This window comes from Trachypithecus francoisi, unplaced genomic scaffold (assembly GCF_009764315.1).
Source record: "Trachypithecus francoisi isolate TF-2019V2 unplaced genomic scaffold, Tfra_2.0 Contig01451, whole genome shotgun sequence".
NCBI classification, from domain to species: Eukaryota; Metazoa; Chordata; class Mammalia; order Primates; family Cercopithecidae; genus Trachypithecus; species Trachypithecus francoisi.
Window position 1 is genome coordinate 2,706,024 of NW_022681432.1, and position 116,377 is coordinate 2,822,400.

The window sequence follows — 116,377 nt, forward strand, 5'->3', positions numbered from 1 at the left end:
GTGTTGAATACTTATAATTCATATGTGCCAAGATCCAATAAGGCAGACAAATGTCTTTAAATGGGAGAAAATACAGGCTTTTTGATCTAGTTCCCTAAAAGAGTCTGATGAGCCAGCCATGTCATGATGGGTGAGTGGCACTGGAATCTAGGATAAGGGGGTTTTGGAATCAGATGGGAGGTGACTAGGACTTACATTATAGGTTAAATGAGATAGTGTCAATATTGTCAATTGGTCCAGATTTTAAAATGGTGGAGAGTTCCCTTTGGAGTAGTTACTTGGGTAATGCTCAAAGAGAAAGGCATAACTGAAACAGGCAAGCGACACATTTTTAGTTTGGGACATCTAATGCTATACCCTTGAAGTTACAAATTAGCCAAGTTCTTCTGCAGGACCTTTAGGAATCTAAAGATCCCTCATAACAATATCCAGTTCTTATCCAGGATCCAAGACAATAAGAGATTTTTCTCAATCAGTTCCAAATTTACAAGTTATAATTCTTTTGGAAGGACAGGGTGGAGTTGAACAAAGTTGGGAGATTGGGAATGGTCTCAAACCAATTATATTATAAGGTTCTAATCTAGTCCTGCAGCTTCTCTAAAGCCTTATTAGTTTAAAAAAAAAATCGTACTGTATGGAATACCAAGTCTAGTCAGCTTTTTCTTGGTTCTCACAAGGGGAAGTTGAAAGAGTTAAATCAGATGATTATTTTGTCCCTCTGCCTTCATAGAAGACGAGTCATTTCCCCCGTGGAAGTAAGCATGTTAAGAATTGTGCTGTATCCTTCAAAACTTGTTGCAAAGACATCTGGGATTTGCTACAAATTAAACCAGTGGGGGAAGGAAGCATCAAAATAAGCTAATCAGGGGTAAGTGGATGAAGGGATAAGTGAGGAAGAATACAAATGAAACAAGATTGGCCATAAAGTGATAATTATTGAAGCTGGGTGATGGCTATATAGAGGTTCATTATATTTTTCTATATGGTTTTCTGCAATTAAAGGGATATATATCTTTAAGGAAAGTTCAAGTTTCAGACTAAACTTGAGGTTGTCCTGTAAGAGACATGAACAGTTGAATTTAAGGGCCCTATCTGGGTAAGAGTTCCCAAATACTATCTTCTCCTTTATGGCATAAGCAATTTAAAAGTGACAATTGGATAAATCCATCTACACATATGACCCTGAACTGTTCTAGAAAAATGATTTTTCAGTAATTCCCAATTTTTTCTTTGTCTTGTGAAGGTACTTTGACTTACAGATTTACATTTTTAGGTGGAATCTGTTCTGGTATGTAGGAAAGCATTATGCCAGGAAAATCCGTATTTTAAAGACAATATTTTGTTTGTAACATGGGCTAAATTCATATCTGCTCTACCTGGGCTGACATTTTCTAAGCCCAATATACATATAGAAGAAAATCCATATACTTTTCTCCAGCTCCACTGTAACCATGACAACTAGAATAACCTCTTAACATGGCTGCATCGTTCAGCTCCTCTACATTTCTTAGAGCCTCCAGAGTGATTTTCAAAACATATAACAGTATTCTTTTCCTTAACTTTCCCAAGGACTTCCCGTTTCAAACTTCCCATAGGTCTCATTTTTTTTTTTTTTTTTTTTTTTTTTGAGACGGAGTTTCACTCGTCACCCAGGCTGGAGTGCGATGGCGCAATCTTGGATCACTGCAACCATCTCTTATCACTCTCCCTTGCTAACGATTGTCCAGCCAAAGCTTGTTGTATCTCAGGTTGTTTGCATCTGCAGGTTTCTCTGCCTTGCTCTTCCACAAGATCTGGCTGGCTGCTTCTTGCCACTCATATCTCAGCTCTAATGTCATGTCCTCAGTAAGAATTCCCTCTGTCCACTCACCCACAACTATCTGTTTAAGCATAGTAAATAACATGTGCCAGAATTACAGCAGGTGCTTTTATCTACCACCTTATTACTCATATGGTGGCAACACATGGGAACTTAATAGGAATGCAGAATTGCAGGCCCACCCCAAATCTATTGAATCAGAATATGCATTTCAGCAAGTTCCCTAGGTGATCTCTACAGACTTTAAATTTAAGAAGCACTGGTCTAACATGTGAGGCTGATATTTCCTTTTCTGCTAGTGATTAATAATAATTAATAATTCAATTGACAAAGAGTCTTAACCATGCCATATATATAGAATTCTATGAAATGCTCACTGAACATAGAAAGTTATTTTTATGCTCATTTGCAGAAATCTTTGCCAAATACACACATCAATACTTTCCTTTTGAATGTATATTGGGAACATAATTAGATGTATTCACTGCTCAGGATTGTATCATTTAAGCAAGTTAAGAACTTTTAGTTTTCTCTATAATATGAAATCTAAGATATTAAAATGGACACTTTTATTTATAGCTATTTCATTATGATTTTAGCAAATAACATACATTCTTAAGAAATATGCATTACACAGTCATCATAACTGTTTAAATTCCTAGTTCATGTTGTTGTTAATGAACACAATTCAGCAAGACATTAAGAAAGGACCAATCTGCCTAAGATAAATCTGAAGTGAAGTCTTTTAATACAAAATATTGCAACTTTAAATAAACTCATAAAACCATGAAGTGCAATAAATGCTTTTTATTGTATGCTCATTTCAATGAGTAACATTTAGAAATAATAAACCCACATAACAGTAGCGATCTTATTTTACAGCGTGTACATCATTTACAGCCACATAACACAGAATTTTAGTAGATATTCCAAATTTAATATTCTGAAGTTAAGAAAGATAAAAAATTTATTCTCAAGGAACTAATTCTTATCTGGTGCAAAAACAGAAAGTTGAACATTATTTGAAACACAAAGCCACAATATAGCATGAAGTAAAATTACATTTTAATTATGTTGAACAGCTGAATGTAAACATGAAGCAACTAAAACTTAAAAGTACATATCATATGCATTACATTTATGAACAGGATTTTCATGAAATTTCCCTAAACCAGTTTTTAACATTAAGTGCCATTTTGATTTGCAGCATGCTAACACAAAGCGTTGTTAAAGGGATGCATATTTTAAGTTTATACACTGTAAACTAAATATCCACCTCCAAACTCTATTGGCAGCATATTGCTCTGTTTAAATACTGCATAAACACTGCCTCGTATTGAAAATGCATGTTAATAATATGGTATATAGATTTTAAAAATCAATTTCAATAATGGCATAAAATTGCACCTTTAAACATTAGAGCAAGTAAGACTAGAACAATCATACTTGCTAAGACTGTCCTAAAAAAACTCTAGACATTATAATATTTAAGAAAACTGTGTTCTCTCAATTTAATCTTTAGATCATTAAGAAATATAGTGCTGATTTTGTTTGCAACGCTAATGTTGCATCCATTTTCGAAAGCCACATTTGACTCAAATATACTTTTGTCATATATGCCATACTGAACAACAATCAACTTGAACATCAGAAAAAAAGGGAACTTTAATCTTTATAGACTTCACCTTAGACCTCAGCACAGAATGCTATATTTTAAGTATCCTATCCTGTGATAAAATATTAACAGCTCTGAATTCTTTTTTAATAGTACTGAATTAATCTAACCTGCTTTCCAGTTAGTTTTCTTTTAATGAATACACAAAACTTTTGTTGTTTCTGGAATTTAATTTCCAGGTACAATATAAAAGGCTCAATGACTAAGTGACTGATGAATGACCACATTTTGTCTCCCCGCCCCATTTCTAAAATTGCATAAAAGTGGGTTTGCTTGCTATAGCAAAGCATTGCTAAACTCAATTATGTATTCTCTTTTCAGAAACATTTGTATCTAACATAATCAGCCAAATAAAGTATTTGTCTTTGCTTTTCCCCTCTGTAGTTTAAGTATGCATATAATACTATTACATAGATACTTAAGAAGTTTTTCTGTGACCATTCTATAGTGCTTCTTAAATTCTTTAAGTAATTTTCAAAGGGCTATGGGATCCCCCGTGAATTCACATATTTTAAGATCTTTAACACAAACAATGTAAAGTCATGGTTTAGTATCAAGCTTTGAAACCTGGTGAGACAGTTAGTGAGAGTTTTCTCCCAAGTAGCATATCATATCTCCTAAATAGCTTCTTTCTTTATATTGATCTTATTACATAAGAGCCTCTTTGTGGTGCCTCATAATATGCTGATTTTTTTCTGATGGTCTTCGGAATCCCTTCTTGCAGAATTCACACCTGTGTGGATAGTCTTTTGTATGTATCGATATCACATGTCGTTTAAAGCCAGATGCATCTGTAGTGCTGTATTCACAATACTCACATTGGTAAATCTTCCTTCCAGTATGGGTCTTCATATGTTTTTTGAGCTCATTTTGTTGTCTGAATCCTCTCTTGCACCTTTTACATTTCAATGGCTGATCTTTAGTATGAACTGAAAGGATATGGCCACTAAGAATAAATGGATCGGATGTTTTAAAGTCACAGTGCCTACACTGATGAATCTTCCTACCCTTATGGATATCACTATGCTTTTTGAGCTCAGAAGGACGATGAAAACCTTTATCACAGACCTCACATTTGTGAGGAAAATCCTTAGTATGAACAGATATGATGTGCCGCTTAAGGTCACTTGAATTGGTGCTCTTATGGTCACAATGAGGACACTGGTGTGTCTTATGTCCTTGAAACAAATCCAGATGACGTTGAAGCTCCCTCTCATCACCAAATGCTTGGGGACAATGCTCACATTTGTATGGCAAATTGTTACCATGTTTAGACTTAATGTGAGTTTTCAGATTTGATTGATCTGCACACCTGAAAATACAATACTGACACTGATATGGCTTCTCACCAGTATGGGTTCTCATATGTTTCTTGAGTTCAGAAGGATGTCGAAAACCCTTCCCACACTCAACACAAACATGAGGAAAATTCTTGCTGTGAACGGCCAACAAATGTCTGTTTAACAGTCCTTGTTCTGCAGTTTCATAGTCACAGTATTTGCACTTGTGCATCTTCGGCTCCTTGTCTCTTAAAATAAGTTTATTGGAACTCAGTGGACTAGCCTCTCTGTATCTTCGTGTGTATTCTGTAAATTCATGGGTTTTGTCGACTTTGTTTATAAGCTTATGGCTTTCTAAGTGGTTATGGAAACTCACTTTCTTGTTAGTTGTAAAGTCACAATCTGTACACTGATATTTTTTTCTCATTAAATGATCAGGATGATTCTTCATGTGTCTTTTTAAGAATCCCCTGGATTTAAACTTTTTTGTGCAAATATGGCAAGGGTACACTGTGAGGGGCTGTCCATCAGGACCTATTATAACAGCTAGATAAAGAAAAGAGAAAGTTGTGACATTTGGTCAGACTGTTTTAAAGGATTTTATAACAAAGGTGCCAAAACTAGTTGGCATTCACTATGTGAAAACTATACTAGTTGAATAAAATTCTGTAATATAACAAATACATAATAAAAGCAATTTATGCAAAGTAGCTCACTAAAAAGTAATGAGCAGCACTCTACTATGAACCACTCACATGTCAAAATGCAGTATCATATATATTTTGAATACCAAAAACAGGTACCCTTTATTGTTAAACCAACCTGAAAATTCTCTGTAAAAGTATCTTTGGAATAAAGAGCAAACAAGCATAGTTTTATTAAGTACCAGTCACACAATATGAAAAACAAAAACCAATTATCTATAGCATACACAAACAGGTACACGGAGAGTAGAACTGCCGTGTAAACCACAGATATTTTTCTTTGGTGACAAAAAATACTTCCACATCTCAAATAATTATAATACTCATAAAGCAAAGTATTTACCTGTTTGCCACTGCCTGGTTTCTCCCCTTCTCCTCTTCTTGGCTTTTTGTTTAAGTACTTTATTTGTATTAATGCTGTCACAAATTTGAAGGTACTGTGCTGCTGTACTACTTCTGCTTTCTAATGCTGAGTCCAAAGTATTTCCTGGAAAAAAAATTGAAACATCATTAAATTACATACATTTATACTTTTTTGGTTCTGTTGGATGAGTTACTATAGATGACATGACACCAAGTTACCACTGTGGTAATAAATTTCACAAAGTATATCCATCTTATGATTCTCCTTCTCTCTCTCACTCTTGCTCTCTCTCACTCACAAGTAAAGACATATATGTGTAAACACTTTGAATAGGTTATCATGTGAAATTAACTTTAATATATCTCAGTTTGATCATCAATTAAATTTAAAATATCTCAATTTTATCAGGAATAAACTGATAAGATGAATGTAACATAAGAAACTGGATTTGGGCTGGGCATGATGGCCCACACCTGTAATCCCAGCACTTTGGGAGGCTGAAGCAGGAGGATTGCTTGAGGTCAGGAGTTTCAGTCCACCCTAGGCAACATAATAAGATCCTGTCTCTACAAAAAACAAATTAGCCAGGCATGGTGGCATGCACCTGTAGTCCTAGCTACTTAGGAGCCTGAAATGGGAGGACTGCTTGAGCCCAGGAGTTCAAGGTTGCAGTGAGCTATGATTGTGCTACAGGACACCAGCCTGGGTAACAGAGCAAGACCCTGTCTCTTCAAAAAAAAAAAAAAAAAAAAAAAGAAGAAGGAGAAACTGAATTGAAACAAAATCTTGGCATCAGACCAATTTTTTTTTAACTAATGAAGGCTGATGAAATTAATTGAAAAAGAAATGTAGATATATTAGTGAACAATTATAGTTATGGAGACTATGTGCAATGCATAAAAAACAGAACAGATCTCTTGTAGATATGCTTCAGAATAATGTACTAGATATAAAGAGTACTACCTATTAATATTGATTTTAGGGGTTAACATATGGTAGGCAATTTATTGCAATTTCAGTGTGATCAGTGCATACATTAAAAAGTACTTAATAAAATCCTAGTTCTCAAAAATCCGTTGTGGTTTTATGCAATTTAGCTAAAAAATGTAGACGTACAAAACTGTCATGTTAACTTATATGCTGTGATCTATACTTCTCATCAATTTCTCAAAATCAGCACTTAAGTTTAGAGAGTCAAACACTTCCCAAGGGTAGAAACAGAACAATGACACGTTATCATAAGAAAGTATCTCCTTGCTTAAGAAAACTTAACAAGAAGATCAACTAGAGAATAACACTATATAGAGTCTATTAAAACTAAAATAAAATTAAGCTGACACATGGGTTTTATATAACAGTTATATATAAATGCACTGGTTGCCATAGAAATTAAGAAAACAGTTCTGCCCCGAAAAGAACACTAACAAGGGGTTGATATCATGAATAATTGTTACTTTTCTGTCCAAATAATTTCTATTTTATTTTTTCCATAGCAACCTGTTATGGTCCATGTGGTAAACTGCCTGATGCCTAAAGTTTGAGGGAAATCTAAATTGAACTGCATTTACAGATTAACACACATTATGTCCACATATAAATTAATTCCTCAAAGAGGCAAACTCCCATTTAACTAATTAGATTAGGTATGATTAAGCAAGTAAGAGTCCAACAAATGTGTCTGCAGACACAAACTTGTTACTTACCAAGCAGTATATAAAGTCAGACCTTTAACTCACATCTCATATACAATGCTCTCTCACCTGATGCTTGACAATCTTCATATCTTCGGGAGACTCTTCTTTCATCTCCTTAAAAAAAAAAAGACTAATTAAAAACTGATATGCTAATTATAATGACTACTAGTGGATCACATCTTAATCTACAGAATCTTACTTTGCCTACCATTCCTTGGGTTAAAAAATATTGTTGCGTTCTTCCACTCCCATAGGTTAGATAATGTCACATACTGAAAATAAGGGCTGCTGTCAGCATCCTTGGAATTGTCAACATCTAGAACAATTTTACTTTTTAAATGAAAACTGGGTAGATATTCCTGCAGTGTACCCCCAACTTTGAAGATGCTCAATAAATGACTGTTGAATGAATGAACCTTTGGAAGAACCAAGTTTAGATAAATTAATGCATTTGAACATCAAAATTTTTCAACGTAAAAAGTATACCTGGACCATCTTGTACATTACATAGGAATGAAATAAAATAAGACTGAAAGGGAAAAAATAAGTTGATAAATTACCTTTCATTATATACTTTCTAAAAGAGCATACCTGGGTTTCTGTTTCTTTTTCAAAACCCCAAAACCTTATCATCTGTAGAGTTAATAAATGAAATAAGTTTTTCCAAAAGAGGAAGGATCGATTTTCAAAGGATATTCCTATTTTAGAAAAATAAAATTTTTTATGGCACTCACTTATACAGGTAGGATTTAAAATAGATCATACTGAAAAACATAATGCATTAAGCAAGATTCATTTTAAATAGTACAAGGTGTGTGGTAGGAAAATCATCTAAAGTAACTAGAGATGAATCAGTCCACAGTGTAAAACATTTTATTATATTAGCCAATTCATGGTGGCATTCACACAGCTTATTTAATGGCCTAAAGGCTGAGTAAATACATGTTATGTACTTATCAGGTGAAAAAATGCCAGTATCCTACCATATGCCGCAGCCCAGACAACAGGGACAACTGTTTTATTAACATCAGAGTCCTCAAGCTGAATCTCAGGGAGAGAAGTTCCTTCCTCTTCCCCTACAATGACTTCCATGTAAACTTCATCTGCTATTTCAGCGCAACCTAAATTTTAGAAATAATTGCTTGTTTATAACCCCAAATATTTAATAAATGGGTAAAAATTCCAAACAATGTAAATCTTTCAACTTTCAAATTTCAGTTTGGTTAATTTAAAAATTTATAAATTTAATTTCAATTTATATTAGGCACTTTTGGAGGCTAGTGCCACTAGGAGACAATCATTTACCAAAATTCTTATTCTCCTCTTAGAACCAAGTCCTATGGAAATGGCTTTTAAAAATTTTATAAAAACATGTGCGCTTGAAATATAGGGAATGATCATACATTCTACCAGGCATTATACATTTATTTGCCTGACAGTCTTCTGGGACTCAGAAAATATTTCTCATAGAAATAATACTAGAAAGTGGTCCATACTATCTCATATACTATATTATAAATGAAATGCAGTACTATACATGTAATAAAAAATCATCAAAAATACTAATTGAAAAAAATTTAAAATTAAAATTAAAATTATATATGTATATAATGCTAGTGATCAAGAATATGTGGACACTCTTCAATAGGCCAGATTTTAAGAGATTCTACTGAGGAGAGAAAGCATTAATGAGTTTCATTTAACAAAACAATATTGCGGTAAGAAAAAAATTTTTAAACCTAGAGAGCCACAATATACTTTATATAAAATAATCTGTTTACATTTAACCTGTTAAATAGAAAATGTCTTGAATTTTTACTTTTCCTTTGATTCACATACTGGGATCCTGGATGACTACAGAGGAAATGTGGGGGAAAACATGGGGAAAAAGTATCCCTCTTCTCCCAAGTTTGTCTTCTCTCTATTAACCAAAAACAGACACTGGTCTAAGTTTCCCACATTCCCACAAAATTCTGGTATAAGTTAAGTTAAACCTCAATCTCTCATCTCCTACTGTGCCCCTTTCCTTACCAATGAGTAAAAAAATAAAGAATTTAGAGACCAAATAGAAATTATTTGATTAAACTATTTTCCTATCCATCAGAATCTTCTCCACTCATTTGTTCTGGTATTTTCAGTTGTAATATATTAGTCATGTTTGGGGGTGGAATTCAGCACCCTACGACTTCTAGGGAAGGAAACTTGGAGTAGGTATCAGAGTGCAGCACAGGTAAAGCCCAATATTGTCAAGTTAATGCAGTGAAATGAAGGCTCTTACCCTTATAGGGCAAGGCAACATTGTGTTTTTCTCAGCATAGTAAGAAGACAGGAATAGCCTTAGGAAGGGCTGCATTCCTCTACTGAGGTGAGGAGAAAGTAGGCAGAGAGTAAAATGTCTTCATAAGGAAACATGCAGTATGTCAGGAAAGGAAACCTGAGGAGGTTTGATCGTCCTGTGGTACTTAGCCCCACAAAACCTTAAGCAGCAACTGCTTGGAGACCATCAACAGCATAAGAAATCAAACTCCTGGCACCTTGGCTTGGAAGCATACTTACATAAGATAACCCCTTAGTGACAGGAGAACAAACCATCAGCCCTTCCATTGCTAAATCCAGAGAGAAGCCAACAGTGTTCACTGCCATGTGGAAAGAACCACTGGCAGTGGAGTTAGATAACCATTAAAATCTTGCCCTTCACACTTAATATTGGAATGATCTTGGATAAATTGTTTTCCCTGAATCCTTTTTTTCCTTCCATAAGACAGAGAAAATACCACCTATCTCAGATACGAGTCTTAAGAATTAAATGAGATAACATCTTGCAACATATTCAGTAACGTACAGAAAGTAGGTACTCAATAATTACATATTCGTGAGCTTCACTGATGTCAGGAACTGTATGTTGCTCATCTCTGTATTCTAGTATAGTATATTAAGATATATTATTTCATGTTTGGTGATTTGAACAATACATGTACAAATGAATGGTCAAAAGGACCCTTCCCTTTTAAATTATTTACAGCAAAGGGTCAAAGGGTCAGGCTTATTTTATTGAACTTTGTTCCTATACAGTGCTTGTATCTCTGAGATTTTTTTTAAAGAATGCATGATGGCTACTGATAAGTCACTACAGTGCCCTTATTTTCTTACTGATATCATCTTCTTCTTGAGAAGAATCTTTAACTGCCATGTAAACCATCTTCTCCCGCTGCATTCGGCTCTGGTCAAGCACTCCAGCTACTGAATGTCCACTGGTGTATTCACTCTCTGTGACAATTTCTGTTCCACCTTAAAAATTAAAACACATATTAAAATAGAGAAGTATCATGGAATAATCACCTAAATTAATAAGGAGAATATATAGAAATATTTCCCTTTAGAAAAAAAAAAAATCCAAAATAAGTTTCAAAGTGCCAAGAACATTTTCATATAAATTATACTTTAAATTTTCAGCTATCACTGAGAAATGACAATTGTTCATCCTTACATCAAACTTATATGCCAAGCAGTATATAAGTCTTCTATATGTATTTACCCATTTAACCCTCACAACAGCCTTACTAGGTAGCTGCTATTATTATGGGCATTTTATAGATGAGGAAACAGACAGAAGGGGGTTAAGTAACTTATCAAAGGTCACTTAGCTAAGTGGCAGGACCTATTTAAAACCCAAGCAGCCTGCCTCTAGAATCCATGCTCGTAAACACTCATTATAGTTTCTTAATCTAACCCAAATCCTCTCCAATCATATGTTTTTGATATTTTCTGCTGTAATATTCTACTCATGTTTGAAAGAATCAAAGAATGACATATTCTGCATTCCTGCTTTACATTCATATACAATTTTTAAAAGTAGACTATCCCCAAAGAAACGTATAATAAAAAATTAAAATTAGTATTTGTACCTATTTCAACATCATCTTCAGCCTCCGCTTTAAATATATACACTTTTATTACTTCTGAACCAAACCCATCTTCTTTAACATCTTCTTGTGAACCATCACTGCCAATTTTTAATGGTGTATTCCCCATATGCTCTAATTTCTCTCCAACATCATCCACTATAAAATACAAACAAAATTAATTCAGTCAAAAAGTACCATTGACAAAAAACAAAAGAAGAAAAATTACCACTGACATTTACTGGGTGTTAAGCTGAAAGTGTAACGTGAAATAATGTTAACCACCTACCTATTGTATTCACTTAATAACTTATTATGAAGCCATTAAAAGTGTTATGGTTCATGAAAAATAGACATTGGGGACTTCAAAAAGGTGGGGGGAGGGGAGATTGTGAGGGTTGAAAATTTATCTATTGGGTACAATGTTCACTATTCAGGTGATAGGTACACTAGAAGCCCAAACCCCACCACTACACAATATTACATCCATGTAATAAACCTGTACATGTGCAACATAAATCTGTAACAATAAAATTATTTTTAAAATTTAAAAAAGTGTCAAGGTTCATGAGAAACAGTATACATGATCAGTTATATTACATAATCACCATTATATAAAAATCTATTTATAGATTTCAATTAATAGATACAAAATACTTAACCATATAGCTTTAATTTAAATGGCTTCATATTTCATCACTTTCAACATTTTCAGGTAAATCCTAACACCAAATTTAATAACAGAAAAATTAAGAACATAAAACATATATTACTCATAAAATGAGTTCACATAAACAACAGTTCCCAATTAAATAGTGGTTGTTTCTAAAACAAATTAGCATACAAGATCTAGGATTAAAAAAAAAAACACACAGAGAACACCTAAATGACTATAAAAAGGGCTTTTCATAAATCATGGAAATAAAATCTTAGTAAATACTCTAATTTCTGCAGAGTCAATGGAAGACAACTTCAAGCCATAAATTTTGTATATATCTAGATTTTGCAATGTATGCTTTACTTCAAAATTATATGTAAGGGAAATAAATGGGTATTTCTCCCTTTTTTTCCTTATTAAAAGTAAATCATATATAAAGATAAGGCAACAGTATTTGGGCCTATTTCTTACATTTTAAATATACTTAAAATTTTTGATTCTCAACTATATAGTCTTTTAGTATAACACTTAAGTTTACATGAATACTATGCATGAACTATGCAATGAATAAATTAATAAACTCTGTCCTCTGACCATAAATAATATTCAAACAATATATTCCTCCTAAATATTATATGCCTATAATTTTTTATTTTAATGCTGTTCCTATAAAAACACAAATGTAATCTAAATTGAAAATCTGCTCCTCGTTATATATATCACAGTACTAAATATGAAACATCAAATTGTGAAGCCCCTACATACATCTAACAATTCTAGAACCATTAAAAACAGAATAAAGTGGCATTAAAAAGCTATTAATTCAGCACTCCTAAAAACAATTTTAGCAAGGTCTAAATGGGTCAAAGTCTAGATTTTCCTTACTTCAGTTTCAAACTTGATACATACAACTTCAAAAATATTCCTTAGGCCTTTCAACATAGTGGAAAAAAAACACATATCAAAAATTATTTTTACATTGCAGAGCTACTTTAACTTTGTGATTAAATATAAATGATTCTATCCTATTTACAAATTTTAATAGCTTATTGTCTATGAAAGAAAGCATCCAAATGATCAAAATAAAGGCTACATATTTTCATTCCATCACAGCTCCTAATTATATTACTAAACTTTTGGCAACTTTTTTGACAATGGGACAAATTAAAATGAAAAAAAAAAAACAATGATTAAGTATTTGATATTACCGGCTTAACAGCTTCTCTTATAAAATAATGTTGAATAAAAATGACATTATAGAAAAAATTATGATTAACTTTTCAGAAAAAAAACTATATTCTCATTCTTTAATTAAAAACAGAATATTAAAAAAACTTCAAAAAGTGTCCAAAATACAAACTTTTAGGCTGAAATAACTTATGGTAAATTAATAAAATAATAAAAAATACTCTCATTTTATAAATTCTGCTTTATATACATGAATAGTTTAAAGTGATCACAGTTCCTTCTGGGATAAGCTGAGTTAAAACTATTATTCACAAAATTAAGTTCATGAAATGAAAGTCACATTTTTTTCACCACTTCTCAATAGTTTTGTACCATAATTTTAGCATTAAGTATGAAATTACTAATACTATTCTCTCTGATTCCATTTCTACCTTTTCTTAAGGTTCATACTTTTAAGTTTAATGTATTCATTACTTTTTACTTAGATTCCTCAGAACGAGAAATTTTGAAATGTACTAACTGAACTTATTCTATATTTTAAGTTCACAGAAGATGATAAAATTATTAAAGATGTTGGCATGCAGTTTTAAGAGGTAAACCATCAACTTGAACAAGATTTATTCTATATTCTTTGTTATGGAAAGTACGAAATTAACAAAGACTTAATAGGCAATCAACTGACTTTAGAAATAAATCCCCAAAGGCCCTTCTTAATGCAGATAATACTCAAAATACTTTAAATTCAAGCTTAACTTTTTTGCTTGTTGTAAGGTATGCAATATTCAAGTCCAATAGTGTTATTTCTCAATCCAGCAATAAGTGAGTAATAAAATACCCACCACAGAATTCTTCTGGTACTAAATATAATATAAGAAAGTGAGGGGCATTGTTTGCCAACACTGCAAAGTTTGGTAACATTCAATATTTTTTTTATGGCCCTCTTGCACAATTTAATTAAAATTTCATTTTAGTAAAATGTACAATATAACATTCCTTTTTAAAAGTTAGGTAGGCTTTTTATTTTACCTGTTGTATGTTAGTTAAAAAACAAAACAAAACAAAAAACTATACAGTATACTGATATACCACGGCAATGGGATTAGGCAATATACAAAGGATCTGTATTTCACAATAGTGAAAAAGCAAACAAGACAGTCACGTTTATATTTCAGAGGCATGCCACTCCCAGGTATATAACCAAGAAAACTAAAAATATGCACCTACACAAAAACTTGTGCACAAATGTTCATGAAGCATTATTCATAATAGCCAAAAAGTGGAAACAACCTAAATGTCCATTAACTGATGGATGAATGGATAAACAAAACGTGATAATACCCATATAATGGAACATTATTAGTAATACTGAATGAAGTACAGTTGACCCTTGAATAACATAGGTTTGAATTGTGCAGATCCACTTATCCATGAATTTTCTTCTGCTCTGCTACCTCTGAGACACCAACCCTTCTTCCTCTCCCTCCACAGCCTACTCAATGTGAAGACAATAAGGATGAGGACCTTTATGATGACCCACTTCCACTTAACGAATAGTAAATATATTTTCTTTTCCTTATGATTTTAACATTTTCTTTCCTCCAACTTACTTTATTGTAAAAATACAGTATATAATACATATAACATACAAAACTGCTATTGGTAAGGCTTCTGGTCAACAGTAGGCTGTTAGTAGTTACGTTTTTGGTAAGCTGAAAGTTACATATGGCTTTTCAACTGTGTGTATGTCGGCGGGGGGGTGGGGTTCAGCAACCCTAACCCCTGCATTGTTCAAGAGTCAAATGTACTGATACATGTGATGACATGAATGACCCTTGAAAACATTATGTGAAGTAAAAAAAAAAAAAGCCAGACATAAAATGCCACATATTGCATAACTCCATTTATATGAAATGTCCAGGATAGGCAAATCTATAGAGGCATGGTTGCCTCACAGTGGATGGAGAGTGGGGTAACAGCTAAGGGGTATAGGGTTTCTTTTTGTGGTGATGAAAAAGTTCTAAAATTCATTGTGGTGATGGTTGTACAACTCTGTGAATATACGAAAAACCACTTATTTGCACCCTTCAAATGGGTAAATAAAATGATGTGTAAATTATATCTCAAAAAAACCATTATAGTTTCTAAAATTATAAAGGCGTTAACTTTTTTTACCCCTGAAATTAGGGAGGTTTGAATGAGATCTCCCATCATGATGTTAACAAGATATTTTGCTTCATACAAAATTATGTTTCTTAAGCAAAAATCCTCAAGAAAATACAAGTAAACTAAATTCAACAGCACATCAAAAACTTAAAACACCATGATCAACTAGGTTTCATTCCAAGGATGAAAGGTTGGTTCAACATATGCAAACCAACAAATGTGATTCACCACATAAACAGAATTAAAAGCAAAAACCATGTGATCATTGTAATAGATATGGGAAAAGCTTTTGATAAAATCAAAATGTATTTAGCCCTTCATGATAAAAACCCTCAAGAAACTAGGCATCAAAGGAACATATCTCAAAATAATAACAGCCATTTATGACAAACCCACTGCCAATATCAAACTGAATGAGCAAAAACCGGAAGCATTCTTCTTGAGAACTAGAATAAGACAAGGATGCCTACTCTCATCACTCCTCTTCAGCTTAGTACTGGAAATTCTAACCAGAGCAATAAGGCAAGAGAAAGAAATAAAAGACACCCAAACAGTAAAATAAGTCAAACTATCTCTCTTTGCTGATGATATGATTCTATACTTAGAAAACCCTAACGACTCTGCCAAAAGGCTATTAGAAGTGATAAATAATTTTATCAAGGTTTCAGGATACAAAATCAATGTACAAAAATCTGTAGCGTTTCTACACACCAACAACATCCAAGCTGAGAGCCATATCAAGAATGCAATTACATGTACAATAGCTTCAAAAAATACCCAGGAATATATTTAACTAAGCAGGTGAAAAACCTCTATCAGGAGTACTATAAAACACTAATAAATGAAATCACAGATGACACAAACAAAGGAAAAACATACCATGCTCAAGAATTGAAAGAATCAATATCATTAAAATGGACATACTACCCAAAGCAATCTACAGATTCAATGCTATTCCTATCAAATTACTAACGTCATTTTCACAGAATTGGAAAAAACTACACTAAAATTCATATGGAACCAAGAAAGAAATAGCCAAAATAACCCTAAGCAAAAAGAACAAAGCCAGAGGCATCAATTACGTAACTTGAAACTACACTACAAGGCTACAGTGACATAAACAGCATGTTACTAGTACAAAAACAAACACATAGACCAAAGGAACAGAAAAGAGAACCCAGAAACAAAGCCACATAACTACAACCATCTAATCTTTGGCAAAACCAACAAAAGTAAGCAATGGGAAAGGACTCCCTATTCAATAAATGGTGCTGGGATAGCCGGGAAGCCACATCCAGAAGAATGAAACTGGACCCCTACGTTTTACCATACAAAATTTAGCCAAGATGGATCAAAGATTTAAAGATAAAACCTCTAGCCATAAGAATCCTAGAAGAAAACCTAGTAAACACTATTCTGGACATTGGCCTTGAGAAAGAATTTATGACTAAGTCCCTAAAACCAATTGCAACAAAAGCAAAAATTGACAAGTGGGAACTAATTAAACTAAAGAGCTTCTGCACAGCAAAAGAAACTATCAACGGAGTAAACAGACAACCTACAGAATGGGAGAAAAATATCCACAAACTATGCAACTGACAAAGGTCTAATATCCAGAATCTACAAAGAACTTAAACAAATTAGCAAGCAGAAAACAAGTAACTCCAATAAAAATGGGGAAAAGGCAGGAACAGACACTTCCCAAAAGAAAACATACAAGTGGTCAACAAACATAGGGAAAAATGCTCCATATCACTAATCATCAGAGAAATGCAAATCAAAACCACAATGAGACATCACCTCACACCAGTGAGAATGACCATTATTATTATTATTATTATTATTATGCCTGTTCATACTGACAAAGCTATTTTTTAAAATGTTTTTATTTCAATAGCTTTTTGGGGAATAGGTGGTGTTTGGTTACATGAATAAGTTATTTAGTGTTGATTCATGAGATTTTAGTGCACCCATAACCCAAGCAGCGTACACTGTACCCAATGTTTACTCTTATCCTTCACCATCCCCAACCCTTTCTCCCAAGTCCCCAAAGTCTAACGTATTATTCTTATGCTTTGCATCCTCATAGCTTAGCTCCCATATATGAGAGAGAACATATGATACTTGGTTTTCTGTTCCTGAGTTACTTAACTTAGAATAACAGTCTCCAATTCCATCTAGGTTGCTGCAAATGCCATTATTTCATTCCTTTTTATGGCTGAGTAGTGTTCCATAGTGTATATATACCACATTTTCTTTATCCCCTCGTTGACTGATGGGCATTTGGGCTGGTTCCATATTTTTTTTGCAATTACAAATTGTGCTGCTATAAACATGCATGTGCAAGTATCTTTTCTGTATAATGACTTATTTTCCTCTGGGTAGATGCCCAGTAGTGGGACTGCTGTATTAAATAGTAGATCTACTTTTAGTTCCTTAAGTGATCTCCACACTGTTTTCCATAATGGTTGTACTAGTTTACATTCCCACCAACAGTGTAAAAATGTTCCCTTTTCACTGCATCCATGCCAACATCTACTATTTTTTTTTATTATGGCCAGAATGGCCATTACTAAAATGTCAAAAAAAAAAAAAAAAAAAAAAAAAAAAAACAAATGTTGGTAAGGCTGTGGAGAAAAGGGGACTCTTAAACACTGTTGGTGGGATGTAAATTAGTTCAGCCACTGTGGAAAGCAGTTTAGAAATTTATAAGAGAACTTAAAACAGAACTACCATTCAACTCAGCAATGCCACTCTGGGTATATAACCAAAGGAAAACAATAATTCTACCATGAAGACACATGCACTTGTGTGTTCATCACAGCATTATTACAATAGCAAAGACAGGGAATCAACCTAGGTGCCCCATCAACAGTGGACTGGATAAAGGAAACATGGTATATATATACCACAGAATACTACGCAGCAATAAGAAAAGAAGAAATCACATCCTTTGTAGTAATATGGATGCTGCTGTGGGCCATTATTCTAAGTAAATTAATGCAACAATGGAAAACCAAATACTGCATGTTCTCACTTATAAGTGGGGTCTAAACATGGGGTCTTTATGGACATAAAGATGGCAACAAAAGACATTGGGGACCCCTAGAGGTGGGAGGGAGGGAGTGGGGTGAGGACTGAAAAACTGTTGGGTACTATGCTCAGTACCTGGGAGATGGGATCATTCATACCCATACAAATCTAAAATAAAGGTTGAAACCAAACAAATGAAAAAAAATAAAATTATACTCCTCAAAGGAGTCTTTGTATTTGATACATGAGGTAGTTATCAAAATAATTATCCTAACTTAGAATATTCCAGAAACTTTTTAAAAAAACTTTTGCAGAATTAAATCATAGAAGATAATACAAGGTATGACTATTCACAATACATGACATCTAAATTTTGCACTACTTTAATATCAAACAGTTTAAATTAATGAATACTCTTTCAAAGACATACTGAATTTATTTTAGTATAGACTACCAACTTTTGCCACATCATTTTATATGATAACCATAACTATAAGTCTTTTAAAAAATGCCACATTAAGATGCAAATATGGAGTTGCTTTAGTAATCTATATCTATTTAAAAATAGGTAACAATATTTGCAGTCTTTTAGTGACTTACATCATTCTCTTAAAAACAAGGTACAAATTCACCTTCAAAAGTGTTTATATAAGAAAAAAGTTAACACTGCTAAACTTCAGAATTAAATGTGTAAATTAAAGAAATCTAGTTTATTTTCAGTTTTAAATTCTCTGACACACATATGCATACAATCACTTTATACACACACAACACACATACTCTACTTGGCGATTAACTTCCCATTCAACCACTTTTGTATTTTAAAAATAAAAGAATAAAAATCTTCCCTGGAAAAGTCAAAAAAAATTTGTCTAATCTTTACTACTTGTAGCATGATCCCTTCAAATTTAATAACTAATATACCTACTTCTTTAAGCTCCATCAATAACTTATCAAGATATTTCTATTTTTGTTGCTGCTCTCATAAACCCATCATTTAAAATGAGAACAAAATATTTCTATCTTCCCGCTTCAGATAGAATGTTTTAAGAATCTTGCAAGAGAAAACCAAACACCGCATGTTCTCACTCATAGGTGGGAACTGAACAATGAGATCACTTGGACTCGGGAAGGGGAACATCACACACTGGGGCCTATCATGGGGAGGGGGGAGGAGGGAGGGATTGCATTGGGGAGTTATACATGATATAAATGATGAATTGATGGGTGCTGACGAGTTGATGGGTGCAGCACACCAACATGGCATAAGTATACATATGTAACAAACCTGCACGTTATGCACATGTACCCTAGAACTTAAAGTATAATAAAAAAAAAATAAAAAAAAATAAAAAAAAAGAATCTTGCAAAGCAGTCTAAAATAAACATGTTAAATAGCTTTGCATAAAATATACACGCACATATTTAGGCAAATGCAATATAAACACAGGGATAACTGTAGGACATTATCTGAGTTTATGATTTACTTTTCAAGTATTTAATTTAAAAATCAACACAACATTTCTTAACATATTATGCTTAAGTTCCTAAGAAAAACTTAATTGACAATTCCAGTGCCTGTCATATTTAAAAAAAAAAAAGCAGTGGCTACATAAGAAAGTTCCCATGTTGAAATATATATGTTTGTCATTAAAATTTTGTATCAATGTTCTTGTTGTTGCCAAATCTATAATCCTATTTTAAGATACTAATAAACTGCATTATTTTACTTCATTTCAGGTATGAATTTTCATTGAGTAAATTAAAAACATGAGTAAACTCAAAAGAGCATCTTAATGACACCGCTTCAAAAAATTATTTTTCAAAAAGATTCCCCCATAACTTTTATTATCCCTCATCCCAGAAAACTTTTCCACATTACATAAATCAATCTCCTGAGTAATTATGGGCTTTATGTTTCACTTACAAGATATCATTAAGTAGTCTTCAGAAGTGCTCTTGACATCATCATCATCATCATCTTCGGTTTTTATAGTAACTGTAGAACCAGGAACACCTCCAGCTGCTTGAATCACAGTTTCTGTATCTGAATTAGTTACAAGAACCTCCTCTGATACCATTGTGGGAGAGTCGACTCCTGAAACACAATCTTGGACCACATGTTCTAAGTGTCCATTAGGACCAGTAACAAGGTCAGCCACGAAAACCTGCTCTGGTACCCTAACGGTTTCTGTAATTAGTTCAGAAGTCAAGATGTGATCACCATCATCTTCCTCTAAATCCTCTTCAATGGCAACATCAGCTTCAAGTACTGCTTCAGGAACAATCACACCTTCTGTTACTACATCAGTCTCTGTGATGATGTCAGGTCCATGGACAACTTCAGCTGCAAGGCCATGATCAAGAGTTATCCCATCATCTGTGACAACATCAGAAACTAATACAGCTTCAGGAACTGAAACAACGATATGGTCTCCATCGATATGTGCAGTACCAGCCATTCCAGCCACTATAATACAAACAATTATCCAAAAAAGGTAAAGTTATTTTATTAATTTAGAGTACTGTATTTAATAAATCAAATGTTATTTCTTAAATATTAAGTAATCTTGACCAAATAAATCTTTTTTTTAAATCACTGACAATTTAACTGCAATTAAAACCACCAACAACAGGAATTGGGTTAGAGTTGGGTGAAAACAATGTTAGTAAAATCTACATGAAGACCTTAAAATAATATACTTTATTTTCAAGTAAAACACAAAAGACATAATGAGATATCACCACACCCCAATTAAAACAGTTAACATAAAAAACAGTGATAACACCACAGGCTGGTGAGGATGTGGAGAAACTGGATTTCTCGACTGTTACTGGTGCAAACGTAAAATAGTAGCAGCCACTCTAGAAAATAGTTTGGAGATTTCTTACGAAACTAAATATGCACTTACTATACAATCCAACCATTGCAATCTCGGGCATTTTTCCCCAGAAAAATGAAAATATATGTTTATACCAAAAACTGTACAGAAATATTCCTAACAGCTCACTGTAGCTATTACTCAGAGTAGCAAAAAATTAAACACAACCCAAGTGTCCTTTAGCAGGTTAATGGCTGGTTCCACCAACTCTGGCACATCCCTACTATGGAATACTACTCAGCAATAAAAATGAACACACTATTGATAAAGTTAACAACCTGAATTTCCTCCAGAAAATTTTGCTGAGGGAAAAAAAGACAATCACCAAAGGTTATGATACTGCATAATGTATAAATGAATTTATATAATCTTAAAACAATAAAACTGGAGAGATGGAGAACAGATTATTGGTTGCCAAGGGTGTGTGTGTGTGTGTGTGTGTTTGTGTGTGTGTGTCTGTGAACACGCAGGGATAGCATATATATAGTGATAGAACAGCTCTGCATCTTCATTGTGGTGGTATTTACACAAATCTATATGTGGGATAAAACTGCATAGACTGTATACACTCACACACACACACACACACAAATGTATGTTAAAAATGGTGAAAACTGAATTAGGTCTGTAGTCTAGTTAACAGTAATGAGTGAATGGTAATTTCCTGGTTTTTGTATTGTACTGCAGTTATGTAAGATGCCACCATTACAGGAAGGTAAGTAAAGGGTACACGGAGTCTATGTACTCCTTTCCTCTATTGCTTGTGAGTCTACAATTGTTTCAAAAAATTAAAATAAAAAGGCACAAAAACATAAAAGAATACTAATATGTTAAGTAGGTTAATAAAATGTTCTACTATAAAATGTGTATTATAAACATGAAAGTGTCTGAACTTCTTTAACTTACAAGAATTACTATATCCAAAATTGGAAGGCATCTTTCAACACCTGATTTAGGGAGAAAAACTCTCTACTCACCTTAGACTAAGATTTGGTTTGATAATAGTAAATCTGTAGGAATAAAGCTTTAATGTTTTTCTTGAGCAGCATGGTAAACACCAGCTCCTACCTGCCCTGTAAATATTGTACAAGTGTAAAATCCCTTCACGAGGAATTCTGCTAAGTTCTGCTCCCTGAGATGGTACAAACACAAATTAAGAGGGTTTGTGGATCTGATTATAATAAATTATCTACAATAAATCATCCAGTACAAAACCTTTTGATCACTTTCTATAAAGTAGTACCTGAAAAAGTGTTATTTGTCATATAGTATTCATTATTTTTAATCAATTCATTATGGAAGTTAGTTACCAAGTTAGGATGGAGACCAGTGGACACCATCAATACCCTAACACATCAAAGAACAAGGTGAAAAGGGAAAGCTGTGCTTTCAACAGCGTTTTGGAGATACTTTCCTTTCAACCCTTTTAAATCTTTCTCGCCATTCTCAAACTCTCACCTAAACCACTAAATTACCCCAAAAGGACACAGCCACAATCCTGGAAGTCTGGTACACGAAGGGAGTATGTATAAAACAAGTATTTTTAATTCAGTAGTTACTCCACTGGGCATTTCAGAGATGGGGATGAGGTGGGGGTTCAAATTTAGCATTTAATCAGACTGGAAATATGGTTTATTAGTAAGGAAAAAATTAAAATATTAATCCTGTAAAATTAACTATACTGGAATTCTATATATCTAAACAATAAAATTACTAATTCACAAAAATCTTCTCACAAACCAAAGATGTAAAATATGGGAAATCCCATTTATTTTAGAACACTGCTGAAGATTAGTCTGGTTCCTGAAAGTAGACCACAGGGAAGGAAAGAAGGGTAGAATAATGCTAGTGCTGACCTGGGTTCAGATCAACCTGGCTGGTTGGATTCTAAGAAGATAGACTGAAGGAGCAGTGCTAGTTCACCCAGCCTCTAGCAGGAACTTACAAATCAAAATAGACCAGATCTAAAAAAGTAAATAAATAAATCCAAATATGTTTTTTTTTTTTATCCTGAACCAAATGCTCTCAAGGATCCTAGACCAAGAACTGGTAAGTCCCTCACAGGGTACCAGTAGATTACTTAAACCAAGATCCAAGATATATCTTATTAAATTTTGCTTGTTCTCTTATCAGTTCATCTGTTACATTCCACTGACTTTCTAAACAAAGTCACTTAGCTATAGATTAGTTATATTTATTGTGTACTGACTATCCAACAAGCAACCTATTAATACAAGTATCATCTCATTTAATCCTCAGAACAACTGTATAGGTGAGTGCGAGTATCCTCATTTTAAATAAGGAGGAACTATGGTTTACAGATGTTATATAACGTTTCCACAAGGTCCTAGCTGGAAACTGAACTCATTGTTTGACTCCAGGCTGCCTGTTTTCTACTTGTCTAGGAAGAGGTTAGAGTATATTTACCCTAGATACTATTTTTTAAAGAGATGTGTAAGATTAAGTGAAGCACAGCTACAGGAATAGCTTGAGATAAAGAGTAAAATGGCCTATCACGTGGTCACTCATTTAAATTTTAAATCATTTAGTAAACAGCATTAAATTGCATTAATAATTTATCTTACTAGCTTAGAAAATTATAAACAATAAGAAAAAAATCATTTAAAAAGTATAAAATTAAATACTCAGGCAACAGTAAGAAACATGTCCTGATTTCAAGTATTTCCCATTTTATTAAAGTTATTTCATTTAAATATGAATATTTGGAACATCACCAGAATGACAGCATAAAATCTGTTACATGTCAGGTCTGTCTTGGGCCACTATCTAAGGGTATTTTGCTATTTATATCCCAAAACAACACAGGCTTTTTGCAGCATTAAAATCTTAAACAACTATTAAATTCAATCTCACACTTCAAGAACAGCTATTATACTGAGACACCAGCAAGGTTATTGAACAAAGTTGTAAATTTCTAAGTGTCATACATTCTTCAAAATAAATTGGTCCAATGAATTCTGCATTAAATTAATGTTTCGGATTTTCGGTATTGTACCATCCAAGAACCTTACAGAATTTGAAGATCTTGTGCCACAGTGTTCTTATTTGGTTAGCTCTGTGTATGTTAAACTCTAAGTTTCACAAATGTCAATAATTTATGGGGTTGCAAATATCTAAGTTTTGATGCTAACAGAATTTAAAGAGAATGTATGTAATTTCTAATGAAATTTTAGAATTTAGAAATTGTAACAGGGAGGCAAAATAAGCATGGGGAGGGCTGCTTTCAGAAGAAATCTAAGTTATCAGGGTTAAAATTTCCAAAAGTCCCCCAATAAAGGTCTTTTTAGGTTTAGGTCTGTTTGACAACCTTTGCATTTCACAAAATGTCACACAAAAAATGAAAATGCCTATAAATGAAATTGTGCTTGGAACTGCATATCAAAAATAGAGTGAAAGTTACTGTCTTTTAAGAGTTCAGAATTTACCAAGGACAAACGGCAACTTAACATATTTTAGGGCAACATTATCCCTAAGCACAAATGAGTGAGCATTACCCATATTAGTTATTCTTTATCTAACAGCAACTTCAGAAAAATAGTCTCACCAAAATGCAAAGTAATTTAATTGCCATTGATTTATATACCTTAAGAGAGCATAAAAATAAGAATGCATCATTTGAAAAAACCACTAACTTGAAATACTACCAGACAGCTAAATCATAAACAGGTATATAACAACAACAACAACAACAAAAAGTGCCTTTAAACTTTTTTCTAATATAAATCGGTTTACTCTATTAAATTCATTTTAGAGAGGGCTTTAAATGATAATATGAAAACACCAATTAAAAATTAGAAGTAGTTTGCAAACCTTTCGATTTTATTATTTCTAAAAAGGGAGGGGATAGTGAATAAAAATCTTACTTTCTACATATTTATGCAGTTATAACTGTGTATAGGTATATGTGTGTATATATATTCTCCTCAATTCAAATTAAAAAAAATTCCAAGAGGCTGTGCTATTTATTCTGTGGTTTCAGGTATGCCTTGGCATACTGTCACATGCCTCCAAAGGCACTCATACTCCAATCTAAGATGCAAAGTTTATTTTGCCAAACACAAAATATTTCTAGTGGATTAAAAATATTTCAAGAACCCAAATATCTATCAACTGATAAACCAAATGCGGTGTACTCATACAATGGAATATCATTGGCAGTGAAAACGAATGAAGTATATACTGATACATGCTATAACATGGATGACACTTAAAAACATGCTAAGTGAAAGAAGCCAGACACAACGACCATTTATTATATGATTCCACTTATATAAAATGTTCAGAATAATTAAATCCATAGACAGAAAGATTAGTGGCTGCCTAGGGCTGGTGCGGAGAGACAGAATGGGGAATGACTACTAATGGGTATGAGGTGTCTTTTTTTAGGATAAGAAAATGTTCTAAAACTAGGTACTAGGGATGGTTATACAATTTTGTGAATATGCTAAAAACCAATGAGTTGTATACTTTATAAAATGGGTGAGTGGAATAGTATGTGAATTATATCTGAATAAAAAGTAAAGAAGAAAAAACACGTATGTTAATATTTCAATATGCATGAAAAAACACGTATGTTAAATATTTCAATATGCATATTCTATTCCCCTAACAACTAAAAGAAAAATAGTAGTAGATGTAATAAAGGAGTAATTAATCCTAAAGACAATGAGGATAAACAATGGAAAGGAAGGTTAAGAGGAACATTATGTAAATATTCACCAGTACCTATCAGATATTTTTTTCATCTTTTGAAAGGAATCATACTTTAGTAGCTAATAGGCAACTTCTTCAGGAATGAAGTGAGTTTTGGCACTTTATCAAATGGTATAGGAGAGGTAATATTTTGTATTAAATGGAGAAACTACTATATTACTTCTATTTTTAAAAATATCTTATTTTGAAAGGTAAAAAAGTAAAGTTGACATTTCAACCAAAATTTATTTACTATATTGAAATTCCAGTGTTCCATTATTCTAAAAACTATCAACTCTCCACTAAAGAATTCATGGGAACATCTTTAACCTCTTACTCTCTGGCCCTATTATCCTTCCTCTAGAATTTATTGATTAGTTTTTTTCACCCAAAGTCATTTCTAAATCATCCGTAGTCAACACAATTCACTTAGCTTTCACAAGAATATATCCACGATTTCTTTATATTTCATCAATTAACTCACATCCAATCTTGGACTACTCAACTTTATTCATCAGAAAGAAATGTCAAAGAAATCTATAACTGGAGAGGACCTTAAATGTTATCTAGTGCAATCATTATAAAAGGGAATTCAGTAATTTATCCAAGTTTACACAGCTAGTTAACTGCACTGCCATGACTAGAATACGGCTTTACTGACTTCTGTTACTGTGGGATTTACTACAGGGGACCAATACATTCAATCATATTATCAAGGAACAGTAGTAGCATTTTCTTAACTTAGCAAAGTATCACAGTTCTATTCCCTAATCACTAATTTCAGCTTCAACAATTCCATATTACCTCGTTTCCTGTTCTTTTATCGCAGTTCACCATTTGTCTTTTCTGCTTTCACTCCAATCTTATCTTCAACTCTTCTGATCTCATCCCTGCCTTTTATACTTCAAACAGCTCTATCTCCTCTGTAATTCAGACCATCCCTGCCCAAATTCAGTTTGTTTGTTGAATGCCATGGAGTCTTGGCATCTTCATCAAAATGACTACTGTTAAGAGGCTACTTAAAAAACAAACCTGGCCACAAGAGTAAGGAGTCTTTTTTTTTTTTTTTTGAGACGGAGTCTCATTCTGTCACCAGGCTGGAGTGCAGTGGCATCATCTCAGCTCAGCTCACTGCAACCTCCGCCTCCCGGGCTCAAACGATCCTCCTGCCTCAGTCTCCTGAGTAGCTGGGACTACAGGCGTGCTCCACCACGCTCAGCTAATTATTTGTACTTTTAGTAGAGACGGGGTTTCATCATGCTGGCCAGAATGATCTCGATCTCTTGACCTCGTGATCCGCCCGCCTCGGCCTCCCAAAGTGCTGGGATTACAGGCATGAGCCACCAAGCCCGGCCTCTTTTTTTTTTTTAAAAAAAAAAAAAAGAAAGAAAGAAAAATGTATTCTAATGGTAACAACTTTTTGGGGAAATAGCATCACAATATAATTAATCACCTAGTGCATGATTTTGCATATCGCTATATAAGCATCTTATTTTTTTAGCTGATGTAAGCACTTTTTTTTCCAACTTTATTAACAAAGCAACTTAAAATGTATTTTAGAAAGCCAGTTTAACATTTCCTTCACGTGAGAGCTGATATATACTATCAAAACAGAACGTGATATAATCATGCAGTTATTTATGTAAATTGAGTTTTTCATTTCCAGTAACATATTACCACTATATTTCAAGTGTCCCTAACACAACCTTCCCCTAAATTATGAGTGATTTTAAGTAGCCCATTGATACACAGCTTTATGAGAATAAGCTCTACAAACGTATTTTCCGAGTAAAAGAACAAGTTTTCATTGTAACTCTCCTCTTCCTCAACTTATTTTTGATTTTTATTATCCCCTTACTTTTAAAAAAGAAAAAAAATACAACAAAGAAAATGGTTTACCAAAATCTTGCATAATCATGGTATGGGCCATTCTAGAGTCTGGCGTGTGCAATCCAAGACTTCCACCACCTGAATCCATACTTAGCAAAGCTCATTCACCAATATCTGCAAAAGAAATGGCTTTTAAAATAGTTTTAATATGTTTAGCCCAAAGTTAGTTGTTTTGAGAAAAAAAAATGCAATTGACAATATGCCTTTCAACCAAGTGTGGAAAGCTCATTACAAAAGAAAGCAAAACAAAAAAAAACCATGGTTAGATGCTTTATGTGACAACTATAAATAAAAGAAGTGCCAAGTGGAAGTAAACCAAAAAATAATGGAGATGAAGGCACAGTCAAGCTGACGAGCCATAGGGAAGTGGTAGAAGAAAGCAAAACAACAAAACTGCAGTGCTAAAGTTCCAGTTAAAACATAGGTTATAAAAGAAGAACGAGATGACAACAAACAATAGTTAGGATATTTATACATTACTAGAGGACTCAGATGTCTAGTATTAGTGAATTTCATCCACTGGCTCTCATCCATTTCTTCCAGACCCAGATCAGCCCTGCAGCGGAGCTCTGCAGATAAACTTGTATTCACCTCTGGCTCCCAGGGTTCTACTTATAATGTAAAATGTTCTATCCCAGTTTCCCCGGAGTTCTTTGAACCAGTAAGGACTTCTGGCCTCACTCTACTACATTCTCTTGTCTCAGTTTTGAGGACTCATGAAACATGACTGCTTCCTAAATATGGTAAAAATAAGATCAATCACATATAAACATTTAGCAAATTACTTGTCATATCATTTACTTGTAATTGTACAATTGACTTTTTATTAGTGATTAATAAAATTATGCTAGCTTCATGGTGGTTTTGAAAACAAGGGCTCAATCTATTTCATTTCAAATGACTTATCCTATATTTAAGATCATTTGATAGTATGGAACATAAAGTCAGATGCTGTCCCTCAATATATTTCTTAGAAATACATATGTGCATTTTCTCTTCAAACATAAGATTCTAAGTAAATCAACAAAAACCTGTCCGTTTTATAAGGCATCTATCTCCTTTTCACGTAGGAGTGCTTAATAAATTATACCGTATTGGACAACAGATAAAGCTGCATCCTCAATGAAAGTTTTAGAAAGGTGCCATGTAATACAACTTAATATATTCTTAAATAAATGGGATGGCTAAACTGGTATTCAAGGGGCAGGAGAGTCTCACAGAGTAATCCCTATCAATATTTCAGGTGTATACATAAATATGCTACAGAAGGTGACATTTCTGTATATCAAACGATTCAGACAAAATTACTTTATGTACGAGCAAAAACTTCACATTTTTAGAAATTCTTAGTTGTGTTTTATGTTTTTTCAAATGCCACATTATTTTCTGCTTTGCTGTTATGCAAAATGAGGTCCAGAGGCCAAGAGAGTTCACAATAAACTACCTGTGTGTTAACAAAATAAATCTGAAAGGGATTTGTTCTTAACATTTAAAACTGTGTACTATTCGGATTTTAATTAGAGTAATTACTTTCTTTACCACACAACTAATAGAGCAACTACAAATATCTTAAAATGTTTTTAAAAACTTAATTTTATTAAACTGTTAAACAAGATAAAACAGTAAGTAATTTGTTAATCACCTTTATATGAGTGTCTCGAAGAAATTGTAGATTTTCTTACATAAAGTAAAATCTGCAGTAATTTCTTTTTATTTTTCCTTCTGTGCTATGTTATTTTCTTTGGGAAAACGCTCTCTTTACCTATTATAAAAATACATTCAAAATCAGATACTTTAAAACATTTTAAACTAAGTTTCTTACACAACTTAATATTTTTCTTTACACCTGAACTTGCATAGTGAGGCTGGGAAGGGTTCATATGCTCAAATCTGTAGTAATCTTAAAAGCAACCAAATGGATTCCAACAAAAACAACTACTGACTACATTAGCAATGTTTTTATACTTCGAATGCTACCACTTGATTAAACCAAAATCTTCTCTAAAGCACATCTTAAAAATCACAAACAATACCTTATTTTAGAAAGTGAAAGAGAACCAAGGGCAAGCTTTATCCTTGCCAAATCCATACTGAAAAGTCTGCACTAGCACTCAAGGAAGTGTAAAAATTACAACACATAGTGCAACTATTATAAAAGTATTACACTGTGTGAATACCAAATAAATAAACTGGAGTATCTTTCCCCACATAGGAAGTTTCAATAAAATCAATAATAAATGAGGTATGAAAACAGCAGTTTGTTAAGTATTTAATAACCATTAGAGATAGCTAGGCTTCTTGGTCTTCTCCAGAGTGTATCTCACATCTTTATTGAATGGAGATAATCCACCAAGTACGTTTCAAGTAAACATCTTTCCATTAATGTATGGGGAGCAGAAATCACAAAAAGAAAATCTGTCTCTTCTAACACAGCTCATTCAGGACCTAGCTTCTCAGTGATGTCAATAGGGTGACGGATAGATGAGAAATGGTAAGGCGGCAGAACAAGAGAATGCGAAAGTAGTATTTGCAGAGATGGGAGACAAAGGAGCCCTGGCAAGTAGCAGTATTGCAGCTTTGGACGCAGCCCTCTTCCCGCATAAGTCTCCTTTTCCCACGACCATGCCAAGTTTCAATCATTTCGAGCAGAATGCACACACGTGCCCTCTGAGGTATTACCCATCTGACTAGATCTTAAACCTAAGAGAACCTTCGCAGTAGAAAGGAAGAGACCGATGAGACAAGAATACCCTTTCCCCTCCTCCCTCCTCTCACTTGGTGCAGCGGTCGCCACCGCTGCTACCCACGCCGTGCTGTCCAGCCCCTCAGCCTCCTCCAGCTTCCTCTGCCCCGCTACGTGGGAGACGGTTGGGAACCAAAATGGTGGTGTTTTAGTGTAGGCGACAGTTGTCGCACACGCCTCCCCCCTCCCCCCAACTCCCAGGCTCTGACGGCTCCCAGTCCCCTAAAATGCCGATTCGGTGCCACTTCCTCGCACACGCCGCCATCCCTCGCGCATTCCAAAGGTTACTATTAGCTCGGTCAGGGGGCGGGGGCGAGGCGACGGGGGCGCCAGTGAAAGGAATATGGGGTGGAGGGATAGCTGAGAGAAAATGCCAGGGGGACGCTGCATTCTTCACTTCGCCGTTTTGTTTTCCGCCATTTTCCCGTCACCCTAAACCACCGACGGTCTCAACGACGGCTCTAGCTCCCTGGGGCTCTGGCCTAGGGAAAGAAGAGGTTGGCTAAGGGGGAAAACCCTTACTTTCCTCAATTCCTCCAGCCCCCGGCAGCGGCTGAAGAGGAAAACTCCGCCCGAGGCGGGAGGAAAGCTCAGGGACTGGACGCCACTTCCATTGTTCCCTTCGCCCTACGCTACACGCTGGGTGTGAGCCTCTCCTCCCTTCAGACAAGAGACACTGAACACGGTGGATCCACGTCCCTCTAGTTTCTCCTCAGGAGTCTCCTTACCTGCTGCTGCAGCTGCAGCTGCCGCTGCCGCCGCCGCCGCCGCTGCCGCCGCCTCCGTGCCGCCAGTCGGACTGTGACCGCGCTCTGGATGGCTGCGGGGGGCGGCAGCTGTGGATCCCTTAAGGTCCTCACATTCGGGTTTCCGAGGTTCCGCAGCCCGAGCCAATCACAATCTACTCTGCGTCTGGGAGGCGCGCCGCCTAGTTCTCCTTTATATTGCTGCTGACATGCTGAGGTTGCATTACGTCACGCTACCCTTGCTGCAGGGTAGGGGGCCAAAGGGGGGTCTCGCGCACGCGCGCGCGCGGGAGATCGAGACTCCCGCGCTAGGTTAGTGCGAGACCCCGCCAGCTTGAGGCGGGGGCTGAGCGCGGGCCAAGTCCAAGTGCGCAAGCCCAGATCTTGGCGCGCCCCTGAGGAGTTTCTGTGGGAAGATTTTCTGTTTTCCAGGTTTCCAAGGGAAACGAAGAAAGGGAGTGGGAGAATCCATGACTGGACCTCTAATAGATGTTGGACGACTTAAAAAAAAAAAAAAAAGTATCGGCCCTACCCTCGAGGATTTGACAAATTAAGCTGGCCAGAGTGATAAGAGGTATGCCTCTCCCCAGTAAAACCTGTGTGTGTGTATTGCAGTTTCCTTCCTCCCTCCCTTCATTTCTTTTCTATTTTGTAATGGTAGACAATTCGATGAAGAAAGTAAAGGAGAGTGAAGAAAGGTATAGAAAGGAAAAGGTGAACAAGGGACCCCAATGAAGTGGACACTAAATATCTCATGAATGTGTCACTTTCAGCTTCTGTCTGCAAAAAGTGGGAGGACAGTGAGAAATTCATTAGGGAAGGTTGGGGAAAAGAGTGATGAGATGTGATGAAAGGTAGGTGGGGACTAGATTTCCTAAGCAAAGGGTCTTATGTTTTGCGATTTTAGCTTTAATTCTATAAGCATTTGGAATCAATAGCAATGTTTAAGCAGAGAAAGGATAGGATCTTACAGAAAGTAACTCTTTATCTTTGCAAATCATTTGAATATTTACAAATAAAACATGTTATTATTTCTAGATTCTAGATACATTATTCAGATCTCTATAACCTAATATACCACTAAAGGTTTTGATAAAATTATAGAAGATGTGAAAGTCCTAGCACAGTACCTGGCTCATAGTAGACCAGGAGTCGGCAAACTTTCTCTATAAAGGGCCAGATAGTAAATATTTTATTTTTGTAAATAAATAGTAGTAAGCAAAATATTTTTTGAGGGCTATAGCGTCTCTGTCACAACTACTCTGCTCTGCCATTGTAGCCCCAAAGTGGTCATAGACACGTTCAGCAGAATGAGGAGATATAATTTCCAAGCTTGAAAAGGGTGAAATTCAGTTATTACTAAAACGTGAAGTGTGATAGATAGATAAGAGGTTGGTAAATTACCTTCCAGTGTGAGGTTCAAAGTTTCTCTGCAAGAAATGCAATTTCTGCAGAACCCATACACAGTGGGCAAAGAGAAGAAGCACGCTCGTGAGCGCGCATTTGGTGTGTGTGTGTGTGTGTGTGTGTGTGCATGTGTAATGATGGTAAAATATTTGTTTTCCTTACTCTTGAGTTCCAGGGAGAGATAAGTGAGCATGGCTGTGTTCCAGTAGAACTTTATTTATGAACACTGACATTTGAATTTTATTTCATCTTAATGCGTAGTGAAAAATTATTCTTCTTTGATTTTTTTCAACTATTAAAAATGTAAAAATCACTCTGAGTCATAGGCCATAGAATAACAGGCAGCAGTCCAGATTTGGCTTGTGGGCCATAGTTTGCCCCCCTCTGTAGGTTTCATTTACTTAAGCTTTTATTTTCCATTCTAGAAGAAGAAAGATATTTTTATGAGTATGTCCTCATACATGACATTTTTCTATATTGGATAGCCTGGCAAATACTACTTGTAGTCTTGTCCCAGTGATTATTTCAACAGGACACTCAAAGAAGAAAGCTGAGAAAGATGTGGGGTTTTTATATCAATCACCTTTGTGAATGGTACACTGTGGGAGATAATTTTTAAAACCTGAAGGCCATCCTTGCTCTTCCCTCTTTCTCCAAACATCTAGTCAATGCAAATATCCTGAGAATTCTTCCTCCTTAATATCCATGGAATTAATCCCCTTTTTACCTAACATCATTACCTTGTTTAGGTTCACATGCCTTCTTAACTGGATTATTGCAACACCTTGCTAACTAGTTCCTCTGTGTCCATTTACTCACCAAATTCCCAAATCAAAAGTGACAAAATCAGAAAAATATATCACATTGATTCTCCCCACTGCATTTTCACTTCAGTTGAGGCCCTCACCAATGGGACAGTAGTAATAGTCTTCTGACTTATTTCTCTGATCCACTGGATAACTTTTACAGTGTAGAGTCTGCATCATCACTGAATTCACTTGCATAACAAAACAAACAAAACTGATTATCTTACTCCCCTGCTTAAACATTGCTATCAATTTCCACTAGAAGTCAAGGATAACACCCAGATGAGTACAGAAAGAGAGTTGTGGGAAACCCAGCTGGGGAACAATAGGGAGACCATCCAACGTATGTCCTTTAGATATTTGGCCAATACTTATTTAAAGGAAGACACTGATTAATACATGGGGAAAAAAAACTGTTAGAGCTGGCTGTTTATGCTATTTTGGAAAATAGTGTTGTTTTTATATGCATGCATTAGCATTTTTGAAGTTTCATATTAGTCTCAAGACCAATAATATTAAGTGCTATAAACTTTGTAATTTGTAGCTTCTTTGTTGTGTAGGTGGCTCACTTCCCTCCTTCTACTAGCCTTGGTAATCCTGGCCAACTAATAGTGTTTTGCTATGGTACATTTAAAAATTGCTGTCCCTTCTGCCTCTGGACTCACAGTTTGTTTTCAACTATATTATCTTCAATCTTAAACCTCATCTAGGAAAACTCATACCCTGCTTTCACTGTAACCTGGGCAACTCCCAAGGAGATAATCTAAAGTAAATTAACATGAGCATATTCTGGGTTATCTGGAAAACCTCCTTATAACTAAATACTGTCATACATTATCAACACTCACATTTGTATTTGTATTTACAGCACATTAACACCAGAGAGTAATATTTTAATTGTTTTGAGGCGATTTGAAGTGAAGGCATCATACTTTGTTTATAAATTATCTGGTTCTATCAGGTTCACTATACATAATGCAATTTCTTGGTAGTTAGAATAGAGTGGTGGGGGAAGTGAGTCAGACCATAGTGTACAATAAGGCAAACCACATTCAATATGCCAGTGCAGAGTCATATTCATGTTGTGAGCTGCAATTTAATTTCAGCAAAACAATATAATTCATAACATGAAATAATGCTGTTAAATTATTGATTTTGTTGTTATTGTGTGATTTTATAAGTATATAGCATCATAAGCCCAAAGCATTCATTTTTTTTCTATTTTATTTTAAATTTTCAACTTTTATTTTACATTCAGGGGATACATGTGGAGACTTGTTACATGGGTATATTGCGTGATGCTGAAATTTGGTATATGAGTGATCCCATCACTCAGGTAGTGAACGTAGTACCCAACAGGTAGTTTTTTTAGCACTTGCCCGCCCTCCTTCTCTCTCCTCTCCAGTAGTCCTTAGTGTCTGTTTCCATGTTTGTGTCCATGTGTACTCAATCACAGCATTCATATATATATATATATATATATATATATATTGCTCTACTGTTGTTCATATTTAAGTAACATTATAATAAAACTACCATAATTTAAATGAACATTGAGAGCACAATTTTTCCTTTCAAATAGTCTAATAAAAAAATACAAAATGACATACAAAAAGTCTGTAAATACTATGCCACGTAAAAGGTACCAGGACTCCTTGGGAGGAATAGCAAATTCCAAGTTTGAGATTAAAAAAAAAAACAAGATGAGATTGTGACTTATTGTGTCAGAGAGCAGGGGTACCATCAAAGTCTAATGTCAAAAGTACACAGGAGGCCGGGCGCAGTGGCTCACGCCTGTAATCCCAGCACTTTGGGAGGCCGAGGCGGGCGGATCACAAGGTTAGGAGATCGAGACCATCCTGGCTAATACGGTAAAACCCCGTCTCTACTAAAAATCAAAAAAAAAAAAAAAAAATACACAAGAGTGTCAAACAATAATAGTAACTTTGAATGATGAAAACACATTGACTATATAAAAATTCATGAGTTGATTAATGATACCGATAGAGAGGGATCTCCCTACTCCCAAAGAATGAGACCTCATTGAATACCATTTAAGGTAAATAGAACATCGATTTCTTATTCTGACAATTAGCAGTCAAAAGAAAAAAAATCAGTATTTTATTCTGCTTTTTCTGTACAAACTTTCAGAACAACCAGAAAGCCCTAGTTTGGTAAGAGAACGTTCTTTTTGCAAGAAATACAGTTAGTAAATATTGAAAAAAAATCCAGAAATAAATGTAGAAAATCACTATTTTGCAATGTCCAACGATGTAACAGATCCAGGCAAGGATCATCAGTGGGTGAAACATGAGATGGAAAAGTTTATAAAGGAGTTCAGGCCGTCTTCACCTGAACCCTGTAATAATTTTATCGTTGACAGCATTTGGTATTGTCATTATTCTTTGTTTCAGCTGATCAGATAGTTGTATAGTGATATCTCGTATGACAGTTAATAATTGTCTAATAACTAATAATTAACACCTATTTGTGTCCTTATTTGCCATAACTTCTTTGATGAAGCGTCCATTTAAGTTCTTTGCCCATCTTCTAATGCGGTTGTTTCCTTACTATTGAGTTTTCAGAGTTTAAAAAAAATACATTTTCTGGATAGTAGTCCTTTATCAGATAGTAATTTGAAAATGTTTTCTGTACATCATTACTGGGTCTTTTCATTCACTTTACAGTGCCTGGGGCAGAAAAAAAGCTTTCAAATTTGATGAAGTCGAATTTGTCATTTTATTTTCCTTGCTTGCGTTGTGCTTTGGTGTCAGTTTTAAGGTTTTTTTTTTTTTTCCAGAATTACGATTACTAGAGGCTGGGACATGTAGTGGGAGGTTGGGCGAAGTGGGGACAGTGAATGGGCACAAATTTTCCCTAAAAGTTTAACGTTTTAGTTTTTACATTTACATATATTATTTATTTTGAGTTGGTCTTTATATGATGTGTGAAATTTAGGTTAAGGTTCATTTTCAAAGGTTCTAGCAGTATTTGTTCAAAAGACAACCCTTTCTCCACTGAATTGCCTGTGTATCTTTGTAAAAATATCAAATGGCCATATTCATGTAGGTGCATATCTGTCCTATTTTTTAGGTTCCATTGATTTGTGTATCTATCCCTTCACGAATACTGCTTTGACTTATTACTTCAGCTTTATAGTAACTTTTAAAATTAAGTAGTGTGATTCCTCTAACTTTTTCTCTGTCAAAATGTAATGAGCTATTCTAGTTCTTGTGTCTTTACATGTAAATTTGAATATTAGCTTGTCTATATCTATACAAATTTCTGCTGAGATTTTGGTTGATATTGTGTTAATCTATAGATCTCTTTGAGGGAGAATTGACATCATTACTATAATGATTGTTCTATTCATGAGCACAGTATGTCCATTTATTTAGGTCTTGGATTTCTTTCATCAGTGTTTTGTCATTTTCAGTATATACATTCTGTGCATGCTTTGTTAGGCTTATATGAAACGTTTTCAGTTTTAGGAGCTATTGTAAATAGCATTTTTAAAATTGCAGTTTCAAATTTTTCTCTGTATTTAGGTATAAGCAGTTTGAATATAATATGTCTGGGCTTGGACTTTTTTGTGTTTATCCTGTTTAGGGTTCACTCAGCTTATTTTATTTTATTTTATTTTATTTTATTTATTGTGGTAAGAACACTTAACATGATAGCAACCCTTTCAACAAATACTTAATTGTACAATACAGTATTGTTCATTAAAGGCACAATATTGTACAGCATATTTGTAGATATTAATCACTTGAGTACTGTAACTTTATACACATTAAAAACAACTGCACATTTCCCAGTCCCCCCGCCCCTAAGAATCACCACTTTACTCTTTCATTCTATGAGTTTGACAATTTTATTGTATTTTTTGTATGTTATATTTATGGGTACATAGTAGGTGTGTATATTTCTCGAATACAGGAGAGAGTTTAATACAGACATACAATGTGTAATAAACACATCTCAGGGAAAATGGGGTATCTCTTGTCCCAAGCATTTATCATTTCTTTGTGTGACAATCCAATTATATTCTTTTAGTTATTTCTCAATGTGCAATAAGTTATTGTCTACTGTAGTCACACTGCTGTACTACCAGACACCAGATCTTTTTCATTCTATTGAACTATATTTTTTGTGCCCATTCACTATCCCCACTTCCCCCAACCTCCCACTACATGTCCCAGCCTCTAGTAACTGTAATTCTGGTCTCTATTTCCATGAGTTCAATTGTTTTAATTTTTAGCTCCAACAAATAAGTGAGAGCATGCAAAGTTTGTGTTTCTGTGCCTGGCTTATTTCACTTAACATAATGACCTCCAGTTCCATCCATGTTATTGCAAATGACAGGATGTCATTCTTTTCTATGCCTGAGTAGTACTCCATTGTGTATATGTACCACATTTCCTTTATCCATTCATTTGTTGATGGACACTTAGGTTGCTTCCAAATCTTAGCTATTGTGAGCAAGGAAATGCAGATACCTCTTCAATATACTGAATTCCTTTCTTTGGGGTATATATGTAGCAGTGGGATTGCTAGATTATATGGTAGCTCTACTTTTAGTTTTTTGAGGAACCTCCAAACTGTTCTTTATAGTGGTTGTACTAATTTACATTCCCACCAACTGTGTACAAGAGTTCTGTTTCCTCCACATACTCACCAGCATTTGTTATTGCCTGTCTTTTGGATAAAATCCATTTTTTTCTGGGGTGAGATAATATCTCACTATAATTTTGATTTGCATTTCTCTGATTATCAATTATATTGTGCACATTTTTATACACCCGTTTGCAATTTGTATGCCTTCTATTGAGAAATGTCTACTCAGATATTTGGCCCCTTTTTAAATTGAATTACTAGATTTTTTTTCCTATTGTTTGAGCTCCGTATATATTCTGGTTATTAATCCCTTGTCAGATGGGTAGTTTGTAAATGTATTCTCCCATTTTGTGAATTGTCTGTACATTTTGTTGATTATTTCCTTTGCTGTGCATAAGCTGTTTAACTTGATAGGATCCTATTTGTCCATTTTTTCTTTGGTCCTGTGCTTCTGGGGTATTAGTTAAGAAATCTTTGCCCAGGTAAATGTACTGGAGAGTTTCCCCCAATGTTTTCTATTAGTAGTTTATTAGCTTGAAGTCTTATATTTAAGTACTTAATCTATTTGGATTTGCTTTTTGTATATGGTGAGGAATAGGGATCTAGTTTCATTCTCTGCATATACAAATCCAGTTTTCCCAGCGCCATTTATTGAAGAGACTGTCTTTACCCCAGTGTATGTTCTTGGCACCTTTGTTGAAAATGAATTCAGTGTAGGTGTGTGGATTTGTTTCTCGATATTGATTTGGAATTGGTTCTCTATTCTGTTCCATTATTGATGTGTCTGTTTTAATGCCAAGACCATGCTGCTTTGTTTACTATAGCTCTGTAGTATAATTTGAAGTCAGGTAATGTGATTCCTCCAGTTTTGTTCTTTTTGCTTAAGATAGCTTTAGCTATTCTGCATCTTTTGTGCTTCTGTATAAATTTTAGGATTGCTGATTGTAGCAATCCTAACAAACATGGATTATCTTTCAGTTTTTTGTCCTATTCAATCTATTTCATCAGTGTTTTATAGTTTTAATTATTTAGGCCTTTAATTTATTTCATTAACTCATAGGCACTTAATTTTATGTGTGAATATTTTAAACGGGATTTTTTAAAATTTTATTATACTTTAAGTTCTAGGGTACATGTGCATAACGTGCAGGTTTGTTACATATGTATACTTATGCCATGTTGGTGTGCTGCACCCATCAACTCGTCAGCACCCATCAATTCATCATTTATATCATGTATAACTCCCCAATGCAATCCCTCCCTCCTCCCCCCTCCCCATGATAGGCCCCAGTGTGTGATGTTCCCCTTCCCGAGTCCAAGTGATCTCATTGTTCAGTTCCCACCTATGAGTGAGAACATGCGGTGTTTGGTTTCTCTTCTTGTGATAGTTTGCTAAGAATGATGGTTTCCAGCTGCATCCATGTCCCTACAAAGGACGCAAACTCATCCTTTTTGATGGCTGCATAGTATTCCATGGTGTATATATGCCACATTTTCTTAATCCAGTCTGTCACAGATGGACATTTGGGTTGATTCCAAGTCTTTGCTATTGTGAATAGTGCCGCAATAAACATACGTGTGCATGTGTCTTTGTAGTAGAGTAATTTATAATCCTTTGGGTATATACCCAGTAGTGGGATGGCTGGGTCATATGGTACATCTAGTTCTAGATCCTTGAGGAATTGCCATACTGTTTTCCATAATGGTTGAACTAGTTTACAATCCCACCAACAGTGTAAAAGTGTTCCTATTTCTCCACATCCTCTCCAACACCTGTTGTTTCCTGACTTCTTAATGATTGCCATTCTGACTGATGTGAGATGGTATCTCATTGTGGTTTTGATTTGCATTTCTCTGATGGCGAATGATGATGAGCATTTTTTCATGTGTCTGTTGGCTGTATGGATGTCTTCTTTTGAGAAATGTCTGTTCATATCCTTTGCCCACTTTTTGATGGGGTTGTTTGTTTTTTTCTTGTATATTTGTTTGAGTTCTTTGTAGATTCTGGATACTAGCCCTTTGTCAGATGAGTAGGTTGCAAAAATTTTCTCCCATTCTGTAGGTTGCCTGTTCACTCTGGTGGTAGTTTCTTTTGCTGTGCAAAAGCTCTTTAGTTTAATTAGATCCCATTTGTCAATTTTGGCTTTTGCTGCCATTGCTTTTGGTGTTTTAGACATGAAGTCCTTGCCCATGCCTATGTCCTGAATGGTACTACCTAGATTTTCTTCTAGGGTTTTTATGGTATTAGGTCTAACATTTAAGTCTCTAATCCATCTTGAATTAATTTTCGTATAAGGGGTAAGGAAAGGATCCAGTTTCAGCTTTCTACTTATGGCTAGCCAATTTTCCCAGCACCATTTATTAAATAGGGAATCCTTTCCCCATTTCTTGTTTCTCTCAGGTTTGTCAAAGATCAGATGGCTGTAGATGTGTGGTATTATTTCTGAGGACTCTGTTCTGTTCCATTGGTCTATATCTCTGTTGTGGTACCAGTACCATGCTGTTTTGGTTACTGTAGCCTTGTAGTATAGTTTGAAGTCAGGTAGCGTGACGCCTCCAGCTTTGTCCTTTTGACTTAGGATTGTCTTGGCAATGCGGGCTCTTTTTTGTTCCATATGAACTTTAAAGCAGTATTTTCCAATTCTGTGAAGAAAGTCATTGGAAGCTTGATGGGGATGGCATTGAATCTATAAATAACCTTGGGCAGTATGGCCATTTTCACGATATTGATTCTTCCTATCCATGAGCATGGTATGTTCTTCCATTTGTTTGTGTCCTCTTTTATTTCGCTGAGCAGTGGTTTGTAGTTCTCCTTGAAGAGGTCCTTTACATCTCTTGTAAGCTGGATTCCTAGGTATTTGATTCTCTTTGAAGCAATTGTGAATGGAAGTTCATTCCTGATTTGGCTCTCTGCTTGTCTGTTACTGGTGTATAAGAATGCTTGTGATTTTTGCACATTAATTTTGTATCCTGAGACTTTGCTGAAGTTGCTCATCAGCTTAAGGAGATTTTGGCTGAGACAATGGGGTTTTCGAAATATACAATCCTGTCATCTGCAAACAGGACAATTTGACTTCTTCTTTTCCTAACTGGATACCCTCGATTTCTTTCTCTTGCCTGATTGCCCTAGCCAGAACTTCCAACACTATGTTGAATAGGAGTGGTGAGAGAGGGCATCCCTGTCTTGTGCCAGTTTTCAAAGGGAATTTTTCCAGTTTTTGCCCATTCAGTATGATATTAGCTGTGGGTTTGTCATAAATAGCTCTTATTATTTTGAGGTACGTTCCCTAAATACCGAATTTATTGAGTGTTTTTAGCATGAAGGGCTGTTGAATTTTGTCAAAAGCCTTTTCTGCATCTATTGAGATAATCATGTGGTTCTTGTCTTTGGTTCTGTTTATATGCTGGATTACGTTTATTGATTTGCGAATGTTGAACCAGTCTTGCATCCCAGGATGAAGCCCACTTGATCATGGTGGATAAGCTTTTTGATGTGCTGCTGGATCCGGTTTGCCAGTATTTTATTGAGAATTTTTGCATCGATGTTCATCAGGGATATTGGTCTAAAATTCTCTTTTTTTGTTGTGTCTCTGCCAGGCTTTGGTATCAGGATGATGTTGGCCTCATAAAAAGAGTTAGGGAGGATTCCCTCTTTTTCTATTGATTGGAATAGTTTCAGAAGGAATGGTACCAGCTCCTCCTTGTACCTCTGGTAGAATTCAGCTGTGAATCCATCTGGTCCTGGACTTTTTTGGTTGGTAGGCTATTAATTATTGCCTCAATTTCAGAGCCTGCTATTGGTCTATTCAGGGATTCAACTTCTTCCTGGTTTAGTCTTGGGAGAGTGTAAGTGTCCAGGAAATTATCCATTTCTTCTAGATTTTCTAGTTGATTTGCATAGAGGCATTTATAGTATTCTCTGATGGTTGTTTGTATTTCTGTGGGGTCAGTGGTGATATCCCCTTTATCATTTTTTATTGCGTCTCTTTGATTCCTCTCTCTTTTCTTCTTTATTAGTCTTGCTAGCAGTCTGTCATTTTGTTGATCTTTTCAAAAAACCAACTCCTGGATTCATTGATTTTTTGGAGGGTTTTTTGTGTCTCTATCTCCTTCAGTTCTGCTCTGATCTTAGTTATTCTTGCCTTCTGCTAGCTTTTGAATGTGTTTGCTCTTGCCTCTCTAGTTCTTTTAATTGTGATGTTAGAGTGTCAATTTTAGATCTTCCTGCTTTCTCTTGTGGGCATTTAGTGCTATAAATTTCCCTCTACACACTGCTTGAAATGTGTCCCAGAGATTCTGGTATGTTGTATCTTTGTTCTCATTGGTTTGAAAGAACATCTTTATTTCTGCTTTCATTTCGTTATGTACCCAGTAGTCATTCAGGAGCAGGTTGTTCAGTTTCCATGTAGTTGAGCGGTTTTGATTGAGTTTCTTAGTCCTGAGTTCTAGTTTGATTGCACTGTGGTCTGAGAGACAGTTTGTTATAATTTCTGTTCTTGTACATTTGCTGAGGAGTGCTTTACTTCCAATGATGTGGTCAATTTTGGAATAAGTGCGATGTGGTGCTGAGAAGAATGTATATTCTGTTGATTTGGGGTGGAGAGTTCTATAGATGTCTTAGGTCCGCTTGGTGCAGAGATGAGTTCAATTCCTGGATATCCTTGTTAACTTCTGTCTCGTTGATCTGTCTAATGTTGACAGTGGAGTGTTGAAGTCTCCCATTATTATTGTATGGGAGTCTAAGTCTCTTTGTAGTCTCTAAGGACTTGCTTTATGAATCTGGGTGCTCCTGTATTGGGTGCATAGATATTTAGGAGAGTTAGCTCTTCCTGTTGATTGATCCCTTTACCATTATGTAATGGCCTTCTTTGTCTCTTTTGATCTTTGATGGTTTAAAGTCTGTTTTATCAGAGACTAGGATTGCAACCCCTGCTTTTTTTTGTTCTCCATTTGCTTGGTAGATCTTCCTCCATCCCTTTATTTTGAGCCTATGTATGTCTCTGCATGTGAGATGGGTCTCCTGAATACAGCAGACTGATGGGTCTTGACTCTTGATCCAGTTTGCCAGTCTGTGTCTTTTAATTGGAGCATTTAGTCCATTTACATTTAAGGTTAATATTGTTATGTGTGAACTAGATCCTGTCATTATGATATTAACTGGTTATTTTGCTCGTTAGTTGATGCACTTTCTTTTTTTTTGTTGAGACGGAGTCTCGCTCTGTCGCCCAGGCTGGAGCGCAGTGGCCGGCTCTCAGCTCACTGCAAGCTCCGCCTCCCGGGTTTACGCCATTCTCCTGCCTCAGCCTCCCGAGTAGCTGGGACTACAGGCGCCTGCCACCTCGCCCGGCTAGTTTTTTGTATTTTTTTAGTAGAGACGGGGTTTCACCATGTTAGCCAGGATGGTATCGATCTCCTGACCTCGTGATCCGCCCGTCTCGGCCTCCCAAAGTGCTGGGATTACAGGCTTGAGCCACCGCGCCCGGCCAGTTGATGCAGTTTCTTCCTAGCCTCGATGGTCTTTACATTTTGGCATGTTTTTGCAATGGCTGGTACCGGTTGTTCCTTTCCATGTTTAGGGCTTCCTTCAGGGTCTCTTGTAAGGCAGGCCTGGTGGTGACAAAATCTCTAAGCATTTGCTTATCTGTAAAGGGTTTTATTTCTCCTTCACTGATGAAACTTAGTTTGGCTGGATATGAAATTCTCGGTTGAAAATTCTTTTCTTTAAGAACGTTGAATATTGGCCCCCACTCTCTTCTGGCTTGTAGAGTTTCTGCCAAGAGATCTGCTGTTAGTCTGATGGGCTTCCCTTTGTGGGTAACCCGACCTTTCTCTCTGGCTGCCCTTAAGATTTTTTCCTTCATTTCAACCTTGGTGAATCTGGCAATTCTGTGTCTTGGAGTTGCTCTTCTGGAGGAGTATCTTTGTGGCATTCTCTGTATTTCCTGAATTTGAATGTTGGCCTGCCCTACTAGGTTGGGGAAGTTCTCCTGGATGATATCCTGAAGAGTGTTTTCCAACTTGGTTCCATTTTCCCCCTCACTTTCAGGCACCCCAATCAGACGTAGATTTGGTCTTTTTACATAATCCCTTACTTCTTGCAGGCTTTGTTCATTTCTTTTTCTCTTTTTTTCTTTTGGTTCTCTTCTCGCTTCATTTCATTCATTTGATCCTCAATCGCTGATACTCTTTCTCCAGTTGATCGAGTCGGTTACTGAAGCTTGTGCATTTGTCATGTATTTCTCGTGTCATGGTTTTCATCTCTGTCATTTCGTTTATGATCTTCTCTGCATTAATTAGTCTAGCTGTCAATTGTTACACTCTTTTTTCAAGATTTTTAGTTTCTTTGCGCTGGGTACGTAATTCCTCCTTTAGCTCTGAGAAGTTTGATGGACTGAAGCCTTCTTCTCTCATCTCGTCAAAGTCATTCTCTGACCAGCTTTGATCCGTTGCTGGCGATGGGCTGCGCTCCTTTGCAGGGGGAGATGCGCTCTTGTTTTCTGAATTTCCAGCTTTTCTGCCCTGCTTCTTCCCCATCTTTGTGGTTTTATCTGTCTCTGGTCTTTGATGATGGTGATGTACTGATGGGGTTTTGGTATAGGTGTCCTTCCTGTTAAACGGGATTTTTAAAAATTTCTTTTTCAGATTGTTCACTGTTGGCATATAGAATTGCTAGTGATTTCATATCCAGTAATGTTACTGAATTTGTTTACCAGTTCTCATAGTTTTTGTGTGAAGTCTTTAGATTTTTTCCAAATATAAGATCATAGCATCTGCAAACAAGGATAATTTGGCTTCTTCTTTTTAAATTCAGATGCCCTTTATTTCTTCTGTCTGATTGGTCTAAGTAGGACTTCCAGTACCACTGGATGATATGGATCCAATACCATGAATGATATTCATGAAAGTGGGCATCCTTGTCATGTTCCATATCTTAAAGGAAAGGCTTTCCGTATTTCCCCATTCATTATGATACTAGCTGTGAGTCTGTCATATATGACTTTTACTGTGTTGTGGTACATTCCTTCTATTACCAGTTTTTTGAGAGTTTTTATCATGAAGGATTGTTGAGCTTTATCAAATGCCTGTTCAGCATCAATTGAAATGATCATATGTTTTTTGTCCTACATTTTGTTAGTATGATGTATCACATTGATTGATTTTTATATGTTGAACCATAATTACATTCCTGGGATAACCTCACTTGGTTCATGAAGAATAATATTTTTAATGTGTTGCTGGATTCAGTTTACTAGAATTTTGAGGATTTTTGCATCAATTTTCATTAGGAATATTAACCTGTAGCGTTGCTTTTCTGATATGTCTTTGGTTTTTGCATCATGGTAATATTGGTTTCATAGAATGAGTTCAGAAGCATTCATTCCCTCCTCTTCCTCTATTTTTCAGAATAGTCTGAATAGGATTGGTATTAATTCCTTAAATGTTTGGTAAAGTTCAGCAGTGAAGCCATCAAGTCCCAGAATTTTTGTTCCTGGAGACTTTATTACAGCTTTAGTCTCATTACTGGTTATTGGTTTGTTCAGCTTTTGAATTTCTTCATGGCTCAGTCTTGGTAGGTTTTACGTGTGTAGGAATTTATCAATTTCTTCTAGGTTTTCCAATTTATTGGTATATAGTTGCCCATAGTAGTCTCTAATGATTCTTTTAATTTCTGTGGAATTAATGGTAATGTCTTGTTTTTCATCTCTAATTTTATTTATTTGTGTCTTCTCTCTTTTTATCTTCACTAGTCTGGCTCAAAGTTGGTCTATTTTTAAAATCTGTTTTAAAAACCAACTTCTTATTTCATCAATCTTTTTATTATATTTTTGTTTAAATTTCATTTATTTCTGCTCTGATCTTTATTATTATTTTTTCTACTATTTTCGGGTTTGGTTTATTTTTGCTTTAGTATTTCTTTAAGATGCATCATTAGGTTGTTTATTTAAAGTTTTTCTACTTTTTTGATGTAGGTGCTTATAGCTATATAATTTCCTTTTAGTACTGCTTTGGCTATATCCCATAGATTTTAGTATGTTGTGTTTCCATTTTCATTTGTTTCAATAAATTTTTCAGTTTCCTTCTTCATTTCTTCATTGCCTCACTGATCATTCAGAAGCATGTTGTTTCATTTCTGCCTGTTTGTATAGTTTCCAGAATTCTTGTAATTAATTTCTAATTTTATTCTATTGTGGTCAGAAAAGATACTTGATGTAATTTTACTTTTTTTAATTTCTTAAGACTTATATTGTCCTATCTTGGAGAATAATTCATGTGCTAAGGAGAAGAATGTGTATTCTGTAACTTTTGGATGAAGTGTTCTGTAAATATCTATTAGGTTCATTTGGTCAATAGTGCAGATTAAGTATTATAATGTTTCTTTGTTGATTTTCTGTATGGATGATCTGTCTCATGCTAAAATGGGAGGTCTCCATCTATTACTTTATTGTGGTGTGTCTCTCTCTTAGCAATAATAATATTTACTTTGTGTATCTGGGTGCTCTAGTGTTGGTTGCACATATAATTGTTATAACCTCTTTCTGAATTGACACTTTTACCATTAAGAAACCTTCTTTGTTTCTTTTTATAGTTTTTATCTTAAAATCTATTTTGTCTCAAATAAGTATACTTACTCTTGCTCTTTTTCGGTCTTATTTGCATGGAACGTATTTTTTCATCCCTTTATTTTCAGTCTATGTGCGTCTTTATGGGTGAAGTGTGATTCTTATAAGCAGCAGATTGTTGGGTCTTCTTTTTTTAAATCTATTCAGCCATTCTATGTCTTTCAATTGGAGAGTTAAGTCTATTTACATTCAGTGTCATTATTAATATGTAAGGATTTACTCCTGCCATTTTATTTTTTGTTTTCTGGTTGTTTTGTAGTCTTCTCATCCTTCTTTCCTCCCTTCCTGTATTCCTTTTAGTGGAAATAATTTCCTCTGGTAGCATGATTTAGTTTCTTGCTTTTTAGTTTTTATAAATCTGTAGTGTGTTTTTTGATTTGAGGTTAACATGAAGCTTGCAAAGAATGTCTTGTAATCCATTACTTTAAACTGAAGGCAGCCTAATACTAATTGCATAAACAAACTAATAAACAAAAAGAAAACTAATGAAAAGTACCCTTTAGCTTTGTGTCCCATTTTAACTTTTTGTCATTTCTATTTATGTCCTAATGTACTGTCTTATGTGTTGAAAAGTTGTAGTTATTATTTTTGATCAATTTATCTTTTAGTCTTTCTATTTAAGATATGAGTAGTTTACACATTCATAATTACAGTGCTGTAATATTCTGTGCTTTTCTGTGTATTTACCACTATCAGTGAATTTTGTACCTTCAGGTGATTTCTTGTTACTCACTAACACCCTTTTCTTTCAGACTGATGAACTGCTTTTAGCATTTCTTGTAGGACAGACCTGGCATTGCTGAAATCCCTCAGCTTTTGTTGTTCTGGAAAGTCTTTATTTTTCTTTCATGTTCAAAGTATAATATCACTGGGTATGCTATTCCGGGGTAAAAGTTTTTTTTTTTTCCTTCAGCACTTTAAATATGTCATGCCACTCTCTCCTGGCCTGTAAAGTTTCCACTGAAAAGTCTTCTGACAGACATATTGTAGTGTTTTTGCATGTTCATTTGTTTTATCTTGCTGTGTTTAGTATCCTTCTTTATCCTTGACGTTTGGAATTTGATTATTAGATATTTTAAGGTAGTGTCATTTAGGTTACATTTGCTTGGTGTTTTATAACCTCCTTGTACTTGAATATTGACATCTTTCTCTAGGTTTGGTACGTTCTCTGTTATTATCCCTTTGAACAAGCTGTCTATCCTGATCTCTATCTCTCTACCTCCTCTTTAAGACCAATAACTCTTAGATTTGCCCTTATTGAGGCTATTTTCTAGATCTTGTATGCATGTTTTATTAATTTTATTCTTTTTGTTTTTGTCTCTTCTCCCTGCGTATTTTCAGATAACCTATCTCAAAGTTCAATAATTCTTTTTTCTGCTTGATCAGTTAAGAAAGTGCAGTTAAGAAAGTGATGCATTCTTCTGTATGTCCATCACATTTTTGGATTCCAGAGTTTCTGCTTTGTTCTTTTTAATTATTTCAACCCCTTTGTTAAATTTATCTGATAGGAGTCTGAATTCCTTCTTTGTGTTATCTTGAATTTCTTTGAGTTTCCTCAACACAACTATTTTGAATTATTTGTCTGAAAGGTCACATATCTCTGTCACTCTGGGATTGATCACTCATGCCTTGTTTAGTTTGTTTGGTGAGGTCGTGTTTTCCTAGGTGGATGTTTGTGAATGTTCATTGGTGTGTGGACACTGAAGAGGTAAGTATTTCTTGTAATCTTCACAGTCTGGGCTTGTTTGAAGCCTTTCTTCTTGGGAAGGCTTTCCAGGTATTTGAAGGGACTTCAGTGTTCTAAGTTTTTGTTCACTGCAGCCATATCTTCATTAGGAGATACCCCAAGACCACTAACACTGTGGTTCTACTGACTTGGTTGTCTTGGTTAAGATCTGGAAGAATTCTCTAGATTACCAGGCAGAGATTCTTATTCTCTTCCCGTACTTTCTCCCAAATAAATGGAATCTGTCTCTATGTACTGAGCTGCCTGGAGCTGAGGGAAGGGTGACACAAGCAACCCTGTGGCCACCACCACTGACACTGTGCTGGATCAAACCTAAAGCCAATAGGTTAAGGAGGTCTCACTTAAGGCCTGCGGTAACCACTACCTGACTACTGCCTATATTTACTCAAGGCCCTATGGCTGTACAATCTGAATGTTGTGAAGCCAGCCAGGTTTGTGTTTTTCCCTTCAGGATGGCAAGTTTCCCCTGTCCACAGGTAGGTCCAGAGATGTCATCCAGGAGCCAGGCCCTGGAGTTAGAAACCTTAGAAATGTACCTGGTGCTCTATTTTAGTGTGGCTGAGCTGGGACCCAAGCCACAAGTCAAAGTCCTTTACACTCTTCCTTTTTCTTTTCACAAGCAGAGGAGTTGCTTCCTGTGGCCACAAATATCCCAGAGCCATGGTGAGCACTGCCTAGATACCGCCAATGTTCACTCCAGGCCCAAGGGCTATTCATCCTGTTGTGGTGAATGCTGCCAGGCCTGGAACTCTCCCTACAGGATAGTGGACTTTTCTCTATCCCAATGTAAGTCTAGAAATGACATCCAAGAGCCAAGGCCTGGATTCAGGGATCCCAAGAGTTTACTTGGTGCTCTTGTTCACTGTGGCTGAACTGGTAGCCATGCTGCAAGGCAAAGTCCCCTTTACACATTCCTTTTCTTTTCTCAAACAAAAGGAATCTCTCTCCATAGCCAAACCAGCTGGAAATGTGCTGGATTAAGCCAGCACTCACCACCTTAAGCCAGCACATCTCTGAGTATCACCCAAAACCCACACTGAGTGTTGCCTGGGTACCATTCAGGGCCCAAGAGCTCTTTATTCAGCAGATGATTAATCTTGCCAGGACTGGGTTTTTCCCTTTAAGCTTGTGGGTTCTGTTCTGGCCCAGGTTGTGTCTAGATTTGTTGTCTGGGAGCCAGGGTTTGTAATAGGGGCCTCACAATTTGGCTCAGTACTCTCTCCTACTGTGGGTGAGCTGGTATCCAAGTTGCAAGACAAAGTCTTCTTTACTCTTGCCTCTCCTTTCTTCAAGCAGAAGAAAGGAGTTTCTTTCAGAGCTGTGAGCTGTGTGCCTGGGGTTGTGGGAGTGGTGTGCAAGCACTCCCTTGGCTGCCCCAGCTAGTGTCTCATTAGGTTGCATGTCTCCCAAGTCCACTAACTCTGAGCCTAGCACAGCAGGAGTACTTGCATAGGAATTGCAGTCCTTATGGCCTAGACTGCCTTTCAAGTTTATTTAGATCCACAGAGCACTTTAGCCCACAGTGTCAAGGCTTTCTGGAACCCAGGTTGCAAGTACTGGGATGGCCTTCTGGCTAGAGCTAGTCTAAATATTCCCTCTTTGGGTACCAGCTGAGTTCTGCCGGATGTCGCTTTTCACTGTGGCAGGAGAGCACTGAGTTCTAATGCAAAGTCTCACAGTCTTTGCACTCTGCCTCCCAAAAGCACACAGGTTCTCTCTTTGCACCACTCTGCCACTGCCCTGGCGTGGAGGAGTGGTGGCATTGGAAATTGAAGGCTGCTTTTCCTACCTTCTTCAGTGCCTCTTTCAGTGATATGAAGTTAAATCTAGTACTGTGATCGCTTACCTGATTTTTGGTTCTAATGAAGGTACTTTTTTGTGTGGGTAGTTGTTGAATTTGGTGTTCCCACAGGGAGGATGATTACTGGAGTTTTCCATTTGGCCATCTTACTCTACCTCCCACTGAGTTTGAGTATTTTAGATACTGCCTTTAAGTGGAATCATGCAAAATTTATCCTTCTGTGACTAGTTTATTCTTTTTAGTATAATGTCCTCCAACTTCATCCATATTAATTCAAGTGGCAGGATGTCCTTTGTATTCAAGGTTGAATAGTATTCTTTTGTGTGTATATATCACATTTTCTTCATCCATTCATTTGTGGGTAGAAATGTAGCTTGTTTCCATCTCTTGGCTACTATGAATAATGTTTCAGTGACCATGGGAGTGCAGGTATCTCTTTGAGATTCTTATTTCAATTCTTTTGGATATATACCCAGAAGTAGGGTTGCTGCATTATATGGTAGCTCTATTTTTAGTTTTTAAAGGAACTTCCATACTTTTCCATAATGGCCATACCATACACATTCCCACCAGCAATGTACAAGACTTGCCAACATTTGTTGTGTTTTTATTTTTTAATAGTAAACATTCTAACAGATGTGATGTTACTTCTTACTGTGGTTTTGATACACATTTCCTGATAACTAAGGATATCAAGCATCATTTCATATATTTATTGGCCATATGTATGTCTTCTGTGGAGAAATGTCTATTCAAGTCCTTTGCCTATTTTTTAATTGGGTTATTTGGTTCTTTTGCTTTGTTTTGTTTGCTTTTCATTTGTAAGAGTTTGTTATATATTTTGGATATTAAATCCTTATCAGATTTGGAAATATTTTCTCTCATTCCATAGTTTATCATTTCACTCTGTGGACTGTTTCCTTTGCTGTGTAGAAGCTTTTTAGTTTGATGTAGTCCCACTCATCTATCTTGGCTTTTGTTGTTGCTTCTGCTTTTTGTCTCATATTCAAGAAATAAATGCCAAGACAAATATCATAAAGCTTTTCTCATATGTTTTCTCATAGGAGTTTTACAGTTTTAAGTCTTATGTTTAAATCTTTAATTCATTTATAGTTGATTTTTGTGTGTGACATAAAGAAATGATCAGTTTCATTATTTTGCATGTGTATATCTAGTTTTCCCAACACCTCTTCTTGAAGAGATTATCATTTTCCCATTGTGTATTCATGGCATCCTTATTGAAGGTCAGTTGGTTGTATATGCATGGTTTTATTTCTACGATATCTATTCTGTTCCATTGGTCTATATGTCTGATTTTATGCCAGTGCATATTGTTTCCATTACTATAGCTTTGTAATATATATTGAAGTCAGGAAATATAATGCCTCCAGCTTTGTGGTTTCTCAAGATTGCTTTGGCCTTTTGGGTTCTTTTTGTGGTTCTATATGAATTTTAGGATTGTATTTTTTATTTGTGTAAAAAATGTAATTGGAATTTTGATAGGGATTGCATTGAATCCATAGATCTCTTTGGGTAGCGTGAACATTTTAACAATATTAAGTTTTCCAACTCATGAACATAGGATGCCTTTCTATGTATTTATGTCTTTAATTTTTTCATTAGTGTTTTGAAGTTTTCAGTTTAGAAGTCTTTCACCTACTTTAAGTTTATATTCAAGTATTTTATTATTTTAGATGCTATCGTAATTGGAATTATTTCCTTTTCTAATAGTTCATTGTTAATGTATATAAACACAACTGTTTTTGTATGTTAAATCTGTATCCTACAACTTTACTGAATCAGTTTATTAGTTTGAACAATTGTTTTGTGGAATCTTTACAATTTTCTAGATATGAGGTTATGTCAAGGTAAATTTCTTCTATAACTGATCTGTTGAGTTTTTTTAAAATTCTCAATGGGTGTTGAATTCCGTCAAATGCTTTTCCTGCTTCTATTGAGATTATAATGTGGTTTTTATACTTATGTTAATGTGTTATATTACATTAAGTGATTTGCATATATTGAACCATCCTTGCATATGAGGGATGAATCCCACTTAGTTGTAGTGTATGATACTTTTAATATGCTATTGAATTTGGTTTGCTAGTATTTTGTTGTGAGTTTTTGCCTCTTTGTTAATCAAGGATTAATTGCTCTTCAGTTTTCTTTTCTTGAAGTATCTTTGTATGTCTCTGGTATCAGGGTAATGCTAACCTCATAAAATGAATTTGGAAGTATTTCCTCCTCTTCTGATTTTCGAAGGTATGAGAAGGATTGGTGTTAATTCTTTTTTTAGATGTTTGGTAGAATTCACCCGTTGAAGGCATCTGGTCCTGGACTTCTCTTTGCTGGGAGTAGTTGGTTAATGATGTAGTGTCTTTCCCGTTTCAGTTTAGTGCCTTTTCATTGTGACTTGAAAAATTCTATTTAGCATTTCACTGGTAGGTTGGACGTGGAGTAGAGGTAAAGAGAAAAGTCAGGGATGACTCCAAAGTTTTCAACCTGAGCAAGTGGAAGGATGGAGTTGCTGCCATCTGAAAGGTGGAAGTCTATAAAAGCGGAGCAAATTTTTAGTGAGTTCAGCTGTGGATCTAAGTTCATGATGTTTGTTAAATATTCAAGTGGAGTTGGATTTCAGGGGAGAAGTCCAGGATAGAAATACAAAATTTGGAGATCATCAAGAAAGAGTGTATATTTAGAAAAGAAGGACTGAACTCTGGAGAATTGTTAGAAATCATAAAGATAATGATAAACCAGCAAATAACACTGAGAAGAAGAGAACAATAAGGTAGGAGGAAAACTAGAAGAGTATAGTGTTTTGGAAGCCTAATGAAGACAGTGTTTTGAGAAGAACATAAGCAGCTGCATGGAATGCTACTGATGGTTCAAATAAGATAGAGACTGAGAATTGACCACTGGATTTTGCAACGTTGAGGTCATTGCTGACCTTGACAAGAGCAATTTCAGTGGAGTGGTAGGTGTAAAAGCCTAGCTGTAATGAGTTCTGTAAAGAATGGGATAAATGGAATTGGAAACTAGAAATCAAGAAAACTCCTTTGAGGAATCTTCTTCTAAAAGAGGCAGAGAAATTGGGCAATAGCTAGAGGGGACTACAGGACATCAATAGACTTTTTTTTTTTAAATGTGAGAAATTATAGCACATTTCTATGCTGAATGGAACTGATCCAGTAGAGAAGGGGAAATTAATAAGGCAGGTAAGAAAAGAATTACTGGAATGGCATCTTTGAATAGGGAGAAGGTATGTGTTCTGGTGCACAAATGAAGGAGTCGACCTTACTTAGGAGTATGGATAATGACAAGAGCAGAGGCAGGATATGGGTGCATTCTTGAAGTTACGTCAGTTGGAAGTTATCTTCTGATGCTCATAGAAAAATCTCTGCTTTAAGAAATTCATCATTATGGAAGTTCCAAAAATTTATGAAAGTAGAGAGAATAGATTAATGAACCTAGTAGATTAATGAACCTTCATGCTCTCATCACCCAGCTTTAACAACTATCTCCTCATGACCTGTATTGTTTTGTTCTATAGCCCCATCTGCACTCTTTCCCTTCCCCAGATTATTTTGAAGTAAATCCCATGTATCATATTATTACAACTCTAAGTATTTTATTATATGCCTCTGAAAGATGGTGCTTTAAAAGATATAACCATATCACCATACCTAAAATATTAACAATAATTCCTTAATATTATAATATATCCCATCCATGTTCCAAACTCCCCAGTTGTCTTTTTATAATGTTTGTTTGAATTGTGGTCCACATAAAGACCACGTATTGTGATTGATTGATGTGTCTCTTATGTCACTTTCAATTTATACATGCTCTTTTCATCTACATTACCCAGTTTATTTCTTGATAAAACTGAACTGTTTGTCCTGTAGAGTCTCCCACAGTCTGTATTTTGCTGATTGCATCCCATGGTGACTTTTAACATGTTCTTCTGTTCTCTGTAATTCCTCATTCAGAGGCTTGATGAGATCTGGGTATAGTGTTTACAAGAATACTTTATAAATGGTGTTGTATACTTCTATCAAGAGATACATAATGTCCAGTCGTTTCCCTTGTTGGGATGTTAGCAGCCTTTGATAATTTTTGTTTAGATCTATTAATCGATTGGGTGTGTCTGGAATTAGCAGGAATACTTGTAAAAAGAGAAGCATTTCCTCTTTTCTTTTAAGTTATACTTTTGTGCAGTTCAAAGTTTTGTTTGGATTGCTTTAATTTCCTCAGTGAAGTAGTAAGTAAGGGTATCAGATAGAATGAAGAGAGATAGGAAATATTAGAGATTTTAGGAAGAGAAGGTGTAAAATAGACATCTAAGTGAGAAACAACATGACTAGACTAGAGAGATTTAGTATGATTGCTAGGTAGCAATAAGAGCACAGATGAGGTTTGTGGTCAAGAATTTAACTAAGACCAATAAGTGTGGTTGTATGCTTTTTTAAAAATCACCTTCACCTGTTATGGAGGGTAGATTAAAGTAGAGAAAGGATTGGCTTTAAGCAGGCTTTGGTTTTGGCCCCTGAACTCAAGCAAGAACAAGGCAAGAATATTCAGGACATATATACCAGGGAATGATTATGGAATTTCTATTAGGTAGAGGGGAAAGGGGACATGAGAATGATAAGGAACTGTAAAAAGCTGATAGGGTCCAAAGAATGCGTATCTTGTAAAGGTTGAAGAATTATAAAAGTCAAGGTGCTAAAAGCAGTGTGATGGAGAGAAGAAAGGTGCTGATTAGATAGTGGAATGCTTAAAATTGAGATTATAGACAGGGAATGAATATAAGAGTGGCTGAGGAAAAGTGGTAGATAGCTCCCTGGAAGAGAGGAGATCAAGGAAATGAGAACACAATAAATCTGAAAATTTATTAATATATATTTATCATTAAGTATTATGACAGTCACTAGGCCAGAATTTAAACTCCTCAAGTAATGAGTAGTATAACTTAATTATAAGGAATAGTAAAATATAAGCTCCATGTGGACAGGGAATTTTGTCCAGTTTTATCGTTGTATCCCTAACCCTTAGAATAATCACTGGCATATATTAGAGTGTTCAATACATGATTGCTTTATGAATGAACAACTAAATGTCTGAATGACTTGAAATTCAAAGCTGGGGGACGTTTAAGGAAGACAGAAGGATAATGGCTTGGAAGTGGTAATGAGGTGCAAATAGGATGTCTAACCCAACTTTAGGACCATTGATTTGAGGAGTATGGGAAAAAAAGCAGTTGCCATTTGGGCTTTAGGGGAAGCAGTGTCTTCATTGGAAAACTAGAGTTCTTAGAGCAAGTAGGTGAAAGGAATATTTAGAAAAGAGGCTGAGGGGCCGGGCGCGGTGGCTCAAGCCTGTAATCCCAGCACTTTGGGAGGCCGAGACGGGTGGATCGCGAGGTCAGGAGATCGAGACCACCCTGGCTAACACGGCGAAACCCCGTCTCTACTAAAAAATACAAAAACTAGCCGGGCGAGGTGGCGGGCGCCTGTAGTCCCAGCTACTTGGGAGGCTGAGGCAGGAGAATGGCGTAAACCCAGGAGGCGGAGCTTGCAGTGAGCTGAGATCTGGCCACTGCACTCCAGCCTGGGCGACAGAGCGAGACTCCGTCTCAAAAAAAAAAAAAAAAAAGAAAAGAAAAGAGACTGAGGATATAAATACTTTTTCTGGTGATGGACTGTAAGTTCTAGTAGACACTGCAGGAGAGTTTCAGGAAATGGGGAAGGATGGGAAATAGGGTCAAAAAATAATGTGCAGAGTTGCATGGGGATAAAGTGTGGGAATTTGGGATTTCTAGACTTCCTTAGTTGACTGAAGTAAACAGAGATAAAGGACATAATTATACAATTCTAATACTATCAAAGCAGGTAATGGTTATGAAACTATGAGTGTGGGGGTTGGGGGAGAGAGAGATGGGGGTCCTGTAAGGAACACAGAAAGCTATGAGGCCAGTTCTTCATTCATGTAATATAAAGATCAAGACAAGGGAACAGGGGATGGCTCCCTCCTAATTCCTGGAGCACAAGGGGCTGTGGATTCCTTTTGATTCCTGTGTATCATAGGGTTGAATGTCAGAAATCTCTTTTGACTACTACTAAAGGAGAACATTGGAGAAAAAGAGATATTTCTTGCATATGAATTTTGTGCTTCAGCCATACTTGAATTACTTGCAGTTCCCTCAGTACACCATGTTCTCTTATATCTCTTTGCCTGCTTGTCCCTCTTCCTGGTTTATCGCCCATCCGTCTCCCATCTATCCAGAATGCTTCTACTCATTCTTCAAGACTTAGCTTAAGTATTTCTTCCATGCAGTCTTTCTGCCTTTGCATATTTAAGGAAAATTTAGGGACTTCCTCCTGTTGTATTCCTTAGTATTCCATAAATATATCATCATCTTGACATTTAATTTTTATTGAATTTTTACTGAGATAATGTGGATTCACATGCAGTTGTAAGACATAATACAGAAATATTCCATGTACCATTTGCCCAGTTTCCCCCAGTGGAAGATCTTGTAGAACTTTAGTTCAGTATTATAATCAGATTGACATTGACACAATTCACCCGTGTTATTCCAATTTCCCTAGTTTTATTTGTAGTTGTGTGTGTGTATTTGTTCTATAAAATGTTATATGTGTAAGTTCATGTATCCACTACCACAGTCAAGATACAGAACAATTTCATCACTACAAGGATCCATTTTGTTGTCCTTTTGTAACCACACCTACTTTTCTCCCACCTCCCTAATTCAATCTCTGACAACCACTAATCTGTCCTCTTTGTCTAAAATTGAGTCATTTCAAAGTATTATAAAAATGGAGTTACAGTATGGAACCTTTGGGGATTGTCTTTTTTTCACTTAGCATAATCCTTGGGGATCCATTCAGGTTGTTGCATGTATGTTTAGCTCATTCTTTTATTGCTGAGCAGTGTTACATTGTATGGATGTATCATGGTTTGTTTATCCATTCACTAGTTGAAGGAAAAGTGGCTTCTTTCCAGTTTTTGGCCATTACAAAGAAATCTTCTATTTATATACAGTGCAGTTTTTTGTGTGAATGTAAGTTTTCCTCTTTTTTTTTTTTTTTTGATATATACTCAGGAGTGGAATTGCTGAATATAGTGGAAGGACCAGGGACTTAAAGGGTAAGTCCATCTCGTCTTATCAGGAAAGCAAAAACTTTCCTGAAATCCTCTCACTATCACACTTCCCCTTCAATCTCATTGACCAGAACTAGTGGCAATGGAGGCTGTAAAAAAGGAACAAGCTTAGATATTTCAAGCAAAATTTGGATTCTGTTAGCAAAGATTAAAGGGATATTTGTTATGAAATTAACAGTGCCTGCTAAAATGCCAATGTCTGAGAATGAAAGAAGCTGAATAGAAAAAAATTTCATCATAGGAATTATAGTAGGCTGAATGGTGATTCTCAAAAAGATATGTCCATGCTCTCATTCCTGGGATCTGTGAACATTACTTATGTGACAACATATGTCATTAAGTTAAATAAAGATCTTGCTTATCTGTTAAGATACAGGCAGAAGAGGAGACCTAGAGGAGAAGGTGACGTGAAAAGGGAGGCAGAGATCACAGTGATGTGGCTATAAGCCAGTAATACCAAAGCCATCAGAAGCTGGAAGAGGTAAGGAATGGATTTTCCCCTACAGCCTCTGGAGGGCGCATGACCCTGCTGACACCTTGATTTAAAACTTCTGGCCTCCAGAACCGTGAGAGAATAAATAGCTACTGTTTTGTGTAACCCAATTTGTGGTAATTTGTTATGGCAGCCTCAGGTAACTAATACAATAGTTAAGAGCACTGACATTAGAGTCAGATCTGAATTCAAGGTCTTCCTTTGCCACTTACCAGAACTAGGAGTGTTCCTTTTGATCTCTTCCTCAACTCCTGACAAAAATAATTGCTCTGATGGTCATTATGTAGAAGTACTTTTTCCCTGCTCCCCTAGTCCATTACTTCAAATAGTCACTCCTATTTTTGTCCTATAGATTCAAGCCTTGCACACATGTTGAAAACTATTGTGAGTTACTCTGGGCAGGAAACCTGTGGAAAGCTCCTACATGTAAAGGAGTTTGGCACAGTACCAGCCTTCTCTCTTGCTGCTGATCCCTATGCCTATCACACAGATCCCATAATTACATAGCAACCTTTTGTGGCCTTGACTTTGGTCTAGGATTTTGTTCCCAGTCAGCAAGCCTTGGTTTCTGGTCTCTGCTAATTGTCCACCTAGATCTGACCCACTTTCTGGACCTAGGCTTCTTATCTTGGCTCATCATCCAGGATTCGGATGATGCAATATCATTTCTGGAAGGGAACCGAGAAGTCTTCTAATCTAACCCCTTCACTTTAGAGACAGAAACTGAAAACTTGACCTCATCTTTCTTCTTGGTCCTATCATATCTTCTGGCTTCTCTTGGCCTTAACATCTTTTTTGAGGTCATATGAGAAAAAAAAATTCTGCTATACTCATATCCTTTTCCAGTTTAATGAAATTCCCAGCCAGGCACTTACCCAATCCTACCAAGTCTCTAAATTACAAGTCTCAGTAGCAAAAACTTTGTGATCAAGGAATGGGATAATTCCTAACAAAACATTCTTACTGTGACAGTATCCCAACCAGATGATATAAAAGCACAAACTTTGGACACCAATACTAGGCCAGTCATAACTAAATATACAATATGCTGAAAACATCTATTAAACTAAAAGCTTAGCAGTAGAAGAAAGAGGGAAAATTCCTCTGAAACTGTTAAAAATCTCAGAGGGATGAATGTTCCTTCAGAAAACAGCTTGAACAACTTTGTATACAAGACTATAATATTGTAGCTATATCAAGGCCATTCTAAAAGAAAAGTTATTGTGTATAAACTCACAATTTTAGCTGCTAGTGACTTCTAGTTAGAAGAGTAAAGCCAAGTGGAATATTTCATTTTTAAGAGTTCAGTAAAAAGATTGTCTCCTGGTGGAGAAGAACCTATTTATGGGAATACCTACCATCTTAGCATATTGTCATCTTTGCTACTACCTTTTGTCACTCTCCTCTACTTGTAAGAAGCAAAGGATATAAAGACTTTTGATTGTTGCTTGGCAGTGTCAGAAAGGCAAACCAAACATCTTTGAGCTTAGCAGGAAGCAATTAAAATCAAAATTACCATTGTCACTATGAGATAGATGTAGGAATCAACAAACAGACCTGATTGTAATTAGGTGGTTAGATCAGGCAGTCCAGGTGGTGTACATCAGAGGCGTAGACAGGATTGGAAAGAATAAATTCTCTCTCTCTCTCTCTCTAAATATATATATTTCAAATATATATATATATATATATAATATATTATATATATATATATGTAGGGCAAAGTTTGGAAAAGTCAGATAAGAAAGGTATATTCAAACATAGACTATAAGTTCAACATGAGATTTGTTTCTTGGAGTGCAGAGAGCACCTACAGAAGAAACCTTTGTCCACTTTAGCCTGTTCCTGTACTAGGCTATAAGAGATAATAGTTATGATTTCTTGACTAATCAGTATTTGCTGGGCACTGTTTCAAGTGCTTTACATGTCTTATTTAATCCTTATGACAGCCCTATGGAGTACATACTGTTATTCTCACTTTAGAGAAGATGAAACAGAGATAAAGGATAAGTCACTTGACCAATGTCCCACAGCTAGGAAGTGTGGAATCTGGAATTTCAATGCAGCAGGCTCACTACAGAGTTGTTTAAGTTGTTAACCACTGTGCTAGATTATCTCCTATATATAACTACGCCTTTGACCATCCTCAGTCTTCTCCTACTCTGACTCTAGCACTTACAATAGCAGCCTCTTCACAATTTATGAAGTTTTCAGTGCATACAAACAAAATCTCTAACCACCCAGACCCTGTTCTTAGGCCAGCCTCAGCATCAAGAGGCTAAGACTCTGAACACTCAATGTCTATTCCTGCTTAGACTGATAAGAGTCAGTTAGAGCCTGGTCTTGTGTTGTATTAAACACCTACAGAAGTCCTACCACCCAGGGTCTGGCCCTACATGATTCTCAGTATGAATAAAGGAATCTTTCAACAACTGGAAGCTTGTTTCTATTCTGGACTATGTGACATTCACAGAAAACTTTCAACCAACCAGGAACTCTTTCATGGTTAAAAATCTCTAAGCCTAACTTAGAGGTTTTTTCTCTGATATAGCCACATCTTCCATAGAAATGTCTGAATTCCAAGGACTTATTTCTGATCAGGTTATCCAGGCAGAGAGAACAACATGTAGGAAGGCCCTAAAAGAGAAACTGAAAGTCAAGTATGACTAGAGCACATAGCAAGATGGAGAGTGGTAAGTGAAGAAATTGGAAAAAATATACTGTTCCTAGTTACATAGTTTTGAATCAGGCTGATTGTGTTTAAATCCTGGGCTCTGACACTAATTATGTGGGTTTGCACAAGTTAATAAACTACTTAAAGCCTCGATTTCCTCATTTGTACATGGGAAAAATAATAGTACCTACCTCATAGTGATGGGAGGATGGCGTAAGATTGCATATAAAGTATTTTGTACTTACATCATAGTAAGTATTCTTATAAATATTACACAGTAACACGCAAACACATACATGATGTAGATGTAGATATAGATGTAAATCTAGATAGAAAGAGACAGAAAGACAGAGTGACAGAGACCTGATATCTTGGGGTCTTAGAGTGCCTTGTGATCCATGGTGAGAACTTGAAATTTTATTCTAAGGTAATTGGAAACTCTTGAAGAGGTTTAAGGAGACATATAACAAGACTAGGTGTGTATATTAAAATATTACCCTAGCTGTACTGTGGCAAAAGGATTGGACTGAGGCAATTGTAATATATGGGAGACCAATTGGGTGTCAGTTACAACTGTCCAGGGAAAAGATGGTGGTGTTTCAGACGATGATAGTGTCAGAATGAATAGAGATAATGGTAGGAAGAGGGACATATTTGAGATCTATTAGGAAGTAGAAGGGACAGTGACTGGTGAGCACTTAACAATTTCTTTTTCTTTTTTTTTTCTTTTCTTAATTTCCCCTTTTCCACACCAGGGAATTAAGGAGAGATGGCTGAAGAACAGGACCAATAGTTGACAGATTAGTGTAGGACACTTTGTGATGCATCTTAGATCCAGGAGAGTTTTTTTGTTTGTTTGTTTGTTTGTTTGTTTGTTTGTTTGTTTTAACACAGAAGGACAATATATTAATTTTGGTGAAGAAATGTGTTCAAATTTAGATATTGTAAAGAAGAACTAGCTCCATTTCAGCCTAGACTAGAAGTCCTCTATATTTTCTACCCACGTCTCCATCCATAGACTAAGCAAATGCTACATTCAACACTCCAGGCCTGGGAAATTTGCAAAACCCCATAGGAGTCTTAAGACTTGATCATTACTCTAGGGCTCTTCATAAGAAAGACTGTACTCAGAAAGTTTGCCAGGAAGGGAAGAGATAAAAAGGAAAAGAGGTGCTGGAAGACTAGATATAGTGAGAAAGTGTGGAAATTAAGAGACAGGGAGAAATAGAGAGAATGAGTGATTCAGGAATGAGAGTGGTCCATTTGGTCCATTTGGTTCATTCTCCAAAAGTTTAGGGAGTAAATACATGTTCCCACCTTTTCCACAAAGGACTTGGGTGTTGTGAACTAAGCTGTATCTGCTTCAGAGAGCACCCCAACCAAGCTCAGTGGTTCTTGCGCACTCCTAGATACTGCCTTATTAGTCTTGGAGAAGATCCAGGAGAATTTTCTGGATTACCAGGCAGAGAATCTTGTACGCTTCCCTTACTTTCTCCCAAACGTACAGAGTGTCTCCCTCTCTATGTTCTGAGCCACCCAAAGGTGGGAGTGGAGTGATGCAAGCACCCCTGTGGCCACCACCACTCTGACTGCTCTGGGTTCAGACCTGAAGCCAGTACAGCACTGCATCTCCCCCAAGACCTGCTATCATTACTCCCTGGCTACTGCCTATGTTTTTTCAAGGGGCTCTGCAATCAGCAGGTGGCAAAGCCACCCAGTCCTGTCTCCTTCCGTTCAGGGCAGCAAGAACCGCCAGGCTCCAGGTGGGTCCAAAAGTACCATCAGGAGTCAGACCCTAGGGTCAAAAACTTAGAAGTCTGCTTGGTGTTCTATTGTACTACAACTGAACTGGCAATCATACCACAAGATGCAATCCCTCTAACTCTTCCATTCCCTTTCCAAAGGCAGAGGGGCCTCACTCTATAGCCGCCACCACCACAGACCATAGGGAGTACTGCCAGACTATTGCAAGTGAGACCCTGGGTCCTAAGGTCCCAGGGCTCTTCAGTGAGCATATGATGAATGCCGCCTGGCCTTGGACTCACCCTTCAGGATAGTGGGTAGAAATATTCTGGCCCAAGGCAGGTACAGAGATGATATCCAAGAGTCAGTCCTAGAATCAGAGAGACCCACTTGATGCTCTACCCCACTGTGGCCATGTGATACCCAAGGTGCAAGATAAAGTCCCCTCAACATTCCCTCTGATTTTCTTAAGCAGAAAGAGTTTCACCCTGTATCCACCACAGCTGGCAGTATGGTAGTCTTACCTGAAGCCAGCAAGTCTTAGCATCTCACTCAAGGCCCTTGATGTAGTACCTGGGTATTGCTACTGGTTATTCAGGGCCAAAGGGTTCTTCAGTTAGTAGGTGATGAATGCTGTCAGGACTATGTTCTTTCCTTCAAGGCAGCAGGTTCCCTTCTGGCCCAGGGTGTGTCTAGAAGTGCTGCCTGGAAGCTAAGGCCTGGAACAGGGTCCTCATGACTCTGACCGGTGCCCTATCCTGCTGTGGCTGAGCTGGTATCCAAAATGCAAGACAAAGTCCTCCACATTCTTCCCTCTCTTCACCTCAAGAGGAAGAAAGGGGTCTCTTTTGGAGCCAAAAGCTGTACAGCCGAGAGTTTAGGGGAGGGGTGATGCCAGCACTCCCTTAGCTGCTCCCACTGATACCTCAGTGGGTCACATGCACCCTCAGACCACTGTTCTGGACCCAGTTCAGCACTAGGACTTAAGAGTTGTAGTTCCCGTGGCCTAGACTGCCTATCAAGTTTGCTTAGAAATCCAGAGCACTTTGGCCCTGGGTGACAAGGTCTGCACGAACTCAAGTTCCACCCATTGGGATCCAAGATTCCCCTCTGCCTAGGACTGGTTTAAATGCTCCCTCTGTGGGTGGGTGTCATCTGAGTTTTATTCTGTTTTCCTTTCTGCTGTAACAGGACAGCACTGAATTTGATGCCTCACAATTGTTGTGCTGTCCCTTCCCCAATGCCCAGAGATGCTCCACTCCACACTGCTGCTGGGGAGTTAGGGAGAGGTAGTGTCAGTGATTCAAGGTGGGTTTTGTTTTTTTTTTTTTTTTTTCTATCTCTTTAGTATTTCTTTCAGTAATGTGGAGTTAAAACCAGGTACTATGAGGGCTCACCTGAATTTTGGTTCTTATATGGTTGTTTTTATCTGTGTAGATAGTTGTTAAATTGGTGTCCTTGCTGGGGGTAATGTGCAGTGATTGGTGGAGGCTTCTACTCCACCGTCTTGCTCCTCTCTGGGTACCCTTTAAATAAAGGAGGGATAAAGGAAGAGAAGAAGGAATGAAGGAAGAAAGGAAAGAAGGAGTCAGGGGCCCAGGTCATGGGATCATTCTACAGCTCCAATCAGTTTACAGAAATCATTTAGCAATTCTTAGTTTATTTTATGGAATTTATTCCTAATGAAATTACATATTTCAAATAAAATTCCTTATTTAGATATGATGCTTTTGTGTAACTCATTAGCTTTAGCCAGTAACTAATAAAGTACTCAGTATTCTCTTTGACCAATTTGCAATCAATCATTTATTCATTTCACTGAACACTTTATAAAGATGTATGTCATAAACCAGTATGCAAGTGTTATGCTGCATTTTGGTGATAATAAACATTTGCCATCCCTGCTTAGTTAATGAAGTTGGATATTGGAAATGAAAGTTTTGTTCAGGAGTCATAGAGTGAGAGAGGGGGAAAGAAAAAGTTCAAGGTATAAAGAGATAAGAAGTGATGGCATAAACGCAGAAAGAGAAGTAAAGTGTTTAGAGCATAGATAATTCATACTCATGATGTTTTCTTAAAGTATTCTGAGTATGCTTTTAAAATGATCAGATGGCCATATAGTACACATATATGTTTTTTCCACAGAAAACTTAATAGTTAGATTTCAATTGCACATGTTCTATCCTATAAGGAATGTCTGACTCTTCATAACGTGAGTATCCAGTGTGTTGTTTCTCTCTTTGAATGTAGCTTGACTTTGGAACTCCTGGTGTAGAAAAACTCTGCAAATAAGTGAAAAATATCAAATGTAATTAAATGACATTTAATACAATTTTTATTCTCATTCAGATATGCTTATGTTTAGTTATTTTAGAAATCTATTTAATCACTCTCAGAAATCTGTAGTGATTTAAAACAACACATGAAAATATCTTATTTTAGTAAAATAATTTCTGGCTGCTTTTAAATAACCATTAAATACTTGTAAAATAGTTCCTTCATACTGGTTTAGATATTGGGCAATCCAGTTTCCATACTAAAGTAAAAAGCAAACGTTACAGGAGAAAATTTACGTAAGAAAAGCAAATATTTATTTTTTTATCATACTATAGTACCAAGTTCCACACTCTAGTATTGCACAATTATGAATGTTAGTACTGTATTAACACAAAATTAAATTTGTTGCATTTATGAAATATTCCATTTGTCTTTTTTGTATGATCATATGCACACATTTTAAAATACATGACTAATTGTTTTCACAACATATGTTATCATAACATTATTTATGTCACATAACCAGAGTTTCGTCTTGGCATAGAATTGTTTTATGATAGAGGTTCATGCTAAAACTTAATTTCCCCAGCATAACATGTTACTTTTTGACAATTAAAAATCTCCATTCATAAATTCACTTTTCCAAGGACCATAAGGAAACATGTCCATGAACATTTAAAAATGTCATTTTAAAACAGATCTGAGAAAATATGAATACTGTAGGCCTTTAAGATTTTTTTTTTTTTTTACTGAATGCAAGATTTTATTTTTTTAAGTTTAATTTTAAGTTCAGGGTTATATGTGAAGGTTTGTTGTATAGGTAAACTGTGCGTTACAGTAGTATGGTGTACAGATTATTTTGTCACCCAGGTAATAAGCACTGTACCCAATTGGTGGGGGGTTTTTATCTTCTCTCTTCTCCTACTCTCCACTCTAAAGCGATCCCCAATGTCTGTTGTTCTCCTCCTTGTGTCCATGTGTTCTCATTGTTTACCTCCCACTTATAAGTGAGAACTTGCGGTATTTGTTTTTATATTCCCGCATTAGTTTGCTTAGGAGAATGGTGAGATTTTTTATGTTTACTGAAAAACATTATACTGGCTGTGTTCTCCATTCATACAAGAATGGTTCGAAAACTTAAAATATATGTATTTGTTGTCCACCACTTTGTGGCAGGCACTGCCTCTGATTAGAGATTAGAAGGTGTTTCAGAAGGAGTTTAGGGAATTACAGTCAGAGAGATAGGCAGACCACTAGGAGAGTATTACCCTGGAAGTGTTCAGGAAACATTAAGTATTAAATGTCTATAGAGAGATCAGATAAGGTGAAGTCTTAAAATAGGGTTTTGGATTTGATATCTAACATATTACTGGGACACTCAGTGAGAGCAACTTTAACAATGTGCTTTAACAGAATGCTGAGCTTGGTTACCATGTATCCTTGAAGTAAAAGTACAGTGAGAGCTTTCTTGGGGAAAAGTTTAATTTCTTAGCAGAGACAGATAAACCTTTTCCATGGCTTTTCCTAAGGAACTTTAGGCACGTTCTTTCTTGTCTTGGGCACTATCTTTCCCTTACCAATATCCATGTCACTTCAACTTTTTGTCTTATTTTGCGTCTTCCACCTCCAATCCTGCCTCTACTTCTTGGAAATTGCTACCACCTATTTGTCTTATTTTGCCTCTTACTTACTACCACTTATTTGTCTTATTTTGCCTCTTCTACCTCCAATCCTGCCCCTACTTCTTGGAAATTACTACCACTACTTTTTGACTGACTTTTTGACTGCTCTGACCCACTTCTCTTTTGAGTCTCTTATCCACCACTTGCACCATTATTGCTTTTCTTTTGGTGGCTATAATTAAGAGTAATACTGATACACACTGCACCACAGGTGATTGCATCACCCTTGTCATTCTCTCTCACTGCCCTCTGAGCTTTTATTTTGTAGTACTTATCACAATTTTTAATTATATACATATCGACCTGTTTAATGTATGTTTCCCTCCACTGTAATATAGTTCCATAGGTCAAGACAATAACGTTTTTCATCATTGTTTAAATACCACAGGTCTTGGCACATACTAGGCACCAGTAGGTTTAACCAATTGGTTGAATGAATGAAAAGGTTACATTCCTCTATTAGTTTCATTCAGTTTTAAAAGATTATCTGTCCCAGGCTTTCTATAACCTTTAAGGGTCACCATTTTTTCCCTGTTCACCTTGTCTTCCAGGAAAAAAGCTGAGCTGTTCAATTTTAGCCCTCTTTAAAGGGTAAATTGTTGATTATGTGGACACACATTGAATGATACCCTCAATAAGCTACATTGATTGCAGAAACCCCTTCTCTGGAGCATAGGAAGAACCTGTGACTTGCTTCTGGCCAATATGGAGAAAATGATAGGGAATATCAATACAATAGTTACTCTCTTGAATACATTGTTATTTAGGACTCCATCCTAGCAGAATGGAGCTAGCCATTCTGCTGGCCTTGAAGAGGTAAACTGCAATGTTGTGAGAGGGTCTATCAGACGGCCATGTGGCAACTGCAAGTGGCCTCTAGGAACTGACAGTGGCCTTTAGATGACAGCTAGCAAGGAAAGGGGTAGGAAAGAGAATGAAGTTCTATAGTTGCAAGGAAGTGGATTCTCCCAACAAATGCATGAGCTTGGGAGAGGACCTAAACTCCAGATGACAATGCAGTCTGCCTGACACCTTGATCACAGCATTGAAGGACCCTGAGTGGAGGACCCAGATAAGCCACATTCAGACTCCTGACTCTTGGTGCTATAGTTTGGATAACTGACCCCTCCAAATCTCATGTTGAAATTTGATCCCCAGCGTGGGAGGTGGGGTCTAGTGGGAAGTGTTTGGGTCATGGGGGCAGATTCCTCATGAATGATTTAGTGCCATTCTCTCAGTAGTGAGTTCTCAGTCCATTAATTCCCATGACCACTGGCTGTTAAAAAGAGCCTGTCACCTCCCTGCTCTTGCTTCCTTTCTCACCATGTGACTTATGTACATGCCAGCATCCCTTCATTTTCTGCCATTAGTGGAGACAGATTGAGGCTTTCGCCAGACTCCCAGTCATCTAGCCTGCAGAATCATGAGCCAAATAAACCTCTTTTCTTAATATTACCTAGCTTTAGGTATTCCTTTATAGCAAAACAAAAACAGACCAAGACAGAAAGTTGGTACCAAGGGTGGGGCATTCATAAGGAATCCACCACCATGACACACTAGGCTTCATCTCCACAACTGGGAATCACATTTCAACATGAGATTTGGAAGAGTCAAATATCCAGACTATAGCATTCTACCCCTGAACCCCCAAGTATCATGTCCTTCGCACATGCAAAATACAATAATTTTATCCCAATAGTTCCCAAAAACTTTAACTTGTTCCAGCATCGACTCAGAAATCCAAAGTTAAAAGTCCTATCTGAGACTCAAGGCAATTTACTTACAACTGGGGGCCTGTATAATAAAAAAAAAAATAAGTTATTTAACTCCAAGGCACAATGGTGGTACAGGCATTCAGTAAATATTCCCATTCCCAAAATAATCTACTTTGACTCCATGTCCTGCATCCTGGGCACACTGGTAAGCAGGGTGGGCTCTGAAGACCTCAAGAAGCCCCACTCCCATTGTTCTGCTAGGTGCACCTATGAATAAGTCCTATTTTATTTAGTAGAAGAATAGCTGTTTTAACATCTAGTATATCTTTGAGTGGGTATTATCTAAGATATTCTGCCTTCGATGTTGATAGTTTTTTGATAGTACATTTGCCAGTGATTAATCTTAACACAGTTATTTTGCCATTTGATGGAAAAAAAGAGAGCGAGATTGAGTTCCTTGAAAAATAGGACCATAGCCTTTATCTAGCTGAGTTAGATGCCAAAGTGTGTGGATTAACCATCTGTAGATAATCATGAGATTCTAGCATATTACTATTGCTATTTTATTTTATGTCAGATGACTATGACTTTATCTTATTCAAACAGGGTAGATCCTATTGGATAAGGACATTATTTATTAGAATAAAACTTTCCAATAAATTTTATTAGAGAAAAAACATTTTTGATATACTGATTTTTTATTTCTAGTTTTTCAAATTTTGTGTATCCTATAGCCTACATTATTTTGTCCTTAGCTTATTATAACAAATGTTATAAAAAAGCAATCTTCTGCTCTAATATAAATACAATTATGTAGATATTCACAGTTAGAAATATTGTTATGTCTATGTTCCATTCCCTGAAACCCTACCTTCTACCAAAAGATAAATACATAAAACTATCTACTAAAATTATTCCCAAATAAGATTCTGCTTTCTCTCTTTTTAGTATTTACATGCTTTAACATCCCTTTTAAGATAACTTACTTGTAATTTATTCCAGAGAACCGAGGTAGTGGAGATATAGTTCTTCTGGGAAGGACCCTCTGAAGGGATGAGTTCCAGAGATTCTGCACATTGATTTTTTGAGGGAAGAGAAGAAATAGCCATGATTTTAGGGAAATTTAAAATATAATATATAATAGCTCACATTAATTCTACATTCTAATATTTAAATATCAAGATAGTTCCAGGACTAATCTTTGGAAATGACAAATAAACAAAGGTAATTGCTACAGGGGAAATGTTTATATATTATATTTACCATATAGCAAGTCTCTTTCTATTTCTATCTTTCTGTCTATTGTTTATCTGTCTATCTATCTATCTATCTATCTATCTATCATCTTCATTGCCATCATCATTTATCTATATAAGGATATCAAATGGCCCACTGAAGAGTAAGTGCAAATTGAAGATACATTTCAGCCACCACTCTAAGCAGTAAGTGATCTTTCCATCCAAAAGCGTTAAATTTAAATCCCCCTTCCCATTGTCATGGTTTGAAAAACACATATCTCCAGAGGAAACACAGAAGAGAAAAATAACTCAGGCAGCAAATACTTAGGTTGAATACAGAGACCTGCAATGTCAAACAGCCACAACATATTCTAAAGGGTTTTGGAGGGAAGCTAATCCATAGAAATCAACTGATAAAGACTTGGTACTTAAAGACCATACTCTGAGTAAGTACATAAATAAGACTAAATTGCAGGAATATGGGCATTGAAGCAAGAATTTGGCATTTAAAACAGACATGGGGCATATAATATTGGATCAAAACAAGATCTACACAGAACCTATTGTAGCCACACCAGTTAAGAGTATGTACATATACAATATGTATTGTATGTATGTCTATGCATATACATATTATGACATGATCATTTTGATTGAGTGATTTTGAAATCAAATGTATTTTTGCGTAGCCACTTTGATAGTTATTTTTACATGAGGAAGTTTGATGCAGTCTATAAAATAATTCATTGCCCTTTGATTTAAAAAGATTAAATAGTTTGTGAAATATATACCATGAACTACTCCTAACTTTCGTCTAATGCCCACAACCACCTTTGAGGGGTAGAGATTCTTAGATTGGTAATAATATCGAGGGTAAGATAGAGGTTAAGTATCATATGAAAAGACAAACTGATAGAAACAGGAAAAATAAGACAGACCCAGTGTTCATCCTCTGTTGTTTAGATACTCTTTTTTGGTCTTTCATCTCTCCTTCTCTGCCTCTTTTCTGCGATCTTCTTTATAATAAGACAGAAAATCACGAAAAAACAAAGAAAGAAAACCATCACTTTTGAAGTGTGAGTTCAACGAAGACTGGCAAGAAAGCTTCACTTGTGCCTATGGCCAGTCCCTCTGACCTTTGCTTCCTGCTGTCATAGTGGGCAGAATCAAGGGTTCCAGACCATTCCATGTTCTTAAAGGGGCCACCTTTCCTTCCATAGTGGACTTAATTTCATTGGTCTAGGCTTATTTCTCTTATCAGGCAAGAAAGAGTAGTATATCTGATGGGATGAAAAGAGGCCTATATAAAATTTGGATTTGGGGGCCCTAAACACAGACTCTTTAGCTTTGGCAGTGTGGATGTGTTAGGGAGGATTCCTTTGGAAGCAGTAAGGGTCTCTGGATGTAGAGGGATGCCTGTGTGCCTCTTTTTTTTTTTTTTTTTTTTTTTTTTTTTTTTTACCAGTTTGGACCAAATTTAAACTTATTAATTCAAACCCAGTCCTCGATCCAACTAGGCAGATATAGAAAATTGTTTGAAGCAAAACTTAAAGAGTAGAAAATTATAAAGTAGATAGCAGGGCCAAAGAGTAACAGCAATGATGAGATTATTTTGAGAACAGGTCTCAGAAATAGTGGTGATGGTAGTGGCTATAAGAGTGTGGCACCCCACTCATATGTGCACATGAGGGTTCAGAAAAAAACAGCAGCTGGTTAGTGAAGGCAGGTTTCTCTGAAAGTAGTGACCATATCAAACTCTGGAAGTAGGGTGATATATAATTTCTTGTCCAAACCAGAACACTTATGAGAGTGGCAGTGGCAGCTGTTAAGGTTTACGTTAAAATAACAGGCAGAAGTGTGTAGAGGGAAATTTATAGCACTAAATGCCCTCAAGAGAAAGCAGGAAAGATCTAAAATCGACACCCTAACATCACAATTAAAAGAACTAGCAAGAGCAAACACATTCAAAAGCTAGCAGAAGGCAAAAAATAACTAAAATCAGTGCAGAACTGAAAGAGATAGAGACACAAAAAAACCTTCAAAAAATCAATGAATCTAGAAGCTGGTTTTTTGAAAGGATCGACAAAGTGTATAGACCACTAGCAGCTAATAAAGAACAAAACAGAGAAGAATCAAATAGACATAATAAAAAACGATAAAGGGGATATCACCACTGAGCCCACAGAAATATAAACTACCATAGAGAATACTATAAACACCTCTACACAAATAAACTAGAAAATCTAGAAGAAATGGATAAATTCCTGGACACAGACACCCTCCGAAAACTAAACCAGGAAGAAGTTGAATGTCTGAATAGACCAATAATAGGCTCTGAAATTGTGGCAATAATTAATAGCCTACCAACCAAAAAAAGTCCAGAGCCAGATGGATTCACAGCCGAATTCTACCAGAGGTACAAAGAAGAGCTGGTAACATTCTTTCTGAAATTATTCCAGTCAACAGAAAAAGAGGGAATCCTCCCTAACTCTTTTTATGAGGCCAGCATCATCCTGATACCAAAGCCTGGCAGAGACACAACAAAAACAGAGAATTTTAGACCAATATCCCTGATGAACATCGATATGAAAATCCTCAATAAAATACTGGCAAACTGAATCCAGCAGCACATCAAAAAGCTTATCCACCATGATCAAGTCAGCTTCATCCCTGGTATGCAAGGCTGGTTCAAATTATGCAAATCAGTAAACGAAATCCATCACATAAACAAAATCAACGATAAAAACCACATGATTATCTCAATAGATGCAGAAAAGGCCTTTGAAAAAATTCAACAGCCCTTCATGCTAAAAACTCTCAGTAAACTAGTTACTGATGGGACGTATCTCAAAATAATAAGAGGCATTTATGATAAACCCACAGCCAATATCATACTGAATGGGCAAAAACTGGAAGCATTCCCTTTGCAAACCGGCACAAGACAGGGATGCCCTCTCTCACCACTCCTATTCAACATAGTGTTGGAAGTTCTGGCCAGGGCAATCAGGCAAGAGGAAGAAATGAAGGTATTCAATTAGGAAATGAGGAAGTCAAATTGTCCCTGTTTTCAGATGACATGATTGTATATTTAGAAAACCCCATCATCTCAGCCCAAAATCTCCTTAAGCTGATAAGCAACTTCAGCAAAGTCTCAGGATACAAAATCAATGTGCAAGAATCACAAGCATTCCTATACACCAAGAACAGACAAACAGCCAAATCATGAGTGAACTCCCATTCACAATTGCTACAAAGAGAATAAAATACTTAGGAATCCAACTTACAAGGGATATGAAGGACCTCTTCAAGGAGAACTACAAACCACTGCTCAAAGAAATAAAAGAAGACACAAACAAATGGAAGAATATTCCATGGTCATGGATAGCAAGAATCAATATCGTGAAAATGGCCATACTGCCCGAGGTAATTTATAGATTCAATGCCATCCCCATTAAGCTACCAATGACTTTCTTCATATAATTGGATAGAGCTACTTTAAAGTTCATATGGAACCAAAAAAGAGCCTGCATTGCCAAGACAGTCATAAGCCAAAATAACAAACCTGGAGGCATCATGCTACCTGACTTCAAACTATACTAAAAGGCTGCAGTAACCAAAACAACGTGGTACTGGTACCAAAATATACATATAGACCAATGGAACAGAATAGAGACCTCAGAAATAACACCACATATCTACAACCATCTGATCTTTGACAAACCTGACAAAAACAAGAAATGGGGAAAGGATTCCCATTTTAATAAATGGTAGTGGGAAAACTGGCTAGCCATATGTAGAAAGCTGAAATTGGATCCCTTCCTTACATCTTATACATAAATTAATTCAAGATGGATTAAAGACTTAAATGTTAGACCTAAAACCATAAAAACCCTAGAGGAAAACCTAGGTAATACCATTCAGGACATAGGCATGGGCAAGGACTTCATGACTAAAACACCAAAAGCAATGGCAACAAAAGCCAGAATTGACAAATGGGATCTAATTAAACTAAAGAGCTTCTGCACAGCAAAAAAAAGTACCATCAGAGTGAACAGGCAACCTACAGAATGGGAAAAGATTTTTACAATCTACCCATCTGACAGAGGGCTAATATCAAGAAGCTACAAATAACTCAAACAAATTTACAAGAAAAAACCAACCCCGTCAAAAATTGGCAAAGGATATGAACAGACACTTCTCAAAAGAAGATGTCTATGCAGCCAACAGACACATGAAAAGATGCTCATCATCACTGGTCATCAGAGAAATGCAAATCAAAACCGCAATGAGATACCATCTCACGACAGTTAGAATGGCAATCATTAACAAGTCAGGAAACAACATGCTGGACAGGATGTGAAGAAATAAGAATGCTTTTACATTGTTGGTGGGAGTGTAAATTAGTTCAACCATTGTGGAAGACAGTGTGGCGATTCCTCAAGGATCTAAAATAGAATTACCGTTTGGCCCAGCAATCCTATTACTGGGTATATAGCCAAAGGATTATAAATCATGCTCCTATGAAGACATGCACACGTATGTTTATTGCAGCACTATTCACAATAGCAAAGACTTGGAACCAACCCAAATGTCCATCAGTGATAGACTGGATTAAGAAAATATGGCACATATATACCATGGAATACTATGCAGTCATAAAAAAGGATGAGTTCATGTCCTTTGTAGCGACATGGATGCAGTTGGAAACTATCATTCTGAGCAGACTATCACAAGGACGGAAAACCAAACACCGCATGTTCTCACTCATAGGTGGAAATTGAACAATGAGATCACTTGGACACATGGTGGGGAACATCACACACCGGGGCCTGTTGGGGGGTGGGAGGCTGGGGAAGTGATAGCATTAGGAGAAACACCTAATGTAAATGATGAGTTGATGGGTGCCGCAAACCAACAGGGCACATGTATACCTATGTATCAAACCTGCACGTTGTGCACATGTACCCTAGAACTTAAAGTATAATTTAGAAAAATAATAATAACAGGCAGATACTGGGAGTGTCCTGGTCACCCTACCTTGAAGTCATAATTGGCGGACCCAAAGCTGAGCCTCCCCGTGTTCTCTAGAAACATAGTAAATGTAGCTTCCACTTTCTTCATCAAAAGAAATTTAACTTCCATGTCTTATCTCAAAAACCTTTGACACACCCTTTTGGTTATAGTATAGGTACAATCAGGGATTCCATTTTTCCACAGCCACAGTGAGGGGGATGCTACGAGAATCTGGGGCAGATGTGTCCAATGCACCATTAAGCCATGGTTCAGCTTGCAAATTTCAAAGTATAAGTATGAAGTAATGTAGGGGGGCTCATTAAGACATAAGTGTAGGAAAGTGAGCAAATTTCCCATTTAAATTTATGATCAAATTGCAAAACATCATCTGCAGGCTGGGGAAAGTAACTAAATGAAGAGAAGTTTGTGGGACTCACTGATAACATTCCAAAGATCAAAAATATTGTGCACAGAAAGTTATGAAGGTACATCTAATCTATGTGGAACAGCCTGAGTAGGAGCCCCGTGTATTTGAAGTAACAGGCAAAGCAGTTGCACTGTTTGTTCTCCTCCCTAATGCCAATGACGTTTTTCCAATTGTTACAGAATAAAGACTCTATCTAGGGAAGCAATGCTCAGAACGAGGAGTACACTGAACAATGGAAGGCTAGATCTGGGCTTCTCAGATGAATTGAAGGCTTTAAAATTTCTGATAAAGAATTTCCTGAAGTTCAACATCACTGTTCAGCCTATCCTACAATTCCCTAACTATTAATTTTTCTACTCTCTGAGACAAATATTTCACTATATTCTCTCTCTCCAAACCTCCAACTTCTCCATGTTGTTTATTCCCAGATAACCTCACTTCTTATTTCACAAATAATATAAAAAACAATCAGAAGAGAACTATTTCGTCTTCTCACCACCAAATTTACCAACCTATCTGCATCTGTATTAATACACTCTGCTGTGAATAAACTTTCTCTGCTTGTATAAAAGACAAACCCCTCCAAATGTTCTCAGGATTCTTCCTCCTCTTGCCTCCCCAGGGACTTTACTCATGCAATAATTTTCATTTTGTCCTATATTAACACTTTCTTCTTTTCTATTGGATCATTTCTATTAACATATAGATGTGAATTCCATAAAAACCATTAATTCCACATTTTCTCTTAGCCACTGCCTCATTTTTCTGCTGCCTATCATTATAAAACATCTCAAAAAAAAGTTGTCTACCCTAATTTTCAACACTCCTTCACCACTCTTTCACTTTTCAATTTATTTCAGGCTTGCTTCTGTTCCCACCTCTTTGCTGAAAGTGCTTTTGTCAAGGTTATCAACCACCTCCATGTTGCCGAATCTAATAGTAATTGCTCTGTCCTCCTCTGGTTTGATCTCTCAGTAGCACTTAATACAGTAGACCTTTCTGTATTTCTTGAAATACTTGCTTCTTTCTCTTTTCTGGTATACCACCACATTCTCTGGGTTTTTCTCTTATTGCTATTTCTGATTTACCCTAATTCCTCTCACCAACCCAGCTACTCTTTCACTACCTGATCTCTAAATGTTAAAGCATCTAAGGGCTTGTTACTAAGCTCTTTTTTCCTCTGAATCTATACTCTGGCCGTAAGTCCATTAACATGACTTTAAATAGCACCATATCCTGATAACAAATTTATATTTTTCAGCCCATGCTTGTCTCCTGAGATCTGTATTCACATATCCAACTGTCTATTCACTATTTCCACTTGGAGGTCTGATAGGCAGCTCCAGTTAAACATGTCAAAACCAAAATTTTGTATCCTTTCTCTCCACCAGCCCCAAACCTGCTCCACCTCTCGTGTTCCTTCCCCATCCAGTTACTCAAACCAAAATATTTATGGTCATGCTTGATGTCTCTCATTCCTTCATGCCCCATGTCCAACCAATCAGCAAGTTTTGTTTGTTCTATTTATAAAATAGACCTTGAAGCCCACTTCTCTCTATCTCCATCGTCACCACTCTAGTTCTAGACATCATCTCTTTCTTAGACTTATATCAGATTCTGGACTCTTCCTGCTTATAGTCATGGCTCCTTCCAAACCATTCTCTGTACAACATTTAGAATTAGTACCATAGAGGCAGTGATCCTGTATGACTTGACAACAAAACCAGATCTCTTACTGTATCCTACAAAGCCCAGCATGACACATCTACCTTATCAACATTTCAGCCATGTTGAATTTCTTTCTTTGAAAACATCAAGTCTATTTTTGGAAGAATTTTTGTACTAGTTCTTCTCTCTGCTTAGAAAGTTATTTCTCTTTTTATATGGAAGGGTTTTTCTCAGCCTTTAGTCTCAATTCAAATATCGGGTCTCTTCAAAGTCTTCCTTAACTTTTCCATTTAATGTTGCCCACTCCCAAGTCACTGTTACATCACCCTGTTTTATTTTTATTTATAGAATTTATCACAATCTGAAATTATTTTATTTACTTGCTTATTTGTTTATTGTCTGCCTTCTTTCCCTTCTTCAATGTAAATACTATGAGGCAAGACTCAATATCGAGATACCACTGTTTCACCAATGTATAGAATAATTTTAGGCATATAGTAGGGATTCAATAAATTTTGTTGAATGAATCAATGAATGATATCTACTGAACAGTGATGAGTGCATTTTTATGCTAAAGACCAAAAGGAAAACATTGGTTTCTTCTCCTATCGAGTCTGTAATCTCAATGCTGTGACCCTATACTTTAATGGTCTCCTGAAATATCCAAGATAATGCCAAGCACAGATGAGGAGTAATCTGAGCAATAAATAAGGCAAAGTGAGCTCTCAATCAGAACCAGTTTACTATCCAGGATCCTTTAATTTTCCATCCTTCTGGCTAACTGCCTTTTGTTATCTTTGTGCCCTCATAAGAAGAATAAGAACAAGAAATACAATTTGGTACTCAAACTAATCAATTTGGCTTCTATTATCAGCTTTAGTCCAAAGTTAGAAGAAAATGTTCTAAAAGGAAATTGGATTATTTTTTTGTTTGAAGATTTAATACATACATATTTCCTTTAGTCTCACTTCTTGATCAGAACTAAAGATAATTAAGCATTGGATATTTAAGATCTGGTGAATGAATATTCACAGGGGATAAGTGAGTCAAGGAAATAAAAGAATGTCAAAGAGGTAATTAGTCTTCAACCCTCACTCTAGGATTACTCCTAGACAATTAGAAACGAATTGTTTCTTTTCCTGTCTTTGCTCCAAATAATAGCCTTATCCAAAAACATAGTGACTCACAGAACCCTTTGAGCTCTTCTGGATCAGCTGTGAAGTGAATTTTAACTTTCTCAATGTTCTTTAATGCATGCCAGATAGGCTTGTGAAACAAAAAGAAAAGTTTCACACCCAGGATTGAACAAAAAAGCCATAAATGTATAGCAAGTATATATAAATGGGAGGAGTGGCCAAGATGGCTGACTAGAAACAGCTAGTGTGCGTGGCTGTCATGGAGAGGAACAGAAGCAGTGATAAATATAACATCTTCAACTGAAACATCCAGGTACTCACATTGGGATTAATCAAGGAAACAACTTGACTCACAGAGAATGAAGAAAAGCAAAACAGGACAACAACCCACCTGGGAGCAACAGGGAGCCAGGGGATCCTCCCCAACTGAGGGAAGTGGTAAGTGAATGAATGACCCTGGGAAACTACACTTCTCCCACAGATCTTTGCAACCGTTAAGTCAGGAGATCTCCTTGTGAACCCACTCAGCCAGAGCCTTCAGTCTTTAGTCTGACAGACAGAGCTACATGGAGTCCTGGCAGAGCAGCTGCTCAGGTATGCCTGGAGGCCTTGAAGACAGATACTCAGGCTTTCCAGCAAAAGTAGCTGCAACTTTGCAAAGTGAAAAGTTACACTCCTGTACCTACTCCTAGGAAAAAGACTGAATCCATGGGGTTAAGCAGCAACAGCCCACAAGCCCCACTTCCACGGCACTACACAAGACCCACTGGCTTGAAATTCCAGCCAGCTACCAGTGGTGGCATTGCACCTCACTAAGAAGGAGCTCCAGGGTAAAGGGGCGGGCCACCATCTTTGCTGTTCAGGTACCTTAGCCATTCCAGCCTTCAGGCTTTGGAGAGTCTGAGCTGACCTGGGACAGAAGGGATCCTCCAGCACAGCACAGCTGCTCTATCAAAATGTGGCCAGACTGCTGCTTTAAGCAGGTACCTGGTCCTGATCCACCTCACTGGGCAGGATCTCCCACCTGGGGTCTCTGGCCTTCCCCAGCAGAGCTCTCCAGCTGACAGAGATCTGAATTCTCCCTGGGATGGTCTCCCAGAGAGAGAGTTGGGATGCCATCTTTGCTGTTTGGATGACTTAGCCATTCCAGCCTTTGGCCTTCACAGCTCTTTGCTCTTTGAGTGACTTAGCTATTCCAGCCTTTGTCCTTCAAAGTGTGTGAGGTGACAGGGGGCTGAAGTGGACCCCTAGCACAGCAACGCTGCTCTACCGAAATGTAGCCAGACTGCTTTTTTAAGTGGGTCCCTTTCCCATTCCTCCTCACTGTGTGGGACCTCTCAACTGGGGTCTCCAGCCACTTCCTACAGGTGCTTTTGGTCTAGCAACAGGTCCGTGTCTCCCTGGGACAAAGCTCCCACAGGGAAGGACAGACTGCCATCTTTGCTATTTTGCAGGCTTCACTGGTGACCACCTCCAGGTTCTGGAAAATCCAAGGTGACTAGGGACTGGAACAGGCCCCAAGCATACCACAGCAGCACTATGGAAAAGTGGCTAGACTGTTACGTGGGTGCCCGTTCCCATATCTCCTCACTGGGCAGGTCCTCCAGGCCTAGGCCTCCAGTCACCCCCCGCCAAAGCTACTGAGCCAGTACCAAATCAGTAACTCTCTGGACAGAGGCCCCAGGGGCAACTGACAGCCGCTTGGCCACTGCCTCTACAGTGGAACTGCCCTTGTCACCCTTGGACTAATGAAGGAGCAAAGACCCTAAGTGCCTTATCCACCCCTTCAACAAGCTGAAGTTGACCCAAGGAGAGGAGGCCAGTCCATCTCCCATAGGCCCCACACACCCTCCATGGCTCATCACCAGAAAGGGAATGCCTGACTTGGGGCCATAGCACAACCCTCCATCTTGGGCTGACTGCACTGAGTGATTGCTGACCTGCATCGCTATGGATTGAAGCCTCTAGGAATCAAGTGAAGGACTCTTGGCCACAACCCCTACTAGGATTTCTTTCTCTGCTGCCTCTAAGCTGGGAAAATAACATAAACACTAAGACTGCCCCAGAGCTGCAGTGCTCAGCATTGGAGTGCCAAGTCACAAACTACAGCCAGCACTCAAGAGGGCTTAGGGAGAGGAACCCACACTTTCAGAGCACTGAGAGGGAACAGAGCTTCAACTGTGAGGAAACATAGGGGAGCCACATAACCAAGCAAAAGCCTACCAAAGACATAAAGACAGAAATACCATTCAAAGACACAAAGACCAATTGCAACAAAAGCAAAAATTGGCAAATGGGGTATAATTAAACTTTGAAGCTTCTGCACAGTGAAATAAACTATCAACAGAGTAAACAGCCTACAGAATGGGAGAAAATATTTGCAAACTATCTATCTGACAAAGGTCTAATGTCCAGCATCTATAGGAAACTTAAATTAAAAGAGATACCATCTCACACCAGTCAGAATAGCTATATTAAAAAGTCAAAAAATAACAGACGCTGTTGAGGTTGTGGAGAAAAGGGAACACTTATACACTGTGGTAGGAGTGTAAATTAGTTCAAACCATTGTGGAAAGTAGTGGGCCGATTCCCCAAAGAGCTAAAAGCAGAAGTACCATTCAACCCATCAATGTGATTACCAGGTGTGTAGCCAGAGGAATGTAAAGCATTCTACCATAAAGATACATGTACACAAATGTTCATTGCAGCACTGTTCACAATAGCAAAGACATGAAATCAACCTAAATGCCCATCAATGACAGACTAGATAAAGAAAATGTGGTACATATACACCATGGAATATTATACAGCCATAAAAGAATGAAGTCGTTTCTTTTGTGGAACATGGATGGAGCTGGAGGCTATCATCCTTAGCAAACTTAACACAGGAACAGAAAACCAAATGCTGCATGTTCTCTCTTAAGTGGGAGTTCAATGATAAAAATTTATGAACATAGAGAAGGAAGCAGTAGACATTGGAATCTACTTGGAAGGAAGGGTGGAAGGAGGGAGAGGAGCAGAAAAGATAACTATTGGGTACAGAGTTTAATACCTGGGTGATGTAATAATATGTACAACTAACTCCCGTGACACGTTTATCTATGTAACACACCTTCACGTGTACCCCTAAACCTAAAATTAAAATTCAAAAAAGAAAGTATATATAAATGGAGTTAAAAAAAAAACTCACTGAAAGCATAACTTGCAATAGATCAGGGTATACATTGGCACACGATACAATCTTAAAAATGGGCCTTAAAAGCCAGCAAAATGAGCCAGAATCTCTGTTAATTAAAATTATTGTTGATTAACAGTCCCCTATACTATGTTTAAATTCTCTATTGCCAGAAGCACAGAAATGTAATGAAATTAAGTATTTTAAATCTCTAAGTAAAACATTTCCCTACTTCTGATCTAAGTCACCCCCACACACATGCATGAGTGCACAGACACATGCACAAAGGCACACACGAATATACATTTATGTGAACGTGCTGGAAGCTGCATTAAAATGCAGTCACCTTCCTTGAGCTCTATTTAACACCATTAAATAGTACCCTGAGGTACTGTAGACAAGAAAGAGTGAATACATCTGCTAAAGGTGCACGTTTTACAACTACAGAGTAATTTAAATCCTGAGAGAATCTGACTCATGTTCCTCACAGATTTCTTCATGGCACTACACCTAATAGAGACCATATGTTTTAAGTTTTTATAGGGACAGCACTGATTTTATGTAACATTTTTCAATAAATGTTAATTATATAATAATATATAATAAATTGCTAACGGCATTACCTAAATATGTTATGCCTGTGTAAAACTTTTAATGTAAATAAATGGATTTTAAAAAAACTTTTTATACCACACGTCCTCGTTTTTAGATCAGAAAATATAATTACTATACATGTATCATCTCTCATTTTAAAGAAATCCTTTGTGAATTAGTGATGAATAAGTGAACACAAAATTTAGTGGAATAAGACTGGGGATTATGGTCAAGTTTCTAGTATCTGTCCCTTTATTTTAAATCCATGTACTCTCCTTGGGTGATCACATATACTGACAGGGTTTCAGTACCAGCGCTACATTTTTTAACCTATTGTAGCCTTAGGTTCCTTAGTTTTTAATGGAACTAATAATAACAATGTCTGCCTCATAGTTTTCTGTTACAAATGCTAAATGAGATAATATGTATGCAGTGCTCAGTCCAGTGATTGGCAAGGTATATCTACTCATTGTGTGTCTTAAAGAAAATCTTCAATAAAGGATGTAACTTCTTCAATTATTCATGTCATTTTTTATTGAGCACTTTCTATGTGTTAAGAATCTGGACACAAAAATACACAAGACATAGATGTTATAGTTCGGGGGGAAGGGAGGACAGACAAGTCAATAGTCTTTGTCTCTAAAGAATGATGAGAGGAACAACTGAGAGAATACATGTGAATTACTTTTAAAATGAGTTTTAAAAGTGAGGGATTTCTGCTCATTTATACTTATTCATTTTAATTTTTAATTTCTGTAGGACATAGTAGGTGTATATATTTATGGAGTAAGTGATATATTTTGATATAGGCATACAACATGTAATAATCACATCATGGTAAATAGGGTATCCATCACCTCAAGCATTTATCCTTTCTTTGTGTAAGGAACATTCAAGTTATAATATTTTAATTATTTTTAAATCTACAATAAATTATTATTGACTGTAGTCACCCGGTTGTGCTATCAAATGTTTGATCTTATTCATTATGTCTAACTAAATTGTACACCCATTAATCATGTCCAATCCCCCAACCACTACCTTTTACAGCCTCTGACAAACCTTATTCTACACTCTATCTCCATGATTCAAGTGTTTTGATTTTTAGGTCTCACAAATGAATGAGAACATGTGAAGTTTGTCTTTCTGTGCCTGGTTTATTTCACTTAACATAATGATATCGAGTTCCACCCATGTTGTTGCACATGACAGGATCTCATTCTTTTTATGGCTGAGTCATACTTCACTGTGTATAGGTACCACACTTGCTTTCTCCATTCGTCTGTTGACGGACACTTATGTTACTTCCAAATCTTGGCTATTGTAAACACTGTTACAATAAACATGGGAGCAGATATCCCTTCCATATACTGCTTTTCTTTCTTTGGGGTATATACCCAGCAGTGGGATTGGATCATATGGTAGCTCTACTTTAGTTTTTTGAGGAGCTTCCAAACCGTTCTCCGTAGTGATATACTAATTTACATTCCCACCAACAGTGTATGAGGGTTCCCTTTTCTCCACATCCTTGCTAGCAAACTTAATATGTTCTTACTAATTTGTGGGACCTGAAAATCAAAAGAATTGAACTCATGGAGGCAGAGAGCAGAGGAATGGTTACCAGACACTGCTAAGGATAGTGGGGGGAGGGCGGGGAGGTGGGGATGGTTAATGGGTACAAAAATATAGAAAGAATGAATAAGCCTGTAATCCCAGCACTTTGGGAGGCTGAGGCAGGCTGATCACGAGGTCAGAAGATCGAGACCATCCTGGCCAACACGGTGAAACCCCATCTCTACTAAAAATTACAAAAAAATTATCTGGGCATGGTGGTGCGTGCCTGTAGTCCTAGCTACTCAGAGGCTGAGGCAGGAAAATCGCTCGAAACAGGGAGGTGGAGGTTGCAGTGAACCGAGATCGTGTCACTGCGCTCCAGCCTGGTGACAGAACAAGACTCCATCTCAAAAAAAAAAAAAAAAAAAAAAAAAAAAAAAAAAAAACAATGAATAAGATCTGGTATTTGATAGGACAACAGGGTGATTATAGTCAGTAATAATTTAATTGTACATTTTAAAATAACTAAAATAGTATTATTGAATTGTTTGTAACACAAAGGATACATGCTTGAGGGGATGGATACCCCATTTTTACATGATGTGATTATTACAAATTCCATGCCTGTATCAAAACATTTGATGCCCCATTAAAATATATATATATATATATATAATATATATACCTATTATGTACCCACAAAAATTAAAATAAAAAATTTTTTAAAGGTTCTCAGCATCACTGACCATCAGAGAAATGCATATCATAACTACAATGTTACAGCATCTCACCTGAGTTAAAATGACTTTTATTCAAAAGACAGGCAAATGCTGGCGAAGACATGGAGAAAAGGGAACCCTCTATGCTGTTAGTGGGAATTTAAATTAGTACAACCACTATAGAGAACAGTTTGGAAGTTCCTCAAAAAACTAAAAATAGAAGTACTATAGGATCCAGCCATCCTGCTAGCTATATACCCAAAAGTAAGGAAATCAAGATATCCAAGAGTTGTCTGCATTCTCAAGTCTATTGCAGCAATATTCACAATAGCCAAGATTTGGAAGCAACCTAAATGTCCATCGACAGAATAGAGAAAGAAAATGTAGTAAATATGCACATGGAATACTATTTAGCCATTAAAAAGAATGAGATTCAGTCATGCACAACAACACAGATGGAACCGGAGGACATTATGTTAAGTAAAATAAGCCAGGCACAAAAAGCCGGATTTTACATGTTTTCACTTATTTGTGGGAGCTAAAAATTAAAACACTTGAACTCATGGTAATATAAAGTAGAGTGATGGCTGCCAGAGTCTAAGAAGAGTAGTGGCAGGACAAGGGGTGGGGATTTTGAATGGATTCACAAATATAATTAGATAGAACGAGTAAGATCTAGTATTTGGTAGCATAACAGAGTGACTACAGCCAACAATCATTTATTGTGCTTTTAAAAATAACTAAAAGGATGTTAATAACTAAAAGGATGTTTTGTAACACAAAGAAAAGATAAATTATTGAAGTGATGTATACCCCATTTACATTGATGTGATTATTATGCATTGCATGCCTGTATTAAAATAACTCATATACTCCATACATATATACACCTACTATGTACCCAGAAAAATTAAAAATTAAGATTAAAAAATTAAAATGAGAGAAATGTCTATTCGTATACTTTGACAAGTATTTAATTGGGTTATTTGTCCTTTTACTTTTGAGTTGTAGGAGCTCTTCAATATATTCTCGATACAAGTCCTTTAGCAGACATATGACTTACTAACATTTTCTCTCACTCTCTTACTCTCTTTTTACTTGCTTGGTGATGTCCTTTGAGCACAAAATTTTAAAGTTTGATCATTTCCAGTCTACTTATTTTTTTCTTTTATCAGTTATACCTTTGGTGTCTTATCTAAAAAACCATTGCTTATCCCAAGGTCACAAAGATTTGCTCTTGCTTTCTTCTAAGAGTTGTATAGTTTTAGCTCCTTACATTTAGGTTTTTGATCTGTTTTTAATTTTATATATCGTGTGAAGTAGATGTCCAGTTTCATTATTTTGTATATGGATATCCAGTTGTCCCAGGATGATTTTCTTGAGAAGACAAATCTTGCTCCCATTGGATTTTATTGGCACCCTTGTAAAAAAAAAAAATCACTTGACAATAAATGTGAGGGTTTATTTTTGAACTCTCAGTTCTACTCCGTTGATCAATATGTCTATTCTTATATCAGCACCTCACTGTCTTTTTTTGAAATCAGCCTACCTCATGCTTTGAAGTGCTTCACTGTCTTGATTACATCCTTTGTAGTGATGTATGCATCCTCCATTTTTGTTCCTCTTTTTCAAGATTGTTTTGGCTGTTCTGGCACTCTGGTATTTGCATATGAATTTTAGAGTCACAGTGTACTGCAAAAAAATGCAGTTGGGATTTTCATAGGGCTTGCATATTGTATCTGTATGTCAATTTGGGTAGTATTGTCATCTTAACAATATTAAGTCTTTTAATCCATAAACACAGGATGTCTTTTCATTTATTATGGTCTTCTTTACTTTATTTCGACAATTTTATTTGACTTTATTTCTTCCTTAATTTATTTCAATGTTTTGTAGTTTGTAGCTTGTGCTTTTTTGTTAAATTTATTTCTAAGTAGTTAATTCATTTTGATACCATTGTAAATGAATCTATTTTTAAATTTCATTTTAGAATTCTTCATTGTTAGTGTATAGAACTAAATTTTTTTTTAATCTTGATCTTGTATCCTGCTCAATTTCAATCACAGGCTCAGTATAACCTGAGGTTACATTCAACTCCATGGCTGGTGTGGATTTGTAGGAATGTGTTTTGGTGTGCTCTGTTTTTTCCTTTGAGAGCTGAAACCTTGGGATTTCCCCCCAGCCTTGAGGAATGCACACACTTATGAATTAATTCAACCTCCAATTCAATTGTCACATGTTGTCATAGTGACCTTTTGTCAAATGCAGTTCTGAACGTGCTCTCAACGTTTTGAACCCCCATAGACAAAATTATTATTATTATTATTATTATTATTATTATTTAAGACGGAGTCTTGCTTTTGTCACCCAGGCAATTTTGGCTCACTGCACCCTCCACCTCCTGGGTTCAAGCAATTCTTCTGCCTCAGCCTCCTGAATAGCTAGGATTACAGGCGCCCACCACCACACCCAGCTAATTTTTGTATTTTCAGTAGAGACGAGGTTTCACCGTGCTGGCCAGAGTGGTCTTGAACCCTGGCCTCAGGTGATCCACCCACCTCAGCCTCCCAAAGTGCTGGGATTACAGGCGTGAGCCACTGCGCCCAGCCTATTTTTATCCAGATTACTTCTTCATTGTTTGTTTCCAGTTCTAATCCAAAATATGTCCTTCTTTTTGAGTCCCACCTCCCCTCAACAAGTCTTTGATCATAAATTTTCTTCATCAATAACATTCTTTTGGAGACTCTTCACACTCAATCTTCTAAAAATGTGGGCTACACTACTTCCACTTTTTTACCACCCACTCTCTTCCCAGTCTACCACTGTCTGCTTTCTGTCCTCCACCACTCCACTGAAAGTATGTGCTCATTCTTAGTCTAGAGCCCAGAAAAAAAGTCTTGACCAAAAGCAGAGATTTGAGAGTTATTTACTCCCATGGTTTTAACTACCATTTCTATGATGATATCTTCTAAGTGAATATTTATAGCTAAGGACTTTTTCCTAAGCTGCAGACCTACTGTATGTCTCCTCCTACCTACTGTATGTCTCCATCCTTATGACACACAAGTGCTCCAAACAGGGTCAAAACTGTTGTGTATATGTATGTGTGTGTATATATATACACACACACACGCTTTAAGCTCTGGAGCACATGTGCAGAACGTACAGTTTTGTTACATAGGTATACACGTGCCATGGGGGTTTGCTGCACCCGTCAACTCATCAACTACATTAGGTATTTATCCTAATGCTATCCCTCCCCTACCCCCCCACCCCCACGCCCTGATAGGCCCCAGTATGTGATGTTCCCCCCCTGTGTCCATGTGTTCTCATTGTTCAACTCCCACTTATGAGTGAGAACATGCAGTGTTTGGTTTTCTGTTCTTGTGATAGTTTGCTGAGAATGATGGTTTCCAGCTTCATTCATGTCCCTGCAAAGGACATGAACTCATCCATTTTTATGGTTGCATAGTATTCCATGGTGCATATGTGCCACATCTCCTTTATCCAGTCTATAATTGATGGACATTTGGGTTGGTTCCAAGTCTTTGCTATTGTGAATATTGTCCTCTTCTTATGCCCAGACATAGTGAGTGGTATTACCAAACTACCCAGTAATCCAAATCAGAGAACTAAGACTGTATTCTGGACACCCCTCTACATAGTCTCTCATACCTGTCAATTCTATAGTTTAAATACATTTTTTCACCTCTGTTACTACTGAGTTATTACTACTGGGCCATGATCACATCTTGCCTTGACTGTAACTGGTGTCTGTGTCTCCAATCTTGTCAACTGTTTTCTCCACTTCCATACATTTTGTACAAGTTAACCAGTGATATTTCTAAAATGCAGATCTGATCACAGCACTCTTCTTTTCAAAATCCTTCAATTCTCCTCTCCAATTGCCTACCACCTGCCACTGTCTTCAGAATAAAATTTCTTAGCATGACTTAGAAAAGTCTTTGAAATAACAGATGCTGGCAAGGTTGTAGAGAAAAGGGAATACTTATATACTGTTGGTGGAAGTGTAAATTAGTTCAACCATTGTGGAAAGAAGTATGGTTATTCCTCAAAGAGCTAAAAGCAGAACTACCATTTGACCTACCAGTCCCATTTCTGGCTGTATACCCAGAGGAATATAAATCATCCTACCATAAAGACCCATGCACACAAACGTTTATTGCAGCATTGTTCACAATAGCAAAGACATAGAATCAACTTAAGTGCCCACCAATGACAGATTGTATAAAGAAAATGTGGCATATATACACCATGGAATACTATGCAGTCATAAAAAGATTGAGATGTGTCTTTTGTGTGAACATGGATGGAGCTGAAGGCCATTATTCTTAGCAAACTAATGCAGGAACAGAAAGCCAAAGACCACATATTCTCACTTATAAGTGGGAGCTAAATGATGATAACCTATGAACACAAAGAAAGGAACAACAGATACCGAATTCTAGTTAAGGGTGGAGGCTGGGAGGACAGAGAGGAGCAGAAAAGATAACGATTGAGTGCTGGACTTAGTATCTGAGTGATGAAATAATCTGTACAACAAACCATCATGAGACAAGTTCACCTATGTAACAAACCCTCACAGGTACCTCTGAACCTAAAATATAAGCTAAAAAAAAAATGTGTTTGACTGGACCGTGCCCTCTATGTTCTAGATGTGTTGAAACATGAATATATATAGTGGGCAGTCTTCAAATAAGACACACTTGCACTCACTTTAATGGCTTTTCACAGACTCTTGCCATTGCCTGGATTATCTATCCTTCTTCTTCGCCTGGGTAGCTGCTACTTATATTTGAAATGCCTTCCTTAACATTTCCTGGGTTAGGCACATATGAATTCACATAGCATCCTGTGACTTACCCTCTTACAGTATTGAACACATTGTACTGTCATCATTTTTTCTTACCATTAGACTATGAGTTTGAGTACTGTGATATAATCATATGTTTTTTATCTCTAGCAATTTGTACAGTAACAGGAATCAATTAGGTAATCAATATCTGTTGAATGAGTGATATGGAATATATAGTACCATTATTCCCTGAGATTTGCATATCTTAAAAGTACTTAACTCCCATTATAGACACAACCACAACTTTCATTTAACTAAAACTGTTGTAGTATTTCTAGCTTTGATTTTTTCACTTTTAGAGTGCAATAAGCAAGAGTAGAGTGAGATTAAACACTTAAGATTAAAACTTCTGTATGTGATTTTTAAAATACACATAAATGTTTTATTTCTGGTATATTATCTGTAATTCATTTACCAAATGTCATCTATAAGTAGTCAAATAATGTGATTTTTGAGACCTTATTAATATTAGGCAGTCTGCTAAATACTAGGGATAAAGAAAAGAATATAACACAGTTTCTGCCCTTAAATAGCTCAAAAACTAATGGGGAATATGGATTTACATATTTTTATAATTCAATGTACTATGCAGTATTGGGGGGAGTGAGTGTATACGAGGTGCTGTGGAAGCAAGTGGACAAAGCAAATGACTGCTTGACTTCATCAGTGAAATATTCTACAAAGAATGTGTTTTTTTATCTAAGCTTGGAAGAACAAGTATGAGTTTTTCAGGTATGTGGGAGTAGGGACCAAAGAAAAGTGAGGGCATAAAGGCAGAAAAAAAAGAACATGTGTAAAATGTGGAAAGTGTGAAAATGTAGGGAGTGTTTGTGGAACTCCAAGTACCTTGAAATGATTAGAATACAGGACGTTGGGGGGCGAAGAGAAGGCATGGAAAATGAGGTTGGCAAAGAAGGCAGGGGGCAAGCAGGAAAGGCTTTATGAGACATGCCAAAAAATACAGTTTTCATCCTGTATGTTACTGAGCACAATTAAAAAGTTTTTACTCACGGAAGTAACAAGATTCTATTTATGTTTTGGAAAGGTCGTGCTGGATCCACCATGGAGAATGAATGGTGAAACTTGAGACAGGACAAAACTAGAAATTTATAGTCCACCTAAAAGGCTGTGGTAATAGACAAGGTAAAAGATGAAGGGTGGTTGAGCTAAGACAGTAGCAGTAGAGATGGAGACAATTGATGGGTTTAAGAAATATGAAGAGCTAACAGATGGGATGTGATAATTGATACACCAAGTGAGGAAGAGAGAATACTCAAGGATCAAGTCCGTGTTTCTGTCTTGTATAACTTGGGTGGGTGATGGTCTCTTTTACTGAGACAAATTAGGTTTTCAGTGGATTAAACTGTTAAGTATTTATAGTAAATATACAGTTGAACCTTGAACAATTCTGGTTTGAACTGTGCCTGTCCACTTTTACACAGATTTTCTTCCACCTCTGCCATCTCTGAGACAGCAAGACCAACCCCTTCTCTTCCTCCTCCTCAGCCTACTCAACATGAAGACAAGGATGAAGACCTTTATGATGATCCATTTCCACTTAATGAGTAGTAAATACATTTTATCTTCCTTATGATTTTCTTGGTAACATTTTTTTCTCTAGCTGACTTTACTGTAAGAATACAGTATATAACACATATGGAATATGTGTTAATCAACTGTTTATGTTATCAGCAAGGCTTCTAGTCAACAGTAGTCTATTAGTAGTTAAGTTTTTGAGAATCAAAAGTTATACACAGATTTTCTATTGCACATGGTGTCAGTGCTCATAACCTCCACATTGTTAGAGGGTCAACTGTAACTACAAAAGAAGATTCTGAATGTTCTCATCACAAAGAAATGATCATTGTTACATCTGTGTAGTGTGGGAAAAAGGAAAAAAAAGAAATGATAATTGTTTGAGGTGATGGATAAGCTAAGTACCCTGATTTGATCATATACAGTGTATACATGTATCACAATATCAAAATGTACCCATTAAATATGCACAATTATTATGTGTCAATTTAAAATGAAATAAAACTTTGAGAAAAATAAATGTCAGATTGATTTAAATATTATGTGTATAGAAGTATTGTCTTCTAGAATACATGATATTACACAATTGCATAAGTAATGGACTTTTTAAATTGTTTTATTTTTATTTTTTTTCATTATACTTTAAGTTCTAGGATACATGTTCACAACGTGCAGGTTTGTTACATATGTATACATGTGCCATGTTGGTGTGCTGCACCTATTAACTTGTCATTTACATTAAGTATATCTCCTAATGCTATCCCTCCCGCCTCCCTCAACCCCACCACAGGCCCCAGTGTGTGATGTTCCCCATCCTGTGTCCAAGTGTTCTCATTGTTTAATTCCCACCTATGAGTGAGAACATGTGGTGTTTGGTTTTCTCTCTTTGCGATAGTTTGCTCAGAATGATGGTTTCCAGCTTCATCCATGTCCCTTCAAAGGACATGAACTCATCCTTTATAACACTGTTTACATCAACTCTTTACCACAGTCACAATAGGACTGTGATAATAATATAATGAAGCTAATTTTTTTTTTGTTACCTTATAAGAATTGGCCTCGTTTTTTATAGAACTGTGAATTTCCTTATCTTTTGAATGATTGACAGGTCTGGTGACAACACAAGTAAACTGCTAGCTGAATAAGTCCTATTTTATTTAGTAGAAGAATAGCTGTTTTAACATCTAGTATATCTTTGAGTGGGTATTATCTAAGATATTCTGCCTTCGATGTTGATAGTTTTTTGATAGTACATTTGCCAGTGATTAATCTTAACACAGTTATTTTGCCATTTGATGGAAAAAAAGAGAGCGAGATTGAGTTCCTTGAAAAATAGGACCATAGCCTTTATCTAGCTGAGTTAGACGCCAAAGTGTGTGGATTAACCATCTGTAGATAATCATGAGATTCTAGCATTATTACTATTGCTATTTTATTTTTATGTCAGATGACTATGACTTTATCTTATTCAAACAGGGTAGATCCTATTGGATAAGGACATTATTTATTAGGATAAAACTTTCCAATAAATTTTATTAGAGAAAAAACATTTTTGATATACTGATTTTTATTTCTAGTTTTTCAAATTTTGTGTATCCTATAGCCTACATTATTTTGTCCTTAGCTTATTATAACAAATGTAGGCCGTATGGGTCAAATGTAGCTCTGTTATAACCATAAATTCAAATAAATACATTTTGAAATAATTTTATTAAATATCAAACTGCAATAACTATACAGACTGAGAAAGTATATTATATAAGCATGAATTAATGCTCAAATTTTTAAGCTTTTATATTTCTAAAAAGGAGCTTGGCAATCATATTTTTCAATTTAGTAATAGATTAGTATGGGAATAAATTAGAACTCACTAGCAAAGAAATGATTAAAGAAGAGACAAGAAGTTTCTTTTTCTGTGCATTTACTTATTGAATGCGCCCATTAGCCATTCTGACCATGCTGTATTGCTAACAGTTGTCTCACTCCAATTGTGAAATATCCATATTGGAGCAATGAATACCAACTGAATATCAAATCTTGCCAAGTAGTATTCATAGTCTTGTGTTACAGATGTCTTGCTATGCATGATTCTGAAAACTCCATATATTATTCAAGTGGATATTAGCATCAATTTCACAGAGAATTTTCATCTGAGAGGGGAGGTTTTAAAATAGTAGATTCACAAGGTGGCTCCCTTTTGGGATGCCACGTAGCTGTTAGGAAATCTTATGTGATTATATTTAAGCCTTACACTGTAGAGAAGCCCAAAACTGTTCCACACATACTCAGAATTCACCACGTTACAATACTGGAATGTGGAGGTAGACTTTTTAATACAACCTTATTGCCACATCAAAATTTTGTCTGCTTCAAACAGGGACCTTCTCTGCAACAAGTTTTTTGGGAGTCATGCTCATAGAACCAGGGATACCCTGGCATAGTGGCACGTACCTGTAGTCTCAGCTACTGGGGAGGATGAGGTAGGAGGATCAATTGAGCCCAGGAGTTTGACTGTTGGTATGGAAACATAGTGAGAAACACATCTCTTAAAACAAAAATAAAATAACCAGGGATAGAGGAAAGTTTTAAGAGAATATTCCAGCAAATTTAACAAATAAAACTTCACAGTTCCTGTGTTTGGCATATATAACTAAAAATTTGCAGCATGAAAGAATTTAGTATAAGTTGATAACTTTAATGGCTAAATTATACTTCTGTATGGGTGAGCTAATTGTGTGATCAAAAATTTATTTTATTCACTGAAATACAAAATCCAAGAATATTATGGCCAATTTGGTAGCCACATATCAATGTAGATAATGCTTTGTCTTTAATTCAGTATGAGAACTAGAAGTGAGAAAGGAAAAGAAGCACTGTTTACTAGATACAACTGCTCTTTCATTCGATAATATTAATTGAGCATTCACAAGGTGCATAGCACTCATACAAGGATGAAGAAATATCAAGATGAATGTATCCTGATTAAGAAATTTGCAATCCACATAGAAAATTAATGAAGATATTTTTTGCAAATATTTTAGATCTCTTTTTTCAAAAGTATCGCTTTGGGTATGCAGTTCTTTTTAGAGAGAGATGAAGTATTTCTCTGTTGCCCAGACTGGAGTGCAGTGGTGCAATCATAGCCCACTATAGCCTCAGACACCTGGGCTCAAGTGATCCTCTCACCTCAGCCTCCCAAGTAGCTGGGACTACAGATACAAGCCACTGCACCCAGGTGCAAACATTTTTGAGAAACCTATCTCTACATAAAACAGTTGTAGCTAACTGATATTATGATTATTTTTATCTAGAGATTTCCTTTAATAGATTTAACTATTTTTACTTCTTACCATCACTTAACACACATACACACCACACACCTTTTCCCAACTTTTTTAAGTCCTCACATGTCTACACATCTCACCTCACTCATACATGTCTAAAAGGACCCTTAAACTCCATATTAGCTTGAAAGTTAGCAGTTATTTTTATGGAAAGTAAAAACAAACAGGGTAACATATTTCCACCCAGCTAAAATATTTTTTTTTGAATTTTCATTTGTATGCTATGGCCAAATATCTTATGTACAGCATTTCTTTACATGCAGGAAAGGCAAAAAATTTATTTGCAAAGAGATAATAAATGGTAGAATATGCTAAAAATGTACCTGAGAACTTTCACAGAATCGTAGTAACTTTTAGATGAACATAGAAACTTTTTGATTTCTGTGCTAATTTGTTTCCTTTTTACAATTATGGACTAGGGATGAGAGGCTTCCAGGAGAATTTAAAAGGTTTAGAACTTTAAAAAAACATTAAAGAGAAATTAATGAAAATTCTTCTCATACTATTCTCCAAACATTTTTTAAAAGGCAGGAACTCTTCCTAACTGATTTTACGAGGCCAGCATAACTCTGATACCAAACCAGACAAGGATACAACAACAACAACAACAAAACTACAGGCCAATATTTCTGATGAACATAGATGCAAAAGTCCTCAAGAAAATACCAACAAATGAAAACCAACAACATATCAAAAAGATAATACACTGTGATCAAATGGAATTTATCCCAGGAATGTGAGGATGGTTCAAGATATGCAAATCAATAAATGTGATATATTGTATTAACAGAATTAAGGACAGAAACCATATGATCATCTCAATAGCTGCAGAAAAGGCATTTTATGAAGATCAGCGTCCTTTTATGATAAAAACTGTCAATTAATTGGTTATAGAAGGAAAGTACCTCAACACAATGTAGGCTATATATGATAAACCCACTGCTCAGAATGGGGAAACACTGAAATCTTTTTCTCTAAGAACTGGAACAAGGTAAGAATACCCACTCTCACCACTCTTATTCTACATAATACTGGAAGTTCTAACCAGAGCAATTTTAGGCAAGAGAAAAAAAATAAGGGCATCCAAATTGGAAAGTCTCTATTTGCAGATGACATGTTCTTATATAGAGAGAAACATAAATAATCTACTAAAAAATGTTAGAATGAATAAAATAATATACAGTAAAGTAGCAGTATACAAAATCAAAACTCAAAAAGTTTTAAGTGTTTCTGCACACAAACAATGAACTAGCTGAAAAAGAAATCAATTCAGTCCCATTTACAATAGCTACAAAAATTATTTAGGAATAAACCAAAACTACAAAACACCGATGAAAGAAACTGAAGAGGATACAAACAAATGGAAAAATAGCCCATGTCCATGGATGAGAAAACTTAATATTGTTATAATGGCCATACTACCTAAGTCAATCTATATAATCAAATTAATCTATATCAAACTACATGTGACAGAAAAAGGTGGAGCAAGATGGCTGAATAGATACACACCAGAACATCAAATTGAACAACTATCCACAAACACAAAAAGCACCTTCCTAACACCCAGAAATCAGGTGAACAATCACACTACCTGGTTTTAACATCATATTAAGGAAAGAGGCACTAAAGAGGGTAAGAAGGACAGTCTTGAATATCCTGCACCACACATCCAGAATTCCTGCAGCAGCTACCACATGCTGAAGAAAGAAAATCTGTTTACTTGGGGGAAAGAGACCACAGTGATTGTGGGACTTTCTACTGGAATTTAGTGTTGCCCTGTCACAGCAGAAAGCACCACGGTGGCCGCAGAGGGAGCATTTTGAGCAGCCCTAGACAGAGGTGAATTGTCCATCCCAACCACGTAAAAGCCTGAGTTCCAGCAAGCCACACCACCATGGGCCAAAGTGCTCTGGGGGCCTAAATAAACTTGAAAGGCAGTCTAGGCCAAAAGGACTCCAATTCCCAGTCAAATCCTGGTGCTGGGCTGGGTTCGGAGCCTTTAGACTTGGGGTGCACGTGACCTAGTGAGACAACAGCTGGGGCAGCCAAGGGAGTACTTGCATCTCCCCTTCCCCAGCACCAGGCAGCAAGGTGCACAGGTTTGGGAGAGACTCCTTCCTTTTGCTTGAGGAGAGGACAGGGTAGAGTAAAGAGGACTGTATCTTGTAACTTGGATACTAGCTCAGCCTCAGCAGATTAGGGCACCAGGCAGAGTCCTGGGGGGCCCCCATTCCAAGCCCCAGCTCTGGGATGACATTTCCAAACATGCCTAGGGCCAGAAGTGAAACTGCTGCCTTGAAGGAAAGGACCCAGTCCTGGCGGAATTTATCACCTGCTAACTAAAGAATTCTTTTAACCAGCAGTGGTAACCAGGTAGTACTCGCCGTGGGCCTTGGGTGAGACCCAGAACTAGGCTAGTTTCAGGTGTAACCCAGCACATTCCCAGCTGTAATGGTCATGAGAAGAGATTCCCGCTTGAGGAGAGGAGAGGAAAGAGTAAGGCCGGGCGCGGTGGCTCAAGCCTGTAATCCCAGCACTTTGGGAGGCCGAGACGGGCGGATCACGAGGTCAGGAGATCGAGACCATCCTGGCTAACACGAAGAAACCCCGTCTCTACTAAAAATACAAAAAAATTAGCTGGGCGAGGTGGCGGGCGCCTGTAGTCCCAGCTACTCTGGAGGCTGAGGCAGGAGAATGGCGTGAACCCGGGAGGCGGAGCTCGCAGTGAGCTGAGATCCGGCCACTGCACTCCAGCCTGGGGGCAGAGCAAGACTCTGTCTCAAAAAAAAAAAAAAAAAAAAGAGTAAAGGGGACTTTGTCTTGCAACTTAGGTACCACCTGGCCACAAGGGGGTAGAGTACCAAGTGGGCTCCTGGCATCCATGATTCAAGGCCTTGGCTTCTGGATGGAATTTCTGATCCTGCCCTGGACCAGAAGGGAGCCCATTACCATGAAGGGAAAGACTCAGGCCTGATAGCACTTACTAAAAGCTGACTGAAGAGCCCTTAAGACTTGAGGGAACATCAGTGGTAGCCAGGCAGTAGTTGCCACAGGCCTATGGTAGTGATAGCCATAGGGAGAGACTGTTCTGCTAGAGGAAAAGTGAGGTAATGTAGAAAGGACTTTGTCTTGTGGCTTGGGTGGCAGATCAGCTACAGTAGGATAGATCACCAGGTAGATTCCTAAGATTCCCTACCTCAGGCCCTGGCTATTGGATGGCATCTCTGGACCCACAGGGGTCAGGGAGAACTCACTGCCATGAAGGTAAGGACACAAGCCTGACTGGCTTCGCCACCTGCTGATTGTAGAGCCATAGGTCCTTGAGTGAAAATAGGCAGTTGCCAGGCAGTGGTCACCATGAGCCTTGAGTGAAATACAGTGCTGGCTTCAGGTCTGACCCTGCAGAGTACCAGTGATGGTGGCCGCAGGGGTTTTTGTGTCACCCATCCCCCAGCTCCAGGCAGTTCCACACACAGAGAGAGACTGTTTGAGGGAAATGTAAGAGAAGAGATAAAAGCGTGTCTGCCTGGTAATCCAGGAGAATCTCCTGTATTTTACCCAAGACCAACAAGGTACCACTATGGGGCTGCAAGATCCACAATGTTATGGGCCTGGGGTGACCCCAATGCAGATATAGGTGCAGTGACCAAAGGCTTAGATCACAACATCTAAGTCCCTTCAAATACCTAGAAAATCTTGCCAAAAAGGGTGGGTACAAACAAGCCCAGACTGTGAACATTGCAATAAATACCTAACTCTTCAATACCCAGACACCAACAAACACACACATGCAGAGACCATTCCGGTAAAGAAGACTTCACCAGATGAACTAAATAAGGCACCAGTGACCAATTATGGGAAGTTAGAAATATGTCACCTTTCAGACAGAGAATTCAAAATATCCATGTTGAGGAAACACAACGAAATTCAAAATAACACAGAGATGGAATTCATATTCCTATCACATAAGTTTAACTGATTGAAAAAATTTAAAAGAATCAAGCAGATATTCTGGATCTGAAAAATGCAATTGACACACTGAAGAATGCATAAGAGTCTCTTAACTTCAGCATTCATTCAGCAAAAAAAGAATTATTGAGCTTGAAGACAGACTATTTGAAAATATGTTGTCAGAGGAGATAGAAAAATAAATAGAAAAGAATGAAGCACACCTACACAATCTACAAAATAGTCTCAATAGGACAAATCTAAGAGTTACTAGCCTTAAAGAGGTGGTAGAGAGAGAGATGGGGTAGAAAGTTTATTCAAAAGGATAATAACAAAGAACTTCCCAAACCTAGAGAAAGATACCAATATTCAAGTACAAGAAGACTATAGCATACCAAGAAGATTTAACTCAAAATAAGGCTATCCCAAGAAACATAGTGATCAAACCCTTAAAGGTCAAGGATAAATAAAAGATCCTAAAAGTAGCAGACTTTTTGGTGGAAACCTTATAGGTTTGGAAGCAACCTAAGTGTCCATCAACAGATGAATGGAGAAAGTAAATGTGGCACCTATACTCAATGGAAAACTATTCAGCCATAAAAATATTGAGATCCTCTCTTTTGCAACAACATAGATGGAACTGGAGGGCATTAAGTGAAATAAGCCAGGAACAGAAAGACAAACTTCACATGTTCTCACTTATTTGTGAAAACTAAAAATTAAAATAGCTGAACTCATGATGATAGAACACAGAATGGCAGTTACTGGAGCCTGGGAAAGGTAGTGGGGTGGGGGAAGAGGAGATGACCAGTGGATTTAAAAATATACTTAATAGAATGAATAAGATCTAGTATTTGATAGCATAGCGGGATGGCTACCGTCAACAATAACTTATTGGATATTTTTAAATAACAAAAATATAATTGGATTGTTTATCACAAAGAAAGGATCAATAATTGGGGTGATGGATAACCCAATTTATTCTGTTGTGATTATTATGCATTGTGTGCCTGTATCAAAATATCTCTCGTACTCCATAATTATATACTCCTACTATATACCACAAAACTTCTTTTAAAAAAGGAAAAATTTAAAAAAAAATACTCATGGCATTCTTCACATTTTTTTTTTACATCTTATAATTTGTATGGTGGCACAAAAGACCCCAAGTAGCCAAGAAGTTCTGAGCAAAAATAATAGAGCTTTCAGGTATCACACTACCAAATTTCAAAATATACTACAAAGCCTTAGTAACCAGAACAGCATAATAGTAGTATAAACACAGACACATATGCCAGTGGTATAGAAAAGAGAGCCCAGAAATTAATCCATGTATCTACAACCAACTGATTTTTGACAAAGGCACCCAGAACATTGGGGAAAGGACAGTTTCTTCAATGAAGGTACTGGGGAAACTGGATATTCATATGCACAAGAATGAAAGTAGATCCTCACCTCTCAACCTATACAAAAATCAACTCAAAATGGATGAAGGACCTAAATATAAAACCCGAAACTGTAAAAATACTAGTTAAAAAAATGAGGGAAATCCTTCAAGACATTGGTCTGGGAAAACTTTATGATTAAGACCTCAAAAGCATAGGCAACAAAAGCAAAAATGAACAAATGGAATCAAACTGAAAATCTTCTGCACAGCAAAGGAAACAATCAATAGAATAAAAATAACCTGAAGAATAGGAGAAATATTTGCAACGTATTCATCTAACAAGAGATTAATATCCAAAATGCACAAGGAACTCAGCATCTCAACAAAAACAAGCAATCCATTTAAAAAATGGGCAGTTGGTCTAAACAGGTATTTTTGAAATGAAGACATACAAATGGCTAACAAATACATGAAAAAATTCTCAACATCACTAATCATCAGGGAAATTGATATCAAAACCACAGTGAGGTATCCTGTCACCCTGGTTAAGATGCATATTATCAACAAGACAAAAAAGTAACAAATGCTGGTGAGGAGGTGGAGAAAAGATACTCTTATACACTGTTGGTGGGCATGTAAATTAGTACAGCCACTATGGAGAAACAGTATGAAAGTTCCTCAAAAAACTAAAAGTAGAACTAACATATGATTTAGCAATTCTGCTACCATGCAAGGAAAGGAAATGAAAGGATATCAAAGAGGTTATCTGCACCACCATGTTTACGGAAACACTATTCATGGTACCTATGATATAGAGTCAACCAAGGTGTCAAACCACAGATGACTGGATAAAGAAAATGTGGTATGTATGCACAATGGAATACTATTCAGCCATAAAACAGAATGAAATCCTGTCATTCCTGGCAACATGGATGGAACTGGAGAACATTATGTTAATGAAATAAGCCAGGAATATAAATATAAATATGCATGTTCTTACTTATATTTGGAAGCAGAATAAGGTGACCTCATAAAAGTAGAAGAATTATGGTTATTAGGGATTGGGAAGGGTAGGGAAAAGGGGAGGATAGGGAATATTTGTTAAAGGATACAAAATTACAGCTAGATAGGAAGATTAATTTCTAGTGTTCTGTGCCACTGTAGGATGACTGTAGTTAACAACAATATATCGTTTCAAATAGATAAAAGAGGATATCTCAGTATCCCTTGGCTAGGAAAAGGAATTCCCTTCCCCCTTGTGCTTCCCAGGTGAGGCGATGCCTCGCCCTGCTTCAGCTCTTGCTGGTTGGGCTGCACCCACTGACCAGCACTGACTGTCTAACATGCCCCAGTGAGATGAACCCGGTACCTCAGTTGAAAATGCAGAAATCACCCGTCTTCTTTGTCGCTCACGCTAGGAGCTGGAGGCTGGAGCTGTTCCTATTCGGCCATCTTGGGCGCCCCCCAGACATTTATACAGCCAACAGACACATGAAAAAATGCTCATCATCACTGGCCATCAGAGAAATGCAAATCAAAACCACAACGAGATACCATCTCACACCAGTTAGAATGGCAATCATTAAAAAGTCAGGAAACAACAGGTGCTGGAGAGGATGTGGAGAAATAGGAACATTTTTATACTGTTGGTGGGACTGTAAACTAGTTCAACCATTGTGGAAAACAGTGTGGCAATTCCTCAAGGATCTAAAACTAGAAATATCATTTGCCCCAGCCATCCCATTACTGGGTATATACCCAAAGGAATATAAATCATGCTTCTATAAAGACACATGCACACGTATGTTTATTGTGGCACTATTCACAATAGCAAAGTCTTGAAATCAACCCAAATATCCATCAGTGACAGTCTGGATTAAGAAAATGTGGCACACATACACCATGGAATACTATGCAGCCATAAAAAAGGATGAGTTTGTGTCCTTTGTAGGGACATGGATGCAGCTGGAAACCATCATTCTCAGCAAAGTATCGCAAGAACAGAAAATCAAACACCGCATGTTCTCACTCATAGGTGGGAACTGAACAATGAGATCACTTGGACACAGGAAGGGGAACATCACACACCGGGGCCTATTGTGGGGAGGGGGGAGGGGGGATGAATAGCATTAGGAGATATACCTAATGTAAATGACGAATTAATGAGTTCAGCACACCAACATGGCACATGTACACATATGTAACAAACCTGCACGTTATGCACATGTACCCTAGAACTTAAAGTATAATAAAAAAAGAGGATATCAAAAATTTTCAATACAAAGAAATGATAAATGTTTGATATGATGGATGTGCTAATTACCCTGATCTGATTACTATATATTATATGTATAACAATATCACTGTGTACTCCATAAATATGTGTAACTATTTTGTGTCCATTTAAAATTTTTTAAATTAAAAAAATCTTGCTTTAAGAGGTATATGTTTCAAATGTACAAAAAATCCAAAAAAAAGTACACATTATTTTAGTACTTCATGCTAAAAAGAATTTGCATCTTTCCCTCTAATAATGTATTAGTTTGTATTACAATTTTGGTATTTAAAGCACTTTACCTTTAAGTAGTTAAAACAGCCCTACGAGAGAGATGGCTCATATTCCAATTTTTTCTTCTTTTATGGCGGTGAGAAAACAAATATAAAGAGTTGTAATTTGACTGTGAGCACTAGCCAAACCCATAGATGTATGCTCTTTCTGAGAGATAAGGACCTTTGAAATTATTTGAGTATGATTTTGCAGATTACATTCAGGTTTTGCTTTCAGAGTTAAAGGAGAGGGACTGGTGACTAACACTCAGAAAAATCTGACTCCTACCCATCCACACCCCACCAGCAAGTTGGATTTGAGTCTTCTCGAGGTAGTCTGGAATGCTCCCAGAGATTTTGATACATACTGAATCCCCAGTTCTTCTCAAAAGAAAACTGAAATACTAGGTTAATCTGGAATCTGCCTCACGTCTCTCAGAGTAGGCATTTTGAATTGCTCTAGACTTTAGATAATCCTCTGGTTCCCCCTTAGACTGAATCAGAAATGGACTACCAAAAAGAAAGAGAGGAAAGCAGTATTTCCATGGGCATTCACTTATATGAATTTTTCTCAATATTTGGTTCCAAGAGGGAAATTGTGTGTGTGTGTGTGTGTGTGTGTGTGTGTGTATATCTGTGTGTATGAGTATGTATATATACTCTGTCACACACATATATATACACACACACATTACATTCAACTGTTTTTCACTTATGTTTTTCAAGTTGAGCTTTTTTATCAAATGACACATTTTTCTCTTGTTAAATGATTTTTATAACCTTGGCTAGCAGCAGTTCTCTTCTTTCCACTTAGATTGTACTTAATGTCTCCTGAAGCAAGGAAGAGAAATTAAAATAAGGAGAATAAGGAAATTAACTATGCACTTCTTGAAAATATATACCATTACATTTTTGAATGTTATAAAAAAGTCAAAATCTGAAATGTGTGAGACAAGGTAGAATAGCTAAGTTATGAAACAAGGTGGAAAAAATTGAATCAAGAGCTTACAAACTAGAAGCAATTGCTCTGCTGTTAACTTTGAGTCCAGTCTTAATTTTAAGCACATTCCACCCTGACTCTGCCTACTCCAATATAATTGGAATACAATTTGTAACAAGAATCAAATTTGCAATAAATGAAAATTATTTATCACTAACTTGATTTTCAGATTGAATATCCTTTGATAAATTACAGTCATTTGCCACATAAGGGCATTTCTGTCAATGATGGATGGCATATATGATGCTGGTTCCATAAGATTATAACACCATATAACAATATGTTTAGATACACAAATACTCACTATTATGTTGGTTGCCTACAGTATTCAGTATAGTCACATACTGTATATGTGTGTAGCCTAGGAACAATAGGCTATACCATATAACCTAGATATGTAGTAGGCTATATCATCTAGGTTTGTGTAAGTACACTCTATGATGTTCTCATAATAAGAGAAGTGCCTAATGGTGCATTCTCAGAACATACCTCCATTGCTTTAGAACATATAGAAAGTGAACAGGGGAGGGAAGGGATATGAAAAGAATGAAAGAAGAAAAGACTTTCAAAGACAGTGATCTGCCTACTCTGTCCCAACCTAGTGTAGTGCTTCGAATATGGTAGAAGAGCTGACTATTTAAATCCTTTTTGACCTCGCTAAAGCATTTGACCCTGCTAACTTAAAGTTATTTAACCTGTGTTTTATAGTTTCTTATCTGTAAAACTCATTCCTGTGAGTTTTGAGGATGTTGTGAGGATTAAATGGTAATGTATATAAAGTACACAGCATACATCCTGGCACATGAATACTCAAACTATGCTAGGTATTATTGTTTTTTTGTTGTTTGTTTGTTTGTTTGTTTTTTGTTTTTTGTTTTTTGTTTTTTTTTAATATTCAGGAGTCAGCTGTGGTTTAGTGGAAAGAAGATTGAACTTCTAGTTCAAAGACCTCGTTTTGAATCCTGGTTCTGTTGCTTAGTCCCATGGCCCTGTGCAGTCTCTTAACCTTTCTTGTCCTTGATTTCCTTGTTTGTAAAAGTAGAGGTAGTAAGACTATGCAGGGCAGTGTTGAAAATTAAAAGAGAAATCCTATTTTATAGATACCCTATATGTAGGAAAATATGATATATGGGAGATGCTCAATATATGTTAGTTCTTCTCTACTCCATTACCTTATTCCTATTTCTATTCTTATTCTTATTACATCCCAGATTACCTAGCTCACAGTAAAGACTGATGAATATTGAATGGACAGTTGATTGGGAAAAGAAAAAGAAAACATTAGAACTACTTGATTATTGTGATTCTGATCTGATTCAATAAATCAAATAAATGAAAAATTCAAGATCACTGAACAATTTCTCAGAAGCTGATCACATGCTTCCAAACTCGGAGCTTAGTACGCTATAACCCAAAGTGGAAAACGAGGAAACAGAAACAAAAACCATTCTGATAATTTTTTAAAAAATTAAATAACAGACTACATGAATTATAAATGCATTGGTTTTTACTGAGGAAAATATTAAGAATAGCACTTGTCTCAAAAGGTTTAGTAAATCAAATATGTCAGAGGTATTGTGTAAATTATTTTAAATGTGTAGAATGGTCTGTATCTGTTCTGTCCAATATAGTAGCCACTAGCCACATGTGGCTATTTACATATAAATTTGAATTTAATACAATGAAAATTCTAAAAATCTGTTCCTTAGTTTTACTTGCCACATTTCAAGTCCACAATAGCCACATGTGCCTAGTGGGTAACATCCTGTGTAGCACAGATTTATAGAACATTTACATCATCACAGAAAGTTCTATTTGAAATCATTGGTCAAGATTTAATCAATTTACTAGGTATAGGAGAATTATAAGGGCCAGAGAACATCTCCTGAAGAGTCTGAAAGTAAAAGTTGAAATGTGGGACAAATGACCAAGAAGTATTGCATTTTGTTATAAATGATCACAGCGTTAACTACATTCCATAAAGATAGAATAATGAGAACTATAGACCAACAATTCTTGTTCTTTTATGGTGAGTGAGGTGGTAGATTAACAAAGATCATCGGCTGGGTGCGGTGGCTCAAGCCTGTAATCCCAGCACTTTGGGAGGCCGAGACGGGCGGATCACAAGGTCAGGAGATCGAGACCATCCTGGCTAACACGGTGAAACCCCGTCTCTACCAAAAAATACAAAAAACTATCCCGGCGAGGTGGCGGACGCCTGTAGTCCCAGCTACTCAGGAGGCTGAGGCAGGAGAATGGCATAAACCTGGGAGGCGGAGCTTGCAGTGAGCTGAGATCTGGCCACTGCACTCCAGCCTGGGCGACAGAGCGAAACTTCGTCTCAAAAAAAAAAAAAAAAAAAAAAACATGCTTAAGAAAGCATAACCTGAAGGTAAAAATAATCATGATTTCTGTAAAGAAAATTATGACTGACTAAATCAACTAGAGGGTTTATTTATTTATTTATTTTTGAGCATTTTGTGTGGGCTGAAGTGGTTATAACTCATTTAGACCTTCAAAAACTTTTGACAAAAGCCAGGCACTTGTGGTGCACTACTAGAATTCCAGCTACTTGGAAGGCTGAGGCAGGAGAATCAGTTGAGTCCAAGAGTTCAAGACCTGCCTGGGAAACATAGGGAGGCTGTTTCTAAAACAAAAACATAAACAAAACCTTTGACAGATTTCAATACCAAAGAACCTTTAAAATTTATGTCAGCATGGAGCTAGAGAGAGCATCTGTAATTAAATAGACGGTCTCCAAAATTTCTTCCAGACTAATATTTGCTGTTGGTGTTCTTGGGAATGAACTGTCAAATTGACGAGGATAATCTATGTAGGGATCTGCAAAGGCTGAATGAGAGGTAGAACTGAAACAGATAATCTTCTGTGAGCTAAATGTTATTTATTAGAAAATGGGCTTCAAAGGGTAACCTTGACATATGACATACTGAGATCACAGAGTTAAAGAATGGCCAAAAAAAGCTCCTTTGATTTTTCAAATATGAAGGAAGCTTAAGGAAATTTAAAATATGATATGCTGAAAAGGATACAGAATCTTACACTGGAATATATAATCTTAGCTGACCTCTAGTCTGCTTTCCCATCTGAAAATGCTCCTTCTGTCTCATCTTAGTCTTCTGGAGTGCTTCCAAGTTTGAAGTTTTTATTTATTTATTTATTTATTTATTTTAGGTGTGAACCACCTCACTGGAACAATCCATTTAATTATTTATTGACCCAATTGTTAGAAACTAAATGCATTACATTGAGCTGAAATTTACCCCCCTATAATCTCCACCATTAGTTTTGGTTCTGCCTTTTGGAACTGTGCAAAATTAGTATAATTGCTCTTCCACATAAATATCCTATCTAAACTTTAGGACATAAATCATGTACAATATGTACAGAGCATTTTTCCTGCTCCTATTACACTTCGAGTCTAGAAGGAAAGCAGACATTTAAAAATAACCACCCAAATGGATATATAGTTGCACAGTGAGATGTGTTACAAAAGAGAGAAACATCTTCCTACAAGAATGTATAACAGAAGAACCTGACCTAGATTTGCCCATTGTTTCATGGATTTTTGTCATATCCCGGATATCAGGAATAATGATGTTTGTCTGTATTCCACACACGTCCCAGCAAAGGAATGGGGACCTGAGAGGTTTGCAACAAATGTTATTTTAAGTTTGATATATTTGACCTACAAAATGTTGCAAAAATAGTACAATGAGTTCTCATATTACTTTGACTCAGCTTCTCCTAGTTCTCATACCTTATGTAACCATAGTACATTATCAAAATCAGGAAAATAGCAAAGGCACAGTATTAACTAAACTCTAGATCTTATGTGAATTTCAACAGCTTTCCCACTAATGTAATTTTCCTGGTCTCGGATCTAATTCAGAATTCCACATTGTACTTATCCTCAGTCTCTTCAACTCTGTTTAAGACACCCAGTCTTTCTTTGTTTTACATGACCTTGACACACTTGAATAATGCTAGTCAGTTATTTTGTAGAATGTCCCTTCAAGGAGTTTGATGCTTTCTCATGATTACATTGAGGCCACTCATTTTTGGCAAGAAAACCACAGAAGTGACCTGCCCTTCATAGTGCATCATATTAGGATTACATGATGTTGATATATCTTATTACTAGTAATGTTAACCTTGGTTTACATAGTTAAGGTGGTGTCTGCCAGATTGTTTTAAAACATAGTTTTATTTACTCCATTATTAAAAGCAAAACACTGAAAAAATTCTGAATGAGTACTAATTTAAACAGTGAAAATTTTTTTCCGACTTATCTTCTCCAACCACTCAGTTCCCAACCTCTGACCCCCTAAACAGCAATCAATTTTATGGTTGCTTGTGTAGAATTTATTTATGTAAATGTAAGCAAATATGTACATATATTCTAATTTCCTCGCCTTTCATACAGAAAAGCAAACATACTATACATACTCTTTTGCGCATTGTTTTGTTCACTTAGCATATCTTGGAGAGCTTTTCAGATCAGTACGGAGATAACTTTATTCTTCTTTTGTAAAGCTCCATAGCATTCCATTGTACAGATGTACGATAGATTTATTTAACCAGGCTCTCTTAGTAGGCATTTATCTGGTTTCCAGTCCTTTTCTATTGCAATTTATACTGCAATAAAAGCTGTGTAAATACATCAGTTTGTACCTGTGGTAATATATTCTATAGGATAGACTACCAGAAGTGATATAGCTGAGTCAAATGATATATGCATTTGTAATTGCCAAACTGCTTTTTCACCAGCCATTTTCCTTGAAGTCTTACCAATAGAATATATTATCACGCTTTCATATCTTTACCAAAATGGTAGGCAAAAATGCTACCTCAGTGTGATTATAGTCACATTTTTCTTATTATGAGTGAAGCCTTTTTATATGTTTAAGATCCATTTGAGTTTCCTTTTCAGTAACTGTTCATCTAATTTGCCCATTTTAAAAAATAAGTTGTTGATCCTTTACTTCAAGATTTTGAAGATATCTTTATATCTTAAGGAAAATTAGCCCTTCGTAGTATTTATCCTGGATATCTTCTGTTTCCTGCTTTAGATGTAATCTCCATCTTTACTCTCCCTGCTCTCTGCCCTCCGAATGCTGACCCATATAATTATCAATGGGCTCCCTTGGCCTCTGGTTTCTGATTGAGTTTGGTCAATAGAAAGTACTATCAGGAGATAAGAGTGAGGGAGGAGAGTGAGATTGAAGTACTTATTCCTCCAGCTCCATCTTTACCAGGTTGCCTTGCAATGACTGCCCGCCTTGACTAAAGTGATCTTCTCCATAAAATTCTTTCCTCCCAGCTTCCAGTAACCATTCCCTCTCCTCATTTTTTTAAGCCAAGGGGTGTCAAAAGCCTTAATATTTCTAGCTCTGGGGTATTACATTATTCCTGTGGTTCCTTTATTTAATCTGTCCACACCTTTCCAACTGTCCTTTAATTAATCTGACTTCCTGTGCCATCTCTTTCTTCCTGGGATTCTGGTTAATACAAAATGAGTTGCAAATGTTTTGTTACAGTTTCCTCATGTCTTTTCTCAGGGTGATTTGACAATTTAGAAGTGTTTTGTTTTGTTTCCAATGTGGTAAAATTTCATTAGTATTTTTATGGTTGCTGTATTTCGAGTCATAGTTGGAAAGAACTTTCCCACTCCAATGTTATAAAAGATTTCTCTTCTATTTTCTTCTAGTAGTTATATGGTTTCAATTCTTATAGGTAAATATTTGATTCATTTGAATTACTCTGGTGTGTAGAGAAAGGCAGGTGGTCTAAAACTTGAGCATGCATTCAAATCACCTAGAGAACTTTTTAAAATAGATTGCTGGGGTGTGCCCTCCTTAGAGGTTGTAATTCACTAAGTCTGGAGAGGGGCCCAACAAATTTCATTGCTAACAAGTTCCATGGTTGATGCTGATGCACTGGTTTGAATCACACTGAAAATCGTTTCTGTAAGGCATAGATCCAATATTAATTTTTTTCTAAATTGCTTCCTGGTTGTCACAACATGAGTTAATTATTCCAACTCTCCTTCATATCTACAGTATACTAAATTCTGATGTCTAGTCAATGCCTAGATTCTTTTTTTGCTTTGTTGGCTTGTTTATTAATGCCCCCGTGCCATATAGGTTTTGTTATTAAAGCCTTATAATATTTTAATATCTGATAAGACTAGTATCATCTCATTGTCTTTTTCAGTTTCATTCTCTGTTTATTTTTCATATGAATTTAGAATCAGTTCATCTAGTTAAAGCAAATATTACAAATCTATTATATTTTTACTGGAATCATGGGAATGTTATTAGTTAAGTGAGAGAAAATTTACAATATTTGATTTTGATTTTGATTGTCCATGAAAATGGTATGTCTTTCCCCATCTGTTCAGTTATTCTCTTAGATCTCTGGTGTTTACAAGATTTATCCGCCAGATGCAGTGGCTTACACCTATAATCCCACCACTTTGGTAGGCTGAGGCAGGCAGATTGCCTGAGGTTAGGAGTTCAAAACCAGCATGACTAATATGGTGAAACCCCATCTCTACTAAAAATGCAAAATTTATCCAGGTGTGGTGGTGGTCGCCTGCTATCCCAACTGGGAGGCTGAAACAGGAGAATCACCTGAACTCAGGAGGCAGAGGTTGCAGTGAGCCGAGATTATGCCATTGCAGTCCAGTCTGGGCAACAAGAGTGAGACTCCATCTCAAAAAAGCAAAGTTTTATCCATATAGATCCTATACTTTTATTATTAAGTATACACTTAGGTATCTGGTCCTTTTTATTGCTGTTGTAAAGAAACATGCGCATGTATGTTTATTGTGGCACTATTCACAGTAGCAAAAACTTGGAACCAACCCAAATGTCCATCAGTGATAGACTGGATTAAGAAAATATGGCACATGTACACCATGGAATACTATACAGCCATAAAAAAGGATGAGTTCATGTCCTTTGTGGGGACATTGATGAAGCTGGAAACCATCATTCTGAGCAAACTATCACAAGGACAGAAAACCAAACACTGCATGTTCTCACTCATAAGTGGGAATTGAACAATGGGAACGCTTGGACACAAGGTGGGGAACATCACACACGGGAGCCTGTCGTGGGGTTGGGGGACGGGGGAGGGATAGCATTAGGAGACATACCTAATGTAAATGACGAGTTAATGGGTGCAGCACACCAACATGGCACATGTATACATATGTAACAAACCTGCACATTGTGCACATGTACCCTAGAACTTAAATAATAATAATAATAGTAAAAAGACTTCTGGAGGCAATTTGAGAGATTGTGAAAACATAGGACATATAGATCGAATGCATGTTACACTTAGAAGCTTACAATTTTTTTAATGTGTGTGTTTAAGTGTTTGAAATCCTTTCCTCTAAAAGTTATATCTCCTAATTTGGAAAGTTGCATATGGGTAGAAGGGAAAAAACTTCAAAACTATAATGGCTTTGAAAATCTGTCAATTTTAATCTGCAACTTAAAAATGTATTAGAAAATAAAAACATTTAATTACCATTAAAAAAAGAAACCTGGACTCTGTCTGACAGCTTTGGGGAGAGCCGCGGATCTCCCAACGCGGAGGTTGAGATCTGAGAACGGACAGACTGCCTGCTCAGGTGGGTCCCTGACCCCTGAGTAGCCTAGCTGGGAGACATCCCCCACTAGGGGCAGTCTGACATCCCACACCTCACAGGGTGAGTCATCCCTGAGAGGAAACTTCCGAAAGAAGAATCAGACAGGTACACTCGCTGTTCAGCAATATTCTATCTTCGGCAACCTCTTCTGCTGATACCCAGGCAAACAGGGTCTGGAGTGGACCTCAAGCAATCTCCAACAGACCAACAGACAGTCCTTCTGACTGTCAGACGGAAAACTATCAAACAGGAAGGACACCTATACCAAAACCCCATCAGTACGTCACAAAGACCAGAGACAGATAAAACCACAAAGATGGGGAAGAAGCAGGGCAGAAAAGCTGGAAATTCAAAAAATAAGAGCGCATCTCCCCCTACAAAGGAGCGCAGCCCATCGCGAGCAACGGATCAAAGCTGGTCAGAGAATGACTTTGACGAGATGAGAGAAGAAGGCTTCAGTCCATCAAACTTCTCAGAGCTAAAGGAGGAATTACGTACCTAGCGCAAAGAAACTAAAAATCTTGAAAAAAGAGTGGAAGAATTGACAGCTAGACTAATTAATGCAGAGAAGATCATAAACGAAATGACAGAGATGAAAACCATGACACGAGAAATACGTGACAATGCACAAGCTTCAGTAACCGACTCGATCAACGGAAGAAAGAGTATCAGCGATTGAGGATCAAATGAATGAAATGAAGTGAGAAGAGAAAACCAAAGAAAAAAGAAGAAAAAGAAATGAACAAAGCCTGCAAGAAGTATGGGATTATGTAAAAAGACCAAATCTACGTCTGATTGGGGTGCCTGAAAGTGAGGGGGAAAATGGGACCAAGTTGGAAAACACTCTTCAGGATATCATCCAGGAGAACTTCCCCAACCTAGTAGGGCAGGCAACATTCAAATTCAGGAAATACAGAGAACGCCACAAAGATACTCCTCCAGAAGAGCAACTCCAAGACACATAATTGCCAGATTCACCAAAGTTGAAATGAAGGAAAAAATCTTAAGGGCAGCCAGAGAGAAAGGTCGGGTTACCACAAAGGGAAGCCTATCAGACTAACAGCAGATCTCTCGGCAGAAACTCTACAAGCCAGAAGAGAGTGGGGGCCAATATTCAACGTTCTTAAAGAAAAGAATTTTCAACCCAGAATTTCATATCCAGCCAAACTAAGTTTCATCAGTGAAGGATAAATAAAATCCTTTACAGATAAGCAAAGCTTAGACATTTTGTCACCACCAGGCTGCCTACAAGAGACCCTGAAGGAAGCCCTAAACATGGAAAGAAACGACTGGTACCAGCCATTGCAAAAACATGCCAAATGTAAAGACCATCGAGGCTAGGAAGAAACTGCATCAACTAACGAGCAGAATAACCAGTTAATATCATAATGACAGGATCAAGTTCACACATAACAATATTAACCTTAAATGTAAATGGACTAAATGCTCCAATTAAAAGACACAGACTGGCAAACTGGATAAAGAGTCAAGACCCATCAGTCTGCTGTATTCAGGAGACCCATCTCACATGCAGAGACATACATAGGCTCAAAATAAAGGGATGGAGGAAGATCTACCAAGCCAATGGAGAACAAAAAAAGGAGGGGTTGCAATCCTAGTCTCTGATAAAACAGACTTTAAGCCATCAAAGATCAAAAGAGACAAAGAAGGCCATTACATAATGGTAAAGGGATCAATTCAACAGGAAGAGCTAACTCTCCTAAATATATATGCACCCAAACAGGAGCACCCAGATTCATAAAGCAAGTCCTTAGAGACCTACAAAGAGACTTAGACTCCCATACAATATAATGGGAGACTTCAACACTCCACTGTCAACATTAGACAGATCAACAAGACAGAAAGTTAACAAGGATATCCAGGAATTGAACTCATCTCTGCACCAAGCGGACCTAATAGACATCTATAGAACTCTCCACCCCAAATCAACAGAATATACATTCTTCTCAGCACCACATCGCTTATTCCAAAATTGACCACATAATGGAAGTAAGCACTCCTCAGCAAATGTACAAGAACAGAATTATAACAAACTGTCTCTCAGACCACAGTGCAATCAAACTAGAACTCAGGACTAAGAAACTCAATCAAAACCGCTCAACTACATGGAAACTGAACAACTGCTCCTGAATGACTACTGGGTACATAACGAAATGAAAGCAGAAATAAAGATGGTCTTTGAAACCAATGAGAACAAAGATACAACATACCAGAATCTCTGGGACACATTTCAAGCAGTGTGTAGAGGGAAATTTATAGCACTAAATGCCCACAAGAGAAAGCTGGAAAGATCTAAAATTGACACTCTACATCACAATTAAAAGAACTAGAGAGGCAAGAGCAAACACATTCAAAAGCTAGCAGAAGGCAAGAAATAACTAAGATCAGAGCAGAACTGAAGGAGATAGAGACACAAAAAACCTCCAAAAAATCAATGAATCCAGGAGTTGGTTTTTGAAAAGATCAACAAAATTGACAGACTGCTAGCAAGACTAATAAAGAAGAAAAGAGAGAAGAATCAAATAGACGCAATAAAAAATGATAAAGGGGATATCACCACTGACCCCACAGAAATACAAACTACCATCAGAGAATACTATAAATGCCTCTACGCAAACAACTAGAAAATCTAGAAGAAATGGATAATTTCCTGGACACTTACACTCTCCCAAGACTAAACCAGGAAGAAGTTGAATCCCTGAATAGACCAATAGCAGTCTCTGAAATTGAGGCAACAATTAATAGCCTACCACCAAAAAAAGTCCAGGGCAGATGGATTCACAGCTGAATTCTACCAGAGGTACAAGGGGAGCTGGTACCATTCCTTCTGAAACTATTCCAATCAGTAGAAAAAGAGGGAATCCTCCCTAACTCATTTTATGAGGCCAACATCATCCTGATACCAAAGCCTGGCAGAGACACAACAAAAAAAGAGAATTTAGACAATATCCCTGATGAACATCGATGCAAAAATTCTCAATAAAATACTGGCAAACCGGATTCAGCAGCACATCAAAAAGCTTATCCACCATGATCAAGTGGGCTTCATCCCTGGGATGCAAGGCTGGTTCAACATTCGCAAATCAATCAACGTAATCCAGCATATAAACAGAACCAAAGACAAGAACCACATGATTATCTCAATAGATGCAGAAAAGGCTTTTGACAAAATTCAACAGCCCTTTATGCTAAAAACGCTCAATAAATTCGGTATTGATGGAATGTACCTCAAAATAATAAGAGCTATTTATGACAAACCCACAGCTAATATCATACTGAATGGGCAAAAACTGGAAAAAATCCCTTTGAAAACTGGCACAAGACAGGGATGCCCTCTCTCACCACTCCTATTCAACATAGTGTTGGAAGTTCTGGCTAGGGCAATCAGGCAAGATAAAGAAATCAAGGGTATCCAGTTAGGAAAAGAAGAAGTCAAATTGTCCCTGTTTGCAGATGACATGATTGTATATTTAGAAAACTCCATCGTCTCAGCCCAAAATCTCCTTAAGCAGATAAGCAACTTCAGCAAAGTCTCAGGATACAAAATTAATGTGCAAAAATCACAAGCATTCTTGTACACCAGTAACAGACAAGCAGAGAGCCAGATCAGGAATGAACTTCCATTCACAATTGCTTCAAAAAGAATAAAATACCTAGGAATCCAGCTTACAAGGGATGTAAAGGACTTCTTCAAGGAGAACTACAAACCACTGCTCAATGAAATAAAAGAGGACACAAACAATGGAAGAACATACCATGCTCATGGATAGGAAGAATCAATATCATGAAAATGGCCATACTGCCCAAGGTTATTTATAGATTCAATGCCATCCCCATCAAGCTACCAATGACTTTCTTCACAGAATTGGAAAAAACTGCTTTAAAGTTCATATGGAACCAAAAAAGATCCCACATTGCCAAGACAATCCTAAGTCAAAAGGACAAAGCTGGAGGCATCACGCTACCTGACTTCAAACTATACTACAAGGCTACAGTAACCAAAACAGCATGGTACTGGTACCACAACAGAGATATAGACCAATGGAACAGAACAGAGTCCTCAGAAATAATACCACACATCTACAGCCATCTGATCTTTGACAAACCTGAGAGAAACAAGAAATGGGGAAAGGATTCCCTATTTAATAAATGGTGCTGGGAAAATTGGCTAGCCATAAGTAGAAAGCTGAAACTGGATCCTTTCCTTACCCCTATACGAAGATTAATTCAAGATGGATTAGAGACTTAAATGTTAGACTAATACCATAGAAACCCTAGAAGAAAATCTAGGTAGTACCCTTCAGGACATAGGCATGGGCAAGGACTTCATGTCTAAAACACCAAAAGCAACAGCAGCAAAAGCAAAAATGACACATGGGATCTAATTAACTAAAGAGCTTTTGCACAGCAAAAGAACTACCATCAGAGTGAACAGGCAACCTACAGAATGGGAGAAAATTTTGCAACCTACTCATCTGACAAAGGGCTAATATCCAGAATCTACAAAGAACTCAAAAAATATACAAGAAAAAAACAAAACCCCATCAAAAAGTGGGGAAAGGGTATGAACAGACATTTCTCAAAAGAAGACATTCATACAGCCAACAGACACATGAAAAAATGCTCATCATCACTCGCCATCAGAGAAATGCAAATCAAAACTACAATGAGATACCATCTCACACCAGTTAGAACGGCAATCATTAAGAAGTCAGGAAACAACAGGTGTTGGAGAGGATGTGGAGAAATAGGAACACTTTTACACTGTGGTGGGATTGTAAACTAGTTCAACCATTATGGAAAACAGTATGGCGATTCCTCAAGGATCTAGAACTAGATGTACCATATGACCCAGCCATCCCACTACTGGGTATATACCCAAAGGATTATAAATTACTCTACTACAAAGACACATGCACACGTATGTTTATTGAGGCACTATTCACAATAGCACAGACTTGGAATCAACCCAAATGTCCATCTGTGACAGACTGGATTAAAAAAATGTGGCACATACACCATGGAATACTATGCAGCCATCAAAAAGGATGAGTTTGCGTCCTTTGTAGGGACATGGATGCAGCTGGAAGCCATCATTCTTAGCAAACTATCACAAGAAGAGAAAACCAAACACCGCATGTTCTCACTCATAGGTGGAACTGAACAATGAGATCACTTGGACTCGGGAAGGGGAACATCACACACTGGGGCCTATCATGGGGAGGGGGGAGGAGGGAGGGATTGCATTGGGGAGTTATACATGATATAAATGATGAATTGATGGGTGCTGACGAGTTGATGGGTGCAGCACACCAACATGGCATAAGTATACATATGTAACCTGCACGTTATGCACATGTACCCTAGAACTTAAAGTATAATAAAAAAAAAAAAGAAAAAAATTGTAGATAATTGCAATTTGAAATTTAAATCTTGTGGTTTTCAAAAGACAATGTTAAATAAATGAAAATCAATTCGAACACTGGAAAAAATATTTGCCAAATAGGCATGTGATAAACATTGTATGTAAAAATAAATAAAGATTTCTTAAAAAAAAAAAAAAAAAAAACTATGGGAAAATTTCAATATGGAGAAAAAAAGACCTGTAGTCTCCCACATAAAGAAAAATGTGGTCCATATTTTGGTAAATGTATTTCTTTAATTTATGTATACATTAGAAAAAAGGATAGTTCTGATCCTTCAACATCTACAATTTCATATTTTCCTATTTTTTACTTGATGGAGTCTTGTTTTAAAATGCCTTTAATATAAGGCAAATCACTTAAAATTTTATGAAAATCAGCATAATCTGATACTACTTGTACAGTCCACTAAATAATTTGGCCCTGGGTCCTTAACTACAGGTTTTATTCTTTTGAGTTTTCACAGAAGAGGCTCCTGCTCAAAGACATGGAAAACATGAACAATGATATAAAAGTGAATCACTGCCATCACCATCTACTCTTAAAAATGGAGAATTTCATCTAGTGACTTTTTCTCATGGCATATGAGTATTGTCTATAAAACCATATTTTAAAAATAATTCTAGAAAATTTGAGAGTATCATAATATTAACTAACATGGCAAAAAAATCAGAAAAAATTAAGAAATTGTAGGACTTTAGTCAAAACATAACGTTCTTCCTCTTGGCTTTACTTTTTAATATAGATGCCCATCTTATAGAGATACAAAAACACCTAATCTTTTGGCTCCCAAATCTAATAACCCTGTAACCAGGTTTCTATTAGTTTAGTTTTGTTTTCTTTGTAAGTAGGACTTTTAGGATTCCTG

The 116,377-nt window shown here is 36.7% G+C and overlaps 1 protein-coding gene and 2 long non-coding RNA genes across 13 annotated transcripts; 1 reads left to right on the plus strand and 2 right to left on the minus strand.

The window, feature by feature from the left end:
• Positions 1-2,608: 2,608 nt before the first annotated feature.
• On the minus strand, positions 2,609-31,788 carry ZNF711 (zinc finger protein 711). Of its 11 annotated transcripts, none has more exons than XM_033233348.1 (11): positions 31,437-31,788; positions 29,608-29,727; positions 28,557-28,699; positions 27,975-28,079; positions 20,408-20,950; positions 11,442-11,597; positions 10,687-10,824; positions 8,520-8,657; positions 7,603-7,650; positions 5,822-5,965; positions 2,609-5,320 (listed from the first exon to the last, which is right to left on the minus strand). In XM_033233348.1, exons 4-11 carry the CDS (start codon positions 28,051-28,053, stop codon positions 4,143-4,145), a joined length of 2,424 nt encoding a protein of 807 aa, XP_033089239.1. In that variant the 5' UTR covers positions 28,054-28,079; positions 28,557-28,699; positions 29,608-29,727; positions 31,437-31,788; the 3' UTR covers positions 2,609-4,142. The 11 variants fall into 11 exon arrangements, with proteins under 11 accessions (XP_033089239.1, XP_033089210.1, XP_033089229.1 ...); XM_033233319.1 differs by having other exon boundaries at positions 28,446-28,699; XM_033233338.1 differs by having other exon boundaries at positions 28,441-28,699.
• Positions 31,789-31,823: 35 nt separating this feature from the next.
• LOC117096268 lies at positions 31,824-90,117 on the plus strand. The gene is made up of 4 exons (XR_004442421.1): positions 31,824-32,028; positions 58,009-58,119; positions 78,018-78,142; positions 90,065-90,117. It is a non-coding gene; the product is annotated as an uncharacterized LOC117096268 (long non-coding RNA).
• On the minus strand, positions 64,603-70,588 carry LOC117096265. The gene is made up of 3 exons (XR_004442419.1): positions 70,399-70,588; positions 69,209-69,291; positions 64,603-64,830 (listed from the first exon to the last, which is right to left on the minus strand). It is a non-coding gene; the product is annotated as an uncharacterized LOC117096265 (long non-coding RNA).
• Positions 90,118-116,377: the final 26,260 nt, after the last annotated feature.

What these genes read in the sequence shown, in the direction of transcription:
- ZNF711 (XM_033233348.1), bottom strand. Translation starts at nt 28,053, where the DNA reads ATGGATTCAGGTGGTGGAAGTCTTGGATTGCACACGCCAGACTCTAGA. An exon ending in CATGATTATGCAAGATTTTG is followed by an intron (nt 20,951 to 27,974) that starts GTAAACCATTTT and finishes TTTGTATTATAG; the next exon opens with TGGCTGGAATGGCTGGTACT. An exon ending in TGTCTGGGCTGCGGCATATG is followed by an intron (nt 7,651 to 8,519) that starts GTAGGATACTGG and finishes TTTTTTTTTAAG; the next exon opens with GAGATGAAAGAAGAGTCTCC.